Source organism: Dermacentor silvarum, chromosome 5 (genome assembly GCF_013339745.2).
Source record: "Dermacentor silvarum isolate Dsil-2018 chromosome 5, BIME_Dsil_1.4, whole genome shotgun sequence".
Classification (NCBI taxonomy): Eukaryota; Metazoa; Arthropoda; class Arachnida; order Ixodida; family Ixodidae; genus Dermacentor; species Dermacentor silvarum.
In genome coordinates, this window is record NC_051158.1 from 162802518 (window position 1) to 162945430 (window position 142913).

General features: G+C 47.8%; 2 protein-coding genes across 2 annotated transcripts; one reads left to right on the top strand and one right to left on the bottom strand.

Moving 5' to 3' along the window:
• Nucleotides 1–10531: 10531 nt before the first annotated feature.
• Nucleotides 10532–15859, top strand: LOC119452650 (uncharacterized). The gene is made up of 2 exons (XM_037714649.2): nucleotides 10532–10740; nucleotides 15424–15859. Exons 1-2 carry the CDS (start codon nucleotides 10553–10555, stop codon nucleotides 15845–15847), a joined length of 612 nt encoding a protein of 203 aa, XP_037570577.2. The 5' UTR covers nucleotides 10532–10552; the 3' UTR covers nucleotides 15848–15859.
• Nucleotides 15860–58849: 42990 nt separating this feature from the next.
• Nucleotides 58850–121508, bottom strand: LOC119454523 (translation initiation factor IF-2-like). Its single transcript, XM_037716428.2, has 8 exons — nucleotides 121434–121508; nucleotides 108642–108922; nucleotides 104672–104837; nucleotides 95460–95543; nucleotides 91571–91720; nucleotides 85848–85997; nucleotides 64369–64474; nucleotides 58850–58937 (listed from the first exon to the last, which is right to left on the bottom strand). Exons 2-8 carry the CDS (start codon nucleotides 108876–108878, stop codon nucleotides 58868–58870), a joined length of 963 nt encoding a protein of 320 aa, XP_037572356.2. The 5' UTR covers nucleotides 108879–108922; nucleotides 121434–121508; the 3' UTR covers nucleotides 58850–58867.
• Between the last annotated feature and the right edge of the window lie 21405 nt (nucleotides 121509–142913).

Below are 142913 nucleotides of genomic sequence, written 5' to 3' on the forward strand. Positions count from 1 at the left end.
TCTCGAGGTGTCGGAGGATCGTCCAGCAGAGGCAGGTCAAGACGCACAGTACTAGAGGAACAATCGATGAGCGCTGAATGGGCAGAGAGGAAGTCGAGGCCTAGTATGAGGTCATGGGGGCATTGGTCAAGCACAGTGAAACGGACGACAGTTTGGCGGCCGGAAATGCTCACACGTGCAGTACACAGTCCGATCACGGCTACCTTGCGGCTGTCGGCGATTCGTACGACCCGAGTAACGGCAGGCGTAACAACCTTCCTTAAATGGCGGCAAAGGCGGCTGGTCATAATCGATATGTGCGCTCCGGTATCTATGAGTGCTGTGACGGGTGTACCATCAACGTGGACGTCAAGAAGGTTATGTCTCGTAAACAGCGTCAAAGGAGGATTTTGCGGCGAATTCGACATTGCAGCACTACCCCAAGGTGCCGCATTGCCTAGTTTTCCGTCTGGGATGGTTCTGGGTAGGTCGGCGAGGGCGAGCGGTGAAGCTGGGGCGCACGTGGCTTGCGACGTTGAGGCGAGGGCGAGCGAGTATAGCGGCGAGGAGAGGTAGCGGCGTCGGAAGCGTCGTAGAAGCGACGGGGTGAAGAACTGCGGGGCGAACTTGAATTCCAGAATGTGTTTCGAGGCGGGGACGGCCAACGGCTACGGCAGTGACGGGAAACGTGACCGATTCGGCCACAGCAGAAACAGATCGGCCTGTCATCAGGTGTACGCCAGTCCGATGGATTCCGCGCACTGTAGGGATAACGGGCACTGTAGGGTGGACTGTGATAGGACCGAGGCATAGGAGCAGGGCCGGTGTCAGGACGACTCAAGGAGCAGGCTCTTGGGAGACCCATATTAGCAATCTCCTGGCGAACCACGGACTGGATCCGCGAAATTGTCTCAGCAGTATTGGTCAAAGACGTCTGTTGAGGCGAGACAAGGAAACGCTGCTTCGAGTTCGCGGCGCACAATGCGGGTCACATTTTCACTTGGTGGTGGCACGCTAGATTGGTCGGTTGGGTCGGTGCAAGAAGAGGTCGCTGCAGTATTTGGAAGCCGTGTAAACTGATTATGTATACGGCGGCTCTTCGCCTGCTCGAAACGGCGGCATTCCTTCACGATGGCGTCGACAGTCGATAAGTTTCTAAAGACCAGAAGGTTGAATGCGTCGTCCGCGATGCCCTTGATAATGTGCCCAACCTTGTCCGCCTCTGGCATTGACGTGTCGATCTTATGACAGAGGGCGAGGGCGTCCTGAATGTAGGAGACATACGACTCGGTGGCAGTTTGGGCACGCGTAGCGAGTTGTTGCTTGGCGGCTAGCTGTCGACCGGTTGGATTGCCAAAAACGTCGGACAGCTTCTCTTTAAACAACTACCAGCTGGTGAGCTCTTCCTCGTGTGTGTAATACCACGTTCGCGGTGTTCCGTCGAGGTAGAACACGACATTGGCCATCATTATGGTCGGATCCCACCTGCTCACCTTGCTGACGCGCTCATACATCTTCAACCATTTTTCTACGTCAGCACCATTGAGGCCGTTGAACTTGCGGGGGTCTTGCGGCTGAGGTAGAAAACGTACTGGGTTTGCGTAGTCGGCGATGCAGCTGCAGACGCGGTGCCTGCCGCTTGATGCATGTTCCCAGGCTGGGCGAGACGTCCGCTGCGGAGCTCCGTGGCGAAGACGCGTACCCAGCACCTCCACCAAAAATGTCACGGGTATAAACTATTTACAAGGTGTATTTACAGGAGATAGATAAACAGCAGCTGAGAATACAGAGAGGCTGTTTCCACGTACAGCACTTCGTCCTCCTCTCCGTCGTCGACATTGTCTGCTTGCCTACCGTAACAATATTGATACGGCTTTAATGTCACTTGCAGCTGATGACGACGCTGAGGGGTCGGTGGAGATGATTTCATATGTGACATCGGTCACTTGTCGCACCACACGGTATGGACCAATGTAACGCGACAGCAGCATCACGGAAAGGCCCACATGGCGGATGGGTGACCAGACAAGCACCAGAGATGCCGGAGAAAAGTGCACGTCGCGATGGTGGCAATCGCAGAGCCGTCGCTGATGCTCCTGTGAGGCCTCTAGATGGGTGCGGGCGAGCTGACGCGCGTGGTCGGCGCGTGCGATCTCGTCGCGGGCGTATTCAGTGGCTGAACGTGCGGGAAAGGGCAGCAAGGTGACCAAGGGCTATATGGGAGATAGAAAGGAGAATAGCCGGCGGTGTCGTGGCACGATGAATTATGCGCGAACGTCACATATGGCGATGAAGATCCCAGTCGTAGTGGTCGGCCGAAACGTACTTCGAAAGCATGTCGGTGATGGTCCGGTTGAGGCACTCCGTGAGGCCGTTGGTCTGTGGGTGGTAGGACGTGCTGAATTTGTGTTTTGTCGAGCAGGAGCGAAGGATGTCCTTAATGACTGCCGAAAGAAAGCCACGGCCACGGTCAGTTAGTAATTTGCGTGGAGTACAGTGCACTAAAATGATGTCGTAGAGTAAAAGGTCAGTGACGTGAGTAGCGCAACCTATCGGGAGGGCTCGTGTGATTGCGCACCGCGTAGCGTAGTCGGTAGCGACGGCAACCCATTTATTTCCGGAGCCCGAGAGAGGAAACGGCCCAAGAAGGTATAGACCAAGGTGGAAAAAGGGTTCGAGCAGGACATCGATTGGCTGGAGACATCCAGCTGGAAGCGGGGAGGGCTTCTTGCAGTGCTGACAGGGCTGACAAGCGGCAGCGTAACGCCGCACGGAGCGGGCGAGACCCGGCCAAAAGAAGCGATGGCGTAGACGGTCGTATGTGCGCGAGACGCCCAAGTTCCCAGCCAAGGGAGCGTCGTGACGTTAGCAGAGGACAGTCGAACGCAGGTGTGATGAAATGACGAGTAGAATGTCAGGGCCCTGGGGATCAAAATTACGGCGGTATAATGTCCCCGACTTGAGGAGAAGCATCCGGAGAGTAGCGTCACCAGGCGTTGATTCCAGATGGTCGATGAGGGCTCGTAACGAAGGATCGCGGCGTTGATCGTTGCCGATTTGAAGCAGCTGTGACACAGAGAAAACAGAAGCGATGGGCTCCACATCTGCCGGATCTTCCACGGGATAGCGGGACAAAATATATGCGTCCTGGTGCAAGCGTCCCGTCTGATATAATACGAAGAAGGTATATTCTTGCAGGCGTAAAGCCCAGCGAGCGATTCGTCAGCCCGAGTGAGGGGGGGGGGGGGGAGGGTGACGTAGGTCGTGGCTTCAGGCGTAGAGGCTTGCGTAGACGAAGTGCCGCCAGCAGGAGCCGAAATTGCATCGGCGGTGTTGCGACCGCTGCGAAGCTTCTTGGCGGGTACGGGGAACGTCCACCTCCACCAAATAATGTTCCGTGTAGCTGATGCCAAAGGCTATTTACAATTTATTTACGCGGAAGCCGACGGAGGCCAAGATGGCGACGCTATATCAAGCGGGAACACGTCGTTTTCCTGCTCTTCAGAGCAGCCACACTGTGTCGGCTGTTCCATATGAATATTTTCGACGAAATAGTGAGACTTCAAAGAAATTATACTACAGCATCGGGCAAATGAAAAAGCTTTGTGGAAATTAGTTACCTTCTTCTTTCTTCTTTCGGGTGTTTTACGCGCCAAAACCAGTTATGATTATGAGGCACGCCGTAGTGGAGGACTCCGGATGAATTTCGACCACCTGGGGTCTGTTAAAGCGTCAAGGTACCGTTGGAAATCACTTCTGTAAGGGAGCGGTAGTACGATGCAAAATGAACTTTTGCAAGGAGTTATGACGGCCTTCCTAAACGCTCACAGTATACTTCAAAAGCTTCATAGTTGAAAGGCAAAACTTATCAGCAGTGTATCAGAATTTATGTCGCATACCAAAGCCCCTGGCACCGAAGGAGTGTTGTTCAGTATAATGAGGCGTTGCCCAAAGCTTTATGCAGCGTAGAATGCAGATGCAGAAGGAATATCTAGGAAGCTTCAAGTACTTTGCGTGCCGAAAGTGCTGAGCTTGCAAAGGAAGCTCTAGGATCTTCGAACGCTAGTAGAATTGAGCAATGTTACGCAGCAGATGCCAAATAGAAGAAAAAAAATCATTTGAGGCAAGTGGGCGCGATTACGTGGGACAACTGTAGGGCTGGTTAAATAAGTTTTTGATTACTTCGGGCCAGCTTTGTGCCACCGTTTCAACCATTCTTTAGAAGTATCAACATATCCATGTCGATTCTAAGTTGGAAACGTTGTTCCAATATAGAAAACTGACGACCACTCCCAAACGTCTAATTACAAGCCAATTTTCGTTTAGAGTATATTTAGCAACATTTTTTTAAAAGAAGATTTCGAGCCGTTAATAAGTTTATTTCAATGTCCCTCCTAATATGTCATCAGCAGTATTGCTTCAGAGCAAAATACTGCACGACCACAGTCGTTAAGACCCTTCCTCAAATAAGAAACAAACTGTTCAGTGGCATTAAGTTAGTATCAGTTATCTCTGCATATCTCGAAGCAGCAATTTGATACCGTTATCACAGTTCATTCCTAAATAAATTTACAAATTACTGTATTCGTGGGAATGTCATTGAACTACATTGAGATTACCACAAGAATATTTAATCAGCAGTGTTAAAGGGTACCATAACGTCTTCTACACGGGAGTTGCGCACTGGTCTTCCACAATGGTTACTCGGATCACTACTTTTCCTCTGTTATGTGAATGATTTGGCGTATATAGAAGAGTCTTTGAACGTAGTGATGTACGCTGATGATACGTGCAATATAGCTACAGCTATTAATCGAGATCATCTTTAAGTGAAAGCCAACATTGAGTCAAAAGAAGTTGCCTGGTGGTCATCAATTAATATACGAATTATTAACGATAAAATACGAGTGCGGTGCCTTCCACTCCACGTAGAAATCGGTAAACACTAATGATAGGAAGATGACCAAGGAGTCTCAGATCAAACAAATACTTTCAATTAAATACACTGCAGCCGTAATAAATAAATACTTACACTGGCAATAGTGGATGCAATGCAGTTGCTACACATTTCATGCGCCAACTCAGGCTCGTACGAAGGCAGTACTATAGGTGACAATGAATGAACGCAAATTATATTTCATTCAATATAACCCCTCACATTTCTTTGAGACTTCGATAGAGCACATACCCAACTCACTTGTACCCGCGGTAAGGCTACTGCAAACACGTGCCGTGAGAATCATAATCAACACTAAGGATATTGTCCCTAACGAGCCTTCGTTTTACAGATCACAGAATCTGCCCTTCGAGCTTTTACGGAAATTAAAAATGGCCACATAAGTGTGCATTGTATTCCATGTATTCATTTACCAGCCAAGGAAATTCAGCCAACTCGTTTGGCGGCGCCACGTGTCAGTTTTAGGTGCGCCACCTGGCCAGCGCAAGTTCTCCAGCTGTGCGATAGCTTCGCCGAGCTGGGGGAGAGAGCTGAGAGAGAGAGTGAAAGCAGAGTATAAAAATAGCATCGCGCAGCATAACGGATGCGAGGTGGAGAGGAGGAGTGAGGCAGGTGGTAGTGGGACGCGTAGAGGTGATGCCGACGCCGACCGCGTTCACGCCTAACGCGCTCGGTGTCCGTGACTGCAGCCGATGCCTCTGGTAGCGGCTCGGCAGGTTTCGACCAGAGAACTGGACATTCGTGGCTTCCATAAGACTGAAGCGAGAGCTAGGGAAGCTGAAACCAAGCGTCGTAGAAGCGAACATCCCGAGTTTAGAATGAGGGAAGCCGAGAGCTCGCGTAGGCGAAGAAATGAAGATCCGGAGGCTTGTGACCGCGACGAAATCCAGAGCGCCAGGAAACTAAGTGTGTGGTTTGCCACTACTTTACTAGGCTTTCTCCAGCTACGCTGGTGGGGCCACGCATAATTTATATATATATATATATATATATATATATACTATATATATACTGAGTGACGTCACCACGCTTTCTTACATAAAAGGGAGACCCGTCTAGAAACTCATTGAGTCCATTATGACTGCCATGTGTAGACCACGGAAATTAAAGACACTATATATATATATATATATATATATATATATATATATAATATATATATACTCAGTGACGTCACCACGCTTTCTTACATAAAAGGGAGACCCGTCTAGAAACTCATTGAGTCCATTATGACTGCCATGGGTAGACCACGGAAATTAAAGACACCAGAACAACAGCGTGAATACAATGCTCGACCATGGGTGCTATGCAGGATGTGCCGAGTTTCTCGTTCGCACGAGTTTTGCCCGAGTTTGCTCGATGATAGTCACTGAACGGAGATAGCAAGGAAAGCGCAACAACAACGGGCTAAAAAAATGTCGAGATAAAGCCGCGTATGACAACATGAGCGCACCCTGCGCGGCATTTCAAGCACAGAAGGCTGCGCAACGAAACGCGCCAGCGCCGCGTATTGCTATCAACGTATTATCGCAATTTAGCAATACCGTGACTGTCCCGCTGTCTGTCTGCACACTTGCCGTGAGCCGCTTGCCACGCCTTTTTCGGGCGCGTCAAGGGCGTGCCTCCTCTTTCAGGTATTATCTTTCTATCCTCCGTCGAATGCGAACAGGGCACATGCTGTGCATTCTTGCATCTACACTTTCCTTCAATCGAATACTTTAAAATACAACAAATAAAACAACGAACAATTTATTTCTTAAAGTATCGGTTTTTCGTTTTGAATGCTATAAATTTCTGATGGCAAACGGAGATCGAACGAATTATTAGATTTTGCACTTTTTTGCCGTGAGTGGCGACAGTGAGGCGACAGCTTACAAGCGGATACATTCTAGAGGGTCGCGCACACGAGGGAGTTCATACGGTGACAAGTCGCCAGGGGCGTTGCAGTGCTATTGTCGATAAAATCGATGCGATAATGACGCATTAAGTCAGTCATGACAATGATCTGACCATTCCCCGTCTATTAAGGGAAGGGCAGCGCATCGCCGCGGCATGGCTGTTCACCGCAGGCGATTCACTGAAGCTATTAAGGCCGCCGCTTTACCAACGAAAAACGAGACTCTAGCCATAGAGAGGGGAGCAACTGCTGTCGCTGCAAAATGGCTGTACGGTACCATGTTTATTTCTGTGCGCGAAGCCTCCGTGATGCATTGTGAAGAGCGAGCTGCCCAACGTCACAATTAATTGCTTTTCATTGCTTGCCCAGTGAAGGTGCCTCTGTGCGCATATACGCAGTATTTTGAGTGTGTTGTGCACACCAAAATGCTTGCCGATTGTTTGTGCTGGAGCTAACAGCGATCGCAGATGGATATTGTAACGACACCGCAACAGTCGCATTTTGGCATGTGAGGGCTCTAGTGTGCAGTTATGAAATTAGACTTTGAACGCAGGAAAGTGTTGCAACTGTTTAGTGTGCAGTGCTTGTGATGAAGAAATGTCATCGTAATGGGTCTAGAAAAGCGGGCGATGCCCGATGCCCGATGCGGACCGTGTTACCGACACGACCGCTCCGATACATGACGATACAGATGACAGATCAGTCATCTCAAATGACAGTTGCGATACGTTGTCGTTGGAAAACACTACGCACTCCTCAGCATCGTCGTCTGCCACGGCGCATCGACACCTTGCAAGTAGCTACAGTGACGTGCCGATAATTATTTGCTGTGTGCTACGTCGCCACAGTGCAGGCAATGAAACCATGTTGTGGGGCCATCACAGCCCGAGAAGATATACGCGTATGTATAAGCCAGCGATAGTGGGCGCTCAGTACATCACCGATGACAGTGCGTTGTGCGTGTTTTATCTCGGCGGTCAAGACATGTCAAGATTGTTGATGCCTCTTTGCTCAGCACCGGGTCGCTGTTGCCGAACAATAAGTTGGGCGTGACTCGACTGTGGTGGGTGTGCCCACAAGAGTTACATGCTTCGCGTGGGGCGTGACCTATGATTTTGATTGACAGGCGAACTCGTGCCAAACTCGTACATCGCGAAACCCTCCCCGAGTTGAACTCGGGAACATGGCAGTGGCAGCAGCAGCAGCCTGCAAGCACCTAGGGTTCCAACCGGACCAGCCAACCTGTGGTTGGTTGGTCCCATTGTAGCGGTCACATTCTACAGGAAGACTCAGAATGGACGCCAGGTTGCCTTCCGGTGCAACAGGTGCCGAAAGCAGTCTTTGCAGTTACACGGTACCGCTTCACTGTATGGGCAGAGAGGCGAAGGAAGTTACTTCGCCAACACGGACCGCCTCGGCCGTCCGAACGTCCACCTCTTTAGGCGGCAAGGGATTTGGCTCACGTACTACGTGAGCAATAGCGTAGATGTGTGGCTGTTGAAGGAGATGGCCAGCTACTTGTTTCCTTTATCGAAGCATGCCATCGCCGACTGGAAGAACTACTACCATGAGGTCATGATGGATGAGCTGCTGTCACGACCTCCACTCGGGGGCCCCGGGAAGATAGTGCAATTTCACGAGTGCCTTCTTCGCGGCAAGCGAAAGTACAACCGAGGCCGCCTGATGAAGGGCGACAGCGTTCCACCGAGCCGCCAAAATTACGGCGATGTTAAACGATCGTGCACCATGGGTCTTCGGTATGGTCTGCGCTACCACAGCAGTGCTGCGACTTTCCAAGGTCGACCGACGAAACGAAGCCATTATTGCAGCCAATGTTCAAGCAGGGGCCTTTATTCGCAGTAAGGCATGGGTCGCATAGAACTGTATTCCAAATTTAGTGGATGCTAACGAGGCGAGCCTCTATCTGCACTGGGAGACAGTCAACCACAGCGTGAAGTTTGTGGGCCCCATCACGAGCGTTCAAACGCAAAAAATAGAAATTTATTGTCAAAAAGTGAGTCACCACCTCGTCAGCGGTGGTGACAGGGTAACTGCACCGATGCTGGAGTCATTCCTGGCATAGATGTCGTGGTAGTCAATTAACCGCCACGTACGCTGCGAAGATCATTGCTTGCGTTTGTTAGAAGCCACGGATCGCTCGGGCAACCCAGTACAAAGACTCTTTCCTGCGGTTGTTCGAAACCATCGCTCGCGGCTAGCCCGTCTGAAGGTGCATCACAAAGTAAAAGTAAATAAAGCGTAGTTTTCTGACCCTTGCATGAGTGCTTCCCGGCATTCGTGAGTGCTTACACGGTAAGCCCGTGGCAAACCACTACTGCGCTAGCAGACGCTCATTCGTTTCGCAGCCTTACTTTAGCGCGAGCAACGAGAGAACTGTTAAAAGCCCAATGTGAAAACCAGGCGCATACCAATCTGTGCTCAGAAATGGGAGCGAAAGCAGGCAACGAGCCGCACCAATTCAATCCAGAGGAAAGAGAAGAAGCAACGAGCTATTTCTTAGAAGCCTAGTGCGAAAACCAGCGCACACCGATCTGTGCTCAGAAATGCTAGCGCAGGCACGTAGCGAGCCACGCCAATCCAATCCAGAGGAAGAAAGAGGAGGGCGAGCGTCCCCTCGTGGTATAACGCGAAACGTATTAAACGGCAAATTAGTCTAATATACGTTCAGTGCACATATGTAAATTTTAAAATGCTTATAACCCACATTAATGTGACTAAAATTATCGTAGGAAATAGATTTATTTGATAACATGCTTGTGCCTATAATGCACTCGGTGGAACGACAGACAAATGAAAGAAGGTACGACCATGCACCGAGCGTATGATCACGTGAGCCGCAGTTTGTCGACCGCCCATATGGCAACGCCCAAGAGTTGATAGCCACCCAGAGTGAATCTAGATAAACCAATGGAACTGGAGGCGTGCCGACGGACAAACTTTGTCTTGTTACCATTAGTTCTTTCATCTTGGGGCGTCGCCAGAGCTCGTGAAGATCCCGAGTTTCGCCAAACTCGGCGCATCCTGCATAGCACCCCATGTCTGGTGTTTGATACAGCTTCACTGGACATTCACGGTGGCAGGGCGGAATGGCGGCCGTTTTTTTTCGAAAGATTTCGTCAATGGAATGTTAGGCAAAGAAAACAAGAGCTCACTATTATTTAGGCTGGATTACAAGAGGCGCTGGTGTTGTCGGTGACCAGAGCACACGCACCAGTATTAATTGCACAAAATGTGCGCATGTATTGATTTTCGAATAAATCGAACGCGGATTATGTCATTTTAAAATTGGGGAATCGAATAATGTAGAGAGAGTATTTCGAAACAGAGGTATCGAATAATATAGAGTCAGCCCAGTACATATCTTTATAGCCAGAGCATCTTGACACAGTTGTGTTTTGTAATGTAGAGGTTGTTTCAAGTTTGCTGACGAATGCACTGATTTATAGTTTTCTGTGCGCTTGTGATTTAAGGGGTGGACAGGCTTCACAAGCACTGATGCGAGACTGCATCGTTATTGCCATCTCAAGTTTTTAGAAGCCGGAACATAAAATTGATTGACCAATTGAAGAATATTGCGAACTGTGCACGCATATCTGTTAAAGAATAGCATGTGCGCGCCTTGTGTTCATAGCAACGCCATTTGTTTTTTCTTTTGTTTTTAGCCAGAGTGGGGCCAGCACGCAACGGACATTGTACGCATGCGCGTCCTGTTGCGTTACGGGGGCATCTACCTCGACGCCGACGTGTTCGTGGTGCAGTCTCTCCGGCGGTTCCTTCGCTACGAGGCAACCGTGGCTTGCGCAGAAGGTGGCGTCTTCGGCAACATGATAATGATCGCGCACAAGAACTCCCGCGTCATGCGTCTGTTCATGGACACCTACCGCGAGTGAGTGACGCGCAGCTTCATCGCTTATGAGAACAAAACTTGTTTTATTGCGATAGCAATTATATGGACACTCAAAGAGGATTTCTGCCGTCGGCGTCGTCGTGAGGTTTCGTATTACGTCAACGACGATGAAATCGTCGCCGCGCGCGGGATGCTGTATGTGCGAGTGAAAGGGCGCGAGGGACGCGCGCTTTCATGGGGAGTGAACGCACGGCGGAGAACAAACGCGCGTTCTGCGCCGTTTTTTCTTAAGGGCTGCAGAATTAAGCGTCTCTTTCCTCCTTTACAATCACCATATATATATATATATATATATATATATATATATATATATGCTATATATGCGTTTGCTATATACATATATAGCAAACGCGACTTCTTTCGTCGAGCGAAAGGCCGTGGAGGGACGGGAGGGAGGAAAGGGAGGTGATGTTTAGCTGCGGCACCAAATGCATATTTAAATATAAACGTTGCGAGGCGAGAAGGTGGTAAAGACTTCCGACGCTGCTCGACGAGTTTCCCGTTCTGATCTCGTCGAAAACCTCCGAGCCGCCCCCAGAGGTCCTGGCAGCCAGCGTTACTAGATTACCTCTTCGAGGTAATCTAGTAACGTTGCTGGCAGCAGTCGCCAACGCCGCGCGCGTTCGGTGCGAACGCGCGCAATACGGCGACGGCGTCGACAACAGTCCTGCGCGTTCCTGGTGCTGCTGCATGTCCAAGTTTATACAGCTGGTAAAACTACTATCCTTACTCCGTATAGCTCTCTACTAAGTTGCTATCGCAATTGATGCTTCGCCTTTCGGATGAAACTGCGACCTTTTTGTGTACATTTCTGCACTTGCTGAGTAGTCCATATGGTGACATTAAGAGAACCCGCAGAAGCAACAAGTTGGACTTTAAGCAAGATTAACGCGACATTTTTCTGAGCTGTCAAGTGCATATCGACATGTTCGGCCAGCATGACCGCACAGGGACGACAGAAAAGAAACAACAAAACTGCTGAATGGTCACTGAATTTACTGGAAGAGAAACAGAAACCGATATATCGAGGCAAAAGAAAAAATCCATAAAAAAAGAAAAATTGAACTTGAGTATTTGAATGACATTGCTTTCCGAGGCTTGTGCACGTGGGAGAAAGAAATTCTGTTTTTCTGCTGATGCAGCAGCTGCCTTTCTTGTGTATCACCACCGCCTCTAAGATGCAACGTTCCTCTCTGTGACTATTTTTCCTTGAGAGCACGTATCTATTCATAAAGTGTGCTGGCAACCACAGCTACGTCAATGTGTCTTTCGGTAGCATAATAGGTGGGCAAACTCATTCATGACTCGACTCATTCAGCAACCCGCCAGCCGAAGGTCATGACCGCGGCTTTGTAGAACTTCGGTGAGTTCTAGACCGAGTGAGCACGGCTGAGTAGAATTTGAGTCCTTCTTAGTCCGCGTGAGCACTAAGAAAAACTATTTTCTGTGAGTGAATCTGTGTGAGCATACAGGAACAGCTTGGGCTCGTTGGTACATAACGTCGGAGCAAGAGCGGAATCCTGAGAAAGGGACAGAAGAGGCAAGACAACACAAGCGCTAACTTTCAAAAAATGTTTATTTGAAGCGGTACACGAATGATAGTGAGTGAGCATGATCACAAAACTATTTAGATCGGCAGGAAGAAACGGAAGTTCTGTTCCAGCTAGCCCGACAGATGGTGTGCTGACACATGGTGTGCCCAGTCTGTCTATCATGTCGGCCTCAATTATTCAACTGAATAGCTTTTTTTTAAATCTTGACTTCTTAATCTTCAGCTTCCTGAAAATGTGGCTGACAACCATATGTGCTGCAGTACTTCGAAGGACGTTCTTCTTGACGCGCAGTGCAGCATGTGCGGTTGTCAGCCACATTTTCAGCAAGCTGATCTGATAGTCAAGAATAATGAAAAGCTATAGACTCAAAGAACACTGAAATGGGTTCGGGCATGTGTACTAAGGGAAGGAAACACTAAAGGATGGTGGTGCAAGTCATATTCATCAGCATGACTCAGCATAAATAACAATGACTAAGCAAAAAAGGATTAACACTTAGAAACCACCAGAATGGGTTCGGACGTGGGCACTAAGTGATTGATTGATTGGTTAACACTGGGGTTTTACGTGCCAAAACCAGTTGTGATTATGAGGCATGCCGTAGTGGAGAGCTCCGGATTAATTTTGACCACCTGGGGTTCGAATTAATCCGGTGCCCTCCACTATGGCACTAAGTGAAGGAAACACTAAAGGAGGGTGGTAGAAGTCATAGTCATGGGCATGACTCAGCAAAAATGACAATGATTCAGCGAAAAAAGATTCATACTCAAAAACTAATGGAATGGGTTCGGATGTGGTACCAAGTGAAGGAAAAGGCTAAAGGTTGATGGCCGAAGTCATAGTCATGAGCATGACTAAGGCTTTCGCCTTAAGGTATCTTAGGTGTAGCTAAACGGACTCCTGTGGACTCACGACATGAATATAATGAAATGCGTGTCATGTTGGTCATAAAAGAGCCGCCTGCGTCTTGGTGCTCTCATGGTCTTTTCGTTAACTTGGCAGGCTCTCCGCACACTGTTTTCTGTATACAGCATTCGCTTGAATTTTATAACTTATACCACGAACAATATTATTCGTTTCTTCGTCTCTCGCTGTTCCTCTGCTGAGGACGTATTGGTGTGACAAAGCGGTTTACAAGCTATTACAGATGAGATTCATGTTAACAAAGAATGAGACAAAATTACATCAGGAAATTAGTGGGCATAGCATGGGTTGTGCTGGTGCAGGATATCGTAATTTCAGGTCTATGTTAGGCATAATTATTCTTGGTGCATACTTCCTGTAATTGTACGTATATTCATATACAGGACTCACAAAATTTGCGTCGCTATGCACGATGTTTTGTAGAATTAGCCAAACTGATCACGATACAGTATCTGTGGCTAATGGGTAGATTAAGTCGGAGCAGAAGGAAACTATCGTACAGAATTTGTGATTGTTAGAAAGTGCCTGTTGTTGTAGTTACTTAAAATGAGATGGAGAAGCGACGCACCAACATTTCCTGCTACTTAAGTACTTGCAATATCACTTTGACTTTATATACGATTTCTGCTTGATGGTAAAGTACAGAAAAACTGAGATAGAATAACTAACGCCCTGTCTCCTCGAACATATAGACGGTAACATTTTAACGGAAAGCCCATTTAAGGATTATGCATGTGGTGCACTTATGGCCATCTGGAGATGATACACTCTTGATTCATGAGAATCTTAACGTCAATATTACGTCGGTCTAATAAAAATGCATTTAGAAATAAAGGCATATAATCATGCACTTTAAAATGCGGCTGTAACTTTCTCGAAAAAAATGCACTGTTCGCAGTAAAACTTACATCAATACTTGATCATTAAATTTTCTCAATTAACTGTGCAGAGGTTCGCTATTGAGTCATGGGCTCACATTCCTTCCGTAAGCAGATTTTCATCGTAGTCATCACTAGAGACAGGATGCTATGGCACTAAACAAATATGTTTTAGGCGCCTTTAACAGGTACTGAAGCAGTCTTTGCAGGTATATCTAGGTGCAAAAATCTGTACTTTAGACCTATGTATATGGATATAAGCTATGATTTTCTAATGAACACGGCCACTACACTCTCGTTTCGTTAAATTTATTTTATTTTCGCGATAAAAAGGAAGGAGCGAAGATTGGTAGGTCAGTATATTTATAGGAAATCTGGGTTGGCTAGACAACGTAGGCAAAGTTGTGAAAGCTGTGACAAAAAAGCACTTCTCGCAAAATTCCGAGCTGCACATTGTGCATTTTTTTCGCTCACTATATTAGTTTCTACGCACAGAAGGAACACGCTTAGTATTCACCGAAGTTGGTAGCACATAGCTGTACATCGGAACGTTCAATATTCCAATGTCCTCTGGAATTGCAGAATGTCCAACGGTCAGAACTCTTGACAGTTTTCAGCAGCGAAACCTCGAAATTTCTGTCCAATACAGATTGAACTAACTCTCAGCAACAGATGCATTGCAGATGGTGGCGAACCTCTCTTGATCGTCCAGAGTGAGCCCCACATATAGCAGAGTTGCGCCCAACCATTAAAATTTATCGCTGTCAGCTGAAAAAGTGAAATAAGAATAATATACGCATAATATGCGAATAAAAAAGTCTGTCACCTTCCTGTGTATTGCCACGTAGGGGATCTTGAGCTCCTCTCACAGCGATACTGTCGTCTGCTGCAAAGCTGGTAACAACAGACTGGTCTACAGTCAGTTATTATAGACTGTAGATCAGCAAACAGTTAGTTTAATAATCAGCTGCATCAGCCAAGTTCCCCCGTGGGTGATCGCGTTGTAAACATGAAGAGGCTTGGGCAAAACAGATAAAAAGGCACTTCTAGACCCGGAAAATCTTATATAGGCACCGCCGTCGAAATGGGCATTTGGAGGAAGAATAAAAAGCCACTGAAATATTTCTAGACTTTAAATGTGTGCTTATATAATAAATAGGCACAATAAGGACTTTTAAATATAGGCTTTTTGCCTGACGTACCGTTCTCTAGTTCTGAGATATGCTGTGGCCCAGTTGCGCATATTATTCTTATTGACGTTTCTTTTCGTTTTTTGGCGGGGCCTTCAATTACACCTCTGCCCCCAGGTTCAATGCATCACTGTGGGACTACAATTCTGCCGATGTGCCCACCACACAACTGGTTGTCAAGCGGGCTCACCTGTTCCACCGCATGTACCACGGCCTGGAGACGTACATGCTCCCCGGTGTCTACTTACCCCACTTTATCCCCGACTGGCGCAACGCCTACGCCATGCACACCTTAGTGAACTACCGCAATGATGTGAAAGGCGACCCGCTGATCGGTCAAGAGCTGAACGAGACGAACATCAGGAACTACGATACCGCCCTGGGACAGATGGCTCGCTCAGTTCTTTTCGGCACGTCTGATTTTGTCGCTCCGGATGCTCGCCTGCTGAATGTTACTGAACTCGCTGCCATGAAGGACCGCGGCGAAGACCTTACTCGAATGGACACTGGAAGTTCGAGACCGTTCTATTACTCAAAGTAGTTGCCGGGAATGTTGCATGCGTTCTCAGCACCGCTGTTGATACAAGTTTCTTCCACATCTTTGTTGCCAGGAATTAAAGTTGACGGTTGAGAGTGACATCTGTCTTATTCAACGCCAACGATTGTTCAAAACAACTCGCACGTTTTAGGCAACTAATGTAAAGCAGCTGGCAATTTCATTTATCTGTATCTTCACTTAGCACACGTGTGATGCAGTATTTGACGTTCTTGTCAATCTCGTCTGTAGGTAGGAATGCAGTAACACATTTTTGTGTGACTTCAAGATGCGCTTACAATTTGTTGCCATGCTACCAAGAATTTTACCCATTTCTATTTTCTATGTGACTCTACTCTCTTTTAACAGCGAAGCTGTTTAAGCCAACCGTAATTTGTGGTGCGTAGCCGTGGTAGCCAAGACAACCTGGAGGAAGAGGAGGAGGAGACCGCGTGCACGCGCGCGCGGCCTCCTCCTCGCCAGCTCCCTGCCTTCCCGACCCCTGCCTCTCCTCTCCGCGGCGCGCTGAGCCAGGAGCAAAAAAAAAATGTGGTTGATCCCTCTTATATAGGAATCGGTATAGAACACGAAAGTGAAACGTGTCTTCACAGAAGTAGTGTAATGTTTATTGCACATTGATATATAATGTCTATTGGTGTTTTGTGGCTAAAGCGCCCTTGGGCGTTGATGCACCCACGCTGACGCCTGGTGGCACGTCTCCTCCATCACGACTACCAACGTCGATGACCATGAGCAACCGTCGTGCATATGGAAGCTGCACTACGCTGCACACGCTAGCACAACGCGAAAGACGAAGCACGTAACTGACACACTAATACAACGCGCAAGACAAAGCACGTAACTGAATCGTCACCGAGTCAAATCAGCGCGTACAGCGCGTCGTAATTGCAGCCTCCGCGATCAACTTCAGAAACATTTTCAGAGCTAATTGCGGAGGCCACGCTCCGCTGTGCTGAGTACGGTGAACGCCACCGTAGTACGGTGAACGCCACAGGAGTTGGTAGTGCTTCTTGATGCCAGCGTCCCTTCGAATGCTGGCATCGAGGCGTCGTAGTGCTGAGACCACCGAAGCGTTCACTGTCGGTGCGCGTTAGTGTCATAATGCAGTACTTCTCTTTTCTGCTCGTAGGCGGCGGCACCGCCCCGAGCAAGAGCGCGGGTACACGGAGGAGTGTTAGATATATAAGGCGCGTCTGTGTAGCTCTCTGCAAATGCGTTTGTGGCGCAATGGGTTAAACGCTCGGCGATCTATCGTCGCGGACCGAGAGGTCGTGGGTTCGATTTCCAAATTTTGCATGTTTGTGGAACTTTTTCTTCTGGTTTCTTTCTTTGTATTATGTTCGTGTACATTGTAAGAACGTCATTCCGTATTTCCGTATGACGTATTTCCGTGACGGAAATACGTCAGTGAAGTCTTGGTGGACCCCGGCATAAAACACTTTCGTGTTAAAAAAAAAGAACCGCGCCACGGTCCAGACAACAGCGAAGCTGGTCGATTGATATCGAGCGGCTAGCCTCCAACGCGTTCGGCGTCGGCAAGCAGCAGCGTTCTTGGCACTGCGCCAACCTCGGTTAGCCTGCCTGCGTTTGTGGCATGCCAGGAACGCTGTCGCTCGTAGACGCCAACGCGTCCAGCGCTAGTCACGCGAAATGTCGCCAACGCGTTCGGCGTCAGCAAGCGACAGCGTTCTTGGCACTGTACCAAACTTGGTTAGCCTGCCTGCGTTTGTGGCATGCCAGGAGCGCTGTCTCTCGTAGGCGCCCACGCTTCCAGTGCTAGTCACGCGAAATGTCCTGAAAGGGAAGGTACCTCCGAAAATGATCGCTCGAGAATACCTTCCTACATGCGTAGTTAAGTTAAACCAAGTTAAGACCAAGCAGGCAACCAAGTTCATACCTAGCAGTAGCAGCCAGTAAGCTTCGCTGTGCCCAAGCTTTGCGCGACCGAGTGCAACCTTTCCTGATTTTTTAGTTACTTTAACTGTTGTAAGTAGAACAATGGAATATACACTTTCTGCTCGAATGGACAAAAAGCATGTCTAATAAAAATAGTTGCCAAAAGCAAGCAAAAAGTTACTGTTATTCCGTTTTAGTGCATTTCGTGTAGTTCACCTGCTTTGCTACGTCTGCAACGATACAAAAGCATGAGTGTAAAGCGTTGAGTTGACAGTGTTTTATTTTGAAATGTTCATAAATATTTCGCAGCACTGGCCTCAGAGGTGGAGCATGTAGGAATAGGCAGGTTAGTCTTAGCGGAGGCTTATCCTATGGTTCGACTTGATCCCTTCACAGCTGCGCATCCGGCTAATTTTTGCAACCAAGACTGGGTCCAACCGGTCAGCCTCCAAACCTTTCAACCAGTTCAGAATCACTCCATCAAACATTATAGCAAATCTTTGTATTACAGATCACATGGCTAGTGAAACGTGTCGCGGTTGGTGTGAAAATGACAGTTAGCCTTTCGAAGCAATATATAATAAGCAATAAAGCTTACATTGTTTAAATCAGCAGTGATAGTAATCATAATAAATTGGCGCAGTAGCGTCAGGACCATAGACCTCTGGCAAAATGCCGACAACTCTGAGAGCACATTGGATTCCCGGCACCCTCGCGCAGTGCAGTCGTGCGGGTGAGCTCAGGATGCGCGTAGGAAGTTTGTGGGCAGTGCCGGCTCTGCCACAGGTCTCACTGAGTTTTCTCGGGTGTTCTGACACTCGCATATACAGGGTGTCCCAACCCATGCACCGAGATTTAAAAATATGCAAATGCTACGTAGCTGCACAGAACCAAGGTAATGTTGTTTGCCGTCGCTTGGAGATACTAACATTATTTTTTGCATACCATCAGTTAGACAATTAGGCAAGGCACAGGACTCCAACGGTTGTCCTGGCTCACGACGGTTGTCCTGGCACCTCGAGGAGGAGCTTACCCACTGGGGCGCACGTCTGCCGAACACAGCTCCGACAACCTCTTGTGATGACAGGCTAGCAATGCAGCGACCGTCATCATCAGACGACCTGACGGGGATAGTGCGGCCAGAACTTGAAGCCGTGGCTCCCTCCAGCGCTTTTTCCCCCGACTCTATGAGCGGAACAACTTGCCTACAGCACTAAGCCCCTGAATAATAATAATAAAAAAAAAAAAGGTAGCGACATTCCTTCTCCCCCGGCCTCTCCTAATCTAAGTCTCCTCGCTGCTCGCCCTGTCTCTCGCCGCTCGGCCTCGCAGTTTGGCCGCTCCGGGGCGCGCCGGTTTCGCCAATAGAGTTACGCGAGGTGAGACATTAAAATTGTTGTGTGTTTGCGCATGGATTTTTACTGTAGTTAAGGCTTGCACATTGTGTGCCGTGCTAGGAGTGATGATGCAACGCTATGAAACTGGCAGAAGCAAATGACTTTTGTACTTTTTCGGCAGAGTAAGGTGCGCACTTGTTTGGCTGCTTCGGGTTGGCTGCCTGCTTCCAGTTAAGGCTCATTCACAACAGGCCGACACGGCACCGATCACCGATTTTGGTCTGCCGACTATTGGCGGCAGCCTTTTTCCTTCCTTTAAACCGCCGACCACAGCGTTTACCGTCCTGTAAACTGCTGTCTTTATCAGTCGGCAGACCAAAATCGTTGTCGTGTCGGCGTAGTGTGAATCAACCTTTAGTAGCCTTTTGAGGCTAGTTTCGCGGACAAATCCTTTTAGTGCCGAGTTCTAGTCCAAATATCAGAGCTCTTTGTCTGGCCAATAATGTATACGTAATGTACGCGATGTTCATATACCTATAATTACTTTGCTTAATACGAGCTACATAAAAGTTTTTCCGCGCGTGAAACACGCCGCGAATACACGCAAAACTACCGCACGAATAGCCGCTCGAGGCAATTTGCGTGTGTTCGCCAGCTTCTTTCACGCTCGGAAAAACACTTTTATGTAGCACGTATTAAGCAAAAGAAAGTTGTATCGGAATTTTTTCATGTTGCTCTACAATTTTCTCCTTGACACTTTTCCTCTCACTAATATTTCAGAAGTTGATTAAATAATTATTACTAATTACGTAATTAGGAGGTATGCAAAAAACAATCTGAGTATCTCCAAGCGACGTCAAACAACATTACCTTGGTTCTGTCCAGCTACGTGGCATTTGTATATTCGTAAGTCTTGGTGCATGATAACTGAGACATCCTGTATAGCATATGCTCTGAATAACAAGCCAAATGCGAAATAAGCTCGCTTCCCCGCAACAGGTTCGATAGAATATTGTCTTGATCCCGCGAAGGCGTCGTTGACTGCTACGATGGGAAAGCGGTGATGGGCAGAGGACTGCAGGATGTGCGACTATTGTACAGTCTCACGTCCTTCTTGATTACATCGCAGCAAATTACAGGAAAACAGAAGTGCGACATGCTGTCATATCTTATGGACTGGTGTAGCAATCGAGTGCCGTCATCCTGTACGAAGTGGCCTAGATATTGTCACATGATCAGGTCAGCTTGGCGCAGCCACCGCTGGCCGGGGACGTCATCCTTGGCTCAGGAAATGTGACGGCTGTCGTCTAAACGGCTGTATTCTGGGGACGCGCACCTCACGACGGCGCCTACGCTGATGGGTGTGAATAGCAGATAACTAGCCATTTGTGCGCTGTAAACATTCTAATTAGCTGCCCTTAACAGTTACAATTAGTGGGAAATACGAACCAACGCTCTGCACGGCCTCTAGCTGAGCCCACGCACAAACTTCTTATGTGCGTTCTGCACTAAATGGCACGTCTGCCTTTCACTAAGCTGCAGCCGCGAAGCCAATATGGGCACCAGGTTCTCGGTACTATGCAAGAGGCCTCTATTGCGCCAAAGTAGTGTTCGTTATTTTTTTAGAACGAGGATTAGTTTTCACGGGCAAGAAGTTTGACTATACGTGATATTGTACTTGGCTAAAGTTGGTGTATAATAGCTATTGGGGGCAAACGTTTTAAAATGGTTTTCAGTGGTTAATTCAGTAATAATGTGCCACAAATATGTTAACATGAACGTTCAAGAAAAATGTTTTTTTTTTAAATTCAGGACATGGAAGCTACTTAACACTGGCGCATTTTCTGTTCTCGATATCTTGAAACTTACTATATTTTTTAGCAATGTGTTGCCTAGCACCTCTGCCCAAAATTCTTTCTTTCTTTCTTTCTTGCTTGCTTTCTTTCTTTCTTATTTATTTGTGTATTTGTTTATTCATTCACAATACCTACAGGCCCATTGAAGGGCATTAAGGGGGGGTAACAGTTTCTACAGAACAGAAAAAAAGTTAGCATCAAATAAAAAAATCACAACCCAAGCACTCCGTACAGATGGTTAACCAGCCAAGCTGAATGAAACATGCGGCCCCGGTGTTTATCACTGGGTTAATCCAAACGGTACATTAAAGCCTTTCTCAATTATTGGTTACGTCTTTGTGCCTCTGAATGAGGTTACACAGACGTTCGGCTGCGACAAAGAAAACTACGTCACTGATGTTATGCCCACAGTCTGCCATTTTCACATTGTCGTTGGCGATTCTTCAAAACGAAATTGCTTCAAAATTAAATCGGTCACGGAATACAATGAATTGGCGCATAACCCCTTAAGCATTGGCTCATGCCCCCCCAATCGCGGCCTACCGATTACGACGACAGAAGAGAAGTGCAATTCTACGCTGGAATGATGAGCGGCAACGGAGCCAGCTGTGGAAGAAGACGACGATGCTTGAGCCATTGCTGATGATGATAGTTTCTACGTACAGGCGACAGACGGACGTATCGGCTAGCCATATACAGCTTCGCTGTAAAAGGTAACAAAACAAAGGTTACAAATTGTACAGTGGCACATCATTATACAATGCATCAAGGAGCGTATGCAGGCTATCCCGAAAGGTTTCACCGTGTGAAATAAATTCACTGTGGTCCGAAAGACTGTTCCAAGCTGCAATAGCGCGAGGAAGTGATGATGAGATAAATGCCTGCATTAGACTGTATATGCGCAGCAGTGCAGCAATGAATGAATTCTGGGGTTTTACGGACCAAACCCACGATTCGATTATTACGCATGCAGTAGCGTGTTGTGAAGGCGTCGTGAAGTGCGCACAGGTGCATGAATCGGCAGACGGTGAGATTTATTTATATTGTCGCAGGCGAAACAACAGAGCCAGCCAGAAGTCCACGTCTTTACTGGAACCAGACCAAAAAGAAGAACGTTCTCTTCTTCTACCAACCCCCAAGCGTGTACGTGCCACAGCAGATGGCTCATATGTGACGGCATGTGCCATTACCCTCTCTCCTAAAGAAGCATCGTGTCGATGCTGTAAATGAGGGTAAAAATATATAAAAAAGAGGGTGACAATATAAACGAAAGAAATGTGTCGTAACGCGAAAGAACAATCTGCTGCTGTGAAAGAAGGAACAAAAGGGAAAAAAACAGAGCACAACGAAAACGAAAAAAAAAAGAACGGTGTAAGTCGTCAATGTAGTATAGTCACTCGACGGTCGAGTCACGGCGCGAAAAATATGGTTTTCGTCTTGAAACATGAAGCACTTCAGTTTGAGGAAGCCGACGGGAGTTTCTTGGGGTGCCTTCTGGGAGAACCTCGTAGGTAACGTCACTGAGTCGCCGTACAATCTTGTAGGGACCGAAGTAGCGACACAGCAACTTTTCTGACCGGCCCCGGTGTCGGATGGAGGTCCACACCCACACTTCCTCGCCAGTATTGTAGGCAACCTCGCGGTGGCGAAGGTTGTAGCGCCGTGCGTCTGCGGTTTGGCGACACTGAATACGGCATCGCGCGTGTTGACGGGCCCCCTCGGCGCGCTGGGCGAACATGGCCGCATCCGTGTGAAACATTCCCAAGTAGTCGGGAAGGAGCATGGCGTCGAGCATCGTGGTGACCTCTCGACCGTGCACTAAGCGAAAAGGTGTGAAGCCTGTACTTTCTTGAATTGCGGTATTGTACGCAAAAGTGACGTCAGGAAGGATATCGTCCCAGTTCTTGTGGTCAATGGCCACATACATTGACAGCATATCCGCGATTGTCTTGTTCAGGCGTTCAGTCAGTCCATTTGTTTGGGGGTGATAAGCCGTCGTTTTGCGATGTGCAGTGCCACTTAGCCTCAAGACTTCCTGTAACATCTCGGCGGCGAAAGCTGTCCCACGATCGGTAATGACGACCACTGGTGCTCCGTGACGGAGGACAATGCTGCGCACGAAAAAATGGGCGATGTCTGCTGCGGTAGCTTTTGGGAGTGCCTTTGTTTCGCAGTACCGGTAGTGTTAGGTAATCGGTAGCAACCACAATCCACTGATTGCCGGACGAAGACGTGGGGAATGATCCCAGCAGGTCCATACCAATCTGATGAAATGGCCTCTGCGGTATTGCTACTGGTTGTAGCAGTGCAGCTGGCCGCACAGGTGGAGTCTTACGTCGTTGGCAGTGCCGACATGTGCGAACGTACTGCTTCACAGTCTTTGCGAGACGTGGCCAGTAGTAACAGCGGCGAATTCGTTCCAACGTTCGTGTGTACCCCGGGTGTCCGGACGATGGTTCGTCGTGATAGGCACGTAAAATATCATCACGAAGCGAGGTCGGCGCAACTATAGCAGGTATGTAGCTTGCGTATGGTCAAAGTTCTTCTTATAAAGGACGCCATTCTGGAAACAAAAGGAGGCTAGCGCGCGTGGGAAACTTCGAGGAAGACCTGACATGCGCCCTTCCAGGTAGTCAATGAGAGGACTGAGCTCCAAGTCGTCGCGCTGTTGTTGAGCCATGTCTGTTACTGATACGGCAGAAAGAAAACTGTCGTCCTCTTCAAGGTCAGCGGGGGCACTTCCGACTGGTGCACGTGAGAGACAGTCAGCGTCGGTGTGTTTGCGTCCTGATTTGTGAACGATGGTGACGTCAAATTCTTGCAGTCGAAGGCTCCATCGCGCCAGGAGACCTGAGGGATCTTTGAGATTCGCGAGCCAGCAAAGCCAATGGCGGACGCTGACTACTCAGAATGGGCGACCGTAGAAGTATGGCCGAAACTTTGTTATGGCCCAGGCAACGGGTAAGCATTCTTTTTCTGTGGCAGAGTAGTTTTTCTCAGCAGCGGATAACGTTCGGCTCGCATAGGCAATCACACGCTCTATGTCATTTTGCCACTGGACCAAGACAGCTCCAAGGCCGACGTTGCTGGCGTCTTTGTGCAACTCCGTGTCAGCGGTCTCGTCAAAGTGACCGAGTACAGGTGGGGCCTGGAGAAGGTTTCGGAGGGTATCGAAGGCGAAACACTGATCCTGACCACAAACAAACGGGATGCCTTCCTTCGTAAGTTGGTGGAGGGGTTCAGCGATTTTAGAGAAATTTTTGACAAATCGTCGGCAGTACGCACAGAGCCCCAGAAATCGGCGTAGATCTCGCTTATTTGTAGGCACGGGAAATGCGGCGACGGCGCTCGTTTTCTCTGGGTCTGGGCGGATGCCGGCATGGCTCACAGCGTGACCTAAAAACTTCAGTTCTTCGTATCCAAAATGACATTTTTCGGGTTTTAGAGAAAGCCCAGCTGTTCTAATTGCCTGTTGTTGTGCCATAGCACCTGCCATCGTCGCCACCCGTCCCTCTGGGTCCTGCCGACTAGTCGCCAACGGGAGGCGGCGACACAATACGGCGCGGGGGGACCTCGGCAACTGCCCCGTCTGTGTCCTGCCGACGTGAAAGCAGCCCCGGCCATCATCGCCACCTGTCCCTCGGGGTCCTGTCGACGAGTCGCCAGGGGGACGCGACGACACAATGCGACGCGAGTGACGTCAGCAACCGTCCCCTCTTCCTCCTGTCGACGAGGAGCCGCCGCCAAGGGGATTTAAGGAGGAACCGGCCCATTGTTAAGCCAGAGAGTCGCCACCGGCCGCCCCGTCGGTCTGGTGCACTCTTACCAGCTCTTACTGCTTTGACCAGCTATCCCCAGCTAATGGCAGCTATTACCAGCTATTACCTGCTATTCCTGCTATATCTGTACATATTTGTACATATTGTATAAAGCTTTCGCCTCATCTTCGCCTGCTTCAAGACTCAGTCTCTCGTCCCCGACCCCGAGTCACAATAGTGGATGGCAGCTATGGGATTGACGAACCAGTATCTCAACAGCGGATGGCAAGCTGCGAGATACGAGGACCGAGGACGCCTGCTATACCGCTCGATGGCAGCTACCAGACCGACCGGCGTCAACCACTTTGGCTGGGTGAGTGCCCGATGTTTGCTTTTCATGTCACCAGACCTCTCTAGCACAGGCAGATGTTAGTAGAGTGTTTTGTTTTTTGGTAGACTATGATTTATTAATTTGCCTTCTTTAAATAGTGGATTTAGTTTGAAGTAAGGTAAATTTTGTGGGCAGCAACACGAGGAACGAGATCGCGATGGAGGAATTCCAAGTTCAGGACCTCATTCAAATTTGCGAGGAGTTGGGCATTTCCGCCAGCTCCGAAAAAGCAAGGAAAGCGATTCTCGACGTGATGCGAGCGGAGGACGTGACGACCGAGGAAGCCGAAGAGGCTTGGGAGATGATTGTTGAACGAAAGCTGGAGACAAAAGAACGCGAGAGACGTGAGAGGCGCGAGCTAGAAGCGAAAGAGCACGTAGGTCCCGAGGAAAAGGCAAGGCGAGAGAGCCGTCGACAGAATCAAACATGGATATGGCGCACAGCACGATATCATCTCCACACCTTCAGGGCGGGCGAGAATATGGTTAAATTTCTTGCTGATCTTGAAAAGGTTTGCGAGAAAGAAGGTGTCAACCGGGATTTCTGGTCCGAGCGGTTGATCCTGTTGCTTCCTCGTAAACTCTCGTGTGTTCTGGAACAGCTGCTTGATGCAGAGAAGCGGGACTACGATGAAGCTAAGAAGGCTTTGTTGAGTCATTTTGATGTCGTAAGTCAGGCCGACTGCCAGGACCAATTTCATAGCCACAATGCCGAGCCTGTCGAGGAGAGACCGCGTATTGAGATGGCTACTAGCGCAGTGCGCCAGGGAAATGCTATGGTGCAGCAATCGGTGCACACGCTTATCGACGAGCGCGAACACATTGCTGCGCCGCTGTCTAAAGAAGCCGCTTTGGAAATTGTGGCCGACGATGAAGGCCAGAGAGAAATTCTGCGCCCTTTTGATGGCAGCGATACGCTCAGGCTAGTCAAGGAGAGACCGCAGGGCAAGCCGGCTAGCTCAGATGGCGTCGGATGCAGTTATGTTCTGTTAGAAGTGCAGACATCTAGCGACGACCACGAGGCTAGCTTGGTTTTGCCGCCCGGAGCTATGTCGTTGCGACGAGAAGGCAGGGCACCTGCGAGTACGAGTGCCGAGACCGCGAGCTTTGCGAGCCGCGCCGAGGGCAAACGACGAAGGCGCAAGCCGAGAAAGTCGGACTCGGGCGGCGATACGAGCCAGGTCAAATGCTCCAACTGCCAAGCCGTTAGGAAAAAGCGGAGCATGGTGAACCCGAAGCTTAGGCGGCTGCTGCGTTCTGTAATAGGCGTGACACGCGTCGGTAAAGGCAGGATTTCACAGAAATTCAGACGCCGCAAATTCCGTCGGTTCTCAGCGATATCAATGAATTGTAAGCAGAGGAACGTAGCGAAGCGTCGGGTATGCTCGAAAGTCTGCTTCAATGGCCGCTCCCTTCCTGGGGGAAGGAAAGGCGACGGCCAAGCGGACAAAGGGACCGCGCGCTCGCGGGTCCGTGGATGCGCCGCTCCCCGAGTGTTTAGAGGCAGCAGTTTGAAAGTCACGGCTACGGGCAAATCAGCCTTGTTCTGGTGTCGCGAGTGGACAACGCGTACGCTCGAGAATGGGCGACCCGCTCGAGCGCGTCTGAAAGGGTGTGCTTGCGAGCACCAAGTGATTGACAACATGATACCTTTAGAGCCGATTCTGTTAATTGTCTTTTAGTATTCATTTTATTCTTCTTTGCGTTAAAGTTCAGTCGCGTGTTGAGCGTATGAAAGGTTGGATGTGCAGAGAAGAGGGCATCTTTTATGGTCCCTTTTTTCGCGAGACACCGACATTTTCTAGTTGGTTAATCATTTTACTGAGACCTGATTGCTAAACGCTCAAGTAGAGAAAGCGTCAGTTTTTTCATTTGTTTGTTGTTTTTACGTTTAACCTAGGCTAGACAAAGCCTAAAGGCTTAATTTAGATTGACTTGTTTTTGTATTGTACGCGTTAGTTGTAAGTGTCAGTGTAGAATTTTGACTCACCTTTGCTTTCATGTAGTTCGTGTGAGTTTTAGTATTTGTTTTTTGTTTGTTTTTTGTTAAGACCGCTTCTGTGCTTTAAGAATGTGGTGCTCGTTTTGCCGAGCGCATTTTGTCAGCACTAAGTGGAGGGCTATTTCTTTATGCGGTGACAGTTATCGGATTTCGTTCCGTAATTCCGCGAAGTGGCGCCCAACTGCATAGATTAGCTACGCTTAACCTTTGCGCCACGGCTTTCGGGGGCAAAATTAAGTCATCTTCGGCAACCTTGATCTTTGCCAACCCGCCCGCATTACAGTTGAGAATCGCTGGCGAATGAATTCTGATTTGATTATAACCCTCACGCATTGACAATTAAAAAAAAAAAGAAAAGGTCCGTATCTCGAATTTCTCTCTCAGATACGTGTCTCGTGTTGTTCGGGATTTTTTTTTTGTTGTTGTCTTGTTTTGTTTTGTTTAGCGTAGCCAGATCTCGAAAAATGCTTTGTTCGATGATTTTGGTCTGGCGGTTTGGAGAGCATTCGGAGGGTGCTTGCTTTGGCCGGAGTGGTTTGGCGTTGTTGATTCTTGGTCGTTCCAGTGGACATTATCAGGACCGAGCAGCAGAAAAGACCACCGGCGGGAAAAGCGGCAGAGCCGATACCTCCAGACCATCCTAGATGTCGCCCAACCGGCGCATCCATTCTTCCGAGCTGCGTCGGACAGCTCGACCTCTGGATGCATTGTCTGGCGGCGGGGGTGCTGTTGTGCCATAGCACCTGCCATCGTCGCCACCCGTCCCTCTGGGTCCTGCCGACTAGTCGCCAACGGGAGGCGGCGACACAATACGGCGCGGGGGGACCTCGGCAACTGCCCCGTCTGTGTCCTGCCGACGTGAAAGCAGCCCCGGCCATCATCGCCACCCGTCCCTCGGGGTCCTGTCGACGAGTCGCCAGGGGGACGCGACGACACAATGCGACGCGAGTGACGTCAGCAACCGTCCCCTCTTCCTCCTGTCGACGAGGAGCCGCCGCCAAGGGGATTTAAGGAGGAACCGGCCCATTGTTAAGCCAGAGAGTCGCCACCGGCCGCCCCGTCGGTCTGGTGCGCTCTTACCAGCTCTTACTGCTTTGACCAGCTATCCCCAGCTAATGGCAGCTATTACCAGCTATTACCTGCTATTCCTGCTATATCTATACATATTTGTACATATTGTATAAAGCTTTCGCCTCATCTTCGCCTCCTTCAAGACTCAATCTCTCGTCCCCGACCCCGAGTCACAATACTGTAGAACTGTGTCAAGGCGCTCGACGTGCTGTGCAAACGTGTCCGAAAAGACCACCACGTCGTCAAGGTAAACGAGACACGATTGCCATTTCAGCCCAGAGAGAACCGTGTCCATTATTCTTTGAAAAGTAGCTGGCGCTGAGCATAACCCAAAAGGAAGCACCTTGAACTCGTAGAGGCTGTCAGGAGTAATAAAGCGGTCTTTTAAGGCTCACGCGCCTCAACGGAGATTTGCCAGTAGCCACTGCGTAAATCCATGGAAGAAAAGTAGCGAGCGTTGCGTATACGATCCAAGGAGTCATCTATTCGGGGCAGGGGGTAAACGTCTTCGTGATATTATTTAATTTTCAATAATCCACGCAAAAACGCAAGGTACCATCTTTCTTCTTTGCTAACACAACTGGCGAAGCCCAGGGACTGGTCGATGGCTGGATGACGTCATCTTTAAGCATCTGCTGAACTTGATGACGTATAGCGTCTTGTTCATTTTGCGATACCGTATAGGCATGTTGTCGTTTCGGTAGGTTCGGTAATGATACGATGCTGGGCAAGCGGCGTCTGGTTAACCTTCGTCGTTGTAGCGAAACAATCTCGAAAAGAATCGAGTACGTCCAGAAGCCTTTCTCGTTGTTCTGATGGTAGGCTTGGGTTCACATCTAGAGTGCTCGCAAACGCCTTGGCAGAATGGTCACACGGCGAAAGAGCAGCTAATACTGGCGGACCGTTGACGTCGGCAATTTCCGCAAAGTATGCAATCGCGGTGCGTCTTGCAAGATGACGATATTCCTCACTGAAGTTCGTGACCAGCAGGTGAGCATGTCTGTTTTGAGGCTGAATAACCCCTCTGGCAACGCATATTTGTTGTGCAAGGACGAAAGACAAATTTGCCTCCGCAATTACAGCGTGGGGAACGTCCTGCTCACATTCCACACCGACAAAGAGGCTGCTGCGAGGGGGCAGAGTCACGGATTCATCGGACACACGTAGCATGGTCTTCGGTACTTGGGTGATGTTTCAGAAGGAAAAGGGTCCTCGAACGACACCAGCAACTCACGTAAGTCAACGATTGCGCCGTATTCACAAAGAAAGTTCATTCCAAGGATTATTGGGCGCGAGCACACAGGCAATACGAGGAAAGACCCCGTGAACGTCGACGCACGGATTCGAATACGTGCCGTGCACATTCCAGTTGGCATCACCAGATGGCCACCTGCCGTGCGTAACTGGGGCCCTTGCCATGGCGTGGTGACTTTCCTCAATTTAGATGCCAGTGCGCCGCTCATAACTGAATAATCGGCACCGGTGTCAACGAGGGCAATGACAGCATGATTATCAACAACTACGGCGATGTCGGCAGAAATAATCTTAGTACTGTCGGAAAATAAAGAAAAATCGGAACGACCGTCGTCGGGTCCTTGCGTCGAGGGAGGTTCTTGGAATGTTCGTTGGAAAGCGACTTCGCCCCCAGAAGTCGCGGTTCCTAGTTTCCCCTGTGGGGACTAGGTGAGCGGTTCCTTAGGGGGAGCGTAAGACGACGAGGGCAAGCTAGGTGACACGGACCGGCGAGGGGATGGTGATCGCGATTGGCTGCGCTGAACAGTCGATGGAATTCGCTGGCCCGTCAGATACGCTTCGATTTCGCGGGGACACTCACCGTAACGTGGGCACCGCGCGCCGGGATGGAAGCCGCGGAGACCTAGCTGGTGGTACTGGCAGTCGCGGGACACGTGACCCGCTTCGCCACAGTGGTAGCATAGCGGACGGTTATCCGACGAGCGCCATACACTTGCCTTAGTAGCGCTCTGTTTTGAGTGATCAGGTGGTCGATACGTAGGTACGCTCGGGTACCTTGAGCCGGATAGTGGATGCGAAGAGGTGTCCGGGAGCAGATGTGTAGCCGGGTCCACTGTACGCATGATGGGATCTGTAGATGGTGGCGCAGGAGCCCTCAATGCCGCTGCATAGGTTAGCACAGGGACTTCAGGTCTTGGTGGTGCGAGTGGTTGCATCGCCTGTCTGATTTCACTCCGGATGACGTCCGAAAGTGCTGTCATGGGTGGTTGGGGTCCCACTGGTGCCACTGCTTGGAGTTGCCGCACTTCGTCACGCACAACGCTTCGTATGAAGTGTGCGAGGGCCTGCTTCTCGCTGTCGAACCCAAGAGAGCACGCAGTAGCCGTGATGTCGTGGCGTTCGTACTGTGACGACCGCTGCTGGAGAGTACGCTCCATCGTGGTTGCCTCACTCACGAACTCGGCCACAGTTGGTGGATTGCGTACGAGTCCGGCGAAAAGCTGTTCCTTGACTCCACGCACTAAATGTCGCACCTTCTTTTCATCGGGCATTGCAGGGTCTGCGCGTCTGAAAAGACGAAACATGTCCTCGACAAACATCGAGACTCTCTCGTTGGGCCGCTGGTTCCTAGAAGAGATGGCTTGTTCAGCCCTCTCTTTTCTTTCGGCGTTGCGGTACGCATCGCGGAGCTCTCGGCTAAACCCGTGCCACGTCGCAATGGAACCATCATGGTTCTAATACCATGTCTTCGCAGAGTCTTCTAGCGCGAAGTAAACTCTCCGCTGCTTGCGATCATCATACCACTCGTTGATGCTGGCAACCCGATCGAAGTGGTCCAGCCAGTCTTCAACATCTTCAAAAGTGTCTCCGTGGAACGGTCTGGGCGTCTGTGGCGCATGAAAAACATACGGGAGAGAATACTGGGCATCGTGGGTTTGGCTCGCCTGGTTTGTAGTGGTCGTTGACATTTTTGTTTTCGGGTGGTAGACGAATTCGGGTGGTAGTCCTTGCAGGCGGCGGCTGCTTCTTTCTGTGGGAGCTGTAGCTGTCTGTGAGGTGCTAGCAGTGACGGCGGAAACTTCGGAGCGAAGCTGCATTTACCCAGCGTCTCCACCAGTAATGTCGCGGGCGAAACAACAGAGCCAGCCAGAAGTCCACGCCTTTACTGGAACCAGACCAAAAAGAAGAAGGTTCTCTTCTTCTACCAACCCCAAGCGTGTACGTGCCACAGCAGATGGCTCATATGTGACGCCATGTGCCATAAATGCACCGGTGAATGTGACATAGAACAGAGATCACGCGGCGAATTTCCAATGACTAAAGTGAAATGTTTATTTTTTGTTTGGGTGACGATAGAAAGATGGTCGTACTTACTCGATATGAATCTGGCTGCTCTATTCTGAACAGCTTCCAACATGCTGATAAGCTACACCAGATATAGTGAAATAAAACGAACACTCGCCAATGGAAATACATGTATTGGAAAATAAAACTTGACGTTTCGAATCCCATACGGGACCCTTGATCACAATGAAAGGAAACGCGGTGGATCTTGTTTTATTTTCATCAAGTATTCTTTTCCAATACATGAATTGGAAAAGTCGAGTGTTCGTTTTATTTCACTATGCTCATTCCTCACCAGACGGGTTTCCGTTGAACTCTGGATTATACGTGGACGAAGCGAATTCTAGTAGCGGAAGAACATAAGTTAGATGTGCTGATTTCCGCACATTAGAAGCTGTGTCATGCAAGTTTCTGCGCAGATACCCGAGAAATTTGGAAGCTTTAGAAGAGATTGAATTTAATTCTGGGGCTTTACTTGCCAAAAACACGATTTGATTATGAGGCACGCCGTAGTGGGGGACTCCGGAATGATTTTGACCACCAGGACATCTTTAACGTGCATAGAAGAGATGGCTGCGACATGTGTAGCCCAGCAAAGATCAGTGTAAGTTGGACCCGAAAATATTTGTACAATAGGTTGTTACAGTTTATGGTAATATTAATTGAATTGCGAAACACTGAGTTAGTGCGTTTATGGATAAACTAATTTAACTTGCATTTAGAGGGGTGGGACAGCTGCGAAGTTTTGCGCCAACTATAGTTTAGTTCAAGGTCATTTTGGAGAGCCGAATGGTAATCGGAACATTTATTACGGCGGTAGATAGAGTAGTCGTCAGCGAACAACCTTATTGAGGATGATATGTCTGTGGGAAAGTCATCAATATACAGGGTGTCCCAGCTATCACGCAGCATGATTAAAAAAAAAGAGGAACAGCGTTACGCGAAGCAAACCTAGTGCGCATTGTTTCCAGTGCAGTGGAGTAGCCGTCAGTAATTTTTTCGTTACTGACATTTAATTAGTTAATTGTAAATAATTATCTAACTCCAGAAGTAATGCCCTAATTATCAAAGTGTCAATGAGAAAATTGTAGAGCGACATGAAAAACTCCCGATACAGCTTTCTGTTGCTCAATACGTGCTACATAAATGTGTCTTTCCGAGCGTGAAAGATGCCCGCGAATACACGCAAAGCGCCTCGAGCGGCCCGTCGCACGGCAATTCTTGGCGGCTTGCTCGGCTTGCTGGATGGCCCAGAGTTGGTGCTGTAGGTCCGAGCTGAGCAACGCGCCGAGGCTGTCGCTGTTTGAGGTGCATCACTGTTATCGTGTCTTTTTTTTATTGCGACAAAGACTTGCCGTTAAGGCATAATTTTTGATATGTATATGTGTATTATATGTGTGCTGTGAGGCCTGTGTTGTGTATGAATTGAAGCAGTGTTTTGTGGAATCTGTTATCATGTATCCAGCGGTCATAGCTGGTTGTCACACTGTAGCGGAGGCCGGCTTGTAGTAGGAGACGCGAGCGTTCCGATTGTAAACCAGTACATGTCCATATTAGATGGTATGCATCTGCTTCCATCACAGGGACGGAGCAGTATGGACACGTAGCACCCAGTGGTAAATGCGAGATCACAGCCGGTGTAAGGGCCACCCCGGCCCGAAGCCTCCTAAGCACAACTTCCTCCGCCCTACTAAGGTGAAGGGGGAGGGAGCAGACACACGGGGGGATAAGAGCGTGTGTGTCCTGCCGGAGAAAATTTTTACGGGCTCGGAGCGAGTTCAGGGGTTGAGGTGGGAGGGGAATAGATGGAAGGTCTGGGTTAGGTGGGCAATGTGCATGCTGGTCAGCAGCAATGTTGTGAGGGTTCGCTGCATAGCCTTGAATCTAGTGTACCTTGACGCAAGTAGCTGTTTTTCTATTCATAGTGTGTATTGTCTCGCAGATTTCCATCGCCTTGTCAACCTTCTTCGGTTCCTGAATAGCCGCTAACGAATCAGTGAAGATATCTAGTTGTTTGATGGTAGGCAGCTTAGATGTCGCATCTTGCCCAGCGTCGTGGATGGCTTGAAGTTCCATTACTAGAGCGCTGGCTTCCGTAGATAAATAGCGCTGGTGGCCGCTGATCAAATTATGCGTAGTACTAAGGAATGATGTCCTCCCGCCGTCTGGGAGAATAGCGGCATCCGTATAGACTTTGCAGGTGTTAGCGCATGACGCATCGGTGATATTGTGGTCGTCAATAATACCTGTTTATCGTGTCTTGTACCCGTACAATCCCATAAGATATGCTCTAGGGTGGCTCTAGAGTCGCACTGTCTGCACTTGTCAGTCGTGTATAAATGTGGGTGTGTTAGGTGCATGATAGCTGGACGCGGAAAGGATTTGGTTTGTAACTGCCGCCATTCGACAGACTGTTTTTTGCTTAATTTTGGGTGAGGCGACGGGAATGTGCGCGTCTGCAATATACGGTATTGTGCAATTTCGTGAAATCTGGTCATTCGATCTTCCCACTCTCACTCGTCGGTAGTCGGTGAGGCGGGTCTAACCGAGGCTCGGTCCGTAAGCTCTCGAGCCATGCGGTGCGCCGCCTCATTGCTACCGTCTGGTAGTGTGTGAGCGGGTGTCCAGATGAGATGGACACTTTAGTCGTGGTTATTACCTAATTTTAGGAGTCGTAGTGCTTCTGAGGAGATTCGACCATTGGAGAAGTTTCGTATCGTCGTCTGGGAATCACTGATGATTATGTCTGCTTGCGTTTGTGCTATGGCTAACGCGATAGCTGTTTCCTCTGCGGTTTCTACGTGTGGCGTGTTGACTTTAGCGCTCGTCGTGCATTTTCCCTCGCAATTTATCACCACTGCTGTGTAGGTGCACTTGTGTCTATATCTAGCTGCGTCTACAAATGTGGTGTCCTAGCTGGTACTGAATTTCTTCTGTATATCGCGTGCTCTGCTTTCCCGCCTACCCTGACAGTGGGTGGATGCACATTCTTGGGTATTAGAGGGACGGTTTTTTGGTTGAGTAGCCGCATGATTTGAGAAGATATATTGTCCGATTTACGTATGGGCTCTCCATTGTAGCCGTTACTTTCAATGCTGAGCCCCACCTTGTCAACCTTGGATATGGGCGTACCATCCGCCGTAGTTCGGTGAATTTCGAGATTGTTTCATTCCTCGTAATTGCATGGTTTTCGGCCACGTCGCGATGGTACATAAATGAGAAGCTCAGATTTCTCTGCCGAACACGCGAGTCCGGTTCCTGCTAGGTATTGTTCAACTGCTTCTATTGCACGTTGTAATGTGTTTTCAACCTGCCCATCGTTGCCATCGCTCATCCAGAGGGTGACATCGTCAGCGTAGATGGTATGATTTAGGCCATCGATTTCTTGTAGCTTTCTTTGTAATCCGATCAGAGCCAGAATAAACAGCATCGGTGATATTACTGAAGCTTGGGGCGGACCTGCGCTTCCCATCTGTAGTTCTTTGATGCGACTTAAGAGCACGCTGAAACAGTTATTGAAGGAGCTATGGTGAAATTAACTTCGAGAAAATTTTGGCATCGTAACATTTATTCCTTCAATTTGTCTGTTTTAAGTAAATAACTAAATATTTTCTTTCTCTTTTCTATTTATTGTCATTTATTTTTTGTTCGCCACGCATCATCAATGTTGGTACTTCATTCACCACATGTGTCACGTTCATAGGCACAGTCCCAGAAGCCAACTGAGGCTAGACCGGCCTGTTTGTGTTGTTCTTGCTTTTTTGGTTGGCAATTAACATAAATAATAATAATAATAATAATAATAATAATAATAATAATAATAATAATAATAATAATAATAATAATAATAATAATAATAATAATAATAATAATAATAATGTGACGTCTCGGTTGGAACGACGTTTATTAGGCCCGGGAGCTCGTCAGCGAACCAGCGCAGCACACAGGCGATGATGATGAACACATATACAGGCGAAGAGGAGGATAGGTAAAAGTGCGAGGATGATGATGATAACATACAGATGAGGAAGATGTGCGTAATAAACGCCCACACTAATTTCCCCCCGACGTGAAAGCGGCCATCCTGGCCGGCCGTCAAGGTGTCGAGGCACGCCGCGTGAAGGGCTTCATGCGGGAGACGTGGACAACCTCGGTATTGCGGCAACGGCGGTCTGTGGGGGCGTCAAGAGGAGTAACGCGATAGTTGACAGGCGAAGTCTGTCCAAGGACTATGTACGGCCCGATAAACCGTGGCTGGAATTTTTCGCATAAACCAGGGGTGCGAACAGGAGTCAGGAGCAGGACCTCGTCACCAGGTCGAAAAGATACAACGCGATGGCATTCGTCGTAAATAGTTTTCCGGTCTTGTTGTCTGACCTCTGTGTTCAGGCGAGCAAGCTGGCGACAGTGGTCGAGTCGGGAAATGTACTCTTCGCACGATGATAGAGATGTATTAGCCTTGGAGTTGAAGAATGAAACGTCCAGAAAGAAAGTAGGGGAGCGTCCATAAACGAGGTAAAATGGCGAGTAGCCAGTTGTGCGCTGCACGGCCGTGTTATAGGCGAAAGTGACGAATGGTAAAAGAACATCCCAGTTTTTGTGGTCTGGTTGAATATAAGCGGCGATCATGTCGGCAAGGGTGCGATGAAACCGCTCGGTCAGGCCGTTAGTCTGGGGGTGATAGCTAGAAGCTGTCTTGTGGGCTGTGCCGGAGGCTTGAAGAACTTCGTTTAGCAGTTGGGAAAGGAACGCCTTTCCACGGTCACTGAGCAGTACACGAGGAGCACCATGGCGTAGAATAATGGCTTCAAGAACGAAGTGAGCAACTTCCGAAGCAGAGCCAGTAAGCACAGAAGCTGTCTCAGCGTAGCGCGTCAGATGGTCGACGGCAGTCACTATCCATCGATTGTCAGCAGTAGTGACCGGAAGGGGCCCGTAAAGGTCGATCCCAACAACCTCGAACGGGGCTGCAGGGCACGGAAGCGGCTGCAATTGCCCGACAGGAGCAGATGTTGGGAGCTTGCGACGCTGGCAGGGAGAGCAGGAACCGACGTATCTGGCGACGCTAGCAGAAAGGCCAGGCCAATGGAAACGACTTCGAATGCGGTCATAGGTTTTATGGAACCCAAGGTGGCCAGCTGTCAAATCATCGTGAAAGGCGTTGAGGACACGAAGTTGGAGAGAGCGTGGTAGAACTGGCACCCAGCGTTGCCCGTCAGGATGGTAAATACGGTGATACAGCACGCCATCGTCCAGCTTAAAGTGCGCGAGCTGGCGACGGAGGCGCGCGTTAGGTGGACGAGAAGCCCCAGAGAGGTCATCAATGAAGCGTTGACAGTACGGGTCAGCCAGCTGACGAGAGGCGAGTGGCTGATCATCGTCGAAAGGCAGTTCGTACATAGAGGCCAGGGAGGAAACCGTAGCAGTGTCGGTCGAACTGGTGACGTGCGAAGCGATTGCAGAGGCGTCGAGCGGGGCCGTAGGAAGCGGGCAGCGAGAAAGAGCGTCGGCGTCTTGGTGTTTCTTCCCGGACTTGTATATGATTTCGAAATCATACTCTTGGAGGCGTAAAATCCAGCGACCCAGGCGTCCAGACAAGTTCTTGAGCGTGGAAAGCCAGCATAAAGCGTGGTGGTCCGTAACGATGGTGAAATGGCGGCCGTGGAGGTAAGGGCGAAACTTCTGTATCGACCAAACAATAGCCAGGCACTCTTGCTCAGTGATCGTATAGTTCTTTTCGGAAGCGCTGAGTACACGGCTGGCGTATGCAATGACTCTCTCTCGCGAAGAGTTGTCGCGTTGCAGAAGAACAGCACCTATACCGCGGCCGCTAGCGTCTGTGTGTAGGAGAGTCGGTGCGGCCTCATCAAAATGGCAAAGCACAGGTGCAGAGGTGAGGGCGTCCTTCAAGCGTGCAAATGCCAATTCGCATTCCTGGGACCACAGAAAGGGTACACCGGAAGCTAGTAGCTTGTGTAATGGAGCTGCGATGGAGGCAAAGTTCTGGATAAAGCGACGGAAATAAGAGGCGAGGCCAAGGAAACTGCGCAAGTCTTTGGGTCTGTCAGGACGAGGAAAGCGAAGAACTGCAGCAGTCTTATCAGGGTCCGGCTGAATGCCATCCCTGCTCACGACATGACCCAGGATCTTAATGGCTTTGCTGGCGAAACGGCATTTCTTGGTGTTCAGCTGAAGACCAGCGCGGGCGAGGCACGTCAAAACTTCATCCAAGCGTTGTAGGTGCTGATTAAATGTGGATGAAAAAATGACAATGTCGTCCAGATAACACAGGCAGGTCTTCCACTTCAGGCCACGCAACACGGTGTCAATCATGCGCTCAAAAGTCGCAGGCGCGTTGCAGAGCCCGAAAGGCATTACGTTGAACTCGTACAGTCCATCGGGGGTTGCGAACGCCGTTTTTTTCTTTATCGTCTTCGTGCATGGGGATTTGCCAATAGCCGGAACGCAGATCCAGGCTGGAAAAGTATTCCGCACCTTGGAGGGAATCAAGGGCGTCATCAATGCGCGGCATAGGGTAGACGTCTTTTCGAGTTATCTTGTTGAGCGCCCGGTAATCGACGCAAAAGCGCACGGAGCCATCTTTTTTTTTGCGGACCAAGACAACAGGAGACGACCAAGAACTAGCCGAGGGGCGAATTACCTTGCGTTCCAGCATGTCTGCGACGTTGTCTTCGATGATTTTCCGCTCGACTAGAGACACACGGTATGGGCGGCGCCGTACGATAGATGTTTTGTCTGTCAGAATGCGGTGCTCTGCAACGGTTGTTTGGCCCAACGTTGACGAATACACGTCGAAAGAATTGGCGTGCTTTTTCAACAAAGCGAGCAGCTGTTGCGTCTGCGCGGGTTTCAAGTCAGTGCTGATGACTGCTGTAAGGGCGGCGGCCGAAGAAGAATCACCAGAAGATGGGTCCCCAGAAGAGACTGGTGTAAGTGGCAAGACGCAGACAGGCTCCAGATCGGCGACGGATGCAACGGTTGTGCCTTGCGGAAGGAGGATTTTTTCTGGAGTTGCGTTCGTGGCAGTGACCAGTGCAGATCCATTGTGGAATCGAACAACTCCTGATGTAAATGTTATGCCTTTAGTAAGGCAACGTGAAGAAGGGAACACCAAGACGTCACCATGGTCAATGTTGTCGGATAGGAGAGTAACTAGTTGGATTTGTCCTGGGAGTAGTTCCGTATCTTCCGCAGCGGTCAGGTGAAGTGGCGTGTGGGTTTCTTCGCCAAGCAAGTGTTCGGTGTCGGTAAGGTGTATCACACGCTGCCCACAACAAATAGCAGCAGAGGCAGAAGATAGAAAATCCCATCCCAAAATCAGCTGGTGAGAGCACGGGTATAGCACAGCAAACTGTATGTGATGGAGAATGTCATCGATAAGTACACGCGCAGTACAGAAGGCAGCAGGTCGAATAGTGTTCCCTTCGGCTGCAACCAGCGTGGGACCATCGTAAGGCGTCATAACTTTCTTCAGACGGGAACACAAATGAACATTCATAACCGACAAAGCCGCACCAGTATCCACTAAAGCATCCACGGGCACCCCTTCAACGTACACACGAATCATATTGGATGGGCGCGCTGGAGGAATTTCAGTCTTGTGTGTGTATGCAGTTTTTCCTCCGGAAACTGCATCGCTTAGTTTTCCGCGCGAACGGTAGAGTTAAGGGAGGCAGGCCTAAGTGGTGACGATGAGCGGCGGTAGGGTGATGGAGAACGGCGTCTGGCCGAACGGTAAGCGCCTCGTGCATCAGGTGATGCAGGCGGAGATGGAGAGCGCTGCGAAGGTGAAGAGTAACGCCGCCCTTGGTAAGAGGCCCCACTGTAAAAATCGCGCTCACACATATCGTAGCCCCGACGCTCGTCTTGCTGGCGCTTGCGGCAAAAGCGTGATATGTGGCCGCGATAGCCACAATAATAGCACGTAGGACGAGACGGACGCCAAGGGGGGTAGTAGGGGGTGTTCGGTGTACCGTGTGACAGGGAGGTCAGATGGGCCGATGAAGGCTCTGGCGGTGATGACGGGAAGTGAACCGTGGGCGCAGTAGCAACCGACGCGTAAGATGGTAGCGGCAACGGAGAAGTGACGTGGCCGACAGGCTTGGCAGCAACTGGCGCGTATGTCGGTCGTGCGGTAGTCGGTAATGCTTGAGGGACAGGAGCTTGTGCTGGCACAGCACAGGTCAAGGACGCCAGTTCTTCCCTGATAACGTCACGCAATGACGCACCAAAAGGTTGGCTGGGATACGTCGAAGGTGAGGTTAACCCCATCGATTGTAACTCTTCGCGTATGAGCGTGCGTATCAGTGTACGTAGGTCATGGTCCCCCGTAGAATGGGAATCGTCAATGTCGGGCTGTAGGCGGACAGACTCGAGCTCATCGAGGCGCTGACAAGTGGAGACGACGTCAGCGACGGTAGCCGGATTCTTAGTGGCGAGGGCATTGAAGGCAAGAGTTCCAATGCCTTTGAGAATGTGGCGTACCCTGTCCGACTCCGACATTGAAGAATTCACACGTCGGCAGAGTGCAAGGACGTCCTCGATGTAGGAGGTGTACGACTCACCCAGGTGTTGTTTGCGAGCATCGAGGCTTTTCTTGGCTAGAGTGGACCGAACAGCCGGTGTGCCGAACACTTCACGAAGCTGGTGATTGAAGAGAGTCCAGTCGGTCAATTCGGGCTCGTGGTTAAAGAACCACGTCTTCGCCACGCCAGACAGATAGAAGGAGACATGGCGTAGTTTATTAACATCATCCCAGTGATTGGCGGAACTGACTCGCTCATAATCGTCCAGCCAGTCTTCGACATCCTCACCGCGAAGACCAGCGAAGAGATGGGGGTCACGCTGGGCGCTGTTGATGATAAAGGAAGGAGGCACTTGCGATGTCGGAATGGAGGCGCCAGGCTGCACGTCCTGCGGCATACTAGCTGACGGTGGGCGCAAGCGGCGACCTGAACGAAGCTCCAGGAGGCAGACCGGACGGCCAGAGGACGTAGGACCGAAGAGCACACTCCACCACTTGTGACGTCTCGGTTGGAACGACGTTTATTAGGCCCGGGAGCTCGTCAGCGAACCAGCGCAGCACACAGGCGATGATGATGAACACATATACAGGCGAAGAGGAGGATAGGTAAAAGTGCGAGGATGATGATGATAACATACAGATGAGGAAGATGTGCGTAATAAACGCCCACAATAATAATAATAATAATAATAATAATAATAATAATAATAATAATAATAATAATAATAATAATAATAATAATAATAATAATAATAATAATAATAATAATAATGTTTATTCACCAAAAAAATACAGAGCAACACAAACAGGCCGGTCTAAGCCTCAATTGGCTTGTAGGACCGTGCCGTGAACATAATACAAACGGTAAATAAAAAGATGTTGATGAGACAGAAAGACAAAGAAAAAAATGACCAGAAAAAAATATGATAACATTTGGTTATTCTACGTGAAACAGAAGTTGAAGCAGTGAAAATTGTGATGCCAAAGCGTTGTGGAAGTTAGTTTCACCATGACTCCTTCAATAGTTCTTTCAGCATGCTTTTTGAAGTAGCGTTAAAAATTTCATTCGGTAACTTGTTAAAAATATCCGGCACATATGCACAGCGTCTGGCCGCACCATACTTTGTGGATGAACGAGGAACCATATAGCGGACGTGTTTACGAAGTTCCCTTGTGGAGGTATTTTTTTGTTTGAAAGCGGAAGTCCAAAAGTGTTTTATGACAACTGTTTCAACGAGCAACGAATGAAAATTAGGCAGACCAAGTTCACGGAAGATATTTGCAGCTGTTACTGTTTTGGAATTGTAGGCAACATTTATAAGAATATTTTTTATAATCCTGTCTACCCTGCATCTCCAACGATCCGAACAGAATCCGAAGACCGTAATACCATATCTCAATACACTTAACCCAATGCATGCACAATCAATTTTTTTACAGAGAGAGGCGCAATACTTTTCATATTAAACATCAGCCAAGCGACTGACCTCACTTTTGAACAAATGAGTGATAAGTGATGTTGCCATGATAAGTTGCTATCGAAAAATATTCCAAGATATTTAACACAATCTACGTATGGAATAGGAGTACACTTACAAGGAACACAGTTAGACTTATGTAAGTAGAGAGGCAAGTTAATCACAGTAGTCTTGAGTGGAGAGCGAAAACATACCAGTTGTGTTTTTTGGGCATTGACAGCCATTCCATTGTTACTGAACCAAAGCATCGCATTACACGTCATTTTGCAACATTTCAGTTGACATTTTGTAAGATAGATGTTTTGCGAGTAACACAGTGTCGTCAGCATACTGGAACACAGAACATTTGGAAATCGCCAAAGGAAAGTCATTAACGAAGATGTTAAACAACAATGGCGATAAAATTGACCCCTGCGGTACACCCGCATTCAGCGACAACTTAGAACTGAAAACGCCCTTATCATCAGTAGCGACCACTTGAAATCGGTTGCTCAAGTAATTTTTGAGAATGTTGTAAAAGGGTCCACGAAATCCCAAAACATACAGTTTACTTAACAAGATTTGGTGGTTCAGGGTGTCAAACGCTTTCGCTACGTCTAAGAAGAGAGCACACGCGAAAAGATTCTGATCGAATGCCAAGAACAGGTCGTCTGCAAATTCTTCAAGCAGTGCCACAGTACCGCGCCCAGAAACAAAACCAAACTGGCGATCCGTCAGGATAGAAAATTTGTTAAGAAAAGAAGACATAGTGTGGAAAAGAAATTTTTCTAAGACCTGAGCAATAACCGGTAAGATAGAAATTGGCCGATAGTTTTCAATCTTATCTTTCTTCCCTGACTTATGTAGCGGTAAAACAACTGCCGTTTTTAGGCATGCCGGAATTTCATCACCTTCCAAAAACCCATTCAGAATATGAAGAATAATATCTGCCAGAACATTGAAATTCCTTCGAAAGATGTGTAATGATACTCCATCATATCCAGTGGGCTTGTTAGGACGGAAACTGAAAAGAATTTCTTCCAGATCACACTTCGAAAATTTCGGAAGAAAAGCTGACTCAGATATGGAATGCGTTAACGACCGAGTGTTTGTGGATAAAGAAACATCGCTTAGGGATGCTTTTACAAAGTGCCTGTTGAAAGCATCAGCCACTGCTGTGGGAGGTTGCTGAAAAGAATCGAAAACAGACCGTTTACTGGAACTCATCCCTCTGAGATGATTTACCAAAAACCAAGTTTTGCTTACATTATTTGAAGATTGCTGAAATTTATGAAAGAAGTAACGGCGTTTGGCGCCACGCAGAAGAGCAACAGCTCCATTTCTTGCCGACTTGTATTCTAATCGCCGTGTTTGGTTTCTCGGATTTCTTTTACAGCGTTTCCACAGGGTATCTATAATAATAATAATAATAATAATAATAATAATAATAATAATAATAATAATAATAATAATAATAATAATAATAATAATAATAATAATGTTTATTCACCAAAAAAATACAGAGCAACACAAACAGGCCGGTCTAAGCCTCAATTGGCTTGTAGGACCGTGCCGTGAACATAATACAAACGGTAAATAAAAAGATGTTGATGAGACAGAAAGACAAAGAAAAAAATGACCAGAAAAAAATATGATAACATTTGGTTATTCTACGTGAAACAGAAGTTGAAGCAGTGAAAATTGTGATGCCAAAGCGTTGTGGAAGTTAGTTTCACCATGACTCCTTCAATAGTTCTTTCAGCATGCTTTTTGAAGTAGCGTTAAAAATTTCATTCGGTAACTTGTTAAAAATATCCGGCACATATGCACAGCGTCTGGCCGCACCATACTTTGTGGATGAACGAGGAACCATATAGCGGACGTGTTTACGAAGTTCCCTTGTGGAGGTATTTTTTTGTTTGAAAGCGGAAGTCCAAAAGTGTTTTATGACAACTGTTTCAACGAGCAACGAATGAAAATTAGGCAGACCAAGTTCACGGAAGATATTTGCAGTTGTTACTGTTTTGGAATTGTAGGCAACATTTATAAGAATATTTTTTATAATCCTGTCTACCCTGCATCTCCAACGATCCGAACAGAATCCGAAGACCGTAATACCATATCTCAATACACTTAACCCAATGCATGCACAATCAATTTTTTTACAGAGAGAGGCGCAATACTTTTCATATTAAACATCAGCCAAGCGACTGACCTCACTTTTGAACAAATGAGTGATAAGTGATGTTGCCATGATAAGTTGCTATCGAAAAATATTCCAAGATATTTAACACAATCTACGTATGGAATAGGAGTACACTTACAAGGAACACAGTTAGACTTATGTAAGTAGAGAGGCAAGTTAATCACAGTAGTCTTGAGTGGAGAGCGAAAACATACCAGTTGTGTTTTTTGGGCATTGACAGCCATTCCATTGTTACTGAACCAAAGCATCGCATTACACGTCATTTTGCAACATTTCAGTTGACATTTTGTAAGATAGATGTTTTGCGAGTAACACAGTGTCGTCAGCATACTGGAACACAGAACATTTGGAAATCGCCAAAGGAAAGTCATTAACGAAGATGTTAAACAACAATGGCGATAAAATTGACCCCTGCGGTACACCCGCATTCAGCGACAACTTAGAACTGAAAACGCCCTTATCATCAGTAGCGACCACTTGAAATCGGTTGCTCAAGTAATTTTTGAGAATGTTGTAAAAGGGTCCACGAAATCCCAAAACATACAGTTTACTTAACAAGATTTGGTGGTTCAGGGTGTCAAACGCTTTCGCTACGTCTAAGAAGAGAGCACACGCGAAAAGATTCTGATCGAATGCCAAGAACAGGTCGTCTGCAAATTCTTCAAGCAGTGCCACAGTACCGCGCCCAGAAACAAAACCAAACTGGCGATCCGTCAGGATAGAAAATTTGTTAAGAAAGAAGACATAGTGTGGAAAAGAAATTTTTCTAAGACCTGAGCAATAACCGGTAAGATAGAAATTGGCCGATAGTTTTCAATCTTATCTTTCTTCCCTGACTTATGTAGCGGTAAAACAACTGCCGTTTTTAGGCATGCCGGAATTTCATCACCTTCCAAAAACCCATTCAGAATATGAAGAATAATATCTGCCAGAACATTGAAATTCCTTCGAAAGATGTGTAATGATACTCCATCATATCCAGTGGGCTTGTTAGGACGGAAACTGAAAAGAATTTCTTCCAGATCACACTTCGAAAATTTCGGAAGAAAAGCTGACTCAGATATGGAATGCGTTAACGACCGAGTGTTTGTGGATAAAGAAACATCGCTTAGGGATGCTTTTACAAAGTGCCTGTTGAAAGCATCAGCCACTGCTGTGGGAGGTTGCTGAAAAGAATCGAAAACAGACCGTTTACTGGAACTCATCCCTCTGAGATGATTTACCAAAAACCAAGTTTTGCTTACATTATTTGAAGATTGCTGAAATTTATGAAAGAAGTAACGGCGTTTGGCGCCACGCAGAAGAGCAACAGCTCCATTTCTTGCCGACTTGTATTCTAATCGCCGTGTTTGGTTTCTCGGATTTCTTTTACAGCGTTTCCACAGGGTATCTATAATAATAATAATAATAATAATAATAATAATAATAATAATAATAATAATAATAATAATAATAATAATAATAATAATAATAATAATAATAATAATAATAATAATAATAATGTTTATTCACCAAAAAAATACAGAGCAACACAAACAGGCCGGTCTAAGCCTCAATTGGCTTGTAGGACCGTGCCATGAACATAATACAAACGGTAAATAAAAAGATGTTGATGAGACAGAAAGACAAAGAAAAAAAATGACCAGAAAAAAAATAAGATAACATTTGGTTATTCTACGTGAAACAGAAGTTGAAGCAGTGAAAATTATGATGCCAAAGTATTGTGGAAGTCAGTTTCACCATGACTCATTCAATAGTTCTTTCAGCATGCTTTTTGAAGTAGCGTTAAAAATTTCATTCGGTAACTTGTTAAACATGTCCGGCACATATGCACAGCGTCTGGCCGCACCATACTTTGTGGATGAACGAGGAACCATATAGCGGACGTGTTTACGAAGTTCCCGTGTGGAGGTATTTTTTTGTTTGAAAGCGGAAGTCCAAAAGTGTTTTATGACAACTGTTTCAACGAGCAAAGAATGAAAATTAGGCAGACCAAGTTCACGGAAGATATTTGCAGCTGTTACTGTTTGGGAATTGTAGGCAATATTTATAAGGATATTTTTTATAATCCTGTCTGCCCTGCATCTCGAACGATCCGAACAGAATCCGAAGACCGTAATACCATATCTCAATACACTATAACCCAATGCATGCACAATCAATTTATTTACAGAGAGAGGCGCAATACTTTTCATATTAAACATCAGCCAAGCGACTGACCTCAGTTTTGAACAAATGAGTGATAAGTGATGTTGCCATGACAAGTTGCTATCGAAAAATATTCCAAGATATTTAACACAATCTACGTATGGAATAGGAGTAAACTTACAAGGAACACAGTTAGACTTATGTAAGTAGAGAGGCAAGTTAATCACAGTAGTCTTGAGTGGAGAGCGAAAACATAGCAGTTGTGTTTTTTGGGCATTGACAGCCATTCCATTGTTACTGAACCAAAGCATCGCATTGTACACGTCATTTTGCAACATTTCAGTTGACATTTTGTAATATAGATGTTTTGCTAGTAACACAGTGTCGTCAGCATACTGGAACACAGAACATTTGGAAATCGCCAAAGGAAAGTCATTAACGAAGATGTTAAACAACAATGGCGATAAAATTGACCCCTGCGGTACACCCGCATTCAGCGACAACTTAGAACTGAAAACGCCTTTATCATCAGTAGCGACCACTTGAAATCGGTTGCTCAAGTAATTTTTGAGAATGTTGTAAAAGGGTCCACGAAATCCCAAAAAATACAGTTTACTTAACAAGATTTGGTGGTTCAGGGTGTCAAACGCTTTCGCTACGTCTAAGAAGAGAGCACACGTGAAAAGATTCTGATCGAATGCCGAGAACAGGTCGTCTGCAAATTCTTCAAGCAGTGCAACAGTACCGCGCCCAGAAACAAAACCAAACTGGCGATCGGTCAGGATAGAAAATTTGTTAAGAAAGGAAGACATAGTGTGGAAAAGAAATTTTTCTAAGACCTGAGCAATAACCGGTAAGATAGAAATTGGCCGATAGTTTTCAATCTTATCTTTCTTCCCTGACTAATGTAGCGGTAAAACAACTGCCGTTTTTAGGCATGCCGGAATTTCATCACCTTCCAAAAACCCATTCAGTATATGAAGAATAATATCTGCCAGAACACTGAAATTCCTTCGCATGATGTGTAATGATACTCCATCGTATCCAGTGGGCTTGTTAGGATGGAAACTGAAAAGAATTTCTTCCAGATCACACTTCGAAAATTTCGGAAGAAAAGCTGACTCAGATATGGAATGCGTTAACGACCGAGTGTTTGTGGATAAAGAAACATCGCTTAGGGATGCTTTTACAAAGTGCCCGTTGAAAGCATCAGCCACTGCTTTGGGAGGTTGCTGAAAAGAATCGAAAACAGACCGTTTACTGCAACTCATCCCTCTGAGATAATTTACCAAAGACCAAGTTTTGCTTACATTATTTGAAGATTGCTGAAATTTATGAAAGAAGTAACGGCGTTTGGCGCCACGCAGAAGAGCAACAGCTCTATTTCTTGCCAACTTGTATTCTAATCGCAGTGTTTGGTTTCTCGGATTTCTTTTACAGCGTTTCCACAGGGTATCTCGATACGAAATCGCAGCAAGAATTTCCGTGTTCATCCAGCAGTGACCCTTTCTTATTGGTTTAGCTACTAACCGTGTGCAACGTAATTCAAAATTTTTTAGCTGCGTACAGAATCTTTCATACACGTTGCTTGACGAGCCTTCTTTGGTTAAGGATGCCCAGTCAAACGAAACGATAAGATTATCAAACTTAGCTTGATTAACTATAGGGACAAGGCATTTGCGCTGCCCGGGTGTATTTCCAACCGACGGCGTTCCAGGCGCATCCGGTAATACAAGACGGCATGCTACAAAGTAGTGGTCAGCCAACCTTTGTAAAATAGTACATGACCTAAATGTACAGTTGGGAGCTCTGACCGCTATGTGATCTAAGCAGGACTGCACTAGGCAATTATTAACTAATTCCGCTCTAGTGGGAGCTCCAATTGCACATTCCAGACCATAAGCGGACAACGTAATTAGATAATCATAAACAGATACTTTTTCAGGACATAAAATGTTCATATTAAAGTCCCCGATCAAGCAGAATTGGTCCACTGAGCTCCACTGCCGCAGAGTTTCATCAAGCTCTACAAGAAACCGTGAGAGGCTGCATGAAGGCGGTCGATAGACCGATAAGATATGTACAGAAAATGACCTCTTACAAACTTTGACCATCATAGATTCAGCATGCACAAAAGAAACATCAACAGAAAAAGCTTCACAGTTGTCGTTTACAAAGAGAGCAATGCCTCCGCCACGACGCCCGCTTCGTGTAACAAAATGTGCTGAAAAGCCCTGTAGGGTGAAAGTATTAAGCAAACTTGGGAAACATTGATTTCTGTTAATACAAAAACATCCACAAATCCAGCTGCAGACTCAGCCAGAAATTTAAACTCTTCCCAGTATTTACGCATACTTCTAATATTAACGCTCACAATGGTGAAACTTTCATCAGAATTGCATCGAAATTCTGTTCTAAATGAACTGAAGTCCGGTAGTTGGCGGAAAGAAAAAGGCATGTTGGCTAAACAATGTTTTCCAGGTCTGCTTGTTTACCGATTGGGACAAGAGACGCTGTTTCATTCTTTTTCACAAAGATCTTGCCTCCTTTCGTCCAACAAAACTGATAACCCTCCTCCTTTGCCTTCGTTCTGGCTTTCCAGAACAAATCACGGTTAGCTTTGGTCAAGTTATCATTGAAGTAGATCTTTGGAAAAGATACCCCTTCACGCAGTTGCTTCAGCTTTCCACGCGCTTCAAACCATTTTTCCTTCCAAATTGCAGACGTAAAGCGCACCAGGACCACCGGTGTACCACTCATTTTCACTTTCAAGCGATGTACTGCCGTGATGGCGTCAGGTGAAAACCCCGACAAATCCAGTTTTGCTGCCATTTGCGTGAGTGTCTGGGTTAAGTTTTCATTACTTTTCTCTGGCAGACCGTGAATCTCAAGATTCTTTCTTCTGCTGTACTGTTCAATTTCATTTTGGTTTTCCTCTAGTTTTTGTATCACTGTTGTCTGAGTTAACACCGTTCTTTTCAGAGCTTCCAGCTCAGCACCATCAGACGTTTGACGTTCATGAATATCCTGCTGCTGTTTCAAAATAGAATCGTACTTCTCGGACAAAAAAGAGACCGATCCTTCGAATTCCCTAACTGATTTGGATACCGCCGTGAATTCTTCCTGCATCAACAGGAGAGAATCAACCTTCTTATGCAGAACCGGCAAAGATTGCAAACTTTTCCTAATTTCCCTTAGCTCATCCAACAGTGATGTCTCTGGACCACTGCTTTCCTCAAGCACCGTCTCTGTGCCGCTGTTTAGTCTCTTGTTATTTCTGCACGTTTTACAAACCCAAGCGTCTCTCTTAGCTTGACCCATGGTAGTAAACGTGTTCGCAGCTATTCCAGAGCATGACTGTCCGAGATGATACGAAAATTGGCATTCCGCACATATCATTTTCTTTCCATCGGTAGGCAGCGTTTTATGACAAGCAATGCAGTTGTCATCTTTTCCCATTGTACACAGCAAAGTAATAACAAGAAGAAAAAAAAACGCAGCTAGCTGCGAAACGAGCCTACAACAGTGGCGGCAGACCGAGAAAACTGTTCACTGAAGGAATTCTTGTCGAAACGAACACGATGAGGATCGCTCACCAGGAGAAACGCAGAAGTCGTCCTAGTCCCGCAGCAACCCCCGTTGCGACTGCCAGGATGCGTTGACTCCTCGCAGCATACAGCCAGAAGCGACCACTACAACGAGCAGGGGAGGCGAGGCAGATACTTTTGCGTTGAGCGGCAGGCCGCAGCAAGTGGCAACGCCCGCGCACTAGCGTTGACCGGGGTAAGCGGCACGCTGGGGAAGTCTTGTCGAAATGGTGAGCGGGCTCACTGGACGATAAGCCGAAGAAGTCGTCCTAGTTCCGCAGCAACCGCCGTTGCAACTGCCAGCGTGTGTTGACTCCCCGCCGCATGCATCCAGAAGCGACTACTACGATGAACAGAGGGGCGAGGCAGATACGTTTGCGTTGAGCGGCATCCCGCAGAAAGTGGCAACGCACGCGCACTAGCCTTGACCGGGGTAAGCGGCACGCTGGGGAAGTCTTGTCGAAATGGTGAGCGTGCTCACTGGACGATAAGCCGAAGAAGTCGTCCTAGTTCCGCAGCAACCGCCGTTGCAACTGCCAGCGTGCGTTGACTCCCCGCCGCATGCATCCAGAAGCGACTACTACGATGAACAGAGGGGCGAGGCAGATACGTTTGCGTTGAGCGGCATCCCGCAGAAAGTGGCAACGCACGCGCACTAGCCTTGACCGGGGTAAGCGGCACGCTGGGGAAGTCTTGTCGAAATGGTGAGCGGGCTCACTGGACGATAAGCCGAAGAAGTCGCCCTAGTTCCGCAGCAACCGCCGTTGCAACTGCCAGCGTGTGTTGACTCCCCGCCGCATGCATCCAGAAGCGACTACTACGATGAACAGAGGGGCGAGGCAGATACTTTTGCATTGAGCGGCATCCCGCAGAAAGTGGCAACGCACGCGCACTAGCCTTGACCGGGGTAAGCGGCACGCTGGGGAAGTCTTGTCGAAATGGTGAGCGGGCTCACTGGACGATAAGCCGAAGAAGTCGTCCTAGTTCCGCAGCAACCGCCGTTGCAACTGCCAGCGTGTGTTGACTCCCCGCCGCATGCATCCAGAAGCGACTACTACGATGAACAAAGGGGCGAGGCAGATACGTTTGCGTTGAGCGGCATCCCGCAGAAAGTGGCAACGCACACGCACTAGCCTTGACCGGGGTAAGCGGCACGCTGGGGAAGTCTTTTCGAAATGGTGAGCGGGCTCACTGGACGATAAGCCGAAGAAGTCGCCCTAGTTCCGCAGCAACCGCCGTTGCAACTGCCAGCGTGTGTTGACTCCCCGCCGCATGCATCCAGAAGCGACTACTACGATGAACAGAGGGGCGAGGCAGATACTTTTGCATTGAGCGGCATCCCGCAGAAAGTGGCAACGCACGCGCACTAGCCTTGACCGGGGTAAGCGGCACGCTGGGGAAGTCTTGTCGAAATGGTGAGCGGGCTCACTGGACGATAAGCCGAAGAAGTCGTCCTAGTTCCGCAGCAACCGCCGTTGCAACTGCCAGCGTGTGTTGACTCCCCGCCGCATGCATCCAGAAGCGACTACTACGATGAACAGAGGGGCGAGGCAGATACGTTTGCGTTGAGCGGCATCCCGCAGAAAGTGGCAACGCACGCGCACTAGCCTTGACCGGGGTAAGCGGCACGCTGGGGAAGTCTTGTCGAAATGGTGAGCGTGCTCACTGGACGATAAGCCGAAGAAGTCGTCCTAGTTCCGCAGCAACCGCCGTTGCAACTGCCAGCGTGTGTTGACTCCCCGCCGCATGCATCCAGAAGCGACTACTACGATGAACAGAGGGGCGAGGCAGATACTTTTGCATTGAGCGGCATCCCGCAGAAAGTGGCAACGCACGCGCACTAGCCTTGACCGGGGTAAGCGGCACGCTGGGGAAGTCTTGTCGAAATGGTGAGCGGGCTCACTGGACGATAAGCCGAAGAAGTCGTCCTAGTTCCGCAGCAACCGCCGTTGCAACTGCCAGCGTGTGTTGACTCCCCGCCGCATGCATCCAGAAGCGACTACTACGATGAACAGAGGGGCGAGGCAGATACGTTTGCGTTGAGCGGCATCCCGCAGAAAGTGGCAACGCACGCGCACTAGCCTTGACCGGGGTAAGCGGCACGCTGGGGAAGTCTTGTCGAAATGGTGAGCGTGCTCACTGGACGATAAGCCGAAGAAGTCGTCCTAGTTCCGCAGCAACCGCCGTTGCAACTGCCAGCGTGTGTTGACTCCCCGCCGCATGCATCCAGAAGCGACTACTACGATGAACAGAGGGGCGAGGCAGATACGTTTGCGTTGAGCGGCATCCCGCAGAAAGTGGCAACGCACGCGCACTAGCCTTGACCGGGGTAAGCGGCACGCTGGGGAAGTCTTGTCGAAATGGTGAGCGTGCTCACTGGACGATAAGCCGAAGAAGTCGTCCTAGTTCCGCAGCAACCGCCGTTGCAACTGCCAGCGTGTGTTGACTCCCCGCCGCATGCATCCAGAAGCGACTACTACGATGAACAGAGGGGCGAGGCAGATACGTTTGCGTTGAGCGGCATCCCGCAGAAAGTGGCAACGCACGCGCACTAGCCTTGACCGGGGTAAGCGGCACGCTGGGGAAGTCTTGTCGAAATGGTGAGCGTGCTCACTGGACGATAAGCCGAAGAAGTCGTCCTAGTTCCGCAGCAACCGCCGTTGCAACTGCCAGCGTGTGTTGACTCCCCGCCGCATGCATCCAGAAGCGACTACTACGATGAACAGAGGGGCGAGGCAGATACGTTTGCGTTGAGCGGCATCCCGCAGAAAGTGGCAACGCACGCGCACTAGCCTTGACCGGGGTAAGCGGCACGCTGGGGAAGTCTTGTCGAAATGGTGAGCGGGCTCACTGGACGATAAGCCGAAGAAGTCGTCCTAGTTCCGCAGCAACCGCCGTTGCAACTGCCAGCGTGTGTTGACTCCCCGCCGCATGCATCCAGAAGCGACTACTACGATGAACAGAGGGGCGAGGCAGATACTTTTGCATTGAGCGGCATCCCGCAGAAAGTGGCAACGCACGCGCACTAGCCTTGACCGGGGTAAGCGGCACGCTGGGGAAGTCTTGTCGAAATGGTGAGCGGGCTCACTGGACGATAAGCCGAAGAAGTCGTCCTAGTTCCGCAGCAACCGCCGTTGCAACTGCCAGCGTGTGTTGACTCCCCGCCGCATGCATCCAGAAGCGACTACTACGATGAACAGAGGGGCGAGGCAGATACTTTTGCGTTGAGCGGCATCCCGCAGAAAGTGGCAACGCACGCGCACTAGCCTTGACCGGGGTAAGCGGCACGCTGGGGAAGTCTTGTCGAAATGGTGAGCGGGCTCACTGGACGATAAGCCGAAGAAGTCGTCCTAGTTCCGCAGCAACCGCCGTTGCAACTGCCAGCGTGTGTTGACTCCCCGCCGCATGCATCCAGAAGCGACTACTACGATGAACAGAGGGGCGAGGCAGATACTTTTGCATTGAGCGGCATCCCGCAGAAAGTGGCAACGCACGCGCACTAGCCTTGACCGGGGTAAGCGGCACGCTGGGGAAGTCTTGTCGAAATGGTGAGCGTGCTCACTGGACGATAAGCCGAAGAAGTCGTCCTAGTTCCGCAGCAACCGCCGTTGCAACTGCCAGCGTGTGTTGACTCCCCGCCGCATGCATCCAGAAGCGACTACTACGATGAACAGAGGGGCGAGGCAGATACGTTTGCGTTGAGCGGCATCCCGCAGAAAGTGGCAACGCACGCGCACTAGCCTTGACCGGGGTAAGCGGCACGCTGGGGAAGTCTTGTCGAAATGGTGAGCGGGCTCACTGGACGATAAGCCGAAGAAGTCGTCCTAGTTCCGCAGCAACCGCCGTTGCAACTGCCAGCGTGTGTTGACTCCCCGCCGCATGCATCCAGAAGCGACTACTACGATGAACAGAGGGGCGAGGCAGATACTTTTGCATTGAGCGGCATCCCGCAGAAAGTGGCAACGCACGCGCACTAGCCTTGACCGGGGTAAGCGGCACGCTGGGGAAGTCTTGTCGAAATGGTGAGCGGGCTCACTGGACGATAAGCCGAAGAAGTCGTCCTAGTTCCGCAGCAACCGCCGTTGCAACTGCCAGCGTGTGTTGACTCCCCGCCGCATGCATCCAGAAGCGACTACTACGATGAACAGAGGGGCGAGGCAGATACTTTTGCATTGAGCGGCATCCCGCAGAAAGTGGCAACGCACGCGCACTAGCCTTGACCGGGGTAAGCGGCACGCTGGGGAAGTCTTGTCGAAATGGTGAGCGGGCTCACTGGACGATAAGCCGAAGAAGTCGTCCTAGTTCCGCAGCAACCGCCGTTGCAACTGCCAGCGTGTGTTGACTCCCCGCCGCATGCAGCCAGAAGCGACTACTACGATGAACAGAGGGGCGAGGCAGATACTTTTGCGTTGAGCGGCATCCCGCAGAAAGTGGCAACGCACGCGCACTAGCCTTGACCGGGGTAAGCGGCACGCTGGGGAAGTCTTGTCGAAATGGTGAGCGTGCTCACTGGACGATAAGCCGAAGAAGTCGTCCTAGTCCCGCAGCAACCGCCGTTGCAACTGCCAGCGTGTGTTGACTCCCCGCCGCATGCATCCAGAAGCGACTACTACGATGAACAGAGGGGCGAGGCAGATACGTTTGCGTTGAGCGGCATCCCGCAGAAAGTGGCAACGCACGCGCACTAGCCTTGACCGGGGTAAGCGGCACGCTGGGGAAGTCTTGTCGAAATGGTGAGCGGGCTCACTGGACGATAAGCCGAAGAAGTCGTCCTAGTTCCGCAGCAACCGCCGTTGCAACTGCCAGCGTGTGTTGACTCCCCGCCGCATGCATCCAGAAGCGACTACTACGATGAACAGAGGGGCGAGGCAGATACGTTTGCGTTGAGCGGCATCCCGCAGAAAGTGGCAACGCACGCGCACTAGCCTTGACCGGGGTAAGCGGCACGCTGGGGAAGTCTTGTCGAAATGGTGAGCGGGCTCACTGGACGATAAGCCGAAGAAGTCGTCCTAGTTCCGCAGCAACCGCCGTTGCAACTGCCAGCGTGTGTTGACTCCCCGCCGCATGCATCCAGAAGCGACTACTACGATGAACAGAGGGGCGAGGCAGATACTTTTGCATTGAGCGGCATCCCGCAGAAAGTGGCAACGCACGCGAACTAGCCTTGACCGGGGTAAGCGGCACGCTGGGGAAGTCTTGTCGAAATGGTGAGCGGGCTCACTGGACGATAAGCCGAAGAAGTCGTCCTAGTTCCGCAGCAACCGCCGTTGCAACTGCCAGCGTGTGTTGACTCCCCGCCGCATGCATCCAGAAGCGACTACTACGATGAACAGAGGGGCGAGGCAGATACGTTTGCGTTGAGCGGCATCCCGCAGAAAGTGGCAACGCACGCGCACTAGCCTTGACCGGGGTAAGCGGCACGCTGGGGAAGTCTTGTCGAAATGGTGAGCGGGCTCACTGGACGATAAGCCGAAGAAGTCGTCCTAGTTCCGCAGCAACCGCCGTTGCAACTGCCAGCGTGTGTTGACTCCCCGCCGCATGCATCCAGAAGCGACTACTACGATGAACAGAGGGGCGAGGCAGATACGTTTGCGTTGAGCGGCATCCCGCAGAAAGTGGCAACGCACGCGCACTAGCCTTGACCGGGGTAAGCGGCACGCTGGGGAAGTCTTGTCGAAATGGTGAGCGGGCTCACTGGACGATAAGCCGAAGAAGTCGTCCTAGTTCCGCAGCAACCGCCGTTGCAACTGCCAGCGTGTGTTGACTCCCCGCCGCATGCATCCAGAAGCGACTACTACGATGAACAGAGGGGCGAGGCAGATACGTTTGCGTTGAGCGGCATCCCGCAGAAAGTGGCAACGCACGCGCACTAGCCTTGACCGGGGTAAGCGACACGCTGGGGAAGTCTTGTCGAAATGGTGAGCGGGCTCACTGGACGATCAGCCGAAGAAGTCGTCCTAGTTCCGCAGCAACCGCCGTTGCAACTGCCAGCGTGTGTTGACTCCCCGCCGCATGCATCCAGAAGCGATAATAATAATAATAATAATAATAATAATAATAATAATAATAATAATAATAATAATAATAATAATAATAATAATAATAATAATAATAATTGCTATTATTATTATATAATACGCAACTTCGCACCAAGGCACGTGAATTTTTTCCCAATGTCATATCGTCGTCTTTTCCTATTTCTGTTATTTCTTAAACTTGGCCCTACAGTGAAATTTCCTCTTCAGATTTTTTTCCACCACATTACGTCTTCCCCAGTAACCGGGACTTCAGTGGATTCAAACAAAAAGGTGGTGGCGTTCTGATTGCTGCTGACACTCCACTGAGATTTGTAAGGTGTAATGACATACAAAGTGTACAGGAGTCGATTTGGCTTGAAGTCAGCCTAGCATGCTGTGAAAAATTGTTAATTGGAACTTTCTATGCACCACCTATGACATTAAGCGCAAGAAATGGAACTGGGCAGGTCATGTAATGCGTAGGATGGATAACCGGTGGACCATTAGGGTTACAGAATGGATACCAAGAGAAGGGAAGCGCAGTCGAGGTCGGCAGAAAACCAGATGGGATGATGAAGTTAGGAAATTTGCAGGCGCAAGTTGGAATACGCTAGCACAAGACAGGGGTAATTGGAGATCGCAGGGAGAGGCCTTCGTCCTGCAGTGGACATAAAATATAGGCTGATGATGATGATGATGATGATGCACCACCGAATATTTCGCCTATCTTGGTTGATGATGTTATCTCTTTTATTGAAAGTATCTTATCCGCCCATAGGAAGCACGGAGTAATCCTTCTTGGTGGTTTTAACACACCAGGAATTCATTGGGACACTCTTACATATTGTCATTATAATTATTACATAGAGAACAAATGCAGCCTTCTGCTAGATTTTCTGTCCTTCTGCTCTCTTCAGCAGCACAACTTGATCGCAAATTCCTGTGACAATGTTTTAGACCTTTGCCTGTCGAATGCTCAAATTATAGATGTTTCCCTTTCTGACATTTCTCTTGTGCGTCCCGATAAGTTTCTCCCATCACTTAAGATAACTGCCTCTGTGTCAGCCTTGAGGCAAAACTCCTCGCCTGGCATTAATGAATCTTCTCGCTTTGCTTCCAAGCGTGCTGATTATGTTGGCTTATACAATTTCTTCTCCACCACCGATTGGTCACAGACAAAACCAATGTCGATGATCAAGTAGATCAGTTTGCGAAGCTTGTTTTGAGAAGTATGCGCAAATACATTCCTTTGTACAGTCCTAAACGCTCTAAATGTCCCCACTGTTTCTCATCTGAACTTAAAACTTCCCTAAAGTATAAAGATCGAGCGCACCGTCAATACAGAAGTCCTGTGCCTAATAATGAGTGGAGAAAAGAATTGCGCTTTTTTCGGACTCTTCGCAAACGCCTGTATAAGCGGGATCATGACTCATATATTGCATCTGTGGAGAAGAGCGCCTCTGACCGGCCGGCGGAATTTTGGAAGTATGTCCGCTAGGCGCTCTAGTAATCGCAGAGTGTTTTCACCTGCTCGACTCTACAGGAGTAGAAGTCCAAGCAGTCGCGGATTGTCTTGCTGCCGCCCATTTTCCATCCTTCAGGTTTCAACGCTGGTGCGCGCAGGTGTCAGTCAGCAGCACACAACGGCATCTACATCTGGCTATGTGTTGTTTGATGAAAAGCTCATCAGCGAATGCCTTAAGCGCTTGAAACCTTCCCTATCCTGCGGCCCTGATTGGCATCCCCTCCGCAATTTTAATAGCTTACGGGAGTATATTTGCCCCAGTATTGACATCTACATTTAATCTCCTTGAATATTTCCACTTTGCCCTCACATGTGGAATACTGTCAAGCCGATGTCTCGAATTATCGCCAGATGTCTCTTCTCTGTGCCACGTATAACTTTTTTTAGCTTGCTCTTCACAACATATTGTCTTTTACTGTGAAGAACACATTGATTCCGAATCAGCATGGATTCCTCACCGGCTGCTCCACTATCACAAATCTCGCAAGCTTCAAGACACAGATCTCCGAGCCAGTACGTCTAAGATGGCAAGTCGACACCATGTATTGCCACCTCAGCAAAGCTTTTGATGTGGTCAGCCACTCACTGCTTCTTATCAATGATAGCTTACGCACTTTGGTGTTGACTCGTCAATTGTAAATCTCTGTAAATTGAAACGAAGTAAAACAAGCTTCCAGCTATCAACATCTTATATTACCTCGAGATGTTCTTGGTATTCAGGCACGTGGGCATCTTTTGTTTCACACGCCTTTTCACAAAGCACTGAAAGCATGATTAAATAACGCCTACCGATCTCCAGATTTAAACGACGGCGATAAAAAAAAGAGGGCGTGAAGCCGCACACGCACAGCCAAACCTCGCTCAACTACGAACTGCTTGTTTGCGGATTGCAACTTTGTATGCCTCCATATTCGGAACATTATCCTCTTCTTTCTGGGGTTTTACGTGCCAAAACCAGTTCTGATTATGAACATTATATTTCACTCATACATGGTTTTTATTTCGTATTGAAAGAATTATTGAATCGGTGTAAGGAGCAAATTATTTCAATTACTAGAAGCGGCAATCGTGGCGGTGGCACGAAACGCAATTTACGGCTGTTGCACTATTACTGGCAGACACACGTTACAGTTCGGAACGACCCACGCCCACGCCACCTCATCTACGACGACTATATACCCGAGTATGCGAATAGCCGGAACGCGTCATGTAAGAGGCGTGCACTGCAACCAGGCTCCTCTCTCGCGCTTGCCTGCAGACACGGTGCGCCATCTACTGGTGCCGCCCCGAAATCCGCGCGTACCCAGTGGCACATTCCCATTGCCCAAATTTTGCGCTAATGAGCTTCCCTAAATACTGGCACATTCCCAGTGGCGCAGACGTGGCCCTCCATGATGTTCTCCGCCGGCCAAGGGGCTTTACACATGCCCATGGGAACTGTACATTGCACAATCCTAGGGATCGGCCAATCATTGTGGACGGCGTGAAACTGAGCAACGAGTTAATGCTTTCAAACATTTTTTAATAGGAAAACACTTATTGTATCGTCACACCTGCCCAGGCGGAAAATCGAAGGAAACGTTTGCCCTTCGTTCTGACCAGTACCAATAAGGACTAACTCCTTCTCGCGTAATAAGTTCAGTTTGGCTCTTGAAAACATACTGGCACATTCAAGAAGCATTTCGTAAAATGTGCACAGCAATGCGCAATAATACTTTGTCAAATAGTTAAGAACCTTAGATGTCACCGGCTAGAAAATTTACATAAATTGTGCATTTAAATGCGCAGTATAAATCTCTGTCAAAAGAAATAAAAGCATTTCGGAGACATCGCATTCGTCATTTATTGATGAAATAAAAAAAAAGTCCCCAAGCAGAGGCGCAGTGCACACTTCAGTGACGTCCCGGCTGCTTCCTGATGGGTGACAGTTGTGGACTGTAGTTTCGCAGAGTTACGTTTGGCCTGCACAAAATGGACGCGACGGTTTGCTGGCGTTCACAAAAAAAGACAGCGATGGTCACACATTCTAACCTTCATTGCTTAATGAAAAACATTGCACGTGACGTGTAGAGGATATGGGTTTTGGCTCCCACCTGCGGCGAGTAGTCTGCTCGTTGACTTTTATTTCCTTTTATTTTATGATTACTTCATGTGAATGAGACGCCACACTAAATTTCATCTATGCTTTCTGTGGCTTAATCATCTGTTGGATTGACATGGCTGCAACTTGCGAAAGTTTAGCCACCTCGTTCCCCCTATGAGCACCTATCAATTTTTTTACAGCATAGCAGTTTGCCGCTATTCATTATCAGTTCAATTATTGAACTGCATGCATTTTAGGGGCGAAGCTCCTTAGGGTGTGGGTCGTTCCCTCCTCTGTAGTTGTAGTAGTAGTAGTAGTAGTAGTAGTAGTAGTAGTAGTAGTAGTATGTAGCCGCCTCTAGTTTATGAATTGTTCAATAGATGGCGTTGTGTGTCCGTACGTGAAAGAGACGCCGCATGTAGTTAGCTTTATGAAGTGTTCACTAGAAGTGCGTAGCTCTGGTTGGCATGGAGACCGCTATGCATGTATGTATACGCATATATACATATATATGTATATGTATAGTATAACCGAAAGCCGACTTCCGCTTCCGTTTCCACTTCCGTTTCCGCTTCCGTTTCCACTTCCGGTTCCGTTTCCGCTTCCGGTTCCGGAAGCCAGCTTTCGGCTTCTGGAGAACGCTTCGGCGTTGTTCTCTCTCGTCCGTATCTAGGGGCGCTGCAGTGCACAAGGGCGTTCGTTCCCGACGCGCGCTCTTTTTCTCGTCCGTAGCTAGGGGCGCTGCATTGCACAAGGGCGTTCGTTCCCGACGCGCGCTCTTTTTCTCGTCCGTAGCTAGGGGCGCTGCATTGCACAAGGGCGTTCGTTCCCGACGCGCGCTCTTTTTCTCGTCCGTAGCTAGGGGCGCTGCATTGCACAAGGGCGTTCGTTCCCGACGCGCGCTCTTTTTCTCGTCCGTAGCTAGGGGCGCTGCATTGCACAAGGGCGTTCGTTCCCGACGCGCGCTCTTTTTCTCGTCCGTAGCTAGGGGCGCTGCATTGCACAAGGGCGTTCGTTCCCGACGCGCGCTCTTTTTCTCGTCCGTAGCTAGGGGCGCTGCATTGCACAAGGGCGTTCGTTCCCGACGCGCGCTCTTTTTCTCGTCCGTAGCTAGGGGCGCTGCATTGCACAAGGGCGTTCGTTCCCGACGCGCGCTCTTTTTCTCGTCCGTAGCTAGGGGCGCTGCATTGCACAAGGGCGTTCGTTCCCGACGCGCGCTCTTTTTCTCGTCCGTAGCTAGGGGCGCTGCATTGCACAAGGGCGTTCGTTCCCGACGCGCGCTCTTTTTCTCGTCCGTAGCTAGGGGCGCTGCATTGCACAAGGGCGTTCGTTCCCGACGCGCGCTCTTTTTCTCGTCCGTAGCTAGGGGCGCTGCATTGCACAAGGGCGTTCGTTCCCGACGCGCGCTCTTTTTCCTCGTCCGTAGCTAGGGGCGCTGCATTGCACAAGGGCGTTCGTTCCCGACGCGCGCTCTTTTTCTCGTCCGTAGCTAGGGGCGCTGCATTGCACAAGGGCGTTCGTTCCCGACGCGCGCTCTTTTTCTCGTCCGTAGCTAGGGGCGCTGCATTGCACAAGGGCGTTCGTTCCCGACGCGCGCTCTTTTTCTCGTCCGTAGCTAGGGGCGCTGCATTGCACAAGGGCGTTCGTTCCCGACGCGCGCTCTTTTTCTCGTCCGTAGCTAGGGGCGCTGCATTGCACAAGGGCGTTCGTTCCCGACGCGCGCTCTTTTTCTCGTCCGTAGCTAGGGGCGCTGCATTGCACAAGGGCGTTCGTTCCCGACGCGCGCTCTTTTTCTCGTCCGTAGCTAGGGGCGCTGCATTGCACAAGGGCGTTCGTTCCCGACGCGCGCTCTCTTTATCTCTCGTCCGTAGCTGTGGTTTACCCGAATGATCCCCCCGTGATTCGCCCACTCATCATCATTCACTTCGTGGATATGGTGTGATTTTTTTTGTACACACCAGAGTACACAACACTGTGCGAGCACTGCTAAGAAATGGCAATAGCATACAGGAACGCATAAGGTTGCGTAACTTTGCAAAATCATCATGTCATGCTTGTGCTGTACGCGCATGTGCAACGACTGAAGCCTAGTGTCGGGGGGAGAATTCACGCATAATGTTCTTCTGGGCTCAAATGGCCTGGTGACCTTGTAAAATTCATCCCTAAAAATATTGCACTCGATATGCAAAGGTCCTCAGTGATTAAACATTTCCAGTTTACATTTAGTTTATACCAGATATGGCCTCAAATTTAAGAAAAAAGGCAATGAATGTAGCTGAGCCAAATTTATGCGTATCAAATCATTCGGGCTAAAAATTATTTCTTTTCCGATTACCAGCAAGAATTTAACCGTTGGACGTGCTTGAAGCGAGCAACATGCCTAAAAGTAAAAATCACTGAATACGTCTTCATTTGGGAACCCTCCCGGACATTCCTGACCATCGCTGCTGCCTGGGTGCTGCTGCATACTTCCCCGAATAGCTCATACTTAAGGAGTACCGACCCAATTTTTTATTCGCATCTTTTCTCTTGTAAAAGTATTTTGAGCCAGTAATAATGACATAAAGCCTCCCTTGCTTCATTGCACGACGGTTAATTGTTTCGTGCCTTGCTTCTAGCGACCAGTCCAAGTTTTGATTGCGTAGAGCAACGAGAGGGGCGTAACCTTTTTGGCTGTTTTGCACGTACAGCTGGTCACCGGGACGCACAGAACTGTGGCGCGCATGCAGATGCTCGAGAATCGTTGTTGCTTGTTTTTCTACTTCTACGCGCACATGTGCCACGCGATGTCCTCGCCTTTATCTAGCGGTGAATATGTTCTGCAGACGGGAGTCACCGCCCTACTAGACGTGGTCCATCAGGGCCATCACTTTCACGTGTGCGCGTCTTCAAACCAACCGCCTTCCTCACGTGGCAACCCTGCTGGAACGGCTGCATTGATTTCAGCAGCTGCCGTTAGGCGGCGGCACAAGTTTACGCTAGCGCCGCTTTGGGACCAGCTGCCTTCCTGTATACACGAAGGCAAATTTACATTTTGTTGTCTTTCTTCATGAAACTTTCGTTGCGAACGCCCTCCACCTCTCTTCCTGACCATGGCTGCCGCCTGCTGCTGCTTCTTTTCTGGTCTGTGCAGAATGGTAGGCATAAGTGCAACAAAAACCCTTGACGCGAGGTTGTGGTTGTTTATGCCTCAAATCCAGCCACGTTGATGCCGATGTCGCGAGGTGCTGCACATTGCGGTTGTCTGCGCGTACGTACTTTCAAGTTGAACTACTTCAGGTCGTGTTCAGTTTTCGTTCGTGAACAAGCGCGAGTAACCCTCGATGTATCGTTTGCTTTGTCGCTCAAAGCTGTTCTTTCTTGACGCTTCTTCACACCACTAGGCAGACCACTAATTTAAACGGAAAAATCGGTAGCGTGAGTACGGCGTCGTATAGGACGTCGTGGTTTTGCATACGTTTAAAAGCATTTTCGACGATGTCAGTCAAATGTACACACTCTTCTAATGTGATGCTGCTGCGTCTACTTAAAGATGTGAAGGCTGTACTTTCAAATTGAATTTAATTGCGTTTGAATCCACACTGCCAGATGATACTTCATAGGTGTGCTGTGTATGCCCACAGAAATCGATCTCGCAAGTTATCTCGCCTTCCTAATCTTGAATTACGTGCACGATGAGGGGATCGAACGTCGGCCCCCCAAGGCCCATAAGGCCGTTGCTTTAACTACGAGGGCACAATCGCACGAGCTCTTTGAGATGATCACCGTGTTTTTAAGATGATGATAACTTCCATACTATGACACATAACTACCCCTGGCGATCGACCAAAAAGCGGGTGGTACATTTAATATAAATAAAAATAAATAAATAAACACAATGCAATGTAAGAGTTGACACATTGCGCAAGTGCGCTAGAGCATATGCGCGCTTGCCGGTTTTCTTTAGGCAAAAGACGCAGGGGTGAAATCGGCCAATTTACAGCATTTCGTTACCGGCTTCAAGAGAGCTCAGATTCGGAACAGATTTTGAAATATGCGTTGGAACTGCATAATTTCATTTTACTTCTAAAGCGAACAATCTCTCCTGCATACCTGTGCATTGGAACACATGAAAGCTGCTTAATTTGCAACCACGAAATATGCTCGTTTGATCCTGTAGCACTGCAAGAAAATTCGTTCCGACTGATAAGCAAATACGTGTGTATGCATACGATATTGTTAAAGTAGTGCTGTCATCAAATAAAGCTAAATGTTTTCTCGAGCTAACTCGAGGCTTCCTCTTTGAGAGAGCTTTGTAGAACGCAGCTTAAAGGAATACCGAACTGCATCCCGAACTGTGGAAACGAAATGGCTCAACAGCGGCAGTATATTGGAATGTCCGCTAGAAAATAACATGCAAACAGCGCGAAGAGACCCAAGGCTGTTACACATCAATATAGTCTTAATTTGCCAATTTGAACACGTGCATGCAAACATTAGCGTCGAAGTTTCAATTTAGCTGTACACAATGCGACAATGTTTGCGCGCTTCTTATGGCATACCCAGTCGTATTTCAAAAGTAATAATATTTTGCATGGAGGTTTCTGGATATCTTCGTTATGTGAAACAAATGCTGTTTCATACTAAGCAGGCAAGCTTGCGGGAGTCAGTAGTGCAGACACCCCTCTTTGCTGTGCATTAGTTTTTCATCTGCGACACTTCATATTGGATAACTATGCTGCATGTATTACTGCTACAACTTATGTACACAAGGTCGTTTTAAATTCGAAAATATTCATGCACGTGTCTGCTCACGTACGAAGTTCTGGTCGCGAGGGCCAGTGGTGCACTGTGGTCGCAGATGTGTGTCACTCTGCTCGTTCGATGATAAGTTCACAGGTGGAACGCATTGAATGTAATGCAGCATATATAGGAGTACGAGACTTAATGGTACACCTAATTACATGACGCACTCCTATAGGCTCCATTCGCATCTGACAATATATTTTGGTCGTCAATGCGAGCGCCAAGAGAGGTCCTGCTTTGTTAGTGCCGGATGCTTTGTATGAAACGGAGTATAGGCTTTTTATGCATTCCCATTTTTTGTTATAGTTAGGCTCTCAGATATTTGCAGTGCATTTGGAAGATCGTTATTTTCATTAGTGCTGATGACGAACTTTCTTTGCATGCTCCCGAAGGCAACGAAGCTGGCTTCCAACCAAGTAGCCATCTAGGCAACGCGAGGCGCTACCACAATGGTCGACGTGATTGGGTCCACAAACAAGCAGAACCTGATTCACCATCAGCTTTGAGCGAATATTCAAAACGTACCATTCTGGAGTTGAATGGCGAGCCGGCACTGGGGACTCGGGCACCGGCGGCAGGCGGCGCGCTCCACTGAAGGCCGGTCTGGGCACATGAGGAATGTTACCCGATACTGCGAAACGAGCGAGGTGAATTAGACTGGTTCGAGGCAACTTCGAGGCTATGAAGGCTGGCACAAGCATCACACTATGATTATGAAGAATGTTTCATATTCTCCGAAACCGTATGATGGCGCCCTGTACTGGGTGCACGTATCGAAGCGATACCATACAAAACAAAAACACTAAGTTTAGATTGATAAAGTGTTACAGAAAAGAAAATGAGAACCATATTTTGTGTCCAAGTTTTGTGCCGAAACCCTAAGCGCAGTACACTAGCGTGTAGTCAGATTTCAAGGCACCTGTGTTTTGGCTTTACCATAACTGCTATCAGTTCCTATAATTTGCTACGTTCATCCTTAAAAATGTAATGTAGTCAACCTTCAACAATAAAAAAATAACCAAGGTTTAGGATATATGTTTATAACTTGTTATTTAGATTACGATGCACATTGCTTGGCAATTACAGGTGTTCTGGCTTGCTTGTGTCCTGAGGCGCTGTCTGCAGCACTACATGGGTTCGGGCATATTTCGGGTTACCATGCACGGGCGCTTCGGATGCGGCGGTCGGAGCCGGCGAGGGTGGTGCTCGGTGCCTCAGCGATTGTATAAACCGAAACCGATGCGATGGAAGCGGTGGGTCATAACACCGTATTAGACGTCAAAATACATGACGTTACGGTGAGATTGAGTGGCAACATCAAGACGTAGTCATCAACCGTCTTTAGTTCTTGCATTTTTATGTCTCGCCAGTCCACCTCTCATGCAAGAGTGGCTTTGTTGGTACTGTAGAAGGGTAACTTAATAATTAAGCTGAAATAAAGTAAATGAAAAACTTGATCAGATCTAGTGCTGCAACATAAAACCGGTTTCGCGGCAAAACCGGCTATCCGGTTATTCTATTTACCAGTTATTAGAATCGAAAAGCGGATACCCTGCTTACCCTGCTGAGTCGTTATTCTGTTAATAAAATCCAGATATCCGAATACACGGATATTTGTTTTCCTTTACTGGTACGGATTTTACAACGATTCTGTTAATGCGACGAGCAGCACTCAAAAAACGTCATGTGCCTGTTTCCACGGTTTTCTGAAGAAAAAAAAACTACATGCTGGACGAAGTTTATATTTTGAGAAAATGCAAATGTTAGGGACAATACGTAGGCAAGCGTTGAAGTGTATGTATGATTAGTAGTTTATTGAAAATTGCTAAACCCTCATATCTAGCCTGTGTAAGATGCATTATATTAGACGCTTACAAAGTTTATGTGCTTCTATGATAGAGCCAAAACAGAAATAGCTTTATATTCCTAGGAAGTGGGTACCACTCTATGCGTGACGTGTACGGAAATATATGAGTGTGTAGGGTAAATATGTGCTTTCAAAACATTTGCCGAATACTCGTCTTCTCCATCTTTTGATGCGTTTTACAAGGAGCGTAGTTGGTTATCTCCACGGTTAACTGGGTGAGGTACGTTTTTATATTCGGTAAAGCAGGAAGGATGTTGTGAATGACGAATTCTAAATGTTTATTCTGTGTAGGTTATATATAGCCTTTGTAAAAGGCTATAATTTCAGAGTGTCATACTGTTGTTATCCACAATGTTTCCAAGAGTCCTAAAACAAATCTGCAAGTCACCAATTTCTCAATAAAAATAGAGGGTATGTTAAGTGTAGCGCGTGGTGAAACATTCTTGTTCTTGCCTTAATCAAAAGCGTTGCAAATAGTCACTGAACTCTCGTTTATTTCCTTATTTTCGTGCATTATATGATGTCTGTAGCTTGTTTCCCCGAAGTGCCCATGTCCTCGGGGAAGTAAATAGGGCACGCGTTTAAAATGAGGGTCTGTTTGCGAGTAATATAATAACGAAGTTCGATGTGTCTGGAACAATTACGGCCTTAGCAGCATATTACGTATATATGACCAACGTCCTTGCGAAGTAAAATGTGTGTGAATGAATTACTCTGTTTGTAAAGATGCTTGACAAGTTATCGAAAGCGGTATACGCAGGCAAAGTTTCAAATGCAGCAGCCTTATACGGGCAATCCGTGAAACTACGGCCACTTAATTATTGGCAACTTAAAACATTATTGTTGCTAATCGAGAGAAACAGCTTTGCGTAAAGTCGGTCTTGATGATACGAGGTCGCACAACGAATTATTCTTGACGTATGTCGACAATGGACGTTGGTTTCAGCAGCTTTGAAAGTGTGTGATGAGCAGATGCTACAGAGATGAATACATCGAGGTTCGTTAGGTGGTTCCTCCATGGAGTTGAACCTTTGTTGAAAGAGCCAGAGAAAGAAGAAGGTTGCATAGGGGAAAGAGGCGCTATTTCTCCTTTCCTACATGTTCCACGGCTTAATGTCTTTTATTGAAATCTATTCAAATCTCGCTTGGTCACCAACCACTGACTTCGTTCTATGAATTTCTTTTTGACACTTTTGGTCCTCAACTGGGCTGCTATTTGAACCGCAAGCATTTGCAATCTACGAAAATATCGTGCGCCGCGCTTGCACCGCGGTCGAGTGACTAGGCGCATATTTCGACTTCTTCCCACCTGTTCTAAACTTTCACGCCCCACAGCTTTTTGCCTCAAAGGCTCGTTTCGATTGCCAGTAGGTTGATGAAAGGAAGCTCTCTAGGCCATTTTCGCCTTGTGATCAGTAGCACTGGGCAGACTACGGAGCTAGGCATGGCAGCAGGCCAAAAGATCTTCCGATCTAACTACGGATAAGTGTGCAACTTGTAATGAGGATTTTCACTTTAATATGTCAGCATCATACGTCGCAATGCACCTGGCGAATGAACATGGCTTCAAAAGAAGCCAACAAAAGGCCACTCGTAACTAGAAAATTCTACTTGAAAACCGTCTGACGTTCATAATTTCAAGGCATCAGTCGCTGTAATTACGCATTGTAAAGCATCGCCATAAAGTCCATTGCAGGAGTCCCTCGTAACTTCCCATGTTTCAGTCCTGCGAATGGCGACATTTGTTTTAACAATCATCGCATAAATGTTACGAGCAGCTCTGTTTTTCGTGGGCGCATATTATTTCAGCTATTATGTTGTGCAAGCTGCAGTGGTTCGTACGCCGCAATAATCCGCGCCATACGCAGCCGCCGCCAAAGTAGAACATCACGCCTCCCTCCTCTCCCCCCGGTGCCTTGCGTGCGACGGAAGACGGCACGCTTCGTTCCCGCTTTCCTCCCTTGCGCGAGCGAGAATGAGCCGCCACCGCGGGCTTACCCTCGCACGCTGTTAGTTGCACATACAGGATACGGCGCGTGGCGACGATGTTATCGCCCTCGGACTTTATGCGGAACATCACGGCGGTGGCAATGCCAACGACGGCGACGATGACAGAAATAGGCCTGGAGTGACCATATAATTTCTCTCGAAATAATAAAACGCTTTCTAAAGTTCGCACCTGATGCGCGACTGCTAGTGCATCTGAAGCACGTCCTCGTGCAAGAATCTCGCGCGTGTAGCCTTTACTGCTGAATATGTGGGCCAAAGTCCTTATTTTATTGGTTTCTTAGCTAAACAACTGCTCGTATAGCATGAATAACATTTAAAGGGATACTGAATAAAACTTTTTCCGCCGAAATTTGCAGCCTAAATGAAAGCGTAGGTGCGGAAACTGGTTGACACAACATAGTTTTCAGGCATAAGCTAGCGGTACATAATGAATTTATTGCATTTTTCGCAAAATACCGCGTCTAGCCGCCACAGCGTGAACTAGAGGAAGCGACGTTTCTGTAACCTTATCTGCGCCGCACACCGGCGTGCAAACCATCGGCTGAGTCTCTCCACCCGCATGGACGGCGCCGACCGTCAACGAGCGACGTCTCAACTGCGCAGTGGCTTGCGGCCGCATACTCGTTTTCGCAAGCAGAGCTTGTGCCAAAGTCTTCTACATTGCCGTTTGTGTTTTGTGCTACTTTTTAACGTGATCAGTGAACCGCCTGGCACAGCGAAGCAGATTGCCTCTAAGCTGCTGCGCCCAAGGGTGCGAGAAAAGTATCGTCAGGTGAGACAAGAACTTCACCTGCCTCTGGGGTCTTTGACAGCCTTCTCCGGGTGCACAGGGAGTCGCTCAGCGCAGAGCAACTGAGGGACCAGATTCTGACACGTTTACACTACAACGCGAAAGAGGGCATAGCTATGCGCAACGTGACCATCCACGAAGAGGAAGGACTGCTGTATAGACATTACCGAGATCGTAGGGGCCGGAGCCTAGATCAGTTAGTCGTTCTGGAGAGGTATCGGGTGGATCTCCTGATTTTTGTAATGGAAATGACTGGTCGGGCGATCTAGGAATCAGCAAAACAAGGAGAGGCTTTTGTTAGAATATTAGTGGCCTTAAGGATGTGAAAAATTATGTAAGGTCCTGTGACGCGTGTCAGCGAGTTGGGAAGCCGGGAGATATACGCAAGGCACCCTCAAAGTTGGTCCCCGTAATCACGGAGCCGTTCTGTCGGCTGGTGATAGACACAGTAGGGCCTTTGCCACCGAGCCGATCAGGGTGCAAGTACCTTTTGACCACGCTCTGACCCACGACAAACTTTCCTGAAGCGATTCCTTTGAAGGAGCTTAGCTCCACCGAGATAGTCTACGCTCTATTGTCCGCTTTTGCGCGCATCGGTTTTCCTGCATTCAGGCCCACCAGGGGACGGTATTTACAAGTGCTTTAACCACGACGCTCCTAGAAAGGTGTGGTGTGCGGCTGATACACCACTCCATGTATTATCCACAGTCAAAAAGCGTTGAGAATATGCACTCGGTGCTTAAGACAGCGTTACGTGTATTGTGCCATGGACACAAAACAGATTGGGAGGACTATTTGCCAGCAACACTGTTCGCGTTGCAGAACGGTCCCACGCAAGGCAACGGGGTTCATTTCTTCCGAGCTGGTGTATGGTCGGACGATTTGTCCCCCCCCCCCCCCTCAGAATGTTTAAATAAATGTGGGAAGGAACAGGTGAAAGCCAGACGGTGGTGAGTTACGTTTTAAAATTGCGGGATCGTTTAAGTGTCTCGCGAGACCTGGATGCAAAAACCTCGAAGAGACCCGGGAAACCGCGAAGGCGTATTATGACAGCAACGCGCGTAGGCGAACATTTAATTTGGCGACAAGGTGATGCTCGTAAGGCCTTCACGAAAAACCAACTTCAGGTACAGTAGGTCGGATCCGTAAAGGTTCCGACCTACTGTACCGTAAAGGTTCCGACCTACGCGACCTCACAAAACCGCGAAAACTCACCACGTCAAAGTGACGTGTACGCGAAAAAAATGCATTAATATGCCGAACAAAACTGAAAAAATGCATTAATATGCCGAACAAAACTGAAAAGGTTCGATGGAATGAGGCAAAAGAAAGCGCAGTTCAGCACCTGAAAAAGGTTATGAGCTATGGCCAAGTGCTTCAGAGCATAGACTGTTATAAGGAATTCGTCGAGCAGTGCGACGATTTATAATGACCGAGGGTTGGGAGTCGTCCTCAGTCAGGTGGCGAAGACGAGGAGGAGCATCCTGTACTGTACGCTAGCCGAAAATTAACATGCAGAGAGGAGGCATACAGCACCTCTGAAAAAAGTCACAGGCCTGCGCGGCACACGCAGCACAGTCACAGCGTAAGCTGGTGGAGCGGCTCAAGAGTAGCTCCAATTTCGGCACCACGCACAACAGGGTCTTCGCGGCAAAGCCTCTTCGTCTCGTTTTGACGAGAACGATCTGAACTGTCCGCCCGGTGTCGACGGCGAGCTACGGCTTCTAATGCTCTCTGCACAGCAGTCTGCTGAGCCCGATCAAGCCTGGTTCTAGCCGCGCAGGTAGCTCTACGATTCGCTTCTTCAACAGCGATTCGTACCTTGCGAGGTGACGTCATAACGTGTACCGAAGAGATATCCAGAATATGGGGTGGCGCACATCTCACATCCCTTGACCCGTGGCACCTTACGTTGTTGTTGTTGTTGTTGCTGAGGATGATGATTCTTTATTTAGAATCTTCAAAAGGCGGGTGACAAATAGTCACCTAGCCTGTTTGAGTGAACCAGGTCCAGTTACATGCAGCATGGAATTGCTATATGCAACTTACATGTCGGGCACGCTGCGCTTGCAGGCGCCTTACCTAGATGGCGCCACCATACTGGCGGAGGCTCGGGTCATCTGCGCTTGCGCGCCTGCCTAGGGCGCGTTTATTGACCCTTTTCGCGACGCTCCCGTGGGCGCTGCCATGTTTGATCACGTGGTGACGCGTCCATTGCTTGCCTCAGCTGCCTCCATTGCCTCCGCGTTTAGAATGCAAGCGCGTGACGCCGGTGCGGCGCAACAAGCCTCCGTTCCGACGGATATCGTGGACGGTGACTTTGTGGACGACACTAAGCTTTTGCCACTCCTTTAGAGGACAGTTAAGTGCTTTCAGAGTTCATTACGCCTAGTCTAAACGGTGAGAGCAGCGTATACGGTGCTTGTACTAAAAGCGGGGCTAGAAATGTATTCTAAGCTGTACAAACTTTCCGCTTATGAAATAAATCGGGGTCAGTGTGAATTTCGTTCTTTATTCGGGTTACATTTTGAAGCAGCGGCTTGTCATGTTTCTGACTCAGTAAAGTTCCTCGGTGTGGCCACTATCTGATTATTGTTTTTTTTTTCAGCCTAATCGCTCGCGGGTGTGCTTTGCTGTGATATATTTGTATTTGCTGCGTACAAAGCTTGGAATGTAAATGTTCTGTACTTTGCGGTAGCTTGTAGCAAAGACGTATTATCGCTAATCCCTTGCTTACTCTGTGGACCGTCACGAAACGTTCAGCTTCAAACATTCGTGTCTTGTCGGTGTAGTCGCCGTCACTCATGCTTCGGTACACTTCTTCAAGTGTGAGCCCATTCACTTATTACTGATACGTTGGCGATAGGGTGGGCGTACGTTTTCATGCGTGTCGGCGTCGATGTGTGAAGATAACGTGTGAGAAAATTGCTATGCCAGTAAGCCCCGCTACTTCCTTTTGTAACGAGGGGTACTCCCTCTTAAGTGCCGACGTTCCGAAGGTGAAGTTGTTTCTTCGGAGGTTAGCTATACAACGCTGGCGGATGAATTATCTTTTTTCATCCTCGAGGAAAGCCGTGCATCGCGAAGAGCCGGCAACACAGGCAGTCCTTATGCAGCAGCGGCGACACGTACCGGTTGATTCCGTTCCTCAATATGTGACCGACTATTTTTGCAGCGAACTACCGCACACGTCTTCCCTTTATCGTTACACATTTTGCAGCATGAATTGGGCACAATGCATTAGCGAACACCCAGTTGCATTTTGGACAGCTGATCGCACAGTAGCAGGGCGGCAAAAGCAGTACTGGTTTCGTATTCGGGCGCATTCGCTGACGCAACGTATGGCGCGCCGTCGAAAGCGCCATCTCGTTCCTCTAGAGCAAACTGCTCCGCGAAAAGGGTCAACAATTCATTTTTCCGCTGCCGCGGATAGCAAGCGCTTGCGTGGCTGAGTGGAAAAGTATCCGACTCCCGCGCAGCGGTCCTGGGTTCGATTCCGGCAGGGACCGGGTGCTTTTTTTCGCATTTCCGGCGATAGCGGTTACGGTCACCCGCAGCGGCAGCGGACACCATCGCGAACCGGAACGGCTATTGGAATGAGCTCATAACAGCTTACGCTGTAAAGGAATGCGCCTGCTTAACGTGGCCGGTCCAGAAGTTATCTTATATGTATGGAGCAAAGTTCACTTTAGAAACTGACCACTGTGCTCTGACCTGGCTGAGACACATGTCCCCTAAGAAGGTACGCTTGCTCAGATGGACCAGGACTATAACTTCACCATCCGTTACAAAAGGGACAAGTTAAATGGGAACGTGGATGGCTTGAGCTGGTTGTTTCAGTAAACCGACGTATTGCCTTCCTTTGATTAACGAGGTATGTAGTTTTGTTATGGGCTGAAAGTCATCCTTGTAGTTTAAAACTTTGCTTGTGTATTGTTATAATGGTTGTTTTCATTAATTGTTTAGTTTTCTCACAGTTCGTTTGCAACGGCAATATCACTATGGCCTCGTCAGCATTCAGGGAGATATGGGAAGCTGTTTAGAAAGGTGGTTGGACCTGCTTTATCAAAATTTTAAAAATGACCGCGAAGTTCACTTTGAGATAGTAATAGCCTGGTGAGTAAAGGGTCAAAAGCCTGCGCTTGGGCATGTGGGGCAGCGCTATGCTATTTCGTTTTTTTTATGTACGTTCTGCAGGGACGGGATCCAGGAGTTCGTCACACGAAGCTCATCGCCAGTGTACTACATGCTTGTTCAGCGTTTTCTTCATGGCCACCAAATTGAGTTCACCGGCCATTCCGAACTTCCGGGGCGAGGAGGAGCTGTTAAATACGGGCCACCAACTAGCATCATTCAAGTTCCCCGACCGCAGCCAATCGCCGTCGCATTAAAATTATGGCGCGCAGGGGCGGGTCGACCACGTTAGCGGACCAAACAGGTTGGCGATCCTACCCTCGTGTGCCGCGCATGAATGAATCTGTCCCCGGCGTGACGCTTCCCCAAATACATCTGGAAGCAGGCACGGTTCGAGGTCGTTGACCCCCGTCACAGGAATAGCTACCTGGCTACTCTGGAATATTGTTCGAGAATCAGCCGTCCCTTCCAGCTGAGCGCCTACCAGGCGAGGAGGAAGCGCCGGACGAAAGCAGCCATCGAAGAATAACGCCTTTTTGAGTGTCCCCATAGGCTGAACATGACGCCGCTTGCCCGGGACCGGCTATTGGATGAAAATAACGACACCTTCACGGGCCAGACGATTGGAGGAAAATGACGACACCTGGACGGACTCGACGATTGGCTGAAAATTACGTGACCCGGACGGACTGAAGGGGATATGAGCAAGAGAAAGATCAAGAACAGGATCGTTCTTCTTGCCACGGGCCGCAGCGTCCGATTCACTGTCGGCTGTCGATGACTTAATTACTATTATTTGCTTCGTTCTAATCCTGTAGATAATGTAAACAAACCTTCAGTTCTCTAAGTCCTCCTCAACGTCGGCCAACTTCCGCACTCAACGGTAAGATCCAATAGTGCCGTTTCACTTTGTTAAGTCAACTTCTGGAGCGAAATATTTACTTATATTGGACGACAAAAACAATCAGCAAGCTTATTGCACAAAACAAATATGATTAAAGACAAACTTCATGGGCTTACTCACAATCACTTTTAAAAGGTCCCTAAATTCCTAAATGTAAGAAATATTTATGTCTTAGGATAATGAACTGCGGAATAAATAGTTGACTCTCATGACTCTCAACATTGGGTGCCTCGTGCGCGACGGAAAACAGCGAACTTCCTGCCCACTTTCCTCCGTTTCGCGCGGGCGAGATTGATCCGCGATCGTCGGCTCAGCCTCGCACGCCTTCACTCGCACACACAACATACGGCGCGAAGCGACGATTTCATCGCACTTGGACTTTATATGAAAGCTCACGGCGACAGTGATGACGACGGATACGTTTACGGCAGAAATGCGCTAGGACTGCCCATATAATTGCTATCGCAATAAAAGTATTCCTGCGTCAATTTATTAGCGCAGGCTTTGAGAAGAGCTATCATCGGGATGCTTGGCCAATCGCAGTTCGTTTGGTTAAATTATGAACGGTCTCTCCATATACAAACTAAGGTTGTGTGAGGTGAGTGCGTAATGAAAATTCCTCACTGTTTAGGTGCTAAATGACGCGAAAGATAAGATAGGCGCTGTTGTGGGGCATGTCAATAGAATGGTCTTCGAAGACGCGCAGTGCATGTCACCGCGAAATCAGTGTAAAGCTTTGTCATGTTCAATTGTGTCGCGGGCATTTCTTAAGCGATGTTCGTCCAATAACCTTGGTAGATGTAATGGACGACGGTGCCGTTCTCGACGACAGAGATAAATAAGTCAGCACTCGCCCTTTCCCTTTATTTGGCGACTGCTTTTCGAAGTGCCGATGAATAAAGTCTAGCGGGCCTCCACTTTTTTGCATTGTTGCTCATTTTATTGCGATAGCAATTGTAGGGACATTCTAGGTGAATTTGGGCCGTCGTCGTCGCCGTGAGGTTCCGTATAAAGTCCAAGGGCAATAACTGCGTCGCTGCGTGCCCTACGCTGTATGTGCGAGTGAAAGCGTGCGAGGGGAACCGACGATCACGGCTCAATCTCGCCCCGGCGAAAGGGAGGAAAGCGGGCAGGAAGTGTGGAGTTATTCGCCGCGCGCGAGGCACCCACCGTTGCAAGGCACCGGGGGGGGGGGGGGGGGGGGAGGGGTTGCGGAGTTCAGCGCCGGCTGCAACTGCGTATGTGACGGCTGCGCGTGGTTGGCGGCCGTATCTTGAGAGCGATCTGCGTTGGGGGCACAGTCTAGGTGGGTCGGCGGCTCGTAGCATGGTGCGTGCTGTGTGTTCTCGGCGCTCAGTTTGCGTTGAAGCGATAGACGACAGAACGAAGTTCACTTCGCTCGCTGATGTTGCTGCGTTTCCTTGCGCCAGCGTTTTGACAGCGAGTGTCCGCGGTCATCGAGTGTGATGTGTTCATGCTTGCTATGCGCGCTAACACTATACTTGTTAATTGAGTTAACAAGCAAATGTTTGCAAGTTTATACGGCTGATAAATGTACTATCCTTACTTTGTATGGCTCCCTGCTATTCTGCTATCGCAATCGATGCTTCGCCATTGTGGTGAAACTGTGACTTCTTTATAAATCATTCCTGTTGGTATAGTAATTTATATAGTAAGCGTTCTTTCTTCTTTTTCTAAGAGACCAAAAATGCCACTCTCGATATTAGTGGTCGCGTTGTTTACGTGCAATTACTCTTTATTTTAGTACACAACATTACCTAGCTCATTTACACAAGGCGCCGCAAGCTAGGAAAACATCCTCAACAACTCAACAACAAAAGGTGTGGCCTGCCGCGTGCATCGAAAACGGTGTGATCCGCCGCGGCGCCACACGCCGGGGTCTGATGAAAACTGAAGACGACGAAGAGGAGAGAACGCGTGAGAAAAAGGCTCGCGCTAGCGCCATTTTTGAGCAGTCGGTTCAATAAACCGCTACCGGCGGACGCGCAGTCGCTTCGTTCCTTACATTTATGGTGCCGTGAAACCCGGGAGACGACTGGCGTCCTGCACCGACGATGGATCGACTGCGACGCAGCAGAGGCGTACTTCGAGCCGCTGCTACAAGGCTCATCTCGTCCGCTACCGAAGCGCTACAAGCCGAGCATCCTTCGCCATCCGACCTGCAAGTTATTCTGGATGACCTGCAGGACAAGGACTCGGCACTAGCAGCGCTCAACGAGATGATTGCCGACCTCATGGACGATGGTGACGAGTATGAGGCGGAAGCCACCGTCGCTCTGGAGTACCACGACAAGATCCGCAACACCATGAGCCGGGTCCGCTTCATTCTGAATTCTGCTGCAAGAGCCGGAGACAGCGCCACACAGAGCGTTCTGAGCGACACCGCCACCCAAGGCGTCTCCACTCAAGCAAGTTCCCGAGCACCGTTACACCGAGTTGCCCTACCGAAACTACAGGTACCCGTTTTCTCCGGTGAACTTCGCGAGTGGCAGGGCTTCTGGGAACATTTCGAGGCCACGATCCATAACAACCGCGAGCTGTCCGACATCGAGAAATTTTCGTACTTAAGATCATACTTAACCGGAACAGCGAAGCGTGCAATCGAAGGTGTGCGTCTGGCGGAAACGAACTACGCTGTAGCAGTGAAATTGCTCCAAGAGAGGTTCGGCCGTCATACCGCCCTCGTTGACGACCACATCGACTGTTTACTTGCCATTGCGCCCATTGATCGCTCTTCTCAAGTATCGCAGCTGCGGGAACTCTACGAAGAGGTGCACTTTCGTACAAGCTGCCTCGACAGCCTCGGCGTTCCAGCGTCAGAATACGCGGTCATCCTTCATCGCGTTCTTATGCGATCGCTTCCCGAAGATATCGCTATTCTCTACCGTCAACGCATGAAGGAGACTGAGCCCGATGACGGGGCTACTCCGAGGTCGCGGCAAGAGGAGGTGAGAAAGGTCATGAAGTTCCTGCAGGTGCAAGTCGAGAGCAGAGAAGAGAGCCACGCCTCCCGTTCAAGGTGCCTACCGAAAACTACCTCCGCGGGACAAGGGCGGTGCCGACCTTGTCTACCACCGCCGGTACCGTCAGCATTAGCCTTGGCCGCAGGATCAGCATCGAACGAGCATCCCTGCTGTGTACTGTGTGATGACCGTGACCACACCATAAAGGACTGCCACGCCACTTTGTCAGCCCACGAGATCAGACGCCGGCTTGCTGGAAAGAACTGTTGTTTTAAATGTGGCAGAGAGGGCCATGTAGCACGAATGTGCCGCAACGCCGCGTGGATCAAGTGCAAGTTATGCTCGAAACGTCACCTTTCCGTACTTTGCGCCATATGGAACCAAGATCGCAACTACCCGTCTCCGGAGAGCAGGGATCCACTTGTCCACCATGATCCAACGAAAAGTGTCAAGCCGCCAGTGACAAGTGCTCCAGCTAGTAGTGATATGTCTGCACCTGTCTTGATGCAAACGGCCACAGTTTGGGCGTCCGGAAAACACAATTCCGTGTTAGTTCGACTACTGCTTGACACCGGCAGCCAGAGAACCTTTATTCGACGCGACCTGTCCAAAAGGCTCGACCTGCCTTCCCTCGGGACAGAAGACCTCTCTCTCTGGACGTTTGGCACTTCTAAGTGTTCCCGCCCTTACAGCTGTCGAAGTGTCAAGCTCGAACTTCATAGTCGGTTCGACTCACGTAGCGTCACCGTAGATGCGTTGGAGGTACCGGAAGTCTGCACCGTGAAGACTCCAGCCATCGGACCAGATCTCCTCGCACAGTTGCGTGAACGCAAGATGTTTGTCGCAGATGATAATCGACTGGGCGATCGGCCGATACCGACAATCAGTGTCCTTATAGGATCAGATTGCTATTGGCGCATAGTGACCGGAAGAATAGAACGTCTACGCAGCGATCTATGCGCGGTTGAGACGGTCTTCGGTTGGCTAGTGCAAGGCGTCTACCCAGTAAGGCCCGCCAATGCCTTGCCTAATTGGAACTGCAGCGCATCTGCCCTATTCCTTGCGTGTGAGCGGAATGGGCAAGCCGAACCTGACATTGCTGACCCGACGGAGATGTGGCGACTCGATGCAATAGGGATAACCGACCCTCAGGATACCGCTGGAGTTTGTGACCAAACGGCAATGACTCAGTTCACACAGTACGTGCACAAGGAAGCTGGACGTTACGTGGTTCCTCTGATGATAAGGCACCAGGGAAGACTGACTAGCACCAATCGAAGTGTCGCCGAAAACCGGCTCAGACGCCAGCTTCAGCGCTTCGACGGACAACAGGAGCTACTCCAGGAGTATGACCGCACCATCAGTGAGTACTTCAAAGAAGGTCACGCCGAACGTGTCGACACCTCTCGAGAACCCGAAGCGACGGTTTACTACCTTCCGCACCATGCAGTCATCCGTCGGGAAGCTATCACTACGAAGATACGCGTAGTGTTTGACGCCTCTTCCCATGAACGGGGCGAGTCATCGCTCAACGATATCTTGGACAAAGGGGTGAAACTTGGTGCCGAGCTCTTGCAACTGCTTGTACAGTTCAGGATGAACCCAATTATCCTGACAGCGGACATCCGGAAGGCTTTCCTTCAAATTTCAATCCGACCTGAAGACCGCGACGCTCTCCGCTTTCTATGGGTTGACCGACTGCCCGGCGACGAGGGGAAAATACCTTCCATCGTCGAATGGCGAATGACTCGTGTGCCCTTCGGAGCGTCGTCTAGCCCTTTCCTTCTATCTGCTACTTTGCAGCATCACTTCGAAATGTGGAAAAGGGCTCAGCCAATAATAGCTACACGCCTAAAGACATCATTCTACGTGGACGACCTCGTCATAGGAGCTTCCACTGAAGAAGAGGCCCTCGAAATCTACCGTGCTGCATTAGCCATCTTAGCAGATGCAAGTATGGAGTTGAGAAAGTGGTGCTCCAACTCCAGCGTTCTTTGCCATCAATTCCTGAAGGACAACACTTCTCTCGACACCATTGGAGAAGCCAAAGCAACAACAAAGCTGCTTGGCTTAGTATGGGACCGCGAAGCTGACGATATCGTGCTTACCACCAAAGCCGTTTCCGAGTATGTCGCTGCGCACTCAGCCACGAAACGCACCATTCTGCAGTCATTCGCAAGAATCTATGATCCTTTAGGTCTTATGGCTCCGTTCATCATTCGAGCGAAATTATTGTTCCAGCAGCTGTGGCGTAGGAACTCACCGTGGGATGAGCCATTACCGGAAGACGTCGAGAAACAGTGGGAAGGCTGGACATCCGAACTACCAACGCTCTCCTCGCTGCGAATTCCACGCTGCGTCATCTGTCACAATCCGCGACAGATTTCACCGTTTGAACTTCACCTGTTCTGCGATGCAAGCCCACTGGCATACGGCGTAGCCGTCTACATGCGCTACGAGATCAGAGGAGGAACAGTTAAGGTTCAGCTGCTCATGAGCAAGTGCAGGGTCGCACCGCTGAAGACTACCTCGCTGCCACGCCTAGAGCTGCTTGCGTGCCTGTTGGCTGCCAGGCTTTGGAACTACCTCCGAGGAATTCCAGAGACATCCAGCTGTCAGGGCGTGTTTTGGAGCGACTCATCGATAGCCCTACACTGGATTGCTGCTGACGCGAGACGTTGGGAGACTTTCGTGAGAAACCGTGTTCTCGAAATCCAACGCTTGACTTCGGGGTATTCTTGGAGGCACTGTGCAGGCACCGACAACCCAGCAGATTTGCTCACGCGTGGAGTAGCAGCCCAGTTATTGACGCGCAAGTTTTGCTGGTGGACCGGTCCTACGTGGTTGTCACAGCCCCATTTGCAATGGCCTGCGAATATTTGTTCTGCTCCTTCACCGGAGGCCCTTTCTAGCGAGACCAGTGAAGAGATATCCGCTTGCCCCACCGCAGTAGTGGTACTCTCGTCGCCCCCACACGAGCCATTGCTTGAGGTTGCAAGCTTTGGACGCCTCTCCCGATTACTGCGAGTAACGGCTTGGATCATGCGGTTTCGTCGGAACGCTTCGCAGAACATGCCATCTTGTACCGGACCACTTACGGCGTCAGAGTTGCACCAGGCGGAGATGTATTGGTTGAGGCATGTCCAACACTCCGCATTCGCAATCGAAGTCAAGGCCTTGGAGGAAGAACAACGAGTTCCCAACACCTCCAGTGTGCTGACGCTACAGCCGTTTCTCGACCGTGACAGACTACTTCGTGTAGGAGGCCGACTGCAGCAGCTTAACGACCGAGAGGAATTGAAGCATCCGATCTTGCTTCCTTCAGATCACCGGTTCACCGACCTCTTGGTTGATGCAACACACGTAAGGCTCCTACATGGAGGAGTTCAGCTCACCCTCCTGGACCTTCGGGAACGCTTTTGGATCCTCAAGGGGCGTCGCACAGTGAAGCGCGTTCTGAAAGCGTGCTTAGCATGCCGCCGACGGCGCCTACTTCCCGAAGCTGCCCCTGTAGCACCCTTGCCAAGGGAAAGAATTAGTGAAGCAACACCGTTTGAAGTGGTGGGAATTGACTTCTGCGGGCCACTCTATTGTCGTGCTGAATTACCATCCACTGTAAAAGTGTACATCGTTGTTTTTTCTTGTGCTGTGACGAGGGCAGTACACCTGGAGCTCACCACAGATATGACAGCGCAAGCATTTTTGCTAGCCTTCAGACGCTTTGCAGCACGACGTGGAATTCCTGCTATCGTGCACTCTGACAACGCGAAAACATTCCGCTGCAGCGCCAAGCATTTGTGCTCCCCTGTCAAAGACAACGTTCAAGACTATGCCAGCTCTCACCGAATCCAATGGCGCTTTATTGCTGAATGTGCGCCGTGGTGGGGAGGCTTCTGGGAGCGTGTAATCCGCACAATTAAGGATGCACTGAAGCGTTGCCTGGGACGGAGCAGCTTGAGCTACAACGAGCTACTCACCGTGCTTGCTGAAGTTGAGGCGGCAGTTAACTGCCGTCCGCTCACCTACTTGGAGGATGACGTCACATCCGCAGAAGTTTTGACGCCCTCACACTTCTTAGTCGGCAAGCGTCTCGTCACTTTGCCAACAGAACAAGAAAACCCCGCTCTTATTGCTGACGCGCCTGACCTTCGACGACGAGCTCGGCATCGGGAACAGCTGCTTCGCAGGCTTTGGAAGCAGTGGAAGAAGGAATACCTTCTTTTCCTGCGCTCTGCTCACCACAGCAAGCCTGTGCCGTCATCGAACTTAAAGCCCGACGATCTTGTCGTCGTCGAGGACATAAACACTCCGCCTATGGCATGGAAGATGGGCCGCGTCGTTAAGGCGTTTCAAGGAAGAGACGGTATTGCGCGGTCCTTCCTGATACTACTATCGAACGGCCAGCAAGTGCGACGTCCCATACAGCGGCTTTACCTCCTGGAGGCGCACACGTGCAGCGCGGCCGCGGGAGTGTGATGAAAACTGAAGACGACGAAGAGGAGAGAACGCGTGAGAAAAAGGCTCGCGCTAGCGCCATTTTTGAGCAGTCGGTTCAATAAACCGCTACCGGCGGACGCGCAGTCGCTTCGTTCCTTACAGGGTCTGTTGTCTGGCATCGGCATAGCAAATGCGTCAGGAACGCGTTTGGAACGCCGTCGCGCGTGCAAGCCGAAGCGTTTCATCCCCCTCAGTTAGCGCCGTTCGGCACAGCCAAGCGGCCGACAATGCAACTACGGCCGTCACGTTCGCTCCCGTAGCAGCGCGCCCGACGCGGCAGGCCGCACCTTTTTTTATTGCGATAGCAATTATATGGACACTTCAACCGGATTTCTGCCGTCGCCGTCGCCGTGAGGTTCCCTATAGATAAAATCGTCGCCGCGCGCCGTATGCCCGAGCGGAAGCGTGCGGGGACGCGCGCTATCACGGAAGCGAACGCACTCAATCTCCCACGCGCAAGCAAGGAAGCAGGAAGCCAGCGCCGGGGGGAGCGGGGAGGGGGGGGGGCGCACTTCTACTCTGCCAACAACCGCGCTCGTCGCTCGCTCGCACCGTCGCTTATTTCCACACGGCTCTGACCTTTATGCGCCGTGCATTCGCCGCTCAGTTTCCGTTGAAGCGATAGACCGCACGTACCTTCGCCCGTTGCTGCGGCGTATGCGCTTGCTGCCAGCGTTTTGACAGTCGTTGTCTGCAGTCATTCAGTGTGATCTATTCATGTTTGTTTGTGCGCGCTCACACCACGCTTGTTCAATCAGTTAGTAATAGTCGGGCCACATTTTACAACGCACACTACACATGCAATGCTGCCCGGGTCGGCAGTACAGCGCTACAGTTGTGTCCCTTCGCACGCGCTGCCCACGGGAAGCGCTTCTCATCAACACCATCGTTTCACACGCGCCTTCTCGTGGTCATCGAGTCTCTCTTCATGTCGGTCGACCTACGCCGCAGCACACCTGCTTACTTAATCAGCTCATGTTTACTACAATTCATATTGCTACCAAAGCCACTCAGCTTAGTTCGTATGACATTGCTGTGTTGCTATCGCATTTGTTTTCGCCCTTAGGGCGAAACTGTGACATTTTTTTATTTGCTACGGTGACAAACGCACCACATTTCTTACTAAAGCTCGTAAGTCTCGCCCTTCGACAAGTTGTCTTGGCCTTTCCCGCGCATCATCCCTGTCTGCGCATGCGTCGAATGAGGCAAATGAAAGGCAAAGTGCTGACTCTCGTGGTAAGCCAATCTACTTTAACGATCATCTGACCCCTGAAAATAAGGTTCTGTTTGGGAAAGCGCTTGCCTTGAAAAGGCAACATAAATGGTCATTCCTCTGGACTGACAATGGCACTATCAAAGCGCGGAAAACGCAGGAAGCGCGGGTTTATCGCATTTTGTGCGATAAAGACCTTAAGGTGTTCAAAGATGCCTAGATCATGTCATTTGTACAAGCTACTTCAACAAATTCATCATGGCGCACATGTCACGGCATGATGCTAACATGATCACATCTTATGCTGCAGGTTTTTCTGCAATTCATGCGAACGCCCGCAGTTTGCGTAAAAATTATAGCGAGATTTCGGCCTTTCTTGGCTCTTTTGACTGTCCATTCTCAATTATTGGTCTATCGGAAACGTGGCTTTCGGCTGAAGACCTTTACGGTCTATCAGGTTACTTATGCGAGTATTGCCATCGTGATGGTGATCCATATGGAGGCTCGGCCATCAACGTGTTAAATGGCTTATCATACACGCGACGTCATGACTTAAATAGACAACCCCAAGTGTGAATCCGTTTGGGTAGAATTTTATACACTTGCAATAACTAACAGCCATCACAAAGCCGTATGTGGTTCCATTTATCGTTCTCCTTCATCTGATTGTTCCAGCTTTCTCACTGAACTTTCAGTCATACTGCATCAACTGTCTAGCGAAAACAAAAATGTTTTAATCTTTGGTGATATCAACATAAACTTATTAGAAGATTCTCACACTGTGATAAGAGACTACCTCACCTGCATCTATAGTTATGGCTACCACTGCCTCATAACTGACCCTACTCGCTATACAAACAGTGGTTCACACTCTTTAATTGACCCCATTATAGCTAATTTCACCGTACCCGCTCAAGTTGGTGTTATTGAAAATAATATTACGGACCATTACCCTATATTTCTGTTCACTGTGAAATCCATTTCCCCATGAAATAAAATGCACTTCAGAAACTACTTTGATAACAATAAATACGCTAAAATTATTGAAGATGCAGACTGGTTGCCGGTTCTTGAAGCTGTAGATCCTGAAGTTGCGTTAACCAAACTTACCCACATTATTAATACTGCCGTAAAATCATGCACTACCGCCCTGTCCTCTCAGCGACGTTATCATGCTCCCTTTTGCCCGTGGCTATCAAATTCTGTTACGTTGTTTGAGAAAAAAGGACAACCTCTACAAAAAAAAAAAAAACGCGCCAGCCTTTCAACGTGCGCCTTAAAGCACGATATAAGCATTATTCTAACACTTTATCCACACTTCTTAAAAATGCAAAGCGCAGCTATTATGAAGATCAAATTCAACAATGCGGTAATAATACTAAAAGAAAATGGCAGTTGGTAAATGAATTCTTAATAATTCTCATTCACATGACCCGATTACATCACTATCTATAAATGATGCGATCATAACATTACCGAATGAGATAGCTAATGCATTCAGCGATTACTTTTCGGCAAGTACTACCCTCCCTGACAGTCCTGATTTTTCTCCTTCCTTCGCCCGTCAAGCACAATCTTTTTTTCTTCAACCCACTAACACTGAAGAAATTGAATCCGTCATTTTAGGTTTAAAATCAACTGGCCCTGGTCTGGACAACATATCCGCAAAACACATTAAATTAATTCGTTCTACAATTTCACCCATTTTAAGCCACATATTTAACCTTATTTTCAGTTCTGGGGCTTTCCCTGACCAGTTCAAGGTTGCGAAGGTCATACGTGTCTGGAAGAAAGGTGTGAAATCTTCATGTGAAAGTTATCGCCCGATTTCTGTTCTTCCCTGTCTTGACAAGGTTCTAGAAAAATTGATTGAAACAAGACTACACAAGTACTACACGAAATTTAACATATTAGCTTCTTCTCAGTTTGGTTTCCGCTCAGGGTTGTCTACTGACGCTGCCATCGCATGTTTCACGGATAATATTAAATCGTACATTTCATGGTGACATTTCAACTTCTGTATTTATAGATTTTTCTAGGGCTTTTGATTCTATCGATCATAACATTCTTTTTTTGAAACTTGAGTGTTATGGTATTGTTGGGCCAGCGCTATCACTGCTAAAAAGCTTTTCATCTAATAGACGGCAGCTTGTTGTTGTTGACCATTGTTTTTCTAAGCCCTCATGTATTGTTAAAGGTGCTCCCCAAGGATCTATTTTAGGACCTATTTTGTTCTTAACATACATTAATGACTTGCCTTATTGCCTTTCCAGCTCCAAGTGTATTTTATATGCAGACGACACCACCATCCTTGCTCACAGCCCTGACCTTAATGTCTTAATTTCCAAGTTACAAGCAGATTTAAATTCTCTTACGCAGTGGTGTGCAGCAAGCCGGCTCTCAATGAACCCTTCTAAATCTTCTTTTATGCTTTTTCACTCACCAAACAGAAACGTTATGTCTCCGTGTCTTTTCATCAACAACCATGGCTCTAATCCAATCATGTTACTTTTCTCGGAGTCATTGTTGACACTCATCTTCGGTTTCATAAACATATTTCTTCAGTCTGCATTAGAATATCTTTTGGCATACGCGCCCTCCTTAAAACCAGATTCTTCTTCCGCCTCCATGTCCTCACAACACTATATTACGCCTTTATACAGAGTCATCTAAGCCACTGTATCTCATCATGGGGTCACACATACTCCGTTCACCTCTCCCCATTGATTTAACTCCAGAAACAAGCACTTCGCATTATTAATTTCGCTTCACGGTGTTCACCTTCCTTTCCCATTTTTGTTCATCTTAATATTTTGCCTTTGTCTAGCCTTTATTTTTATAATATAGGCATTATATTCACTAAAATTTATAACCATGACCTCACTTTAGACATTTTTTCACAACATGTGCTCTCTAATCCTAATTCTACTCGCTTCGCTACTCATCGTAACTCCGTACTAATCCGTACTAATTATGGTAGATCCACTTTGCTTTTTTCTTCAGTAACATTTTGGAATAGTTTACCTACACATATGAAATCTGTTACTTGTTTGCAAATGTTTAAGTAAAACCTAAAAGAATTTCAGTTTTTAAACTATAAATAATCCCATCTACCAGTGAACGTTATTGATACTTACAGGTATTTTTTCTTTTTAATATTTATGCTCTCTCGTTTGCTTGCTTTTTTACTTTGTAGTTTTCCTTGTTATACTTGCACAGGAGGTCCCGCCAACGGTGATTAAAACCTTGGGACCTCCTTCTGTATATGCACAACTATGTAACCTTTTAAGTATGTAATAAACTTGAATTGAATTGAATTGAAAAAAACAAATATGTGACGCGACAAACCCGCTTCACACCATAACGGGTTTACTTGAAGAAAAGAAGAGACTGTGTTCACATCACTTCTTTTTCATGTTCATTTCATTCTGTGCGAACCAAAACGAGCGCGTGCTTGTTGGTATCCGTTAATCGTGCTCTTGTGCAATCGTCTGTGTCGGTGTATGTCCTTAAATGTCCTAATGAGGGCAGTTACTACGGCACCATTTCCAAACTTCCTGTTTCAGTTTTCTCTGACTAGTCCGAAATACTGCCGCCGCGGATACCTCGACTGGTGGTTGGCCTCAGTCGTGAGCGGGGCAAGTGCGACGGCTCCACAGCTTGAGCCGCAGGCAGAGCAGTCTTGGCCGCTGGCTGGGCAGGCACCGGCTGGCTCCCCGCAGCCCTTGGAACAGCAGCCACAGATCGCACAGCACCTGCGTCACATATCTCGAGTGATCAGCCCCAGGCGGCGCATCCGCATCTCACCACTCTAGTGAGGGCACCCTTAAGAAGTATGGTAACAGATTCATTTCTCCGACCTGTGAACTTAGAAACTCATAAACTCGCTTGGAAATGGCGGTGAGAAAATGCGGTGGAATATTCCTCGTATTTTTATAGCTCGCCCTTGAGACACTTCGTTTCAGGGATACATACGCACTCGTTTAATGAAGATTAAACTGCCCGAAATGCCAGAGGAGTGGAAGGTTGCTTGCGGAGTTTGGGTTGGTTGCTCACTGTCCTATAAGGTGCAATTGGACTTGCTCGATACTCACATAGCTCATAAAGCATCGATTTGCCATACAAAGCGTTCTTGCTGACCGAACAATTGTTACAGCACAAGCATCGCAGAAATTCGAGATCAGTCAGCAAGAATAGAATGTCAGCAAGAATAGAATGTCGGAGCCACTTCAGCTCGCTCCTACCATTCTCTGCAGCGACTCGATGTCCTCTGTATCTATGGCTCGCCCAATGATGAAAGCACTCAGTGCTTTCACTAAAGTCTCAGTGCACGCATCATATGCTCGCTGAAAACTTTAAGCAAACTGTTCCCATAGAGATATCTCATCGACGGACTGGGACAGCCAACAAAGCACTATGCCTGCACATCAAAGGGCCTCTTTTCTCGACCTCATGGTACAAGGGCCTTCAATATGAGAAGCCAGGCACCAGACATGCAATCCATGAGGATGTTAAAGACATCCTAAACTACATGGCGTCTCTGGTTGATGAAAGCGGTTTGGGCGCTATCCCGATAGAAGCAGCCTCAATCGAAATCCTGTTCAACGCACCGCCGCTAGTCAGTGACCCGTCAGCTCAATTTGAGGCCTGCTTCTCAGAGCGCCAGCTGTGACATACGTGGACGCACTGAAATGTTGGAAGGACCACGATTCTGAATTCCCTCTTGTGGCACAACTTGCGAAAAAACACCTGTGCATGCCAACATCATCCGCAAGCTCGGAGTGCGCATTTTCGACTGCAGGAAATAAAATCTGTTAAAAGAAACTGCCTTTTACGGAAAAATGAAAGCTCCACTATGTTTTTGTACCAAAATCAGGCCTACATCGACATCTAAAAATGCAGAAAATGAAGTTTTCTATATTTCTCACGATGCCTTGCTGTTTACCAGCGTCTTCCTCAGATTTATTGGTCTGTGGAATGCAGAAAGCTGTTGAACCGGCTTAGATGGTTTACATGTCTTCATTAATCGAGTGTTTGTGTACACTGCGGGACCCAAATCGCGCAAATTTTCTGTTAATCTTAGGAGTGAAAACGGTAGTGTGAAAATTCCTAGGATTTTACTCAAACCAGGAATTTAAGAGCATTGCACTAGTTTTTTAATGCCCGAAATGAGCATATTCCCCAGCGTTAATAATTTATATTGCAACCTAATTATGGGAGAACTTCTGAAAAGCTGTGGTAGCTTTTTCGTGCTGTTTCATTTTGTTGAGTCAACTTGAGGAACGAAATATTCACTTATATTGGGAAGACAAAAACAATAAGCGTGTTTTCTCGCGAAACAAGTATGGTTAAGTACAGACTGTTACTTCATGAGCTTATGCACAATCCCTTTTATAAGTAAGCTTTAAATTCTTATATGTATGCAATCTTTTTGTTTAGCATAATGAACTGCCGACTAAATAGTTATGCCTAGCCTCTCACTATCCACTTTTTCGTGCTTCACACATACACATCGATTTTTGCAGGATTAAGACCAGCAGAAGTCTTTTTCAGCAACAATGGGGACGAATTACAACATATTGCTGAGGAGCTTAACCGAGAAAGTGTATGAGTGGGGGTGAAGATTAATATGCAGAAGACAAAGATAATGTTGAATAGCCTGGTAAGGGAACAAGAATTCAGGATCACCAGTACGCCTCTAGAGTATGTAAAGCAATATGTTTATCTAGGTCAATTGCTCACAGGGGACCCTTATCATGAGAAGCAAACTTACAGAATAAAATTAGGTTGGAGTACATACGGCAGGCATTGCTAAATCCTGACTGGGAGCTTACCACTTTCGTTGAAAAGAAAAGTCTTCAATCATTGGCATCCTACCGGTAGTAACATAGGGGGCAGAAACTTGGAGGTTAACAAAGAAGCTCGAGAACAAGTTAAGAACTGCACAAAGACTGATGGAACGAGAAATGTTAGGCATAACGTTGAGAGACAGGAAGAGAGCGCTGTGGATCAGGGAACAAACGGGGATAGCCAATATTCTAGTTGACATTAAGCGGAAGAAATGGAGCTGGGCAGGCCATGTAATGCGTACGATAGATAACCGGTGGACCATAAGAGTTACAGAATGGATACTAAGAGAAGGGAAGTGCAGTAGAGGATGGCAGAAAACTAGGTGGGGTGATGAAGTTAGGAAATTTGCAGGAATCAGCTAACGCAAGAAAGGGGTAATTGGAGATCGCAGGAAGAGGCCTTCGTCCTGCAGCGGACATCCATATAGGTGGATGCTGCTGCTGCTGTTTTTGATTTATTAAGACAAGCACCATCTGTAAAGAAAAATTGGGTAACCAAAGGAAAGGTGCAGCCTGAGAGGCTCTTTGCCTTCGGGTGTGTTGACACTGTTAACGCCGTAGATGACACATATGGTCCTAAAATTTAGTCACATTAAACTCGCCTGAAAGATTTTGCGCGCGTTACTCAACAGTGAACTATTACAACGTGCCACTGCTGCCGTAACAATTATCAAAGATCTGCACGGTGTCGCTAGAGCCGTTCACTGATGAAACTCAAGCCAACTTATGGACTAAATCGTTCACTGGAACCATTCGCGAAAATCTTTCAAGTTTTTTAAATGCGAAGCATTTCTTCTTTGACGGTATCTATCTATCTATCTATCTATCTATCTATCTATCTATATCTATCTATCTATATCTATCTATCTATCTATCTATATCTATCTATCTATATCTATCTATATCTATCTATATCTATCTATATCTATATCTATCTATATCTATCTATATCTATCTATCTATCTATCTAGCCGCCTACGTCTTTGTGCTCTCATTGTTGTTTCCTTAACATGGTATGTACTATAATTGGCACACTATGACAAGACTATATGACGAACGCAAATGATGTCATGACAAATGTCATGACATGCGTGTCATGTAGGCCATGAAACAGCCACCGACGTCTTGGTGCTCTCATGGTCGTTTCGTTAACTTGGTAGGTACCAACATTGGCATAGTATGACAGGAGTGTATGACGAACATAAGTGATAGGTTATGACATAAATGTCATGACATGCGTGTCATGTAGATCATGACAATGACCTAGCTCACTTAGTAGCTAAGGCTACTAAGTGAAGGAGACACCAAAGGATACTGGTAGAAGTCATTGTCATGAGCATAACTCAGCAAAAATGGCAATGACACAGCGACAAACACTAAAGAATGATGGTAGAAGTCATAGACATGACCATGACTGAGCAAAAATTACAACGACTCAGCGAGAAAGATTAACACTCAAAAACCACTGAAATTAGTATGGATGTGGGTTCTAAGTGAAGGAAGCACTAAAGGATGCTGGTAGAAGTCATAGTCATGAACATGACTAGGGCTTTCGCCTTAAGATCTCTTAGGTGCAGCTAAAGGCACTCCTTTGAACTCATGACATGAATGTCATGACATGCGTGTCATCTAGGTCATGAGAAAGCCGCCTACGTCTTGGTGATCTCATGGTCGCTTCGTTAACATGGTAGGCTCCCTGCACACTGCTTCGTATAATATCCATTCCCACAGAGCGGGGGATCTGCGGCTTTTTATTTCCAAAGTGTTGTTCAGACTATGCCTACAGGCTTCTTGGGAAAGTTTGCATATTTTTACCCTACATAATTTAAAGGTCGTCTAAAGACGTAGAGTTATTTGCTGAAAAAAGAAGGTAGTATCCCTTTCTGGTTACGAACGGCCGCATAAAGCATAAAACAGACCATAAATGAAGAATCCATGGCTATACTACTAGTCTTCCAATAAACAGCGTATCTTATATGATATGAATTATTGCGCTATGAATAAGATGGTGGATACATGAGATATAAAACCTAATATTCGAGCTAAAATATAGAGTTGAAATATCCAAACATCGGGACAAATGGTTATTTATCAAGAACAGCAGGTTGTGTGAGTTGGTGGTTTACCGTGTTACTTAAAAACTGTGCTACCGACACAGGACACAGAAGAGTGGACACACACGGCGCTGTGGTTATTTAAGCCGAATATTCATATTATTCGTTTTTTGTAAATCCGGATAGCCGAATTTAAAGACCCAATTTACTTCCCGGTTTGAAGGATATTGCCGCAGAGATCTCTCCACTCGAAGTATCCTTCCAGGCGTCTCATTGCACACTGGGGACTTCCAATCATACCCAGAACCTCCACCAGAAATGTAGCACTCGTCAGTGAAGCACACTAAACAAACTGGTTTATTGTGGGCGAACTTGTGCCCGGAAACTTAAGACTAAACCACATACACACAATTGGCAAGCAGAGTTAACAGGATCACGTTCCACAGTCAGCCACGTCCGAAGACGCGTGTGTGCATGCACGACAGCCACGCGCTATCTCGCCATGCGCGAGGTGTTGCTGGCGCTCTTATAACGGCATTGCAATGAGACGCCTGGAAGGATACTTCGCGTGGAGAGATCTCTGCGGCAATATTCGCTGGCACTATAGTCAGAACTAAGGAACACCCAGTTGTGAAACACGTGGCAATACAGTCACCCACTTGAACAGTAGCACGAAGAGCTACACAGCGAACATAAGTGGGTTCCTCAGAAAGTTTCTTGGTTGAAGGAAAATCCATCACTGTCCATCGAGAGAGCCCCGGACCAACGGTTTAAAGGACGCGGTCGCAATATCGGCAAAAATCACTTTACGGTGCAATGATTCATGTAAGAATCACAATCCCTCGAAAGATACCGAGAAGATAAAATGGAAACTTATAAGAGAAATCGCAATTCCTGCTACTCTAATGACGTTATATAATATATAAACGCGGTGCCATAAACCACTGGTATTTCCCTGAAAATGTTTCCATATGTTGTTGCATATGCGACTAGGCTTCTATCCTGCCTGCCACCTACAGTTAGCGTGCAAACAGCCTTCAAATAAATGACGCACCTAATATTCTGAATGTGCGAATGTAAGATATTTCAAGCTGCTTAGCAACGGGATGCTAATATATACACATTCCATAAGGGAAGAGTCCGATACGATACTAAGAACTGAACTGGAATTTTAGTTATTTTCGCGTTAACACTCAAATATGCGACACCAAAAACCAGCTTCAGACCATAATATGTATGTTTACTTAAAAAAAGAAAAGCCTGTGTGCGCATCACTTTTTCAAGTTTCTTCCTTTCAGTGAAAACCATAATGAACGTTGGTATTCGTTAATCGAGCCCTTGTGCACCCGTCTGTGTCGGTGTTTGTCCTTACATGTCCGAACGAGCGCAGTTACAACGGCACCAAAATCCTGCAGCTGCAGATACCTCGACTAGCGGGTGGCCTCAGTCGTGAGCGCGGCAACTGCGACGGCTGCAACGCTGGACCCGCAGGCCGTCCAGTCTTGGCCTCTGGCTGGGCAGGCACCGGCTGGCTGTCTGCAGCCCTCGGCACAGCAGCCACTGACCGCCTGGCACCTGCGTCGCATGTCTCGAGGGATCAACAGGCGGCGGATCCGCATTTCACCATCCCAGTGATGGATCTCTCCACATTAGTGGTAACACATGCATGCCGCCAAGCTGTCAACTTGGAAATTTGTGAACTCGTAGGGAAAACAGCAAACACAGTTTTCACGAAAATATCTTCTTGGACTGCAATCTGGCAAATGAAGGTAAATGAACAGAAAACGGTGGCTATGACTAACACGAAAACGAATCCCTTTAGGGTAGGAATACTCTATCAATGGTCAAAAACTCTAATTCGTTTATAACTATACATAACTAGGCGTACTCAACGCAGATTCTAAGTACAATGAGCATGCTGCCTACATTCAAAAGAGAGTCATACAGAAATTAGGATTCCTAAGAAGGTCTTTGCGTAGAGCCACCCCGAAATTGTAGTTAATTGCGTACAAAACCTTCATCCGTCCAATCCTCGTGAACTCATCGGTGGTATATGGGATTCCCACAGCTAAGTAAATATTAAAAACTTGAACTCATTCAAAGAAAAGCAATACAATTTGTTTATAATTGCTACAGTTCCTTTACATCACCAAGTGTACTTCTAAATAACGCTGACTTATCAATTCATACACTGCAGAGAAGACGACTGCACGATCAATTAAAATATATGTATTTACTTTACCATGATCAGCTGCGCATAAATAAGAGCGCGTACATAGAATAATTTCATCACCGCTCAACGCAATCTGAGCATCCAAATAAACTCGGAGAGTATTCCTTTAAAAATTCGTTTTTTCCGCGCACCGTCCCTGATTGGAACGCTCTGTCGGCGGATTTGGTAAACTGTATAACTCTTCAATCGTTCTTGGCAAAACTGCGACAACAAAAATGCACTTGATTTCCCTCTTTCTTTTATTCGTTTTTCTTCAATCATTTAGCCTCACATAACGCATGCGTACTACGTTCCAATTTATGTTTCATTTTATTGTGCTTTTTTGCACGCTTGATTTTTTTATTGGTGTCCATTGCATTATTTCGTATTTAGAAGGCTTTGTATTTGAAAGGTTACTGATCCTACACCAATTAAGCGATGTCTGTCAACGTTCCTATTATGTTCTTTTCGTTCCGTGTGTATACGCCAATGACTTCCGAAATGATAAGTACTAGCGTTTGAAAGTTACAATTGTTCTAAAGCAACAAAACGTTAAGTTCGATGCGCTGGTGTTTGGTGATAAATCAATTTCTTGTAAGATATGCATTTCTGGAGTTGCCTTGCGCAAGTTTTACTGTTGTATTCCATATCTGTTTGTATTTTTTTACGTATGACCCACTCGTGCCTACCGCCTCATGTGAGAGGCCGGCAGTGCTCCTGAAATAAGTAAACGACATTGCGAAGATGCGGTGGAATATCACGCATATTTATACAGCTTGTTCTTGGGACACTTCTTTTTAGGGACACATACGAAATTTAATTATGAATATCAACCTTTACACACAAAGCAAACGCAGCAAAAATGAGAAAGTCGCTATGAAATCAACGAAGAGCGTTCTGCAGATCTTCGCAGCAGCTCACCAACAGCACAGAAATAAACAAGGCCCACGCGGTCTATCGTCAAGCTATTGCTGCTTAACAATTGAGCGCACTTTTGGATAGCATGTGCGTTTGTTTTCAGTATTTCTATTTCATACTTATTTACAGTATGTTTCTTTTTGCTTGCGGCTCGTATTAAGCCACCACCATGCTATTGCACCTAGCGGTTCGGAGGGTTGCTCCTTTTAATGCACTCTTCTGTTTACAGCCAGAGTGCGCGAGCAATGAGCTGCTCAACCTACATACACAAATACAGTGCAATAACTAAGCGGTTCATAACACGCGAATGAAATGAGACATACGCAACTCCATATTGCGCGATAACTTCATTATAGCAGTGGCGAACGGAAAAAAATTGCTTATAGAACCAAATCCTGACATTGGGTCTGCCAGTCACTTTTGTCCTTCGTTTTCACCAGACATGCATGGCATGAATGTTCTTCACTTGCTGTTTTCAGTTTACACTTTCGAAGAGTGAATCCAACGTGAACATAGCAAACACCGTGCTCATTAGTAGTTGCGTGCGTGGAACTTTATTATCAGCTTGGTTAATTAAATAGCATTACTACTACTAGAGCTGCAATTTTTGACACAACGCTATCTTTTTTTCAGACTCAATGATTTGAGGGATTCTTGTGCAATGAGCAATTTTTTTTCGGTAGTTAATTCAAGTTCGAAGCGCATGTCGCCGCATAAAGGGGCTTAGGAAAGGTTTAGATTTCCGAGCAACAGGCCTCTTGCGAATGCCGTCCGTGCGGATATCCAACGGTGCACAAGCCAACGGGTGTGGTTTTCTTGATTCGTGGGCGCACAAAGAAGTTCGCTCTTCATTACTCACTGACGATGGAGGAGTCTGTTTCATTTCTGATTAATGAAAAGCCGCATGGCTTCGATCATGGAACCGCACAACATGAAGGCGCCTCGCAACTACGCTTCAGCACAGATGAACGCGACCGGTACATTTTGCAAGATCAATATGCAATTTGAATCTCCCCTATTCTTGTGTCCTACCACCCCCAGAATACTCCCATTGGGCGGTTTAGAAATCGACTAGCTCAGCTTTTAAAGGTTTATTAAACGGTAATTTCGTAAAACCATAAAACTAGCCATAATTTGCAAACGTTATGGAAATTTATGAAAGTTAGCAGGAATACGTATGGGGCATCAAAAGGAAACGAAATACATTTAGAAATGGCTCGATTGCAGAAGTAAAACAAGTCGAGAAGTGATGCGCGTTACATTCCATCAGGTGCTACCCAACCTGTGTCCACATTATCAAGCCAAACCTAGCTATAACAAACAGCAATATAGTAGCTGTTTTCGAAGCCGGTAATCAATTACGTATTTGCTTATAAATAATGCAGTATACAATGGATATATATAAGCACCGGATCCGATGGCACTTTGTTAGAATGATGTCCGACTGTATTAGCGGGGGCGCCCCATGAAGTGGCCGTACGTCATTTCACTTATTGTCAGTGTTAATGTTCTAATTTGAATTTGCTTGCAGCAAGAAGCCACAAAAGCAAGACTGCGGGTGACCATTAAATAACGCTTTTTGGGACTGCGTGAGGAGGCCAGAGGTATCTCCCTGCCATATTAAAGTACGTTCCTACACTCAACGCTCCACCTCGACTCGAAAAAGTAGACAGCAGCGCCACCCCTCCACCGACTGGTCACTACTGCGCTTCATGATCATCTACGGCAATTCTTGAGAAGTCTAGCATCTCCATCAGTCGAGGAGCGGGGCTGTGCTCAACTTAGGGGGAACGGAGGAAGAGTCAAGAATCGTTTGAGAGTACGTGGGTCTGCTATCAAGTTGTTGCTCGATTCAAGACGTGCCTGCCGTATCCTAAATGTCATGCATGCTATTGGCCCTTTCATAAAGGAAAGGGTCTTGCTCCTTCAGATTGCGCGTATGATGTATGTGAGGTCATGCATTATCGAATGTGAACTATCATCGGTGATTATTATTGAATTTACATCAAGACATCACAAAAAGCTAGAAGACACACTTTACCCCTAGGACTAGATTCGACGGCCAGCAAGTGCGCTTGCTGCTATCGTTGAGGTCTGAGTGTTGCTTGCCTACAATGAAGATTCTTAACTCTCTCTTGGTTTTCAATCTCACGTGACAATAGCATATCGAGAAGCAAATCTCACCAGAGAGGAGAGGTCGTGGTGCCTTTGCAGCAGTCGATAGCCTAGCCGCTGGGCCCCGTGCCGGCCCACTGGTCGCCCCACCCACTGCAGAGGGCAATATAACATGAACATGTGCTAGAGTGTTGCTCTTGTGCACCACATTACGTTGGCTAAAACACTGAATTTCGGCATATCACACAAATTACAATTACTCCTGCCATCCTGCGGATTCTTGAATTATCTATCACCAAATAATTGCATTCGCAACAGAACGCTTCAGTGAGGAAGTTTGTACATCTAGCGTACATTTCATGTCTTAACAGAGTAGGAACAGAGTAGGTGATTCTTTTTTCATTTTCGTTATGGCGGGCTTATATCCCTATTTGCGTGTGTTTCAAATTGTGCTTAATGTTAAGTTTGACATAATCTGATACGCTTAATTACTATTCATTAGGCTTTATATTCCTCAGAAATGTTTTGTTGAGTTCCTTAATTCTTTCCAATGTGCAGACCTTAACACCTTTCACTTCACCTACATGCGCATTGCACTGTGAACCAGAATTCAGTGAAAAAAATTATTGAGATCCCATGGAATTTCGGAATCAATGTTATGCGAAGTTTTTGCAGGCAGCTAACTATCCAGCACTGCTTGGGGTCCTGCAAAGGGTTGCCCAATAGACACACATTTTGTTTATGTCAAGCAGTTCTTGTGCGTGTTTGCACCGCGAATGTGTACGTCAAGACAGCAGCAGGAAGGTAACAGCAACTATGTTTTTAATGCGTAAGCATTCTAGAGCTACTATACTCTCGGAAATCTGTCCTTCTGTCCGACAGCCTATCTGTCTGTAACGCGTGACACGATGCGCTCCATAGCCATACATAGGGTCATAAGGGGGTATTTATGCCTAATATATTAGGTACATATCAGTATGAAGTGTAAGAGGTATTAGGTATATGTATTAAGCCAAAATAAGAATCCTTAAGGCGAATGAAGGGTAAGGAAGCCTAATGGAGAACAATCACGATGAAAATACTTAAGGTAATACTGACTGAGTGCAATTAAGAATATTGAGGCAGAATAAATTATTTAGGTTAAAAGAATTAGCACATTGACGTACATGTGCAATTAAGGTTAAAATATTGAGCCCAATCATCATTTATTAAAAGTTCTGAAGCTTAGTTAGGCCTGATTTCAATTGATTGACTGATTAATACTAATCGCCATTAATTAAAAGTAGTTAGGATGACTTGAGCCTATTCGGATGACTTTGAGTATAATTCCGACTAATTATGTTCACCAATAAAGTAATTGCAATAGGGCAATGCAATAGTTCCAGCACACTGCGTCATCCTAGACAAAGTAAGCTGCGGTGTGCTTAACTTCTCACATGCTGTGGGAGACCTCTTTCCAGCCGCTTAAAACAAAACAAAAATAAACAATCAGAAATCGATCTAGCGTCGCCATCATATGCCCAGGAGCGTTCATATACGTCACAGACGTACATGTGCAAGGTGGGCGACTGGAAAGAATGCTCAAGCACTGTCTGACAAGTCCTGCTAGGGAGTTTCTGTAGTAATCTTTTTGTGCTTTAGCAAGGAAACGTTCGAACCTGTACCGTCGCGACTTTCGCTTATCCCGAAAAAGAGCGTCTCCAAGTGTTATCTGCCGCGAGGAATGAACGGGAAAAACTGGCACACACGCCCTTGTATTAGAAACTAATGATGCGCGATATGACACACGCGAAAGGCAGTGGTAAAATCGTCTATTACTCGCATGTATCGCGAGTAGCACCTACCTACATACCTTGTGGTATCATGTTGCTACATGTTCTGGCATCAGAACCCCAATAAATGAACACCTATGGTCGCGTAACCGCTAAGCCTCAGTCATGCAAGTATCAAAATTATCATGACTCATTTTTCGTAATATAAGTGTATGACGCGGCATGATATGAGTATATGCTTAAGATTTCTTTTTATTACCACCCAGTAAAGCTCGCGTTACCCCGTTCATGTTACTACAGAGATTGCAGAGTGATCAACGCATCGGAGCAAGTGCCTGAAGCCTGGCATTCAATGTCTCGCTGTTAACCGCTTCACTTGCCTAAAATGTGGTGAAATGCTTCTAAATGCGTAATCACTTCTATCCCTACCCAAAAAGGAAGCCCGTTCATCCATCTGTCTGTCACGTGAGGCGAATCGCTACGAAGAGATTAATGTATGACACAACATAACTTCGAAACGAAAAACGTTGGTGGTGGTGAGTTTCGGACCTACGACCGCACGCTCAGAAGCCGACTGTCTTACTCACTAGGCTAAACACCGACACTTGCAGAGGCGAACCATATGAAACTATTGTACCGGCGGTACAAAACAAATGTCAAAGGAGAACAATTTCTATGAAGGCTTTGTTGAAAGATTTAGTGATGGTGGAACGAAAGCCTTCTCTAGGACCACGTGTAGAACTGACTTGGAGCCATGTAGCCACCAGGAAAATTCCGATTTTGCGAAAATTTAATGCCAAACGTACACCCATGATGTGTTTCGGTGGGCGCGGCATGCGCCTTCCATTGGAGCATTCCTTCACCGACCGAAATGCCACCGATCTCGAGGGCTGATGCGCTTCCCGTCACGCAACACAGGTAAACAATCGATGAGTTGATAAGGATGATAAGGATTGATAATGGGTTATATGGGTCTCATCATGGTTCATAATGGTTTGACGCCGATGGACAAGGTGCTAAAGATCGATAAGGGCCTAAAATGGTCGGATAAATTTTGATAAGGTTAATAAGCACTGATAAAGGTTGACAAGAATACGATCAAACCCGATAAGGTTGACAATGACCAATATGAGTTCATAAGAATCAGATCATGTCGAATAAGGTTGACAAGCACAGATAAGGATTGCTAAGGATTGGATCAATTGCGATAAGGTTGATACCAACCGATACGGCTCGATAAGGCTCGGATCATGTCCCATAAGGTTGATGACGACCGACAAGGGTTGATAAGGGTTTATACTGGTTGAATCAAGTTTAATAACATTGATAACGAGACCGGGCTGGGAGATGAGCAAGTAGCTCAAAGCTGACTCATACTTGTACAACTCGCAGAGGAGGTTCTGCGTGAAAGGGGGAGGGGGGGGGGGAGATGTACTCGAAGCACGAAGCCACAATAAAATTGGCAGGCTTTTGGCGAGCGGCGAGTGCGGCAATCACAGATCACTTGCTCAACACGCGCAGTCACTGATAGTAAAGCGCAAGGCCGACGGCGCAAGGCTACATGTTTTTGTACACCGTGAAATTGCAGACTAGCATGTACAGCTGCTTTATAACCACGTCGTCGTCACGCGCCATTCCACTGCTGCGAAGGTGGATTACCAACGAAGTAGTTTAGCACACGACATAGGGGTGACATAGAATTTAGATCAGAGGTTTGGGCAAATTTTATTTCTCTTGAACGGTGACGGCGGTCATCCCGAAGAAAGACACCCGCATACACACTTTTATTTTGATCGGCGCATGCATTCGCGTGGAAGACTCCCGCCACCTCGGGGAGCCGGCGGAAACTAGACACGCGCGACGGGACCACCACGCTATGAGAGAGGAAGGAAACAAGACACGCAAGCGCGTGGAACGCCGACAAAGAGGGGCGTACTCATGGCCTACGCGGGTCACACAGCGGCAAATCTTTGCGAAACCCCCCATTATATTCCTGAGAGTCTACTGAACTTGAAAATGATGTTTATTGATAACTAATCTACTGAAAATGCGCATTCAAATGTTGAGACGTATAAGCGTTTGCATAGAATGAAGCGATGTTGCATGAAATTCGGGAGCTGAGATTTTGCCCACGCAGATTTATTGACGGACACGAAAAATACGCGAAACCCTTACCATAGACAGCTTCGCTGTAAAAATGGTCTTCAAAGTTATCCTTGATATACACGCACATGTAAACGCGTAGTGCCTAGCAGACGACTCGTGGCACAATCCCACTAACCATGGTTCGGTCAGCGTCCGCCAGGCTGCGACTCTGCTCGATCTCGTGGCTAATTAGACGTAAATTTTCCATTAGGAAGCGCGAGAGAAGAGGATACATGCACGCCTGATGCACCAAACGCTTCAGCGTTGCAAATAGGGTGTGGTTAGATCGCGTCAATGCTTATCGCTTTAACGTCTCAATTCATCTTCACATGGGAGCTGCTGGATTTAAAGTACGTACACTTCATGCAGAGACGAGTGTATCACATCTCACAGGTTATGGCGTGCCATGCTGCACCTGTCTGACTGGATTGTAGACAGAGCAGTCTGCATGTGGTCTTCTGCATTAACCGACGAAAAGTGCCCAACCTCGCACTTCACCTGAATACATTCTATGGCTGCATATATGCCGTTGCCTAAGCACTAGAAGTTTACTCGTAGTTTACTTTGTGCAATAAATCTAGACCTCCGCAGCTTAGTGCATCGCCGATGCGCAGGGTACGAAAAAAAACTTTACTTAAGTACGAAAAAAAAACTTAAGTAGAGTACATTTCCAAACATAACACTGTGCACGCCAGAGCATGTCATGTGAAGTCCTTCTACAGGCTCTAGAACTTCCGTGTCAGTGCCACGTTCTAGCAGAGCCTCAAAAATTGAACAATCAGCATGTCAGCACTCACCCCTTCAGGAACATACATAAGCTGCGAATGGGTCTCTTTATTGCACCAACACGATGCGAGGCCGACCACAACCAGGCTAATCTGCCATAGCAGAGGTTCTTAGGCCAGCCGTACACATTTTAGCAATAACCCCAAATACTGCCTAAATATTAAACCCGCGTAACATTTTGTGCAGGAAATAATACTCACAATGAACTTCAGGTAAACAAAGCTTGGTCAGTTGGAGCTATATCACGCAAACATAAAAAACACTCGCTTCGTCCATTCTGAGCTTTGTGGGGTCTGCCTTAATAGAAACTACTTAAGCCTTTTGTAAACCTGCTGTTTGCGGCTAATATTGTGCGGCCATATCACTGACGACGATCTACCAGTATCTAGATCGAAGGTCAATAGAGTAAGAGCTGGTACCGTAGATACAGTCAAGGGCGTCGTCGGTTCGTGGCTACGAGTAGACGTCTCTTAATGACTTTGTTTAGATGGCGGTAAACCACAAAGAAGCGCCATGTCCCGTCCTTCTTCTTAACCAACACTACCGGTGGCGCCCAGGGACTCGAAGGCTCAGTTGTGGTTTCATCGAGCATCTTGTTAACCTCACTTTGAATTACCTGGCATTCCGATAGAGATACTCGACATGGTCTGCGGTGAATAGGAGCAGCATCGCCAGTATTAAAAAGTCGACGTTTCGCCCGAAACGTGAAGCATCAATTGCTATAGCAAATTAGTAGAGAGCTATACGGAGTAAGGATAGTAGTTTCATCGGCTGTATAAACTTGGGCAGATTCGCTTACAAACTTACTAACTGAAGTAACAAGCATGGTGACAGCGCGCACAAGCGAACATGAATAGATCACACTCCATTGCAGACAACCACTGTCAAAACACTGGCGTAAGCAAGCGCGACTGCAGCAGAGAGCGAAGGTTTGTGCGGTTTATCGCTTCAACGGGAGCTGAACGGCGCGAAAGCACAGCGCATACAAAGGTAGGAGCCGTGTGCAGATCGCCTTCAAGATACGGTGCGCACGACCGCCCGCAGCCGCGCAAAGTACAAGTACGTAGTTGCTGGCAGAGTAGAAGCCCGACCTCCTCCGTCGCGCCCTGCCTTCCCGCTTTCCTCCTTTCGCGTGCGAGATTGAGTCGTCAGTTTCTCTTGCGGCCAGTCGCAAGATACGCAGTTGGTGCCACAGCGCACCGTTGCCCCCCCCCCCCTCCCTCCCATGCCGCCACGGCCGTTCGCGCGACGGAAGACTTTGCGTTAGCTCTCTGCCGTGCGCTCGCTCTCCATGAAAGCGCGCGTCCCTCGCGCGCTTTCACTCGCACATACAGTATACGGCGGCGACGACGATTTTATCGCCCTTGGAATTTATACGGAACCTCACGGCGACGGTAGGAAACCACTTGAATTCGCAATAATACGATGCTTCGCAGCAAGCGTCTGGCCTAGGGGGATTGTCAGAGTCAAAGGCATCCGAAAACAAGACACCGTAGAAGTCTTCGACTTGTGCAGGTAAAAGGTCCATCACAATCATTTTCTGAACCTTGGGATCAGCGCAATAGGCAGACCTTGGAGAACTGGTAAGCTCAGACGAAACGTCGGGTGAGCAAACCGCCACGTGATGGTCATCTAAAGGCTCAAGTTGGGCGAGGCAAATTCCTCGAGGCACAATCTGCTTGGTTAAGCCGAATTTTGCGACAGGGATGCAAGTACGGTTGGCCATGATAATCAGACCTGTGTAAGGTACGGTGACATCATACCCCAGCGGAATGTTGGGCAGCGGAGTCATGAGATACTCTCCATCAGGAGCCGGCGGGGAAGATGACAGTTTAGAAGCGTGAATTGCAGGGCTAGCTGGTTTAATGTTTTAAAGCCGAAAAGAAACAGCGATAACCAAGACGCAGGACCAGAAGGACGCACACAGGCACACACAGTCGTCATATAGCGAACAGATGACAGTTGGGTATATGACAACAATTTGGGCGGCAGTCGAACGAAGTTGGTGGGGCTTAAGCGGCTCGGGGTTGCAACATTAGTATCCGGAAGAATAGGCAGTTCTAGGTGCAGTGTGCTGGCGGAGCAGTCAGTAAGGGCCGAATGCGCTGAGAGGAAATCAAGGCCGAAATTAGGTCGTTGGGGCAATAGGCAATCACGGTGAAGAGGAGTGGAGTGTGGCGGCCAGCGAAGCAGAAAAATGACGTATACGTACATGCCGACGATAGGGACAGTGCCGCCATTCGCAACGCGGCCGACTCGCGCCGACGCTGGGGTGACGAACTTTCTCAGTCGTCGTCGAAAGGCAGCACTCATACTAGAAAGATGGGCTCCTGTATCGATGATTGTAGTAACAGGATAGTCGTCAACGTCAAGAAGGTTTTGGTTCGTAGATAACGTGGGCAGAAGCTTGCTTTGAGGGCAGGGACGACAATGCAGCTTCATATCCAGAAACTGCATAGCCTAGTTTTCCGACTGGGTGCAGGCGGCGGTAAGCGGGCAAGAGAAGCGACGGGGTTGGGTTGAACGGGACTTATGGCGTCGAGGTGAAGGCGAGCAGCCGTAGCGAAGGGTCGGAGCTGGAGCATTGGCGGCAGTGGGTTCACGACGGGTGGCATAAGGAGTGGTAGGTCCAACGGTGCGGGAATAATCGCCGGCATATGTCCCAGGTGGTGGTGGCCATCGGTTGCGGCAGTAGCGAGCGGCGTGGCCGATGCGACAGCAGTAGAAGCATCTCGGACGGGTTGCGATATGTTCTTCTTTCTGGGGTTTTACGTGCCAAAACCAGTTCTGATTATGAGGCACGCCGTAGTGGAGGGCTCCGGAATAATTTTGACCACCTTCTCCAGCAGTCCTTTTCAGCCACATATCGCAACCCCCAAAGAACCCCAGGGGGTTGCGATATGTGGCTGAAAAGGACTACCGGAGAAGAGGAGGGCCGCTAGAGAACTGGGGAATGCTGGGTTGAGTTGAACACGCAAAATTGAGACCTATGTTGCCAAACGTCTGTCTCAACGACCTGAATCATCGCAATCGTGGTTGCTGGCGGTCCGGGATGCGTTGCGGAGAACGCTGGCGAATAGGCGGCCTCGAGCTCGCGGCGAACAATGCAGACAACATCATCACAGGTGGTGGGCTCACGCTGTCGACCCTTACACGTTGACGTAGCAGTAGTAGCGGGTAACCGCATGGTGTGGTTTGTGATACGGCGGCTATTATAGCTTGTTCAAGGTGACGCTATTCTTTTATGCTGGCGGTGATTGTCGAAACGTTGCCGAAAACAAGCAAATTGAAAGCGTCGTCCACGATTCCTTTTAGTACATTAGTCACTTTATGTCCTTCAGACATAGTGTCATCAGCTTTGCGGAAAAGAGCCGAGACATATTGGATGTACGAAGCGTACGGCTCTGTAGATGTCTGAACACGAGTCGCAAGAGCCTTTTTCACGGCAACCTTGCGCCCACAGGGGTCGCCGAACAGTGAGTGCGCGTAGCTTCTCGTTGAATATAATCCAGCTGATCATCTCGTCTTCATGCAATTGGAGCCACACGCGTGGCGTGCCGCTGAGATAACAGATGGCATTGGCGAGCATAATAGCTGAGTCCCACCTGTTATTAGCAGTGACGCGTTCATAGCGCTTGATCCATTCGTCAACGTCGTGTCCCTCCAGGTCAGCGAACACACCAGGATCGCGATGGTGGGCAACCGTGACGATTGGAGCAGGCTCACAAGCCGCAGCGGTTGCTGATACGATTTGTTCACCGGGAGGCATGGTGATAAGCTCGATGTACCGACCACTGTGGATCTTCGGGGCGAGGACGGGGATCGCAAACCTCCACGGAAATGTTACGTGTGGAAACACAGACAAAAGAAACTATTTACACAGTATTTACAAGAGCAGCGCTGCTAGAGACCAAGATCGAAACGAGCTCGTGCCAAACCCAGGTGCTCGTCTTCGCCTTTATTTGCACCGTCTATAGCGTCTATTATATCCCAGCAATATATATGGGTAGAAGCGTCAGTAAGAGATGCATATACCCATATATGTCAGTGCCAAGAATGTCAGTGTGCGGCAATCACTTCTTGTGGTCCATCTCAGAATGCACATCAGTTCATTCATGGTCTTTCTACCAAAAAAACGCTACACCTCGGAACAGAGAAATATTGTAAGTCTATACTACTGGATAGTGGCATTTTGAAGAGCTCTGTTGGCTGACATTGCTCCATGTGTTTCGTGACTCAGCTGGGGTTCCAACATACGAGTACGCAGTTGTTTAGCTGATAAATATCAGCTAAATAAAAGAAAAGGGGAGGGGGCAGGAATGAACGAGCTAACCACACAGTTACGATATGAGCTATGCTGCTGTAAAGTTGTAGGCTTCAGGCGAGTCTTCGAGTACCTTGCGTAACACCAAGATGACATCACCTGCCCGTCTACTTTTGCGAGTCACGAAGCGGTTTTAAAAATTTTTTTTGAATTGGTTTTTTTAGACCCCACTGATGATTTCATACGCCTGAAAGAGAGTCTTTAAGAAAAGATAACTGAAGTCTCAACACGAAAAACACCATTGGGGGGCAGACCTGGTCGGAGGTTTCTCTTCGAGGCCCCAGTCTGTCCTGCAGGCGGTCCCAGAGGCCTACGTGGTTCAGGCAAAGCTGGAGTTGGTCGGTCTGCCGGCCGCTTTGCCACAGTAGGTGCAGAAGGCATTCCTCGAGCATGTTTTGATGGCCCAGACGTGGACCCGACCTAGAGAAAGCGGTCAAGGTATTACATGTGGATCAGCATAGGTAACTTCGCAAGAAAGTTACTCAATTTAGCGAGGCCTTAAGGACACTGTATTTTTGAAAATAATTACTCATTAGAGACTTCAGTAAGGTAAAATTTCTCTAGGGACTTTGGCTAAGTACAATGCCTTGGACGCATTTCATTCCAAGGGGGATATATCAATGTATGTGCCTTCATACTTCGCTGCTTCAAAACACGTGTTGAAGAACTTAGGGATACATCCGGGTGCATTGAAACTGCTTTTCTAGGCAAAGCACAATTTTGAAGCGAAAACTTCATTACGCTACCTCGGGCAGCCATCGGCAACTCAACAGTTTTCACCTTGAGAGCTAGAGGTCAAACCACGAGAGATCATTAAGGCGCGTTTATAGCCCGACGTTATCGGCACGCTGGCGAGCGTCATTCAGACGCCGGGCGCGTCGGAGCGCATTGTCCGCGCGTCCGTTTACGTTGGCGGTGCCAGTACGTCGAACCATCGGTCGGACTATAGCCACTGTTGTTCTCGCCAACGTGACATAACGTGTGGGCGTTCACGCTACGTCGGACTATATTTAGGTCTTCAGGAAACCCTGGGGTGGTATTCTGTAAGAGTCTACTTAGTGGACTGTCCATATCGGCTGTCGCTGATTGGCTGCTGCTTCACGTGCAGGAAGGTGTCAGCCAGTCTCCTTCCTGCACGTGAAGCAGCACCAAATCCGCGACAGTCGAAATGGACAGTCCACTAAGTAGACCCTTAAAGAATGGGAAGGCTTAAGAGTGAGGATCAACGGCAAATATCTCGGCAACCTTCGGTTTGCAGCTGACATTGTCCTATTCAGCAACAATTGAGATGAATTACAGCAAATGATTGAGGTCCTTAATCGAGAAAGTGTAATAATTGGGTTGAAAATGAATATGCAGAAGACAAAGATAATGTTCAATAGCCTGGCAAGGGAACAAGCATTCAGGATCGCCAGTCAGCCTCTAGAGTCTGTAAAGGATAACGTTTATCTAGGGCAATTACTCACAAGGGACCCTGACCACGAGAAAGAAATTTACAGAAGAATAAAATTGGGTTGGAGTGCATACGGCAGGGATTGCCAAATCCTGACTGGGAGCTTACCACTGTGGTTGAAAAAAAAGTGTAAAATCATTGCATTCTACCGGTGCTAACATATGGGGCAGAAACTTGGAGGTTAACAAAGAAGCTCGAGAACGAGTTAAGGACCGCACAAAGAGCGATGGAAAAAAATCTTACGACTAACATTAAGAGACAGGAGGAGAGCGGTGTGGATCAGCGAATCCGATATTCTACTTGACATTAAGCGGAAGAAATGGAGCTGGGCAGGCCATGTAATGCGTAGGATGGATAACCGGTGGACCATTAGGGTTACAGAATGGATACCAAGAGAAGGGAAGCACAGTCGAGGTCGGCAGAAAACCAGATGGGATGATAAAGTTAGGAAATTTGCCGGCGCAAGTTTGAATACGCTAGCGCAAGACAGGGGTAATTGGAGATCGCAGGGAGAGGCCTTCGTCCTGCAGTGGACATAAAATATAGGCTGATGATGATGATGATGATGATGATGATGATGATGATGATGATGATGATGACAGAATACCGCCCCTGAAAGGAGACATTGCCACCGTTGTCCGAGTAGAGTTGGGCCCCCTGCGAGTTGCAACCAAGTCTCTCTACTGATCACCGCAGTGTCTTCAGAGGCATAAAAAATGATGAATAAACACTGTATTCATTGCAAACATGTCTGCATATCATTACGAAACCACACCTCGGCCACACTTCGGCGACACTTCGGCCACAGCTCGACAATGGGCCTAGCCAGGGCATAGAAGCTTTCGCTATCAACCAGGGTTAACCAAAGCTAAACCACTCGACTTTTTGATAATGGTTTAGAAAATAGTTCTCCCATTGCACATTCCGTCCGCTGACATTGAATTCAAATTTATGGTTTTAAAAATGGTGGGCATCAAAAGAGCAACAAAATAAGAGATATTTGAAGCCAGTAGTCATAACTTAGCGACTATGACATTTTCAGGACGCAACAAGGTGACTGTAAAAAAAAATGTCGCAGTTTCACCCGAAAGGCGAAGCATCAATTGCGATAGCAGATTAGTAGAGAGCTATACGGAGTAAAGATAGTTTTATCAGCTGTATAAACTTCGACATGCAGCAGCACCAGCAACGCGGAGAACTGTTGACGCCGTCGGCGTTTTGCCCGCATTCGCATCGAACGCGCGCGGTGTTGGTGACTGTTGCCGGTGCCTCTGAGGGCGGCTCGGAGATTTTCGACGGGATCAGAACGGGACACTCGTCGAGCCGCGTCGGAAGTCTTTACCACCTTGTCGCCTCGCAACGTTTTTTTATATAATTGCGTATTTGGTGCCACAGCTAAACTTGCCTCCCCTCCCTCCCTCCCGTCCCCCCACGGCCTGTCGCGCGACGGAAGAAGTCGCGTTTGCTCTGTATATATATATATATATATATATATATATATAAGGTCATTGTAAAGGTGTTGTAAAGGAGGAAAGAGACGCTTAATTCTGCAGCCTTTCAGGGCGTACGGCGCAAAACGCGCGTTTGCTCTGCGCCGTGCGTTCGCTCCCCCTGAAAGTGCGCGTCTCTCGCGCGCTTTCACTCGCACATACAGCATATAGCGCGCGGTGACGATTTACTCGCCGTTGCCGTCATACGGAACCTCACGGCGACAACGAGGGCGACGCCGACGGCAGAAATCCGCTTTGAGTGTCCATATAATTGCTATCGCAATAAAGCTTTCAGAAAACTTATGCGACCCGTCTGATTCGCAACCCAATTTCCAGATAAGCTGTTTATTAGAGAAGTTGCAATAAAAGCTTTAGTTTGTAATTAGGCCACATACTCGAAAATGGTTACATGTACAGCCATTTTTAGAAAGGTCGTAATTCGTTCACACACAATTTGCTTAGCCAGAAGGTTGGCCATAGTGTTTCTCCTGCCTCAGTTTCGGTTAACTTAGTCTAGGTTACTTTCACACTTCTCCCAACGCAGCAGCATAATAACTGCGTTGTTCTGCGTTGTAATGTAAACACATTACAAACGTCCAGATCGCTTGCATAAATAATTTACTACAATATCCGTAATACGTCTGCATACTTTGAACATTGCCCACGCGTTACGTGCCCCTTATTTTCAACAAATATAAACGAGATATTAGGGTTGTGTAGTAATACGTAATGCATTTTTAGAGTGCACTTAAACGATATGATAACTATGCAATTGCTGCAAGTCCATCTGTGCTATGTTTTTTGACTGAGCTATGAGGGCGCACGTCTGTTTCGTACATCCATTTTCACATGTAAGGTAAAGCCTGATGGCAGAGAATACTTGATTAGGGTTAAAAACTACCTTACGGTATTTTAGTACAGCTACTATCGGAAGAATTCCTTCTGGTTAACTAGTACATGGTAAGGAAATATATGATTGGTAAAGATGCGTTTAAACTAGCGTCTTTCTTACAATGAAAATGAACTGCACGACTGTCAACATTTTATGTATCCACATTTTACGCAATTTAGCGGTTTGAAGAGTCTGATTGCCTCGAACGTGAGAGGCCTTTAGGAAGTTGTGCTTTCACGAAGTACAATTTTTTGTGTTTTTATCCTCTCTTATGCAATTTGTTTTACCATGTGCAGTTTACTTTCTGCCCGTTTATGCCAGTCTGCAAACGGTCTTGCAGTGTCTGACAAACTCGATGTAGCGGGTTGCAATAAACCAGTGGTCATCACCTGTGGTTGCTGAACACCTTTTCGGGCGGCCGATGGCCTCACTGGTGCCTCTCTGGCAAACTTGGTGTCAGCCGCAGTCTTAGTTGCCGCACTGGGACACACCGGGACTGCCCTGGGCTTGCTGGCCAACGACAGCAGCCCTGTAGGACGTTGGGTGTCCCTGGCAAACGTGGTGGCAGCTGCAGTCGTGGTTCCAGAACTAGGCCGCACCATGACTGCCCTGGGCTTGATGGCCATGGACAGCCGCCCTGCAGGACGCTGTACTGGTGCGTGGGATGCTGCTGTGGACAATCAAAGGCGAGAAAGTCGCCACAGCTAGCATTTGCAGAAACTCTAGATGGAAGCAATAAGTGGTAGGATACAGAATACCATTGAAGTCTATGTAGACAACTTCTGTTCGGTGGAGGTGAAATGATCTAACACAGCCACAATTTCTCGGGGAAATACTTATGAAAAAATGTGCAACTGAGGCAGAACGTGGTAAATATATGTATATAGGAAAAAGTTTACCGCGTCATGTGAGAATGGCGCATGGACGACTAAGCTATGTGGGCAACACCCATATTTTAGAGTAGGTTTCACAAGTTCCGGGCCCTTAGAAAACGCAAGAAACCATTATTGGCTTCATTATCTGAAGTAAACATTTGTCAAAATTTTGTGGTACTTCGATTTTAACGCGATATGGTTTTCACTTCAAAAAAAAATTCGTTGCAGCAGACTTCACATACCTGCAAATCTCAAAAGCAAAAAGGCCATGAAAAGTGACTACACAAAGGTCTTCATACGTTTTCTGCAGCTGCCATGTCTAAAAAAGTGGTGAGGTTAAGTTGGCGTAAATAAAACGTGAATAAAATTGCCGAGTTTCAGAGAATGCTACGGTACCAAGTTGCCCAATTCTGAGGCAAGGGAACTTTACAATAATGACCTCAGCACACTTTGGCATGCGCCATGTGGTTGCGCCCTGTGGCGCCATCTTTGGTACGAGAGGTGCTGACCAGTGGCGTAGCCAGAAATTTTGTTCGGGGGGGGGGGGGGGGGGGCTCAGGTTGCAGCGCGGCCTCCTCCTTATAGAAGTTGTCGAGGGATCAAATACATGAATAATAACTGCATTGCCAATGCCATTGTATGTTAGATGCTGCAAACGAATTATTGAACGCTATGCACTCTCAAGTAAAATAAGTATTTTTTCATAAAAGAATATATTCATATGTCCTAAAAATTTTGGCAGAAATAACTGATATCAATGCGGCCGCGTTTTTTTTTTGTCTATTTAATAACGAAAGAAAATATCACACGGACATTAGAAATATATCAGTTCGAAACCAGCAAAGCTGTGTATACAGCTGATATGAAGAACGTAAAGGCCATGAAATGAATAAGTTGAGGACAAATATTTTGATGAATCTTCGTCATTCAAGAACCTTGTTTACAATTTTGCACATATGCAACGGCCAGGAAAAAACCCTCAATGACGCTGTCCCTCGTTGCAATAGATTGCGCAGGAGCAGCTGTTACGGGTCGTGTATTGTAATTACACCGAGATTATACTCGCAACAGTGTGTACAAATAAAAAGTAGGAGAGAGAGAGAGGGAGAAGTCATAAGGGAAAGGCAGGGAGGTTAACCATGCTGAGCCCGGTAGGCTACCCTGCACGGGGGAAGGGGGAGAAGGGATTGAAAGAGAAGGAAGAGAGAAGTTCACAGTTCACACGTTGCACATTTACAGTTAAGCGTTCATCGCTGAGTTTCGTCACAGGCGGTCATACAGGCTTCCGCACTTCAAAAAGCACAGCAGTGCCTTTGTAGCCCTGCACATAGCAGACGCACGAGGCCACGCGCTCGTGCGTCGTTTAAGTGCCCCAAAGCCGTCCGAAGGGCAATCCTCTCATCGTCGTATCTGTGGCAGTCACATAAAAGTAGGAGTTCTGCAAAATGTACATTAGATATGCGAAGATAGAATGGAATATACAAATGCGAAGATACAACTCGCTAAAGGGCAAAAAAGAGTCGCTGGAAACAAAGTTCACTGCTTGTATACACAACACCTCGCAACAAGATATTTAAATATACGTCTAAGTCTCCAATAAACCTACGTATTTAAGCAAACGTCACTGTATATTATGCGTCAAACAAGACACATAAACAGGTTGCGGAGTCAGAGGTAGTAAACTTTGCGCACAGAAAGACAGAAGATCTAGGCAAGAACAAAACTATGATCGCAGAAATCGTGATATGTACTCGGGCCATGCAGCGGTCGCGACAGCACCATACAGGTAGAATAATAGAGGAATAATGCAGAAATGAGTACGAAAATGTGTAATTTAACTGCCTGCACGCAGTTAAATTTTGGGTGCATAATTAAAGGAGGGTTTTGCTTCGTTTCAAAAAAGAAATAAAATCAGGTAGCTAAAAAGGAAAGAAAAGGCCAAACGAAAGCCACAGATGATGCGGCAAGTTACTACCCAATATCCGAGTGTGTTTTTGGCAAACGCCGCGTGGGCCGGGCTTTCAATGAGCAAGGTCGGTCAAAATTGGTTATTTGTCCTCCTAATTTCCGTATTCGCATGATAATTTTGATCATGACGCTAACTGCTAGAATAAACGGCTAAATTTTCTGCTGCTTTAAAAGCTAACCAACAGTCATACGTTTTCATAATTACGAGCTTATGGACGTGAAGGAACAGAGCTTTTTACTTGCATTGATTTTTGCTGCTTTGCTATCTAAAGGACAAACTTCTCTCGGCGGGGAAGTTGAGCGAAGCGGTCAATCACTTAAGACACGTTGATGCCGACGTCTCTGTGGGTGTATAGAAGTACCAGTCTAACCATGCGTTCCACAGACATTGTAGAGCGCAAGTAGTTTTTCAGTAAACTCTTGTTAAAAAATATTCTCTCTGCGCTGGCAGTGGTCACTGGAAGGGTGACTAGAATCTGCAACAGTTTGTACACATTTACATAGAACCTGCAGTCGCAAAGGGAGAGGGCATCTATTCCGGTGGTAAAACCTAAAACAATCCCTCGATGCCGTTGGCAGCCTTGTTTAGGTACCTTGCACAAACAGTAGGCTGTTCGATTCCAGCGATGTCCGTCGTTTCGTCAGCAAGTATGGAGAAGCAGCGTGCTTTTGCAACTAGGCTTTCTTTGATAATTTCGGCACAGATTTCTATAATTTGTTTTTGTGCATCTGGGCTTAAATACGAGGCATTACTGGGGCAACTTTCCAAATGGTTCTTCAGATATGTATCTCCACAATCAGCTCGCAAGCGAAGAAGCGCTCTGAAAATACCTGTATTTTCAGCGCGGCCTATGCTTAAATCCATAGGGCCACTGTCCCTGTGGCCAACGAGAGCCAGACCTTGTAGCCCGCAAAAAGAATTTCCTCAATAATAGGCAATTTCCTTTCTCCTGTTTTCTCAAATTTTACTTTACCTGCCCTGGTCCAGCTGATCGATCACATTGGGCACGCGTCCTGAAAATGTTTGGAGAAAATTATCAGCTGCTAGCTCACAGTCACGGTAATATTTAGTATGTTCGTGTGTGTGGAAGATTGCGAGCGCGTGCTTTCATTTCTGGAACGGCTTGGACACGAGGGCTCCAGTGCACGCATGTTGGTCCAAGTTTATAACAGCATTAACCCCATAAAGTTCCAGAATTGAAAATCTTTTAAAGCACGTCTTTGGAAATGTCAGTGCACCTTTCGCGTCAAAAGTTTATGAGAACGTTACACCCATACAGTTTCGGAATTGAAATCCATGCGCTCCGTATAGATTCCGCGGCCGCGGCGAGATGCTACAACGCGCCCGCTCGCTATCGAAAAGCCCTTGAAAATTTGTGCTCGGATGGGGCTCCTTGCGTTACGTGACCGCAGGTGCCATGAAATCCACCCCAGGTGCCGCGAAATCCAGCCCGAGTACGCAATGTTCGTGCCGAAATGTCTTTCGAGCGTGAAAAAGACATTGTAGACAGAATACAGAATGATTGAACATAGCTCGCCTACACGAACGTTTCGCAGCCTATGACACAAGGACACCTGAACAATGGAACATTCCGCACTTAAGAACGAATTATGGTCAACAAATGCTTCGACATACACTTCCGACTTTACTCAATAACCTCGCCTTACGAGAAATAGACCTTCTGTCCTTATGCAGCCTGCACAACTGCTTTCAGTCCAACTAATCCTTGTTGTTTAATGAGTTTGTTCATATGCAATACTGTATGACTTTTCCCCCCTTTATTTGCTTTAGCTTATGCTGCACTGAATATAGTTATGTTATGTTTTTTTCCCCTATTTTTCTTCCTGTTTTCGTATAATAAGACTTTCTTTATGTAATCTATATTGCTCATGTATAAATTCAATATTTCCTTGTTAATGCAGACTACTTGTTTTTCTAATTGCTAAAGTGTATTACTACCTGTCTCGTATACACATTTTTTTGTAAATTGACACTTTCCCATCTGTTTACTCACATGTGAGGGCCCGACACCCTCTGTTGCCTTCGATGGGTTTTTGGGCTGGTCAAGTTCCCTGCATGCAACTTTTTATCCAGAACCCCACCATGTAATTCTTTTCATGGAAAATAAATTATTATTAATTATTATTATTATTATTATTATTATTATTATTATTATTATTATTATTATTATTATTATTATTATTATTCCCGGCGTCGGTGGTAGTTTTGGTCGGCGGTGCATGCCGGCACGAAAAAATTTCGGGGGGGGGGGGGGCTGAAGCCCCATCAGCCCCCCCCCCCCCCTGGCTACGCGCCTGGTGCTGACGTCACCAGCGGTGATGCACACCTCCGCCTTTAGCACCTCGCCGACCCATGTTGCGTGGTCAAGTCTGAAAGCAAGTTGAGCCACCGTTGCTATTCGCCCCATAAATGAGAAAGGGACGCGCGAATTAAAAAAAAACGATTTATTGCGATAGCAGTTATATGTACACTCCAGGTGCATCTCTGCCGTCGCCGTCGCCGTTTGGTTTCGTATAAAGTCCAAGGACGATAAAATCGCCGCCGCGCGCCGTATGCTGTATGTGCGAGGGAAAGTGTGCGAGGGTGAGCCGGCGATCACGGTTCAATCTTGCGCATGCAAGGTAGGAAAGTGGGAAGGATACGCGCCGTCTTCCAGTAGTGCGCAATGATCCGGAGGAAGGGTAGGAAGGGCGGGATGGGCGGAGGGGCGTTTTGCTTTGGCCCACCGGGGTCGCAAGGCTACGGGGCGAGGGAAGGGAGTGGGGGCGTGTCCTACGCTGCGGGGACCGCCCCAGCGGTGACTTTACAATTGCTAGGCAGCACAGCGGGGCGTGGCATTTCAGGAGTCGCCCAACGCTTGTGCGCAGGCGCGAGTACGAGAAAAATTCTGGGGGCTTTTGCTCCTTGCTGCTACGGATAAGTTTCTTTGCTCGTTTTGTATTCGTTTGTCCCTAGGCGTGCCGGCATCGAGTTTGTTTACGCTCCGACGCTGCCTGCCGGCGCACGTACGCGAATCCCAGAACGTAAAGGTACGTTGGAAAGACTCTCGGGCCTGCGGCGCTCGTGCTGAGTCAGTCATGCCGGATTTTATCTTTCTCGCGCCTTACTGCGCTCTAGCTTCAAAATAACATCACTGATTTTCCAGGAGGAGCAGTAGGGGCGTAGTAGAGACCAGGCCTACTCTCCTGGAGCAGTATCTTCGCTCGTGGCAGGTTTTTCGTACACTGCTCTCCGTGACTTTCAAAACAATTTTAATGGTCCCCTTTGAGTTCCATAAACGTCCTTCTGCAAAGAAGTGTGCAGAAATTGGTAGGCGAGAGCCGCGGAACTAGCGAAACGGAAGCAAAGCAGGTACGTCCGACGTATCTAGCCTGGCACGAGCGAAGAGACTGCTGCAGGAGAGCAGGCCCGGTCTATATAGTATGGTCCCTACTGCTTCCCCGTAAAAATAAGTGATGGTATTTTCAAGCTAGAGCGCAATAAGGCTCGAGAAAGCTATAATCCAGCATGACTGACTTAACACGAGAGCTGCCGGAATGAGAAAGTCTGTCCGACGTACCTTTAGATTCTGGGATTCGCGTACGTCCGACGTACATTTAGACACAGCGATCAATATGGGGCCTCAGTGTCCACTGCTTCACCTGGTTAAGCGCGCTTGTAGCCAGCGTCTGAGCGTAAGCAAACTCGATACCGGCACGCCTAGGAACAGACGCGTACAAAATGAGCAAAGGAACTTCTCCTCCGTAGTACCTAGCCAAGGACAGATATTTAAGGAGAGAAGCCCCCAGTATTTCTCTCTCATACCCATTGTTACTCGCGCCGGCGCGTAAGAATCGGGTGACTCCTGAAATGCAACGCCCCGCTGTGCTGCCTAGAAATTATGAAATCGCGCTTGCCCGAGACGCTGTATCTTTCAAGCCATGTGCGGCGGTGACAGAGTCCGCGCTGCGCTGTTTTCGCGGTTTCGTTCGCGTTGATGCGAGCGCAAACACGAAGGTCAATTCGCTCGCTGCTGCAGGCGCGCTTACTCACTCCAGCGTTCTGACAGCGAGTTTCCGCTGTCATCGAGTGAGATCTGTTCATGTTTGCTTGTGCAGGCCTGACACCATGCTTTTAATTTATTTAATATGCCTACGTTTACAAGCTTATACGTCCGAGAAAACTGTTATCCTTACATCATATAGCTGTCCATTAAATTACTATTTCAATCACTGCGTCGCCTTCCGGGCGAAACTGCGTCTTTTTTTACAATGCATCCGAAATTGCTGGTGCTGGGGCCTCTGTTACCTTCTACCCTGACAGACATGGAGTGCTTAGGCAACGAAGCAGCGTTGCCCTTCGTGCTGCCCTTTTATTGCGATAGCAATTATATGGACACTCAAAAGCAGATTTCTGCCGTCGCCGCCGCCTTGAGGTTCCGTATGACGTCATTTGGAGAAGAAATCGTCGCCGCGCGCCGAACGCTGTATGTGCGAGTGAAAGAGCGCGAGGGGCGCGTCTTTCACGGGGAGTGAACGCACGGCGGAGAACAAACGCGCGTTCTGCGCCGTGCTCGCTTAAGGGCTGCAGAAGTAGGCGTCTCTGTTCTCCTTCACAATCACCATGTATGTAGAGCAAACGCGCCTTCTTCCGACGAGCGAAAGGCCGTGGGGGAGGAGCAGGGAAGGGAGGCGACGTTTAGCTGCGGCACGCAGTGCCTATTTATATCAGAGGCTCCGGCAACAGTCACCAACGCCGCACGCATTTTGAGCGAACACGGGCAAAACGCCGATGGCGTCGACAACAGTTCTGCGTGTTGCCGATGCTGCTGCATGTCCAAGTTTATACAGCTGATAAAGCTAATATCATTACTCCGTATAGCTCTCTACAAGTTTGCTATCGCAATTAATGCTTCGCCTTTCAGGTGAAACTGCGACAACTTTTTTCTAACAGCAAGCAATTGCAATCAGGCGCGGATCCAGGGGGGATGTCCGGATGTCCTGACCCCCCCCCCCCCTCATATTTCTGCATGGCCCCCTCGCTGACAGGGAAATGGCCCTGTCGCAAAAAAAAAATATGGCCGCCAGCATTCTTCAAAATTATTTTTCGCGAGTACCAGTGGTATGAGCCATGTAGAAGTAAAGCTAGCTCGCTCACAAGCTTAGTTGTATTCCGTAGGGGTGTGGTGTCGCGAAGTTGCCGTAGTTATTTTTCTCATGAACACCTTGGACCTCCTGGCGCCGGCCGTGCCTTACTCTTCCCATCGGTGGCGTCGAATGAACGAGGGCACGTGCCTTTTTCCAAGCACGCAGATGTCCGCGCGAGCGCCTTCGCAACTGATCAACTCAGTTCCCGATTGGGGTGTCATCGGTTGCCTCATTGGCTGTCATCGGTTCCGCGACCAACCTGCTTAATGAAATAGATCTCTCGCTGAAGTGTTTACATATAAATAATAACAACTAACAGCTAAACTAAGAACTTCGCATAGGCAACTTTTTTTTTTAACTGTAGCACTCAGTGTGATCACTGGTTTTGGCACGTAAAACCCCAGAAAGAAGTGTGATCACAGTTACACGTTGACAATATCCAGTACGAGCACAGTACGTACGCTACAAATTTTTCATTGTAACTTCGCAGTTTTATTGTCGTACATTAAGCATAGGAGGCTCAAAGCCGTCGGATCCGTTTATCTGAGTGGCCGTTCTCGCGGAGCGGGGCGAAGCCTCGAGCAGCGGCTGCGAAGTTGGGGAGCGTGACGTCAGCGGCCAACGCCAGCGCGCGGGCGTTGGCCGCTAACCACGCGTGGTTAGAGAAACGGGAGCAGATGCGCGCGTTGTGTAAAAGGATGATGTCGCGTGGGAAGCAAAACATGTACACGCTGGCTCGCGCTCTTGGCTACTAGGCCACATCGTTCTTGTAGGTGGCGTCGTGAGTCTTCTTCATACGCGGTGATTCGCATATCGTAAACAACCAGGGTAGTGGTTGCCGCGTTGGAGCTCCAAAGCAAACGAAGGTGTCTCAGCCGAATACAAAGAATCTTCTTAAGGAAATCAAGATGTCCCAACAGAACTCCAAAGATGGACCCGTGCTTACGCATTTATAACAAACCTGCGACAGATCATCCCAAATTTTATTTTTAAAAACAATACAGGCTAGATATACCGGGTGTTCAAAACTAAGCTTTATGGTGTTCTTGAAATTAGGCAGTGGGAGGCACGTAAAGACCACCTGCGCAAATAAGTTATGTGGCCAGGGAGACACAAAGTGAGATAATAATTATTGCTGTCAGCAGCCGAATATTACCTAAAATTGAATAATTAACTATTTATCGACTGCAGTAAGTGTGTATGTTTGTATTGAAAAGTTAGAGGCAGCCGTGTTTCTACACAGTTTCACTTAATAGAATTATTCTTGCATGTCTGTTCTCCGAGATATCCAACTCCAAATTTTAATTGTCGTTCGCATGATTACGCATGCAAGAGAGTGAGGATTGGCGCAAAGCTCCTCCATGATGTGACGCGGCTGTTGGGTGCGGCGTTTAGTCTGACAACGCGGCGTAGGCATTGGCTAAGATAACTGTCCCCCTTCCCCTGACGGCTGGCGAAATAAAAGAAATCGAAGAACCCGTAACCGCTGTCATAACACACGACCGCGCAGCCTGTAAAGCTGGCGGCAGCTGCCATGCCGAGATAAGGGCGCGAGCGGAGAAGCCGGAGGGCAATGCGCGTGCGTAATGGTGACTAGACGACCGGGCATGGTCATTTCCTGGGCTACGCAAATAAAGTTACTGCTGATTTCCAGCAATACAATACTAAGTTTTATTGAAATCGAAAGCAACAACTTCACCATCAATAACAGAAACCTTTTATTGCGATAGCAATTATATGGACACTTCAACCGGATTTCTGCCGTCGGCGTCGCCGTCGCCGTCGCGGTGAGGTTCCGTATAGATAAAATCTTCACCGCGCGCCGTATGCTCGAGCGGAAGCGTGCGGGGACGCGCGCTATCACGGAGAGCGAACGCACTCAATCTCCCACGCGCAAGCAACGAAGCGGGAAGCCAGCGCCGGAGGGAGCGAGGGGGGGGGGGGGGGGGGAACAACCGCGCTCGTCGCTCGACCGCACCGTCTCTTATCTCTCCCACGCGCAAGCAAGGAAGCGGGAAGCCAGCGCCGGAAGGAGCGGGGGGGGGGGGGGGGGGGGGGGGGGCGCACTTCTACTATGCCAACAACCGCGCTCGTCGCTCGCCGCACCGTCTCTTATCTCCACACGGCTCTGACCTTTCTATGCGCCGTGCATTCGCCGCTCAGTTTCCGTTGAAGCGATAGACCGCACGTACCTTCGCCCGCTGCAGCGTATGGGCTTGCTGCCAGCGTTTTGACAGTCGTTGTCTGCAGTCATTCAGTGTGATCTATTCATGTTTGTTTGTGCGCGCACCACGCTTGTTCATTCAGTTAGTAATAGTCGGGCCACATTTTCCAACGCACGCTACACATGCAATGCTGCCCGGATCGGCAGTGCAGCGCTACAGGTGTGTCCCTTCGCACGCGCTGCCCACGGAAAGCGCTTTTCATCAACACCACCGTTTCACACGCGCCTTCTCGTGGTCATCGAGTCTCTCTTCATGTCGGTCTACTTACGCCGCAGCACACCTGCTTACTTAATCAGCTCATGTTTACTACAATTCATATTGCTACCAAAGCCGCTCACCTTACTTCGTATGACATTGCTGTGTTGCTATCGCATTCATTGCTTCGCCCTTAGGGCGAAACTGTGACATTTTTTTAGCTATGCTAACGAATATTTCATATATACTGCCGTTTTAAGTTTGATGTTCTCATGCACGAATCTCATGACATTTCACCCATCAGGATGTCAATGCCCTAAAAACGTTCAAAATGCCTCCCTTCCACAGCAACGCAAAGCATAAACCACTCCCGCGTCGATTCCATAACTCTTCGCAGTACGACAATAGAAATTTGGAGTCGGATACCTCGGAGCACGAACACTCTAGAATAATTCTTCCGACCGATACTGTGTAGAAACACTACTGTCTCTAAGTTTTCAATACAAACATACCCACTTACTGCAGTCGACAAAAAATAATTGTTCAACTTAAGTGAATTCGGCTGCTCACAGTGATAATTATCCTCTCACTTTGTGCCCACCTGGCCACATAAGTTATTAGCACAGGTGGTCTTTGCGTGCCTCCCAGTGCCTAATTTTAAGAAAACCATAAATCTTAGTTTTGAACACCCTGTATTATCAGGCACAGCCGCCAAGCACATGGCTGTATTGGGTAACGTCCTTTTCCTTTATGCTCGGAGAAACCGATACCTGGCTTCGCTATAGGGCTTCTTCCTCTTTCTGGGGTTTTACGTGCCAAAACCAGTTCTGATTATGAGGCACGCCGTAGTGGAAGGCTCGGGATTAATTCTGCCAACCTGATGTTCTTAAACGTGCACTACAACGCAAGCACATGGACGTTTTTGCATTTCGCCTCCATCGAAATGCCGCCGCCGCGGCCGGGATTCGATCCCGCTATCTCGTGCTCAGCAGCGCAACACCTGAGCTGACTTAGCCACCACGGCGGGCTACAGGTGTTGCTCTAGCCGTATAAAACGCGGGTTTATCGTGAGCAGAAACGGTGCATTTCGGTAAATGAGAAAGGCTACTATCATCATCATCATCATCATTGACAGAAGCTGACCCCCCCCCCCCCCCCCCCTCAGAAAAAACCTGGATCCGCCCCTGATTGCAATGCGCCAATCGAGCTTTCAGAGCCAGATTACTTCGTACCATCGCTCGCACATTGGCACTTCCTTGTTGCTCTCGCGCAAGACCGATGAGGTTCCAATCAAGCCCTAACATTTTATTTTTTATTTAGGGCGCTTTTAGTGGCAAACAAATGTGGCTATAACATATTAATTGTGAGCTTTAGGAAGTCGGTCGGTGTGCCCTGAAACACACTATCACACCACGCACATTCCCCAAACCAAGTGAGCACACGAGCCTACGCTATAGTTTGGGTGAGATCATGGCTTGATAAGGACAGTTTCTTCATGCTCAGTTGAGGTAACCAGCCCCGTCACTCATGGGTATCTTCTAAAAGCATGAGAATTGTGCCTTTCTGTGTGAAATTGCTGGCAATACATTACGAAGTAGAAATTAGCAGCTTCAGCTTTTCCAATGTCTGGAATGAGTTCCGGTCTTCTCAAATGATGGGCCCTCAGTCTTGAAGAGGGATCAATCGTCGCATTGTCTTGGCACAGCGTAAGGAATGCTGTAGCCCTTTGATATGGTGATGATGAGTGTCAAACTCACGCGATATCTTCCCTGTAGAGGCGCTAAGATATATGCTGCTGGGCACACCTATTGGTTAATGCTATAAAGCATGTGGATGCTGGTACATTGCTTCGACAATTAGCTTAGGTCGCAAGCCACAATAAAACCCTCGGGAAGACATGTGGTACACTCCATTGTATCAGCAGAGGTCCACAGATTCACCTTTTAATGATCACCCCTGCATTCGAACCTACAATAAAGCTCTTCAGAGGACACTAATCGTGCGCTCATATGAGAGAGAGAGAGAGATAAAACTTTATTGTGTCCATTATGGGGTCTTGGGGCGGCGGGGGTTGGGAGATTAACCCCCCAGGCCTCCCCTTCCTCAGACGGCGGCCAGCCCTTGCTTTCTGACGGCGTCTTCGGCCATCCGGACGGCCCAGAGCTGCTCTTCTGGGTCCAAGCTGAGCAGCAAAGTCTCCCACTGCTCGGCCGTAGTTATGCGTGTAGTGTTAGTGAGGTGGGTGTTGGTGGGTGTAGCTTTCGGGCATGCCCAGATGATGTGATCGAGGTCAGCGCGGGCCTCGCAGGCTGTGCAGAGTGGGGAGTATGCATCGGGGTAAATTCGGTGGTATAGCACGGGGTTAGGGAAAGTTCGCGTCTGAAGTAGTCGCCAAGTGGTGTATTGTGATTTATTCAGTGTTTTGTGTGCTGGTGGGTAGCGTAATCGCTCTCTGCAGTAATGGAGGAGGATTTCTCCGACTGTGACCATGCGGTCGCGCGCGTGACCACGGTGCAGAACTAAGGGCTCGTCAGGATGCGCTCATATGAGGATCAGCTTCGAGATCATGTACTTTGAGGATTCGCCAAGTTTACTCAGCAAGATAGCCACCCACGCAATGTGGTACGAAGGACCACAGAAACGCTAAAAGCTAACGCCATGGCATTTGATGGCGAAGTTCACGGACTGTCTGCCCTTAGTTCATTAAAGCATGCTTTATTGTGCCATACTAGTAAAGCACGGCTGGTAATGCAACGCGAAGGCAACTCACATGGAAGGCTCTTGCCAACTGGTGGTGCACCTTTAGAAGACGGCCGGCGCTTGACCTTAGTTGCGTCTGTCTGGATCGAAGGGGCCTGCACATCCAGAACGAGTCATGAGCAGCCGCTACAGTCATGGGGCTTCCTATTTCACTAACTATACGAAAACGTTGCAAGTTCAAGTTCATCTCCATGCTCTGATTGGGGTCCGCAAGTGTACTTGAGCATGCTTGCATCATTAATATGAAAGTGATCTTCTCTGATAATAAATTTATTTGAGTTTGGAGTTCCTAACAATATTAGCTACAGTGAAAAATAGCGCTGTAGGATTAGTGTGTGTATTTAAAGGTTAGGATGAGGTGCCTTGAGATGGCCATCTTTCACGATGAGCCAGGACATCTTGATCGAACCCCTTGCTGGCATCATTTCGCCGATCACAATAGTTTATTCTCTACAAAAGCATCGCGCAAAGAGCTATATTTTTATTACTGTTAAACAAAGAAAACTTGTTTTATTTATTCATGGGGACTTCTTGCTTGTTTATGCAATTATATGTCAAAGGTACCAGCAGGCTATTAAAGTTGGAGGACCGACGGCAAGATCAGCGCTCGTTATGTGACATTTTGCAGTTTTTTTCCTCTCGTGATTGTACATTGCATGTGACTAATCTTTATTGAAAGAAGTAGTACTGGTTAAAACTTATTGTGAAGTGTTTACTTTGAGGAACCTATGGGCGCTATAACGTAAAATGATTGCAAACTGTTTTGATTCAAATTTCTGCAATCACCCTCCACGACTGGTCAAAACATTTTCGGGCCACTCCCAACTTCGCCTATCTGTCACGTGACGCCGAAAACAGTGATAGCTCCCCATCTGATACAACGTGTACACACTGATTATGCATGATGAAACCGCACAGAAGAAAAATGATCATTCCTGATTCGACGCCTTTTCACCATTAGCCCTCTGCTATTGGTCCAATGTTTTCCGACGATGCCCACTTCGCCTGTCTGTCACGCGACCTCACAAAACCGCGAAAACTAACCACTTTAAAGTGACGTGTACGAGAAGAAATGCATTATTATGCCGAACAAAAGCCAAATTTTTCTGAATAGCCACAGAATGCCCCGTTCTGAAAGGAATGGAAGATAGTTGCCCACCGATCGCTGAGGCCGTCGCTACTCGCACCTGCCGGTGAGCATATATTTATTTGCGCATGATAAACTTTTTTTGCGTGGCAGTAAAACGTTATCGAGCCCTTTCTGCATGCATACGACATCGCTCTGCCAACTCTTCCATGCTGAGGATCCGTTTTAGCGGCATTTTGATAATTCCGTTGCACGCCGCTACGATTTTCGACCAGCCACGGCAAGCTAAGTAAGGCGAAGCGGACCACTCGGAGAAGCCGGCACCACCCTCTTCATGAGGTTATCTATTTTCAGTGTGCTGCTCGGCCCCATCGAAACCCTCTCCATGTTCCTCGCCTCTTGTCAGCTAATTAGATGTTATTGGATTTGAAAGCGAACAAAGGTGACCTCCTATGAACGAGGAGAGTCTTTGATTGGGTTGTTCAGACATCGCTGCGGCTCACCGCCCGAAGCTTGCGTCGGTGATTACGTAAATTTGACGTCATGAGTTTGGAATCAAAACAGTTTGGAATCATTTTACTTTATAGTGCCCCTATATTTATTTGTTCAGCTATGACCGTGTTTTATACCAAGCCGCGTTAACATTGCAAACACACACATTCTGGCCTTCACAAGGTGACGTAGCGCCCGTTAGAAACCTCGCATAGACGGTGGTGCCAGATTTTTCTTAATGTTATATTGCCTAGCTCTAAGGTTGTGAGTGCTGCTCTCGCCTGTTCTAGTCTCATTTCAATTCGTTACGCATACTACTACACCATAATAAGTATGGAATACTTGCCCAGTAAGAAATATTAGATGGAAAGGTTGTGCGATGCAGCACTACCAGGTAAATAAATTCTCCCGCCGCTGTTTTACAACACAACAGTTTCGCATAGAACAATCGTGTAAAAGACTGATTTTGCCACCACGCATTCTATACTCTATACACAGGCGGCAACATTGCAGTCATGGAAGCCTCACTCGGTGCATTTCACAATGTGTTTGCTTTACATCAGACGCATTCAACAACTCCTTCATAAACTACGAAAAGTATGCATGTTGCATCACATCACCTGTTATCTATGCAACATTGTGCTTCAAATATAGCCTACTATGATTTGGTCGAATTACGTGACGCGTACCTATATCTTGCTTTATTATGATATGTGACGCACTAGATCTTTGTCAAAAATGCGAGCATTCAGAAGTCGGCAGCATCTTGCCTGCTATGTATCGGCAGTGACATCTCAGTGCCCAGGTGTCTGCATTTGGCTTAAATAGAAGACAGCAAGTGTTCATTGACACTGGCTGGCATCTCAAGAACAGCGTAGCCTGAAACATGCAAGGAGCACTCAAGAGCTTCGCTAAATATATAGTTTAGTTTGGTCATATATCTTTTGACTCAATCCTAAATTTTTGTGAAAATATGTTGGTTACCGAAGTACTATTGCACTAGAAGGACTTCAAAATATTCTAAATGGCTTTTGCACGTTTGGGCTGCTTTCGCGCAATAAAACTCCAAACTAGCGAGGAGCCGAGAAATGATGTTCATCACACAAATTTATTTTCCGTGTCAACAAATGGGCTACCCAATTCCGCAGCATTTACATGGACATAGCTGAACATTTTGATCCAAGTTTTACAGCGAAGCTGTTAAGGGCTCAGTCTTCGATGGTCGTGTCCACGTGTAGAAAAAAAAACTGATTGGCCGTATGCTGTATGTGCAAGCGAAAGCGCGCGAGGGGCGCGCGCTTTCACGGGGAGCGAACGCACAGCGCAGAGCAATCGTGACTTCTTACGTAGCGCGAAAGGAGGTGGGGCGATGGGAGAGAGGGAGGAGAGGCAACGTTAAGCTACGGCACCAAATACGTATCTTGCGACCGGGCGCAAAGGGAACTGGCTACTCAATCACCCGCACGAAAGGAGGAAAGCGGGAAGGCAGCGCGGGAGGGAGGAAGTGCGGCTTTTGCTCTGCGAGCAATTAACTGCGTCCTTGTACCAGGCCCCGCACACTCTATAGTTTACCAAATGGCCACAGAGGGCGAAAAATCAACCGTGCCGTATTCGAGCTCGAAGCGTGCAAGTGGAGCTACTGCAATTTGGTCGCATACTTTAATTCGTACTTTTTATGCTAGGGGCGCTCAACGCGACTAAATATTTGGTCTATTAATGTACATGTAATAACGAACAAACATAGTTACGGTGTCATTTTTACAAGATAAGCAGTAGAATGTTTTTATTGAACTTCTGTTATTAAAGTCCGTGCTTTTTTTTACTTGAATAAAGGTTTTGAGGCCTCACTGACGTGTAATATGCAGCAGCCCACTGGTATCGATTGCAGTCCGTGCCGTTTATCGATTCAAATTGTCATCATCATCATCATCAGCCTATATTTATGTCCACTGCAGGACGAAGGCCTCTCCCTGCGATCTCCAATTACCCCTGTCTTGCGCTAGCATATTCCAACTTGCGCCTGCGAATGTCCTAACTTCATCATCCCACCTGGTTTTCGGCCGTCCTCGACTGTGCTTCCCTTCTCTTGGTATCCATTCTGTAACCCTAATGGTCCACCGGTTATCCATCCTACGCTTTACATGGCCTGCCCAGCTCCATTTCTTCTGCTTAATGTCAACTAGAATATCGTTTATCCCCGTTTGTTCTCTGATCCACACCGCTCTCTTCCTGTCTCTTAATGTTACTCCTAAGATTTTTCGTTCCATTGCTCTTTGTGCGGTCCTTAACTTGTTCTTGAGCTTCTTTGTTAACCTCCAAGTTTCTGCCCCATATGTTAGTACTGGTAGAATGCAATGATTGTATACTTTTCTTTTCAATGACGTTGGTAAGCTCCCAGTCCGGATTTCGCAATGCCTGCCGTATGCACTCCAACCCAATTTTATTCTTCTGTAAATGTCTTTCTCGTGATCAGGGTCTCCTGTGAGTAATTGACCTATATAAATGTACTCCTTTACAGACTCTAGAGGCTGACTGGCGATCCTGAATTCTTGTTCCCCTGCCAGGATATTGAACATTATCTTTGTCTTCTGCATATTCATCTTCAACCCAATTCTTACACCTTCTCGATTAAGCTCCTCAATCATTTGTTGTAATTCGTCTACATTGTTGCTGAATAGGACAATGTCATCTGCAAACCGAAGGTTCCTGAGATATTCGCCGTCGATCCTCACTCCTAAGCCTTCCCAGTCTAAGAGCTTCAATACTTCTTCTAAGCAAGCAGTGAATAGCATTGGAGAGATTGTTTCCTTGCCTGACCCCTTTCTTGATAGGTAACTTTCTACTTTTCTTGTGGAGAACCAAGGTAGCTGTGGAATCCTTGTAGATATTTGCGAAGATATTCACGTATGCCTTCTGTACTCCTTGAATACGCAATGCCTGTATGACTGCTGGTATCTCTACTGAATCAAATGCCTTTTCATAATCTATGAAAGCCATATAGAGAGGTTGATTGTACTCCGCAGATTTCTCGATTACCTGATTGATGACGTGGATATGATCCATCGTAGAATATCCCTTCCTGAAGCCAGCCTGTTCTCTTGGTTGGCTGAAGTCAAGTGTTGCCCTGATTCTATTGGAAATTATCTTGGTGAATATTTTATATAATACTGAAAGCAAGCTAATGGGTCTATATTTCTTCATTTCTTTAACGTCTCCCTTCTTATGGATAAGTATAATGTTGGCGTTCTTCCAGCTCTTTGGTACACTTGAAGTTGTGGGGCATTGCGCATAAAGGGCCGCAAGCTTTTCAAGCATGATATCTCCTCCATCTTTGATTAAATCTACTGTTATTCAATCTTCCCCAGCCGCTTTTCCCCTAGTCATGTCTTTCAAGGCCCTTCTAACTTCATCGCTAGTTATAGAAGGAGCTTCTGTATCCGGTTCATCACTATATCGAATGAAAGTTGCCTGGCTGTTTTGGGAACTGTACAGGTCAGTATAGAATTCTTCCGCTGCTTTTACTATGTCATCTAAATTGCTCATGATATTACCATGTTTATCGTTCAGTGCATACATCTTGCCTTGTCCTATGCCAAGCTTTCTTCTTACTGATTTCATGCTGCGTCCATATTTTACGGCTTCCTCAATCTTTCCCACGTTATAATTTCTAATATCCCTTATTTTCATTTTGTTGATCAGTTTTGACAGTTCAGCGAATTCTGTCTCATCTCGTGAGTTGGACACTTTCATGTTTTTTCGTTTCTTTATTAGGTCCTTTGTTTCTTGGGAGAGCTTCCCTACAGGTTGCCTTGGTGCCTTACCTCCCACTTCAATTGCTGCTTCTGAGATCAGCCTAGTTACGGTTTCATTCATTACCTCTATGTTATCTTCATCTTCCTGTTCTAAAGCTGCATATTTGTTTGCGAGCACCAGCCTGAATTGATCTGCTTTCACCCTTACTGCGTCTAGGTTGGCCTGTTTCCTCTTGACTAATTTCACTCTTTCTCTCTTTAAATTGAAGGAAATCCTGGACCTCACTAAACTATGGTCACTGCACTTTACCTTACCTAATACTTCTACATCCTGCACTATGCTTGGATTGGCAGAGAGTATGAAATCTATTTCATTCCTTGTTTCTCCATTAGGGCTTTTCCAGGTCCACTTCCTGTTGCTGCGCTTCCTGAAGAAGGTATTCATTATTGGGAGCCTATTCCTTTCCGCGAATTCTACTAAAATTTCTCCTCTTGCATTCCTAGAATCGATGCCGTAGTTGCCAATTGCTTGCTCGCCAAATTGCTTTTTGCCCACTTTTGCATTGAAGTCGCCCATGACTACAGTATACCGATTTTGCACCTTTATCATTGCTAATTCGACATCTTCATAAAACTGTTCAGCTTTCTTACGACGACTGCTACCCTCTCACTAATGCTGTAGAATTCATCAATGTTTCCCGCTATGTTGTTATGAACTAGAAATCCTACCCCAGATTCTCTCTTATCTGGAAGACCTCTGTAGCAGAGGACGTGGCCGTTAGTCAGCACTGTGTAAGCCTCACCAGTTCTTCTAACCTCACTAAGGCCAATAATATCCCAGGCAATGCCTGATAATTCCTCAAATAGTCCTGCTAAGCTAGCCTCACTCGAAAGGGTGCGCCTGTTGAACGTTGCCAGGTTCAGTTTCCATTGGCGGCCTGTCCAGACCCAGAGATTCTTAGCACCCTCTGCCGCGTAGCAGGTCTGACCGCCGCCTTGGTCAGGTGCTTCGCAGCCACTGGGGACTGAGGGCCATGGGTTAATTGTCGGAGTCATGAGGGAGGTAGTGGCCGAATACTGCACCAGGGAGGCCAATTCCTGTTCTGGTGAGGGAGTGACTTTGATAAAGCTTGGTGGGCCTGCCTAATTTGGTTGCACCTGAACTATTGTATTTCTGTATTGCTTTCTGTATTGTATTGTATATTCTGTATTGTATACTGTATTGTATTGTATAAAGCTTTCTGTATTGTATAAAATATTCACCAAGATAATTTCCAATAGAATCAGGGCAACACTTGACTTCAGCCAACCAAGAGAACAGGCTGGCTTCTGGAAGAGATATTCAACGATGGATCATATCCATGTCATAAATCAGGTAATCGAGAAATCTGCGAAGCACAATAAACCTCTCTACATGGCTTTCTTAGATTATGAAAAGGCATTTGATTCAGTAGAGATACCAGCAGTCATAGAGGCATTGCGTAATCAAGGAGTACAGGAGGCATACGTGAATATCTTAGCAAACATCTACAAGGATTCCACAGCTACCTTGGTTCTCCACAAGAAAAGTAGAAAGTTACCTATCAAGAAAGGGGTCAGGCAAGGAAACAATCTCTCCAATGCTATTCACTGCTTGCTTAGAAGAAGTATTGAAGCTCTTAGGCTGGGAAGGCTTAGGAGTGAGGATCGACGGCGAATATCTCAGGAACCTTCGGTTTACAGATGACATTGTCCTATTCAGCAACAATGTAGACGAATTACAACAAATGATTGAGGACCTTAATCGAGAAAGTGTAAGAATTGGGTTGAAGATGAATATGCAGAAGACAAAGATAATGTTCAATAGCCTGGCAAGGCAACAAGAATTCAGGATCGCCAGTCAGCCTCTAGAGTCTGTAAAGGAGTACGTTTATCTAGGTCAATTACTCACAGGGGACCCTGATCACGAGAAAGAAATTTACAGAAGAATAAAATTGGGTTGGAGTGCATACGCCAGGCATTACCAAATCCTGACTGGGAGCTTACCACTGTCGTTGAAAAGTGTACAATCATTGCATTCTACCGGTGCAGAAACCGGTATTCTACCTGCAGAAACTTGGAGGTTAACGAAGAAGCTCGAGAACAAGTTAAGGACCGCACAAAGAGCGATGGAACGAAAAATCTTAGGAATAACGTTAAGAGACAGGAAGAGAGCGGTGTGGATCAGAGAAACGGGGATACCGATATTCTAGTTGACATTAAGCGGAAGAAATGGAGATGGGCAGGCCATGTAATGCGTAGGATGGATAACCGGTGGACCATTAGGGTTACAGAATGGATACCAAGAGAAGGGAAGCGCTGTCGAGGTGGGCAGAAAACCAGATGGGATGATGAAGTTAGGAAAATTTGCAGGCGCAAGTTGGCATACGCTAGCGCAAGACAGGGGTAATTGGAGATCGCAGGGAGAGGCCTTCGTCCTGCAGTGGACATAAAATATAGGCTGATGATGATGAACTAGTATAGCCCCACTAGCTCTCGGCAATATTTTTTGCCGCTGTCAGGCACCACTACATGCCTGAAAATGTAGTGGACTGGAGCAGGATTCGAACTTACGACCTTCAGATTTGAGGTCGGGTGTTCTACCTCTGCTCCCCGCTACCCTCATTTCCTGATACCTCTTTATCAGTTGCGGCGTTTCACTGGTATAACGGCTGCATCCACGCCTTCCGCCATTAGTGATCTGCCACTTCTGGTCGCGTAATGGCGTGTTGCTTGAAAAAAAAAGTGCTAGCTAGCGCGAAAATTCATCGCTGGAACCGAGCACAGTCTGCTTGAAGAATACACATGAAAGCGGGTTAACCTGGGCGTGTGCGCCGGTGAGTAAAAATGCAGTGCTTGGCATTTTCAACTTTGAATTTCTTTGCATGCGAGGCGGATAAAACAAATTCCTGTAGACATTTCTCAAAAGTATAAAATACTAATAATTATAAAGTTGTTGCCCTTCCAAAGCAATTCAAACGAGGCTCTTGCCATTTTGCCAAATTGCTAAAATTGCTAAGATGAGTACAGCATAAATAATAAAGTTTTAGCGGTTTCTGCATAAATTATACACCGCGATAAATTCACTGCACATTAGTGACAAATGCACTTCCGGTGACACAGTTAAATTAATTGCATTTGAGAAATAATAAAATGAATGTTTATTACTAGTATGTGGCAGAAACAATTGACATATAATCGAGGCTTGACTAAGCACAGCCCACACAAGGCCACCACTGAAAGAAATGCGCACTCACAACAGTGTTGTGTGTGTGTGTGTGTGTGCTTGTCTGTCTTGGAGCGTTTTGTGCACTGTTCTTTGTCATACATGAATCACAAACTCACCCACACTTACACTATAGTAATTGATGCTCTTTTTTCTTTCGACTCCCGCCTCCAAGAAGCTGCTCATATTTGGACTCATCCCTTTGGACTCTATTGTCTCTGGACGTTCAAGTCAACAGTGAACGTGTCACCACTGGAAGTAACATCAAGGGCCAGAATCCTTACAGGGCATGTTTCTGAAAACTTCCAACTAGAACCATGATTTATTCATTGATGGGACTAACTTTTGTTTCACCATTTTTTGCTTGCATGTGTGTCATGGCTTCGTCATTTCTCTTTTGAGAAAGACGGACAAAAGAGGGATTATTGGTCTGCAAGATGCCCACGCTAAGCCACAAGAAGCTCAACTGTCACCATAATGACAACAGGTCCTCTTGAACTACATGCCTCACCATGAAATGTTTGGAAGTTTACTAGATATAGGGGTGGGAGCCCTATTTGGAAAGCAGCAGTCTACAGTTCTGTATCGTATGGAGCGGGAATAAGAAATCTGACATACAAGTTCAGTTGCTTTTAAGGATGTTTTATGACAATCGGAGAAATAACATGTTGAGTCCCAACTTGTTTCATCATTATAGCCATGACGACCAAAACAGAAACAATGTAGCAAGCTCCTACTTACTAATGCACAAACTCTGTCATCTGCTCTTTGCAAATCAATTTGATGAGCATTAGTACCACGAAGTATCACACATGCTCCCTCACAGCGATAATGTGTTACATGAATATGCAAAAAAATTTTAAAACGATCAAAAGGGCTCAATGCAATTTTAAGGAAATTACACTTCATGTTGACTGAAACTCTGCATGGCAGTCACTCTTCATTTTATTATTTTATTTAAAGTACCCTCAGGGCCACATGGCATTAAAGAGGGGAGTGGTTACAAAGTAGTAGAGTAAAAGAAACAAGTGCAGTGAGTTCTTGTAACATAATGATTCTCCTGATTATACAATGTTAGCTAATGTTTTGCAATAAAGTTTGTTATCTGTGATGGCTACGATACTTGGTGGTTCCATTTCTGATATGTACGGTGGATGAAGGATTGAAAGAAACACTTCGTGTTACATGAATCAATTCCTACCTTACGTCGATGATCGACGCAGTTAGAAATGCACTGACGCCGCAGTATGAAGTCGTCATGAAGTGTGGTGTGATGGAAAATTTTATGAAATAGCAAAAGACGGGCGACTTTGCGGCGATTAGCTAGTGGAATAAGTGCTAGGTTAGTTCACATTGAGGTTATACTCGCGGTACGGTTATAGTTAGAAAGAATGAAACGAGTAGAGTTGTCTTGTGCTAGTTCAAGTGAAGTAATAAGATTAACGTGACAGGGACCCCATATTGCTGATGCATATTCAATTTTCAAGCGAATTAGAGCATTGCAAGGTTGTAGTCTTAAAGTCGGCAGTGGTTTGGAAAAGTTGCCCCATAAGTAGCCGAGCATGTCATTAGCATTGTTAATGACGTACTCTATATTAATGGTCCAATGTAAGTTATTTGTAATGTGTACACCAAGATATTTATATGACATGACGAAAGACAACGTTGTTAAGATAGTAATCGCTAGGATTAGAATTAGATCTGGATACGCGCATTATTTTAAATTTGTTGAAAGGCTCATGTACAGTTTGCATGGAATCAATAACTAGGCTAGCCCTGCACCGTAACAGATAGTTAGAAAGGGTAAGCTCACACAACCGGCCTACTGAACACTTCTCAAACATGACAAATCACTAAAAACAATTTTTCTTTACCTTCAAACAACTGATGACAAACCTGAGCACAGTGTATTCCCAAAAAGCTTTTCAAATCTATTGGAGCAAGTTTGGCTTAAGCATTCAGCCAATCAACAGTGGACGAGCAAGGAAGGCCTCGTTCAACGAACGAGGCGTTTAGAAGTGGCGCTGGGTGTTAAACACGTTATAGGAGAACAGATTCGAGCAGAATGCACGTAAAGTGCACAAGTATCCGCCTTCGAAAGCCGAAATATACAACAAAAATGCGGCAAAACCACGAACAGTTTTGAGACAATCATTAAATATTGGAGGAACGCGACACCATCCAAAGATTTCTTATTGCTCTCACGCTTCCCGGCAACTGCAGCTTATGTAACCACAATGTTTACCGGAAAACACTGGCGGCGACTGGCGGCGAACGCTATGGACGAAGGCGAGCTTTCAAGTAGAAAGGTGGCCTCTTAAGTGGGTCAATCCCGGAGGTAATGTTCAACCGCGCCAAAACAAATTACTTCATTTTCAGCTTTCCGTTATCCTTTCGCACGTTTTATATTTCAGTATGAGTAGATTTAACCTAAAAGGCATGAGCTGTCGGTGTTTTGTTCCATGACATTTGTTTGTGGGCTGTCATTCTCAAAATTCCGAGGAATAACGTTGTCAAGAATATAAGACAGGACATGAGCAAGTTAAGTGATACATTGGTGTGCAAGTTAAGTGATACATTGGTGTGGTAAGAGAACCCGCATATATCGCATGTCACATAGCAAGTCATGGCGTATACATATACCTAAATATAATTTTGGCTCACGGACAACTCCCCGCACGAAGACCCCGGCTTTTCTGCGACGCTTGAACCTTAATGCTATCGCGGTAATAAAAAAACTGGATAAGCACTAGGACAAGCTACAGTTGTGTAGCGGTAGCATCTCTGCCACGTTGCGGTCCCGGGTTCGACTCCCCGACGCACTTATTTTTCGAGGCAGTTTCTCGGAGCCGTCGAATGGCCTAGACGCTGCCCTCAGCGCAGATCGCTATCAAGATATGGCACGCGCGGCCGCGGAGTACGCAGTTGCTGCTTGAGTATAACGCCGCCCCCCCTCTACCCCCGGAATCTAGCACGCGAGGGAAGACGGCGCGCTTCCTTCCCGCATTCCTCCCTTGGGCGCGCGAGATTGAGCCGCGATCATCGGCTCCCCTCGCTCGCTTTCACTCTAACATGCAGCATACGGCGCGCAGCGACGGTGTTATCGCCCTCGGACTTTTACGGAGCATCACCACTATGACGACGCCGATGGCAGAAATGCACCTGGGGTGTCCATTACTTGATCGCAATAACAAAAATATGTGAATTAGTATCTATCCCAGGTACCTAGCGCTGCAATCTAAGAGTTTACCGCAAAGGTAACAAAACCGCCTATTTGCGATCATTTCTGTATTTGCGATATTAAACTCTGACTGCCATTTGTTCAGGATTCTGCCACAAGATTTTTCACGATTTCGTCGTTTCTAAATATTCATCATTTTGTTCTTTACCTATGTTCTGCTCTTAACTGTGATCTATAAGATATTGAACATAAACAGTCACTACATGTTTCGTTAGAAAAGCGAGCCTTCTGCCGCGTTGGAACTACCAACCACGTGAGGTATTGCCCATATATTCTCCATCGAGTTTGCGCAGAACCCATCTAAACAGCATACGCTGCTTTCGGTACACGAAACTGCATCAATGTAGACGTGTGAATATAAGGACGCAGCCAAAAACTCTCCTAAATGTATGCAGAACTACGAAGCTCTCATAGGCCTTCACTCACGCTACGAATATTTAAGTGTTTATTAGGGATCAGTATTATCGCATGATTAAATGTCTTTTAGGAAGAGGTTTCAGAAAAGAAAGTTTTTGAGCGACCAAGCAAACGGCACAAGGGTCTTTCGCAGGTCTTCGTCAACGAAAACTGGGGTTGACTTGAAGAGCGGCCAGCGGAGCTAACTGTAACGACTGGCGCTTCTCTGCTTCGGTTAGTTTACGTTTCTATTATTAGTGAATTGCCGTTTCAACTTTGATATCCTAGCAATTGCAAAATACTCCAACACGGACGCATTTTCACCAATCACCTAATGAGATCGGTGGCGGAAAGTAATTGTATCATTGGTCTATTTGCGAGAAGCACACGTAGTCATGCTATGGCATCGAGGGGCGCCGATAGGAAAGCGTTTTTCTTGCTGTGAAAGCGGGCATCAACGCCATGGAACCAGAGACGGAAGTTGTTGTAGCAGTAATGAGCATTTTTGAGTGCTGACGCGATGAAAGCATGTATAAAAATTACTCCATCTCCCGCTAAAGGGAACCATGTGTGGATGCGAAGCAGCGGGGAGATGGTTAGCTTGAGCGTACAGTGTACTAGAATAGGGGCAGTGTGCTCACTGCAATATCCCTGCGCCGCGTCGCCGCGGCGCACTCAGTGTCGCCTGCTCCGGCGCCCGCCAGAGGCGCTGCCGCCAGTTTCTCCTGAAAACTTCCCTCGCTTGGTATGGAGTACGTTCTGTTGGATCGTGACGTTGACCGTTCTCCCTCAAGGGCTGCAGAAGATAGCGCCAACCTTTCCTTTCTGAAAACTAACCACTTAATGTCGACGTTGTCGGCTCTCGACTGCAAGTCCCGCCGGCGTTTTCAGCAGTATCCTCTCTGCTTGCTCTCTGCTTGACGCTTTACTCAATGTGCACTCTTAGTGAGTGAGAATGGCTAGCCGCCGTCGAAAATACTGCTTTGAACCCGAGTGCAGATCTGCCTACATTCGTGTGAAAGATGCACCAAAGGCGTCTTTGCTCAGCGTTCCACGTGATGAAGAACGGCGAAAGGAATGGGAGAGGAACCTCAACTGCGCAGATAAGACACTGGAGGAATCTTGCGAGTCTGTGATTTACACTTCGAACCGCGATTCGTAATTAGGGACCTGTGCACCTTATAAAAAAAATGTGGTTGATCCCTCTTATATAGGAATCGGTATAGAACACGAAAGTGAAACGTGTCTTCACAGAAGTAGTGTAATGTTTATTGCACATTGATATATAATGTCTATTGGTGTTTTGTGGCTAAAGCGCCCTTAGGCGTTGATGCACCCACGCTGACGCCTGGTGGCACGTCTCCTCCATCACGACTACCAACGTCGATGACCATGAGCAACCGTCGTGCATATGGAAGCTGCACTACGCTGCACACGCTAGCACAACGCGAAAGACGAAGCACGTAACTTACACACTAATACAACGCGCAAGACAAAGCACGTAACTGAATCGTCACCGAGTCAAATCAGCGCATACAGCGCGTCGTAATTGCAGCCTCCGCGATCAACTTCAGAAACATTTTCAGAGCTAATTGCGGAGGCCACGCTCCGCTGTGCTGAGTACGGTGAACGCCACCTAGGTGGCGTTGGTAGTGCTTCTTGATGCCAGCGTCCCTTCGAATGCTGGCATCGAGGCGTCGTAGTGCTGAGACCACCGAAGCGTTCACTGTCGGTGCGCGTTAGTGTCATAATGCAGTACTTCTCTTTTCTGCTCGTAGGCGGCGGCACCGCCCCGAGCAAGAGCGCGGGTACACGGAGGAGTGTTAGATATATAAGGCGCGTCTGTGTAGCTCTCTGCAAATGCGTTTGTGGCGCAATGGGTTAAACGCTCGGCGATCTATCGTCGCGGACCGAGAGGTCGTGGGTTCGATTTCCAAATTTTGCATGTTTGTGGAACTTTTTCTTCTGGTTTCTTTCTTTGTATTATGTTCGTGTATGTTCGTGTGACGTATTTCCGTGACGGAAATACGTCAGTGAAGTCTTGGTGGACCCCGGCATAAAACACTTTCGTGTTAATATAGAATGCAAAGAGGTGTGAATTCCTCGTGACAATTGCCACTGCTATCAGAAAACGCTGTTCCCACGATTCTTCCGAATTTACCACAGTGCGTGACGAAGACGACACCGAAGCCCAGGAACAAAAGGAAATGGTGTGAAAGAGACCAAGCTACCGCGAAGGAAAGCCGAAGCGCACTAGACAGTAGCTATTCGGAATTTTCACCGGCTGCTCCCGTCTCTTCCGGGATCATTCTTTACTTCGTTGTAAATAAACATTGTTAATTATTGCAGAAATGTACACCCGTGAGCAAAAGTATACGGACCAGGGATTGCGCGATAAAGCTGATTTTTTTCAACTGCCTGCGAATGCAACTTGAAATTGAGGACTGCAGTCCAATCTTGGCATTGCGAGCTTTAACGTGTACTGGTCAATTCCACTTTATGCATGTTAATTACGAAGAAATTAAGTTTGTTCGGCGACCCTGTGGTCTGTATACTTTTGCTCACCGGTGTACCTGGTATTTTCATCCTTTCGATTTATGTCGCATTAACGTTACGAAAGATGTAATACATAAATAACCAGCTAACCAGCTTAAATTGTGCAGCAGTGATACCTAAATATTTAATTTCGTGAATAGATGGGGCAACGTGAAAATGTCTAAGGCGCTGCACGCCTTACCTGCGAAAAAAAAAAAAGAAACTCGAAGTGGTGGTTAAATTCGGCGCGGTGGTCGTTGTGGCGAAACCACACTGACCATTTTATCGATCAGCTGCAGAAAAAACTCGAGTGCCTCTTGCTACCGTGACTGCAGCGGCCGTATCAAGCCTTTAACAGAACAGCGTGAATAGCAAGGCTAGTTCATCCGTGCCTCCGGCTAAAAAAAAATCGCCAACCCACTGTAGATCAGCCGCAACAATAGTAATTTATTTCACTGCACACTGCGAAGGTGCACCAAAAGAACTTTCGTGCGCTGCACGTCGTGCATTTTACTTTTATACGGGGAAAACAGCAACACGCGATAGCTGTTTTACCGCGACGCGTAGGAATGTTTCAGGTGACGCTGCGAACCGCGCCACTGTCGGCGGCGACATGAAGTGCGTCAAGCTCTGCCGCGGTGTGAGCGCACTACAACTCTTCTAGTACACTGTACTTGAGCGGGAGATGGTTTCGCGGCAGCGGTCCGAGCGCTCATCGCGGCGCTGTACAGGAGAGAAAATGAGGCGCGCGCGCCCCGTCATTTTCCCACCGCGGAACTACCGTGGCGCCCCCAGCGGAGTATGCGGCTGTCGCACCACCTGTCGAGCGCGCCTCTCCGGATTTCTAGAGGAGAGAAAGGGGGGGAGCGTAGGAGAGGACAGAGAGTGAGAGGGGACGCGCATGCGCTGTGGGGGTGTGGCACACCGGCGCTGCTCCGTAAAGTATTCCTAGAGGAAAGGGGGGAGCGTAGGAGAGGAGAGCGAGGGGAGGGGACGCGCATGCGCTGTGGGGTGTGGGACGCGGGACAACAGACAGAGCCGCCGGCAAGAAATGCTTCGCATTTAAAACACCGAATTCCATAAAACCACTGCCCAATCCATTTAACATAACGGTCAAAGAAGTAGGAAGACGTCCGACGTATACCTTTAGCCACATCCTTTGCACAAACGTGTTACTTATTAACGCTTTGAACCCCAAAGTTGCATATAAGCTACCTTTAGCATGCTTCGCATAACGTCGATTCCCACAATGCTTCGAATGTGTGCAATTTTGTGCATGTTGTAATTATCAACCTAGCTTAAATTGCCGCCCATCTTTAGCGTGCCTTTAAGTGCCGTGTCACTAAGCCTAGCTTCTTTCAGACAAGGCTTACTTTTCTAATGCTCTAAGCTTGTCACAACAGCCGCAGAATGATTGTCCAGTTCAAGAGCATGCAAGTTTTGTAGTGACAAATACCGGCGCCAGCAGAGGACGAAGAAGAAGACGTTTCTTGTTGATGCTCGCACTCGCTCCGCTTGGCCGTTGCCTGTTTCTGGCATTCATTAAAACGCCAAGCGCATCTAACCTTGAACGCGTCCTATCAATTGGTGGAGCGTGCTGGTTCCCTCTTCATCCTGGAACTCCGTACCCGGACTCTACCCCCCGCCTTGGCAATGCCTGACGACGCGCCACAGCAGGGTGCTCCCGCACCACCGGCGGTCGCCTGCTCCGGCGTACCACGACACCGAGACCCTGTCATTTTCAACGGCACCGACGAGCACGACGTCGAGGACTGGCTCACTTCGTATGAGCGGGTAAGCGCCCACAATAAATGGAATGACGGCGGCAAGCTCAGCTACGTCAACTTCTACCTGGCGGGCGTAGCACAGCTGTGGTTCCACAACCACGATGCTGATATTGCCAACTGGTCCGCCTTTAAAGCGAGCTTCGCGGAAGTCTTCGGCCGACCCGATGTTCGCAAGCTCCGCGCAGAACAGCGCTTACGCGGTCGCGCCCAAATATCCGGCGAGAACTTCACGTCCTACATCGAGGATATTGTGGACCTCTGCCGTCGCATCAACCCTGCGATGTCCGAAGCCGATAAAATCAGACACATCATGAAGGGGATCGAGGACGACGCCTTCCACATGCTCGTTGCCAAAAATCCCCAAACTGTCACGGACGTGGTCCAGTACTGTCAGAGCTACGACGAGTTGCGGAAACAGCGCATTGCTACACGCCTCCCGAGCTCTGACACAGCCAACATGTCAGCGTTAACTGTAGGCTCCGTTTCTACTGACACCACAATGCTCATGCGGCAGATACAGCAGTTTGTCCGAGAAGAAGTGGCGCGACAATTGTAGCTTGTTTCCTGCCTCCCGGACTCTGCGCAGGCGCTTGCTCCGACGCTACGACAGGCCATAGAGGAGCAAATTTCTGAGGCTCTCCCAACCACCTACCAGCATCCGCCTGTTTCCGCTCCCCTCACCAATGCTGAGGTCGCACGCCGCCAGTCACCAGCAATGCCACTCAGCACGGATCCTGTTCGACCAGCAAATACCTTCTACGCTGCGCGTGCGCCTGTCCACCCGAACCCGCCTCCTTTTCGCCGTCCCGCACCGCTGTCCACTAATCCTTGGCGCACCCAGGACAACAGGCCTATTTGCTATTTCTGTTGTCTACCTGGCCATGTCGCACGTTTCTGATGATGATGTATGGGGTTTAATGGCGCAAGGGCCAGGTATGGCCAAAGAGCGCCAGGCCAGTGTTAATAAGTTGACAATGGAGCAATGAGTTGCGAAAGGTAGATGTGTCGTGGCTGTAAAAGGGCCTAAAAACAATCGCTGTAAAATGCGTAAAATATATATGTAATAAAATTATGGCAATGGCTAATGAGGTGCACTATGAACACGAAAGAACAAATTGCAAGATAATGATGATAAATGAAAATTTATCACAGATAAATCTTTTTAAAAAGCACTACTGCCTTGACAGACCCTTTGAAAACGTAAGGGCCTGGAGGCGCGTGCTATGCAAAACTACTGTCGCGGCGGCATCCTCTGAAGAGAGGACGCGCTACGAAACTATTGGGCAAATAACATGCAGTCCAACATCGCTCAGAAAATCTAGAACAGCTTTAGTGCTAAACAGAGGTTCGTCGCCAAGAAACATAGCAGGGTGGAGAGGGAGACGGTACTGGTATGCTAAAGGGAAGTGTCTTTTTCTCTCTTTCGGCTTCCCTGCACTTCACGAGCACGTGTAGCACGGTAAGCCTCTCTCCACATCTACCACAGGTTGGCGGGTCATTTCCAGTTAAGAGAAAATTGTGGGTGCCATATGTATGTCCTATTCTCAGACGAGAGAATAGGACATTAGTTCTTCGTATTTTCGTAACAGGATGCCACGGGCCAATCTGTGGCTTAACTAAGTGGAGCTTATTGTTCGTTTCGGCATCCCACAAGCGCTGCCAGTGGCTTCGAAGTTTCTTTCTCAAGTAGGGCTTGAGATCTGTGGCTTGAGATCTGTCGCACGTTTCTGTCGTCGTCGTGACATTCGTACTAGTGCGGGCGAAGTAAATAAAGGCTACTTTCCTTCTGAACCACCACACCCGATCTCCTCCCACTCAACGATGAACAGCTGCTCACCGAATCGACGTGACTACGGCCCACGTCGGTCGCCCTCACCACGTCGCCGTTCACTTTCCCCAATGGTTCGTCGCTCCCCCACCAGTCCAAGCGGAAAACTAGCCCTCGCAGTTCCGGAGGCAAGAACTGCGCTCGTGTCGACAACTTCAAGGCCTCGATTTCTACCTGCGAACGAAATCACCATGAATATCGAAGGTGTTTCTGTGCAAGCACTTGTCGATACTGGAGCCGCTGTGTCTATTCTTAGTGGAGAACTGTGCGCAAGCTCAAAAATATTACGATTCCGCTTTCCGACGTCTCCCTGCGTACCGCAACCGCGCACCACATTCACCCTTCAGTGGCATGCACAGCTTGCCTTGTCATTCAGGACGTTTTGTATGTAGTCGAATTCGTCGTTTTTTCACCGTGTTCACACGACGTTATTTCGGGTTGAGAGTTTCTTGCTACTAACCATGCCGTTGTTGACTGTGCGCGTGCCGAACTTGAGTTGTCGCCGACGTGTGACGCCGCATCTGACAAGCCGCCTTCTCGAGTGGTCGTCGCCGCGGACACTGATATACCTCCTTTGTCTTGTGTTCTTGTGCCACTTTCTTGCGACTATGCTCCCTCTTCCACCGCCCTGTTTGCGCCCTCCGAAGCCTTCACCTCTCGCAAAGACTTCCTCCTTCCTTTTGCAGTTCTCACAGTCGAAAACTCTTGCAGTGCCATTTATATCGCGAATCGGTCCTCTTCCCCCGCCACCTTATTCCGTGGTGAATGTATAGGTCAGCTTGACGATGTTGACTCCGCCTACTCCACTCAACTGCCTGACGACACGATGAGTCTTCACGTCGACAGCATTACTCCTGTTACCACCGCTGATTCGTCCTCCTTAGAAGATTTCCTCCCGTCAATTGATTCCGAACTTCCACCTGCCCAGCGTACCCAACTCTTGGAACTGCTCGATCGCTTTCGGCTGTCGTTCGATCATAAGCAATCTTCCTTGGGCCGCACATCCTCCATCGTTCACCACATTGACACCGGCACTCATGCACCCCTACGCCAGCGTCCATACCGAGTTTCTCACGCTGAACGTCGTGTCATTGATGAACAGGTCAACGACATGCTTCATCGTGGCGTAATACAACCCTCGCACAGCCCTTGGGCCTCCCCAGTTGTGCTGGTAAAGAAAAAGAACGGTAGCATTCGATTTTGCGTTGATTATAGGCGCCTTAACAAGATCACACGAAAAGATGTTTATCCGCTGCCCCGAATCGACGACGCTCTCGACTGCTTGCAAGGAGCAGAGTTCTTTTCCTCTTTGGACCTTCGATCTGGGTATTGGCAGGTCCCTATGAATGACACTGACCGTCCGAAGACAGCGTTTGTAACCCCAGACGGGTTATACGAGTTTAACGTGATGCCATTCGGCCTTTGTAATGCGCCTGCCACCTTCGAACGCCTCATGGATAACATTCTTAGAGGCCTCAAATGGCACACGTGTCTGTGCTACCTGGACGACGTCGTAGTCTTTTCCAAGGACTTTGACTCCCATCTAAAGCGTCTCGCAAGCGTCCTGACTTGCCTTTCCGACGCTGGACTGCAGCTTAACCTGAAGTGCCACTTTGCCGCCCGCCGGCTTACCATCTTAGGTCATGTCAGCAAGGACGGTGTCCTTCCCGACCCTGCAAAGCTTCGCGCCGTCGCCGAGTTCCCCAGGCCGTCTACGCTGAAGGAGCTCCGTAGCTTTATAGGCCTGTGTTCGTACTTTCGCCGCTTTGTGCGTAATTTTGCGTCCATAATCTCCCCCTTAACGCAGCTGCTTGCCAACAGCCAAGGCATCTCGGCATGGTCTACAGCTTGCGAAGACGCGTTTGCCACCTTACGCCATCTTTTGATATCCCCACCTATTCTACGCCACTTTGACCCAGACGCTCCAACAGAAATCCACACAGACGCTAGTGGAGTCGGCCTCGGCGCTATTCTAGCCCAGCGTAAGTCTGGCTTCGAAGAGTACGTAGTCTCTTACGCCAGCCGCACTCTCACGAAAGCGGAAATGAACTATTCGGTCACGGAAAAAGAATGTCTTGCTATCGTTTGGGCAATCACCAAATTTAGACCTTACGTATATGGCCGTCCATTTGACGTCGTGACTCATCACCACGCCCTGTGCTGGCTGTCGTCATTAAAAGACCCATCTAGTCGCCTAGCTCGTTGGGCGCTTCGTCTCCAGGCCTATGACATCCGTGTTGTCTAGCGGTCAGGCCGTAAGCATTCGGATGCCGACGCTCTTTCGCGCTCACCACTGCCTGATGAGTCTGGTACTGCGTCTGTCTCAAGATATGATTCCTCTTCTCTTACATTGGCCGACATGCCATCTGAGCAACGCCGGGATCCTTGGATAGCATCTCTTCTAGAGTATTTATCTCAGCCATCACCCCGCACCACCGACCGCTCGCTTCGGCGTACTGCTCGCCACTTTGCCATCCGCGAAGGGCTCCTGTACCGCCGCAACTACCTCTCTGATGGCCGTAAATGGTTGCTAGTGACTCCTCGCCATCTACGTTCTGACATCTGTGCCTCTTTTCATGCGGATCCCCAATGCGCCCATGCCGGTGTCCTAAAGATGTATGCACGCCTACGGCTTCGATACTACTGGCGAGGAATGTACCGCTTCGTTCGGCAGTACGTCCGCTCGTGCTCCAAGTGTCAACGCCGCAAGAGCCCACCTAACCAGATAACAGGGCCGCTTCAACGATTGCCTTGTCCCTCCCGGCCTTTCGACCGTATCGGCATTGACTTGTACGGCCCTCTACCGTACACCCCAGATGGCAACCGCTGGGTTATCGTCACCATGGACCACCTCACGCGCTACGCCGAAACTTCAGCGCTTCCGGCGGCCACAGCACGTGAAGTCGGCTCGTTCATCCTTCGCAACCTTGTTCTTCGACATGGTGCGCCTCGCGAGCTACTGAGTGACCGTGGTCGTTCATTCCTGTCCGAGGCTGTAGAAGCCCTGCTCCGCGAATGCAACGTTGTCCATAGAACTACGAGCGCCTATCATCCGCAAACCAATGGTATGACTGAACGCTTCAATCGCACTCTCGGCGACATGCTCGCTATGTACGTTTCCGCTGACC

Bases quoted from the DNA above. Each gene is read 5' to 3' on its own strand.
- LOC119452650 (XM_037714649.2), top strand. From the start codon at position 10,553: ATGCGCGTCCTGTTGCGTTACGGGGGCATCTACCTCGACGCCGACGTG. The intron at 10,741-15,423 runs GTGAGTGACGCG...CTCTGCCCCCAG, and splicing joins TTCATGGACACCTACCGCGA to GTTCAATGCATCACTGTGGG.
- LOC119454523 (XM_037716428.2), bottom strand. From the start codon at position 108,878: ATGGCCATCAAGCCCAGGGCAGTCATGGTGCGGCCTAGTTCTGGAACC. The intron at 104,838-108,641 runs GTGATGACCACT...CGCTTTCTCTAG, and splicing joins AAGGTGTTCAGCAACCACAG to GTCGGGTCCACGTCTGGGCC. The intron at 85,998-91,570 runs GTATCTGCAGCT...TATGTGACGCAG, and splicing joins GAGGCCACCCGCTAGTCGAG to GTGCTGTGCGATCTGTGGCT.